At 43.6% G+C, this 144,179-nt stretch overlaps 1 protein-coding gene and 1 long non-coding RNA gene across 2 annotated transcripts; one reads left to right on the top strand and one right to left on the bottom strand.

The window, feature by feature from the left end:
• Positions 1-42,491: 42,491 nt before the first annotated feature.
• PLPPR5 (phospholipid phosphatase related 5) lies at positions 42,492-133,936 on the top strand. The gene is made up of 6 exons (XM_082227986.1): positions 42,492-43,749; positions 84,830-84,962; positions 87,908-88,158; positions 113,701-113,877; positions 115,195-115,314; positions 129,927-133,936. The coding sequence occupies exons 1-6, from the start codon at positions 43,486-43,488 to the stop codon at positions 129,957-129,959; spliced, it is 978 nt and encodes a 325-aa protein (XP_082084112.1). The 5' UTR covers positions 42,492-43,485; the 3' UTR covers positions 129,960-133,936.
• Positions 83,254-108,950, bottom strand: LOC309535217. Its single transcript, XR_014221127.1, has 3 exons — positions 108,500-108,950; positions 97,919-97,969; positions 83,254-83,832 (listed from the first exon to the last, which is right to left on the bottom strand). It is a non-coding gene; the product is annotated as an uncharacterized lncRNA (long non-coding RNA).
• Positions 133,937-144,179: the final 10,243 nt, after the last annotated feature.

Below are 144,179 nucleotides of genomic sequence, written 5' to 3'. Positions count from 1 at the left end.
CAAGTCTAAAGATCAAGACGTACTTCAGATGTGTAAATTTCTGCAGCTGATCAGCTTTTATGTACTGTTTGCTATTCATGACATAAATGACTTATCTGGAGGGGAAGGCTTTGAAAGAAAGGATTTTGTATGCTACAACATTTCCTTGATCTCTTAGATAATAGAAAAGGTGTAAAAGCCAGCATGATACTGTGATTCAAAATAAATTCAGATTCTGCAGTTCCTACATGTATAGAGACAGGGAGGGAGGGAGAATGAGAGAAATTATGTCAACCGTATGTGCATCGCTGCCAGGGATGGGGGGGGGGAACTGGGTAACCCTAATTAGCACTTCCCAAAGCAGTAAACAAACTGAAAAGCAGCTATCTTTCAAAATCACCTCTTCTCTGAATTCTGTGATTCCATTCTCCCACTTTTCTGTAGAATAGTGTGCATTAAAATGAACATTTTAGTGAAAATGGCATACAAAAATGCATTGTGTTTGCAAAGATGTGAATATTGCAGGAAATGACATACTAAAATGCTGGTGGGTTTTTGAGGGGACTTTTTTAAAAAATCACAGGTGTACAAAAGTGAATATAAGACTGGGAAAATGAGAAACAGAGGAAAACATCTTGTTGAAGGACATCTTGAACAACTTCTCCTCCTCCTCCTCCTCCTCCTCCTCCTCCTCCTCCTCCTTCTTCTCTCTCTCTCTCTCTCTCTCTCTCTCTCTCTCTCTCTCTCTCTCTCCAGGCTACCTGCCTACTCCCATTACCCCAGCGATCACAAACAAAATGTGGCTCTATTTTTGGAAGAACTAGCTGCAGTTGATGCAAGCATCTCCCGTTAAGTTTTCAAACTGCAGCTGGCGAGAGAAGAAGTCTTCCTGTTTTATGGGGTGTCAAAAGGCAATGAGATTTCTGCACATAAAACATTTATAGTGTGTATAGAAATGGGGTGGGTGTGGATTGGCCAAAGGAAAGGAGATATGATGGGTTTATAATGGTGAGGGAAATTTATGGAGCTGACAAACAGATAAAACGTGGCATTTACAAACCAAACAAAAACCAAACACAATCACCAGACGGTTTGAAGCATTTTTCACTTCAGTGTGTGCCTCTCCGAGTGTAATCTGCAGATATTTTTGTTGATTTTTAAAGGCAATTACAGGGATTTCTCCCTCTTAAATTAAGCACTTGAAAAAGCAACAACCCAAGGCACCCTGGGAGAAACTGGAGGGAGCAAACTTTCCCAAGTTCTGGGAAAAAGGGAGAAACCTGCTCCATCAGCAATTCAGTAAGTAGTTGGAAGCATAGATGAGAACTAGAAGTTATTATAGCAGAGAGGTTGCAAGTATCAATCTCATCCTGGAACATACACACTCCAAACCTCGTGGAACAGAGACAGGAGGACTTTCTTTCCTCTCTGTCATCCTCCACTACAAGGCTCAGTTCCCTGAAGGCCTTGTCATGAGCCCATGTCCCTCTCTAGGACTGGGGGCGAAATTTCATTCAGTTCTCATTTAAAGGCGATCTTACCTCATTAACACTTTCTGGAACCGGATGTGAACCGAAATGCATCCGTTCTTTGAAATTCGCACTCCTCCAAATTTTACAATGCGGTGCTCCAGCCAAGTTATGTGTGCTAAAATATATATATGCTTGGGTACAGTGTACATATGGGTGCATATACTGGTGAAAATAACATACAACAATGCATTATTTTAGGGGAAATCGTTTTGCGAAAATGTGTATACCCAGCAAAATTACACACAAAAACTGTACATTAAGAGACATTAAGAGAAAGGGATTTTCACAAGCACTTTAAATAAAATAATATGGCAAATCACTGGAAAAGTGGAGAACTGAACTTGAGAATGTAAAAATGAGAAACTGAGAGAAACGAAAATGGACACATTCCCACATTCTTAGTCTAATGCAGGGGTTGGAAAACTATGGTTCATGGGTCAGTTCAAGCCCAATTGCCTTCAGGATCCGGTCTGCGGAGTGTCTGTGGATCAGTGTGGGGATTCTGTTCATTTGGACTGCACCATCCCCCCCCGCGCGCCATTCCATTCCCCCTCCCTCACACACACTGTGGCGGTGCCTCCTCCCTCCCTCCTCCTGACTTCTTCCTGCCCTGCCTAGAGGAGGAAGGGGGCTGGGCTGAGCTGGCTGAGCACCATTTTAAGCAGCCCCTCTCCGGAGCCAGCCCTTTTGTGCCACTCATCTTCCCTCCTCCTCCGCTGCTGCCCTAGTGCTCATGTGGGCAGAGAGCAGAGCGGATGAGCTCACTCTGCCTACCCACGAGAAGCAGCAGCAGCGGTGGTGGCAGCCCCAGGGAAGGTAAGTGCAGCGGCTGGGGCTGGGGGTTCAGGGTGGGGAGGAGGACTACTTGCCCCCCTCACCTCTTCTTCCAGCTCCCCCCCCCCCAGTGCTGCTTTCTGGCCCACCACAAGGTCTGAGGGACAGTGGACCGGCCCACGGCTAAATTTTTTTGCCTACTCCTGGTCTACAGGGGCAGGAAAATTAATGTGTTTCAGGCAGAAACTACTCCATGTACAGATCACTGAGTTGTATCTCTTCTGCTGCTATGATTAATGGCTACTTTAGGTGCATAGGGTGCCCCCATCTGAAAGGCTCAGGGAGAGGCAACAGAATATATGAATGAATGGTATGGGAAGAAAGAACGCAGAGCATAAGCACAACCCAATAAAATGCCATTGTGTTAAAAGAACCTCACCTTCTAGTGATTGAACCTAGACGTTTAAACCCAACTCAAACAGGGAAGACACAAGACCTACCCACTCTGGAAGAATGGCAGATGAAGGTGATTGACTACATGGAAATGGCTGAGATGACTGGCAGAATCCGGGACCAGGGAGAAGAGTTGGTGGAAGAAGATTGGAAAAAGTTTAAAGAATATCTACAGAAATACTGTAAAATTTATGAATGTTAAATGGACGTTGGATGGAAAATTAGCGGTATTGGTAAAAAGATTAATAAGAATATGTAAATATAGATTGATAATCTAGGAAAATGTATTTTTAATATAGGTTAAGATCTTGAGTAAAGTTAAGGATAGAGGGTAAGGATTTGCTGAACTAAATATCTGAAATGGAATACAAAAAGGGAGGTGTGAGGAGGTCAAGAAACTAGTGATGAAGTATAGGTTATGAAAACTCTAATCTTTTTTCTGTTTTGTTTGTTGATTTTTTTGTTCTTTTTTATTCTGTTAAATGTTTTTTTTTACTCTGTGTTTTTATTAATTGTTCAATAAATATTATTTAAAAAATAAAAATAAATAAACCCAACTCAAACAGGCTATTCTACTGCGAGAGGATAAATCTATACTACAAGTTTACATTGGTTTTCATGCCAGTTTAAGTGTCGTGGCTTCCTCCAAAGAACTTAAGTTTCACGAAGACCTTAGCAATTCTTTGGTAGAGACCCCTTATAACGATTAAACCAATTTAACAGGGTAAGGTCGATGCATATAGAGAGCTCATGCATATCAAATTTTGGACATTGTTGAAAATAGGACTTCCTTAATTAATTTGCAGTACCACCTCACATCCCATTTCAAGGGACAGGTGTATGTATGTTCTGATTTCATCTCTTATAGTAACCAAGGTAACTACAAATGTGTGCATGACATACCGGCTTTCTGTTTCCTGTGGCGGCTCCTCAACAATTAGCATATTTATTTCATTTCATAAAATTTATACATTGCTTGATGGTGAATAACCTCAAAGTGGTTTACAAAGAGATAAAACAATAGAACTGAAGAAAAAATTGCAACCCTACTTTAAAACATACAAACGTTAAAAGACAAAAACAGACTAAAATTAACATCATAGTTATGTCAGTGACTGAATAAGGCGCCAATGTGGAGACAGTGCAATTGTATTTGCTTTAGTTTGGTACAATTCTGGGCTTAAACTGGTTTAAATTCTGGGTTTCTGGTGGGCACCAGCTTACTGCTGATATAAAACTGACTACATTGTTCTATGCCATTTTAACATTTTGTACTACTTGAGGACAAACAGGTGCAACAAAAGTAATATAGTCAATAATTTCCTGTAACGGGGCAGGGAAATAACTGAGGATAGTGGCTATGCCTTGCTTTGTTGGGGTCATGACATCGGACGATTATGCAGACTGACAGAAAAATAAGGGAGAAGCTTCTTGTACAGTTCTAAAGCCAACCTAAAGCCTCAAGGGAATATTCACAGGAATATAAATTGGAATGGATTTGTCCATTTATAATCTGGTCTGTCAGATATGATCTGTGGCTTGTGAGCTGCTTTGAGTTCAGCATTTGTGCTCTCTCTTGGGTCCTTTTGGAGTTTGTTTTCATTTAAATAATTATCTTCCTCCGCAAAGAGACTCTTCAGCTTGCAGCGTTGGTCTAAAGAAAGGCAAAGGGAAGGAATTCCATTCTGAGGTAAAATTCACTTCAGAGTCTTCCTCAGCTAATTAAGTTACATATTCAGCTCAGTAATGGGACAAACAGAGGGCTGTGTGGCCTACCTTGATTTACTTAGTACATTCATATCTTGCATGGTTTTGACCTATGAAGTCTTGCATGCCTTGGGATTCCCATCAACTCCTGCTAACATGGCCAATGGCCAGGGTTGATGGGAGGCAGAGTTCAACAACATCAGGAGCTCATTGGCTGGCCCTGCCATATGCATTTTCTGTTTTTTTATATTGTAATTTTATGTTCTGTACGACCCCGAGATCTACGAGTATAGGGCAGTATATATTTAATTAATAATAATAATGCTGTATCATACTCCATCAGTGCCATCCCATTTTTTATCGCGAGACCATTTTGGTTGCTGTGATCTCACACAATTTCACAATGCAACCCCCCCCCCAAGAAAACCCCCCCTTTTTGGGAGGGAAGTTGTAGCACAAAATCGTATGAGATCATAGCAACAAAAATGGCCACTGCACTCTCACAATAAAAAACGGAAAGATAGCGTCTCGGAAGGTGGCGTCCCAGATTTTGGCTTCAAAGTGTTGGAAGTCTCATCGACCAACATTTATATAGTGTAAACAATTGCAAAATTGCCCCCTCCCTGACTGTTAAGTCTTGCAGGAGTATAATCTCCAGTGAGGATTGTTTGTCCCTGTAAGTGGTGAGGAAGATGAAAAGGGACACACGGCTGCATATCTGGTTTGTCTCAAACCCCTCATCCCATCAATTCTCCAACCCCACAGGCCAACTTGAATAAAATATTGTGGAGGGCCCGGGTAAGCCCTCCCCCACATAATCAATCACATGACACACACCATTTGAATGGCAATATCCATCAACTTTTGGGGGAGGTGTCCAAACCCCTCAAATATTTTATTGTGGGGTTCAAAGTCCCTGTGGCCCCAAACATTCATCAATGGAACTTTCGCTTTACTCTTGTATTCAGATCCAGCAGCTTCATCCATTCAATAAACTCTGGTTCTTATTTTCATTAACAGTGTATCTTTCTGCTTCTCCTTGGTTTAATGTTGTTTCCAGAAAATTCTATAACTTTTTTTGAGATTGCATTTTAAAAATATATTTTAACTGTGTATCTCCCCGAGGTGCTGCATGGTTTAAATAAATACATAACGCCCAGGGATAAAAATGACCACTCTTCTAATTACCAGCAAAGAGAAAGATGAAAAAAAACACCACACACAACATTTTCATGCAGTTTGAATGCAAAGCTTTTGGATAGTTAATTTAAAACTGGTGGCCCTTACTGATCTGCAAGTATTTAGAAAATATTTTCCCTTTATCTGACAGGCAAATATTTTCTTCCCTGGTTTCAGAGCACATGTGTTGACTCCTTTAATCTTACTCTCTAGCTAAACTCAGTGCTTCCCAGCCACATTTATTCACCTACCTTTGGGCAAAATATTACATTTACACCTCCCTGGGGAGCTGAGAAAGCTACAGAGAACCATAATGAGTTTGTGTAATGTTTAAATGCGTTTGATTAGATGACAGTATTTATCTTTAGATGCAATGAATTATTGACATCTGTTTTGCCCACAGCCTAGGTGAACCTCAGCCAAAAATTGTAACAAGGTGAATGACTGGAATCTAATACGTCAATCCTGTCTCAGTTAAATGCTGAATTATTATTATTATAAGATATGGCCTTGCTGAGAGAGTTATGGCTGAATGTAACTATTTAAACTCTCAAACCTAGAACTTTGATACCCATCTAATGTCTTTTATTGCTTTTGCTTTTAGGTAGCTAGAACTCCACCACCCATCCATGCACAAGGGGGGGCATTGATAGACTTGACGGAAGCCCACATTTTGCGGATGTACACACACACGCACACACACACGGATGGAGGGGAACCCTCAAACAGCCCAACTGAGCATGCTCAGTTCCTACAGAATGCTGGTTGGCTGTTGAGAGCAGGAGCCCGTGGAGGACAGCATAAAGGAGCTAGCTTTCAGGCATCAGGATCACTACAGCTTCATACCCTCCAGCAAGTCCAGGATAAAACTGGGCCATGTGTCTTCCAGGCTGTGCTTCCTGGTGAGTCACATGACCCACATGAGATCACACCCTGTAAAAGTGCTTTGTTTCAGGGTAAGATTGTGGTGTGAGATCATGGTGCCTCAAATGGCTGCCATGCTCTTGAGCAAAAAATGGGATGTCCCGGTTTTCTCGGGACAGTTGAGGGGTATGCAGCTTACCTGGACGGTAGGGGCAGGGAAGTGGCAAGGACATGAAAGCACCCCAACAGAGCCAGTCTAGTGCTCTTGTTGGTATACCCACACTGTCCCAACCTTATTGCCACCTTGCCCTGTCCTTCACCATCCTGGTAGGTGTCAGCAAGACTGATGCCAGAAGGTCAGTTTTGTAGTAACACCTCATCTAACTAATCACTCCTGGTTGAGAGAGGGGGAAAAACGTGGCCTGAAAATAGTGTTGTTGTTTAGTCGTGTCCCATGGACTAGAGCACACCAGGCACTCCTGTCTTCCACTGCCTCCTGCAGTTTGGTCAAACTCATGCTGGTAGCTTCGGGAACACTGTCCAACCATCTTGTCCTCTGTCGTCCCCTTCTCCTTGTGCCCTCCATCTTTCCCAACATCAGGGTCTTTTCCAGGGAGTCTTCTCTTCTCATGAGGTGGCCAAAGTATTGGAGCCTCAGCTTCAGGATCTGTCCTTCCAGTGAGCACTCAGGGCTGATTTCCTTAAGAATGGAAAGGTTTGATCTTCTTGCAGTCCATGGGACTCTCAAGAGTCTCCTCCAGCACCATAATTCAAAAGCATCAATTCTTCAGCGATCAGCCTTCTTTATGGTCCAGCTCTCACTTCCATACATCACTACTGGGAAAACCATAGCTTTAACTATACAGACCTTTGTTGGCAAAGTGATGTATCTGCTTTTTAAGATGCTGTCTAGGTTTGTCATTGCTTTTCTCCCAAGAAGCAAGAAATAGTGTAGGAGAGGGAAACTGACTGGAGCCAGCAGGAGGGTTGCCATACGTCTGGAATTTTCCGGATATAGCACCTCCAAATCACTGAAATGTCCAGGAAAATCTGAACATATGGCAACCTATGTTGGAACTGTAGATTTTGGCGAATCCCCCCCCCCAAGATTTTGCCAAAAAAGCTCAACAACTTTGGCCAAAAGAATGTGCCCAACCTTGGCCTCTCTGCCACCTGGCTTCAACCCAGCACAGTTCCAGGCAAGCTGAGGCAACCCCAGGACTAAGGTGATTATTTTGGCTGTGACTGCATTCAATTAGTCACTCCTCTGTCCCATTCACGCCCTACATTTAAAGCTTACGGCTTCCTCCAAAGAATCCTGGGAACAGTAATTTACCCCTCACACAGCTATGGTTCCCAGCACCCATAACAAACTACAAGTCCCAGGATTCTTTGAGGGGAAGCTATGTGTTTTAAATGTACGGAAGTGGCCCATGAGTGACAGAGTGCAGCCGTGACAAAAATAATCACCTCAGTCCAGAACACATTGGATGGCTTTGGGAAAGTCACTATTCTGATTAGCCACAGCTCACAGGACCTCACTTCTCCCATAAATCTTCACTTCTTTCTAGCGTTTTGCCATCCCCCAATGAATAATAAATTATAACAATGGCACATTTCTTCCTTCAGCGAGCTGCACCTTTCACTTTAGTATGACTGGGCACTCAACTAGCCATATGCAATATTAATAGATTGTATTGCATAAACAGCGCATCTCTTTTGTAGGGTTATGCGAAAAAGGGGGTCAATGGGAAATTTGTGTGAGCAAGGAGAAAGAAACGCTGACTAAGGGTTTTGGTGATATGGACTCGAGTGTAAATTATTACTCCATAAAAGAGCTGTCATATTCAACCGGCACTTTATGCTTGTTCCGATCCTTAGTAATCAGATGACAATTTCAGGAGCCCATCCTGCCTCTAGTTTTATGAGGCATTTTCTTGTTCACTGCTCTTGCTATGAACATGAGCAGCATGTCAATAGACCTCACTATGTTGAAAGTCTCAACAGCAAATGACTGGAATATGGAGGAGCGGAATGACCAGGGCTGGGGAAGAACAAGGAGCAGTGCCAGATTTATGTATAGGCTAAGCAGGCTGAAGTCTATGGCCTCTAAATCTAGGGGGGCTCAACAGCCCGCCTGCTCCCCAATGGGCAGTCTCCCCTCTCCCAAAATTGCAAACCTAAGACTTCATGAGAGGGCAAGGCAACTCAGGCCCAGCAACTATGAGTCTCAGGGCTAGCCAGTGGGGCCCATTTTGAAGCAGTGGGGTGCAACTTGAATTATTTTTTGGTAGGGCCCCAATTCACAGCCAAAGTCTGCAAAGTCTTATAGATATAAATAAAATCCATCTAGATTGCCCTGGTGCAGGGGCCCCCTTAGGAGCGGCATTCGAGGCCCAATTGCTCCAATTACCTTAAGGTCAGCCCTGATGAAACTGTGCAGGGGATGGACTGACAAGCCCTGCACCTTCTAGGTCCCTGGTGTCACTATTCAGAGTACAGACTCAAGGACTTGTTATGGAAATAAAGGGGGGGCACTTATTGGAAATCAGTTTTGTCACCTCTTCCCCCTAAACCCTGAGACAATGAGCCCATTTCCTGCCAACCTAGCAGTTCAAAAGCATGCCAGTGCAAGTAGTTAAACAGGTACTGCTGTGGCAGGAAGGTAAACAACATTTCTATGTGCTGTTTTGTTGCACCAGAAGCAGTTTAGTCATGCAGGCCACAAGACCCGGAAAGCTGTCTGTTCTGTGGACAAACGCTGGCTTCCTCAGCCTGAAAGTTAGATGAACGCTACAACCCCATAGTCATCTTTGACTGAACTTAACCTTATATGATGGACCCACTCTTTAATTCTGCCAGATATCTGCAGAGGTTCTTCATTCTAGATGTTTTTGCGTGGCTTGTGGGAAAGAGGGATTTTTTGGGGGGAGGGGGACAACAACTAGAAAGTGGTATGACTGTTTACAAGTCAGGACATGAATGCTCTCCAGTTCATGCTTGTGTTTATTCCTTGGCAACTGCCTTCTTCAGTTACTGCTGCTGCCTCCATTCCTATTCCTTCAGTACATCCCTAGATAGAAGAATCAAGAGGAATGGAAGATGCAGTGGCTTTTCCAAGCTTTGGTTGTGGGACTGGATGTTTGGGGAACTTCTCTCCATTGCGTTTTCTCTTGACTGCTATTCTGTGTCCCAAACTGTCAGTGCAACGAGCTTCGCAAATCAAGAATCCCCATTCCCTAATTATGCATGGTTCCTGGACAGATTTGTAGCTCTGTGCAGATGGATAGCCCATTTGTGCTGACATCATGGAGCAAAGAGGATGAACCAGTCTTAGGAGAGAGGCTGACAGTATGTCAGAGCCTCCAGTCACCTGTCAGGAGTGGTGCTGCAGTTACTTCACATTTTACACTGCAATCATGTTTGATTGCTTAGAACTGCTTCACACTTCGAGGGTTTGGAATAGCTACAGGAAACCCTGCTGTTTCCTACCGTAAATGCCAGGATGTGCAGGACAGTCACACCCCTATATTCCCCATTAAAAAAGAGAGTGGAATCTCCCTTCACATCCTCATCTTTGCATGTTGTGATAGAACAAGGCCAGCCCCACCTTTTGACTGAATGTGGTGGTTGCCTCAGGTACCAGGTGATGGGGCACAGGGCAAATGAAGAAGAGAACTTTGTGTGCCACTTGGCCTGCACTGCAACCTTAAGCTAGCCTGCTGCTCTCGGGTGGGATGTATTGTCACTTTGTTAGTGTTGAAGTAAGAATCTCAGCTGCCAATCTGGTCAATTTCAGTATGTGGAACTATAGTGGGGGAGCCATCTTCTCTCCTGTTCTAGGCATGAAGATGTCATGTCCTAGCCCTGTGGTAGAGGGATCCTACACAAGATAATTAGCTAGAAAGAGAATGCTAGAAATGCTCAAATATGGGTATATATTAGGGTTTGCCATATTTCAAAAAGTGAAAATCCGGACACAAAAGCAGTTGATATTATTATTATTATTATTATTATTATTATTATTATTATTATTATGCAACATCTCAAAAAACAAAAAGAAGTTTTGGGCCAAAGTTGTTGAGCTTATCTTTTTTCTTTTGGCCAAAATTGTTGACCGAATCCTGCTATGTCTGGGAAATTCTGGACGCATGGCAACCCTACTATATATGCACAGGTTATCTATAGCTACCTCTACCCATATGCATATATTTATGTACATTTTATCTCTGTCTCTGTCTCTGTCTCTATCACTATCACTATCTATTTATCCATCTATCTATCTATCTATCTATCTATCTATCTATCTATCTATCTATCATCTATCTATCTATCTATCTATCTATCTATCTATCTATCTATCTATCTGCATGGATTAGAATTTATTTTCCCACTGAGGCTTGCTCTGTGCAGGGTAGTGATCAAAGCTGAACAAGAACAAATACTTTGCATGCTTGTTCTACACCAGGTGTTTTTCCCTTTTCTCCCCCCACAGGTCAACATGCTTTCCTACACTAGGCCGCATCCTCGTAAGATCAAGACACTTTTGCCATGCTTTATTTTAGTTGAGGTAAGAAAACACTCAGAGTGCTATTGTGGAATTACCCGTTTATGTTTCTGAAAGTGCTTTCAGTGAGCTCAAGGAGCCATTATTGTGTTGTTACAGCATGCTATCTATTTACTAGCAATCACTTTCCACGGCCATAAACAGTCCCGTTCCTGCGTTATTATTGTTTCGTTCCTTGAAGGCAGGAGAAATAGGAGTCCTGTTCACTGACTTTGCCCCTTGGCAATTTACATGGGGCTGGATGGGATGCAGTGGGGTGGAGTGGGAGTTGACTTTGGCTTCAATGCTTTTGAAGTGATAGATTAAGCAAAATCACCACAAATAAAAAATGGTGCCATAAATAGAGGTGCAGAGCATTATACATTGTGCGTTATATTGCATGGCTCAATCCTGAGAGCTACTATAGGAGCAAATAAGGGAATTTATTTCGTTGAATGCAGTGCTATTTTTCTAGAAAAAGAGGTGCCAGAACTCACCATGAATGCCTCCCTTATAATGGCAATGGCGTCCACCTGAGAGGTGCCAGAACTGAGTTCTGGTGAGTTCCAGCTGAAAAAAAAAGCCCTAGTTAAATGTAATCTGCAAACTTAGTTGACCACCCATTGGGGTTACTCTGAGTACTACTAATGTTGGATATCACCTAATATTTCTTTTACTATGCATTCTAAAGGGAAACTTTTTAATTGTTTTGGAGGTGTTATTTTTATGTGTGCTAACATAATGTAGCTATGGCATGGCAAAATGTTGGGTACTGACAACACAAGAATCCTGTTCAGGGCTTCTCCACAGCAAGGGGCTGGATCTAGACACATTAAAAAAGCGTTTCAGGAAAACACGTTGTAAACTTCATAATGGGAAATCATGTTGGCAAAAGACGGGACTCCACTGCACCATCTGGTGTCAAAGTGTTATAACGCATATAAAACACTTTTTCTTTACTAATGAGTCCAGGGTAAGTGTGTGGAATTGGAAGCAGCAGAACCACACTACTGGCCCTCCTGCTTGCCATACTTACACATTCACACAATGTTCACAGAGGGGTATCTGCAAAACACATAGCGCTACATTTGTTGACAGTCCATGCAACTGCGACTCTCAGTTGCACAGGTTCCCAGCACCTGCATGCTTAGATCTGCACACACATTGAAGATCCTTTGCCGTTTTTGCACACATACATCACACTGAAAGACCAGTGGCACACACAAAATTGAGGTAGGGCCAGTCCTGTGGTCCTACTCTTCCTTTTCCAGACATTTGCCCTAAATGTGGAGAAGGTCTGAAGTAGGGCTATAGGGATAGTCCATTTAGTCATTTAGTGCTTTTCACCAATTGCTCGTTTTATAAAGCACCATTCTTATTAGCAGAGTTATAAAAAGGTTTCAAGGAATGCATCTGGAGCCAGAATTAAATGCGGCCGGAGCTGGATGGCTTCTATCAAAAGCAAAAGACCTGCACCTTCTCCTTCCTTTCTCCCCCCCCCCCAGTAATGTCTACAGCAGTTTCATCACATTATGTGCTTTGTAGTACTGCAATACTGCAAAGCACATGATGGGATGAAACTGAGTATCAGGCTTCTCTGGTTCTGGAACTGGCAGTCAATGCAGTGGTTACATAGTACTAAATGTTACTTACTGGGGGAAGGAGGAATAGATGATATGGCACTGTCTCCTACCACTGGCAGTGACTCACCTCACATCTAGTTGTGGCTTAAGGGAAACGGGGAGAAACAAAGAGATAAAGCCAGAAGAAAAGTATATTTAGGCCAACCTTTTCAAGTACTATTCACTGGCAGGAAAACCCAGAAAACCTCACAAATAAAAGCAAGGACAACATTACCTTCATATTGTTGAATCAGCTGTAAGTTGTCCAACTTAATTTGGTTCTTGGCAAGGAAAATATCTTAAGATTCAGTGGGAAATGGTTGCATAAAAAACTTTGCAGAGTGCATAAGTGAATCACAGATCGATGACCTGTCAGTTTTCCTGAAGAGGCTTAAAAAAAAATACACCTCAATCTAGCAAACACATTCCACATTTAATAGAGCTATTGTGTGTGTGGAATGTTTGTCCTTCAAGCTCCTACATGAACCTGCTACAACACTGAAAATAAGGATGGAAGAGTCTCTCAATTTTGGTTTATCTCAGAGTCTCCTATTATCCAGTCTTAAATTCCATTTGCTCCATTTCAGCAGAAGTTTGTAATTTTTCTTAGAGGTCCTCGCCTAAAATCTTCACAGTGAGGACTCTCCATGCTTTGCCATTCTTTGCAAGGATTGGATGAAGGAAAGAATGTCAAGCTTGCATGGGGGAATTGACTATTGTGAAATGAGTTCAGCGATTTAAGATATAGCAAGTGAAAGTCAAATATCTCCATGGAAAAGGCTCACCTGCTCCAATATATCTGGGAGTGAAAGGGAAGAGCTTTTAGCTCATAAAGTGTGGCTTCCAGGTAGCCTTAAGCCCTGACATCTCATTTTTAACGACTTAAGTATAGATGCTACCCTATCTATTCGCCTGTAAAATCCAGCTAAATGCATTTTACTGGATTCTACAGCCATACACCCAGAAGTGAAACTGTGGTTTGAATGTTGGCAAGGCACTGCTGGCAACTGCTATAGTCAATGTGTCCTTGTACATATTGATTTTTCTAAGTGACATGTTAGATCTGGCTTCTTGGACTTCCTATGTGCTTTAATTATCTGGGTTTTATGATGTACCTGGGTTTTTTGGAAAAGCACCTTCTGAGCTGTTGATGCTGACAGGTTCATTCATAAGGTTTTCTGCCCCTGCAATTAAAGGCTTGATCTAGAGTACAAAGGGTGTTTCGCATGAGTACTAAGGTATGCATTTGTGTCTAGCCAAAGCTACGGATATGTTGTTTCCCATTGCATTAAGATACAGTAATATGTCTGAGAGCATGGGTAGGCAAACTAAGGCCCGGGGGTCGGATCTGGCCCAATCGCCTTCTAAATCTGGCCTGTGGACGGTCCGGGAATCAGTGTGTTTTTACATGAGTCGAATGTGTCCTTTTATTTAAAATGCATCTCTGGGTTATTTGTGGGGCATAGGAATTCATTCATCCCCCCCCCCAATATATATATGTATAGTCCAGCCCACCACAAGGTCTGAGGGACAGTGGACCGGCCCCCTGCTGAAAAACTTTGTTGACTCCTGTCTGAGAGTGTAGCCCAGCTATCAACACAGAATCATTTTCTGCATGTGCAACACTCTGTATATATGAAATTTGTTCTCCCAATCTGCACAGAATTTGTTCTGTGACAATCCCTTACAAGTATTCATGTCTAGAAAGCAGAACAGTAGCATCTACGGTACTCTTGTTTTTGGAGAGGGATGAGGGAGAAATTTAGTTTACCTCACATTATGATGCAAACCTTCTCAATTTGCACTTCCTGAAACTCAATTTTCACTTCCAAAACATCTGGAAGGTCCCATGTTGGGGAATTCTGCTTTCCATGAACCAAGCAATTCCACAGCCATTTATTTGATTGCGGAGGCATTTTCTACAAGTTGCTGTGAGCCTGACAATGGAAAGCAGACTCCCCCATTGTGGGACCTTCCAAATGTTTTGGACTACAACTCCCATTAGTCCCAGCCAACATGTCCAATAATAGCCAGGGATGATGGGTACTGAAGTTCAGCAACAAAGAATCTACCACAAGAGTAGAGAACATTCCCCCCCCTCCTATCAAGAATTGCTTTTTCTTGGGAGTTAATCTCCTGGGGGCCATTTGCCATCAGTCAGTGTGGCCATAAAACAGTACTGGACAGAGCCTGTACCCCAAGTTGGTGGGGCCAGAGTCAAAAGTGGGAGGGGCACCATTTTCCCCTCTCTGTTTTTCTGCCACCTCTTTTATATCTCACCATCACTGCCTCTCCCTGCCCTGCCTTTTTCCTCCTTGCCAGCCTTGAGTAAAATTAAGCTGCCAAAAACGGATAGCTCTGGACGGCTGTAACATAGCCTCCGGCATCATCAATCAAGACGACCCTTCTGAAGACTTGTTTCCAGGTTCTACAGAAGATATTGAATTTTTTAACCTTGCATCTTTTCCTTTTTTCCAGTCTAACAGTCCGCCCCTTTGGCAACTCTTAGGAGGGATTGGATCAGCTCCAACCTCTTCCCAGGCTGATAGGCTACTTCCTTCTCTGTTCCCACCTGATTGGAGTTCCAGCCCCCTCGCAGTCATTCCCTTATCAACCGGCATTCCAAGGGAGTCAGCTCTCTTTGCTGTTCATCCTGCATGAAAGTAACCCTCTCTGTTCCTGTCTGCTTTCTTCAGTTGGCTGCAAACCTTCACCGGGAACTGGCTGTAGACCTTCACTGGGAGCTGGCTGCAAACCTTCACTGGGAGCTAGCTTATTCCTGACACTATGTATCAGCAGAATGACCAGGATCACACTCATACAATTAGCACTTGGTGCTCAGTTGTCAAGTGGTGTGTGTGTGTGTGTGTGTGTGTGTGTGTGTATACCAGCGCTCACAGATGTGTCAGGTTTCTGATGCCCTTCCTGGAACATTAAAAAACAACCTTCTCCCCCAATAATCCCATTCATGTCTTTAACACATTGCTCCCAGTACTGAATAAGTACCAGTAATCTAGTAAGCTATGCTACCCCTCAGAACTTGGGAGGCCTTGGTAGGTCAGGATGTGCAGATGTCAGAATGATTCAGCATGTTTTGTCCTGAGCCACAAGGACTTTACTGCAAACATATAAATTGGTCCAGAACTGTGCCCATCGATAGGTTGCCATTTAATATATTTTTTCAACATTGTGCTGATAAATGCCAGAAATTGAAGGTGTTGGAGATATCTTTCAAGAGGCTGAAACATGGAACGGATGAGTAAATTCCAACCGAAGTTTATAAATAACTAAAAGGCCACTGTGCAGCACAGCACACCCAGAACCCACTTTGAGGTAATTACATGGAAGACAAATTGCAGGATACATTATCAGAGGCAGTTTGTGCTCTTCAAAGTGAACACGGCTAGATCATTTTTCTTCTGGAGTTGGATAGCACTGGAAACAAGAAGCGGTTTTTACTTGTCTTTGATTGAGATGGGAGACGATATGGTGCTGGACTTTCATGATATCTGATGGAGGGGAGAAATGGAGTTCTCTTCCCAATTTGACCATTGGTAAGGCAAAATATAGGCAAAGTCTGGATGTAAAATCACATTTTTTTGTGATATAAGAGTAGATACTCTCCAACTGCTTGCCTTTACTCTGAAGGTGCACTCCTCCATTGTCTCCCGAGACAGACGGATGCCAACAACTCACACACCTATTAGATATACACACATTGGGTGATATCTAACTAAGTCAACCTTAGAGTAGACCTATTAAATTCAAGTGATTGTTGATCATTACTCATACTCATTATTCTACTCTGGGTATGACTAACATTGACTATTACCATATGTGTGTGGTACACACACACACACACACACACACACACTTACTCAAAGTTTCCAAAATTACGCTTTCCAAAGAATGAAAATTAGGTGTATTCATGGAAGACTGAAAATATCAGGAGGAAGGATTTATCTGTGCAGTTGTATCTGGGGGTTATATCAGCTGGGTAAGGTTAGGATTATTACCAAATTCTGTATGTTTCTGCAATTTGAAATTATGATGCCAGCATAACTTTAGATTTGTGTGAAGGGAAATTGGGTAGAGTTGAGGGTGGGATGCAAGAAGATCAGCTTAGTCCAGTAAGGACCTCAACCTAGGCTGGTGCGAGATTGCAAAATAGCTGACATACAACGAAATGCACATTCATAGGAGTCCATTCATCCAGAGTTCTTTTTTCTATTGTGTCTTTAACTTTGATACTGAGGGAGCATCGGGGGAGCTATGCTGCTACAAAATGTAGTGTACTGATCGCCATCATATAGCTAAAAGGGTCTACAGTTCATGTCCTCATGGCCTGATCCTGTGAGTGCTTACTCAGAAGGAAATGAACTGTCCAATAAGTGTCCATGGGATTCACCCAAAGTCCCATGGGAAACATGATATTTAAATTAGCTATGGTCAACATCTTTCATTGGTTTTGAACTGCATGCACATTTTACTTTTAAAGTACATTCAAAGTACCACATTTCACCTCTCAAAGAATTCTGGGCATTGTAGTTTGTTAAGAGTTGCTGGCAATTGTAACTCCACAAGGGGTAAACTCCAGTGCCCAGAATTCTTTGAGGGGGGGAGTGTGTTTTGAATGGGCGTTAAAAGTAAAATGTGTGTACACAGTCTTAGTGGGACTCTTGTCACAAGAGACTGAGCTATTTTCTAATGAAATTGGATTTACCCAAGAAATATTTAAGAGTTTTCTTCAAGGCAAACATGTCTCTGTTTCTATGGCAATGGTCATTTGCAAAGTGGTGAGAACAGAACATACTGTGCCCGGAACTTGACCACTGGGCCTGCAGAAGAGAGAAATACACTACCACAGATTAAATTATGTCTTTTAGTAATAATAATAATAATACAGTGGTGCCTCGCAAGACGAAAAGAATCCGTTCTGTGATTCTCTTCGTCTAGCGGTTTTTTCGTCTTGCGAAGCAAGCCCATTGACGGATTAGCGGATTAGCGCTATTAGCACTATTAGCGCTATTAGCGCTATTAGCGGCTTTTAGCGGCTTATCTGCTGATCGGATCAGCTGATAAACGGCTTAGAGGCTTAGAAAAAGGGGGGGAGGGAAAAAACCGCAGGAACTCGCAAGACATTTTCGTCTTGCGAAGCAAGCCCATAGGAAATTCGTTTTGCAAAGCACCTCCAAAATGGAAAACTCTTTCGTCTAGCGAGTTTTCCGTCTTGCGAGGCATTCGTCTTGCGGGCCACCACTGTAATAATAAACACAAGCAGACATTCACAAAATTACTTCGTTCTCAAAACTGTTAATCTTAAACATTAAATAGGCATCCAGGATATTTGGAAATACATATATATGTGTTTGTGTGTCACATGGTGATTCTAGTATAACTGCTGTCCTATCTGCAGAGATGCATTGCATTTTCTTCACAGCAAAATATAATGCATGGGTTGCCCAGAAAATACATTTTTCCTGAAATAAGAGTGACTTTGAAGGAAGATGTTTAGACCATGAGTAAACAGCAGCTAATTAATGTGCACTTAATCTGCATCCAAACTGATTCTGAAGAAAGGCCTTGACATTGTCATAATAAATTCAATAAATTCAGAATCAATAATTTCCAGATAAACTTGGAGAGCTCACTCATCGCCTGTACTGAGATCCTACCAAATCGAGGCCTATAAACTGGAGGCTCCATCCACTGTCCTGGACAAAGGCTCTGAATGTAAACTAATATTTTGCACCTCTCATTCTTGCGGACAAGTATGTCAGCACTAATCTCTGCCAGCAATTAATGTATTTGGCAGACTGAGTCACTTGATAATGAGGGAGATCTTAAAAGCAGATTCAAAAGAGAGATAGAACTCACCCATAGTAATTCTATGTATATTTAATAAAGGAGATCTCAGAGAAGGCTCTGTTTTGATAAATCATACCCCCTTCTGCCCTCTCTGTGGTTGTCTCTCTCTCGCTTTTGTCAAGACCCCAGGCCTTTTTGTACAGTACAGCCATGTGCTGATGTTGCACTAATTATCTAGACTGCCTAGTGGGCTGTGTTATTTGAACTTACGGCTGGATGAACTTAAGGAAGGGGGAGGGGAGAGGAATCTTCCGGTTGAGTCATTTCTGATTTCACATTCATTTTAATGCAGTTTACATTGTAAATTTTATATACGGCAGCAGCTATTCTTGTTTGCCATTGTTGGACAGAGCAAGACATTATCAGAAAACGTGAAGCTATATCTGACTCTGCCTGATATTTTTACTTTTAAGAATGGCGGCAAATTGTTATTGGAAATGAACTGAGAAATTAAGCTTTGAGGTCACATAATGTGGCAATGAATATTTCAGAGGAAGGTATCCGTACTGAGTGTTTACTGAGAGCAGAGCTATGAAGGCTGTGGGGGAAATGAGTGAGGATTACAAAAGATGTATTTCTCTTGTAAGTTTTTATTTAAGTTCCAGCCAGTAAGACCAGAGGTAGATGAGCCTTATTTTCAAAACTGAGAACCATAATACATTGCCATCTGAATTCCTCCTGATGTTGCTGGAATCCAACTCCGTATAACCTCAGGCAGTGTTGCCAGTGCTCAGACATTATAGAATGTCCAGCAAGATTGGAGATGGCCCCAGGTTCCCAGCCCTACCTGTGAACTGTGTTGAGCAAGGTGGAGCCTGACATTTGAGGGGAATTAGAGCAAGTAAGAAAAGCAATGACAAACCTAGACAGCATCTTAAAAAGCAGAGACATCACCTTGCCAACAAATGTCCGTATAGTTAAAGCTATGGTTTTCCCAGGAGTGATGTATGGAAGTGAGAGCTGGACCATAAAGAAGGCTGATTGCCGAAGAATTGATGCTTTTGAATTATGGTGCTGGAGGAGACTCTTGAGAGTCCCATGGACTGCAAGAAGATCTCCATTCGAAAGGAAATCAGCCCTGAGTGCTCACTGGAAGGACAGATCCTGAAGCTGAGACTCCAATACTTTGGCCACCTCATGAGAAGAGAAGACTCCCTGGGAAAGACCCTGATGTTGGAAAAGATGGTGGGCACAAGGAGAAGGGGCGACAGAGGACAAGATGGTTGGATAGTGTTCTCGAAGCTACCAGCATGAGTTTGACCAAACTACAGGAGGGAGTGGAAGACAGGAGTGCCTGGCATGCTCTGGTCCATGGGGTCACGAAGAGTCGGACACGACTAAACGACTAAACAACAACAACAAAGCTCAAGTAAATGGCTGCAATAGGATCATCTCAGCCTGCTTGGATGACCAGCTGCTTCAAATATGCTTGGACAACAACAATATGATGGTGAGGAGCTGATCCAGACAAGATGGCACTCCACTGCCAGAAACCATCCGGACCAGCTTCAACACTGGTGATCCTCCACATCCAAGACAGCAGAGCCCAGGAGAAGGGGATGCGGCAACAGAAGGGGATGGTGGAGGGCTCAGGAGGAACAATGAAGGGCTATTGCTGCCCCTGGGCATCTGTCCCCTAAGGCGATTTGTCGAGAGCCTGCTCGACATCCGAAATAATCAGTCTCACACCAAGATGACTTGAAGAAAAAGCTTTGGCTTTTGCCGTGCAATGTTTATTGTGTCCGGTGAAAATAATTCATCCTCTCTCCTCCAGCACAGCGCTTGTTCTGCGCCTCGTACTCAAAAGTAACAATCAAAAGAATGTAACCTTGCTTTTGCCCACAGACAAAGAGAGTGTTATGCTACGTGAGCCAATCATTAGTCTAGCATGAGGTGTTCACGTGCTCATCATGCTCTTAGCGATATCTCGTGCTGTAAAATCACTCTGCAATAATAAGAACTCTGCTCATGCTTTCATGTACAAGCAATCATTTTCCCACAGCGATTCCCTCACTCTCCCTAACAGTAGTGTTGGCCCTGGGTCTAATTTAGCAGCTAATGAGAAAAATTTGGAAGAAACATTTTAGATCTTTCTCCATTGAGGCTAGGCTAAGGAAGAGCTGATGTTGCTTCGGAACCAGCTGATGGCCCAGGTTCCCGGAGCAATCCTGTAGTAGAGCCAGTGTGGTGTAGTGGTTAAGAGCGGTAGTCTCGTAATCTGGTGAACCGGGTTCGTGTCCCCGCTCCTCCACATGCAGCTGCTGGGTGACCTTGGGCTAGGCACACTTCTTTGAAGTCTCTCAGCCTCACTCACCTCACAGAGTGTTTGTTGTGGAGGAGGAAGGGGAAGGAGAATGTTAGCTGCTTTGAGACTCCTTAGGGTAGTGATAAGGTAAAGGTAAAGGTAAAGGTACCCCTGCCCGAACGGGCCAGTCTTGACAGACTCTGGGGTTTGTGCGCCCATCTCACATCTATTGGCCGGGGGCCAGCGCTGTCCGAAGACACTTCCGGGTCACGTGGCCAGCGTGACAACGCTGCTCTGGCGAGCCAGAGCCGCACACGGAACGCCGTTTACCTTCCCGCTGGTAAGCGGTACCTATTTATCTACTTGCCCCTGGGGGTGCTTTCGAACTGCTAGGTTGGCAGGCGCTGGGACCGAGCAGCGGGAGCGCACCCCGCCGCGGGGATTCGAACCGCCGACCTTTCGATCGGCAAGCCCTAGGCGCTGAGGCTTTAACCCACAGCGCCACCCGCGCCCCTTAGGGTAGGGTAGGGTAATGATAAAGCAGGATATCAAATCCAAACTACTACTACTACTACTACTACTCTTCTTCTTCTTCTTCTTCTTCTTCTTCTTCTTCTTCTTCTTCTTCTTCTTCTTCTTCTTCTTCTCCTCCTCCTCCTCCTCCTCCTCCTCCTCCTCCTCCTTCTTCTTCTTATCTGCTAAGCCTGTACATTTCTAAATAAAGCATTACAAAGGCATCAAGGGTCCCTGCTTCCTCTTGCAAGGAGAGTTACAGCACCTGCTGTGGCTGCAAAGGCCGATACAGGAGAGACATGTTTTATTGCAGGTGGGTTAGATGGAAGTGCCCGGTTGTGCTAATGTCGGTGTACTATGGTGTTTCTTCTTTCTATGGACCTCCCAGTGGTCATTCTGCCCCTGATCACTGCTGTGGATATTGTATGCGACCTAGTACTGCGGCCGTCTACAAAGGATTACTACATGGTGTGGTTAATGTCCCCAGCCTTCATGCCATTTTTGCAGACATCTTTGTAATGCAGACTTGGTCTGGCGACAGACCTGTTGCCTGAAGTCAGTTCCCTGACATCCCTGACAGTTTGGGATCCTGACATCTTCCATTCCGTGGACATGGCTGAGTCAGCATAGATGTCGCTGAGCCAGGACTTTGAACATGCTGGGAATGTGGACTTGGGGAAACTTTCTTTGAAACATTGCCCTGCCATGTGATGCCCAGAATCTTCAAAGTAAAACCAATACCCTCATTACAAAAAATACATTTGTTGCGCTAGGGTGATGGGAGGCTTAAATCCGCTTTAACTGAACAAACCTAAATTTGCAGTATGCGCTTTGAATTCCTCCTGCAAAATAGCGACTGTCTGTAGGCGGCCTAAAAATCAGGGTAGACTTACGTTGGTAGGAGCTTTGCTGCTCAGTCGCCCTAGAATATACCGACTCATTGGAAGAGTGAGATGGAAAGTTCAGACCTCCTTCCTGAAGCTTTGATTGATTTGGGCAATATATATAAACTGCAAAATCAATGGGAAACAGTCTGAAATGCGTCTTTCTGCTGACAAAGGGGCCCCTTGCACTAATGACAATCTAAGCAGTAAAAGTGCTGGCAGGTTCTGTGTGGATGTGATGTTAAGTCATTTGCCAGGGAGGCGTGCAGGCTTGATTCGAGGGCTTAAAATCACTCTCAGAGCAGAAAAGAGGAATCCAGTGGCATTTTCATTGTAACGCTGATAGTTGTGGCTCTGAGTTTACATCGTATGGGAAAAATAAAAAGGATACTCTTTCAGAATTGTAGGGTTTGGGGTTTTTTTGCAGGTGTATCCTGCAACATGTCATTGATGCAGTAAATAGTGTGCTTATAAACTGCTTTGAGGTTTTTCCTACAATCAAGCAGTGACTAAATTTTATGAACTAAATAAATGAATGATGTCTCAATGCAGTGCTGCTGCAAAGCAGCTGAAGAATTCAGATGAAGGGTTGTGGAAAGGTCTTTTTCTTTCCTGAGTTGGAGTCATGTTGATGTTGTTTAGTCGTTTAGTCATGTCCGACTCTTCGTGACCCCATGGAGCCAGGCACTCCTGTCTTCCACTACCTCCTGCATTTTGGTCAAACTCATGCTGGTAGCTTCGAGAACACTATCCAACCATCTCGTCCTCTGTCGTCCCCTTCTCCTTGTGCCCTCCATCTTTCCCAACATAAGGGTCTTTTCCAGGGAGTCTTCTCTTCTCATGAGGCGGCCAAAATATTGGAGCCTCAGCTTCAGGATCTGTCCTTCCAGTGAGCACTCAGGGCTAATTTCCTTAAGAATGGGTAGGTTTGATCTTCTTGCAGTCCATGGGACTCTCAAGAGTCTCCTCCAGCACCATAGAATCATAGAATTGCAGAGTTGGAAGGGAAGCCAAGGATCATCAAGTCCAGGGTTTCTAAAACGTGAGTCTCCAGCTGTTTCTATTCTAAAAAATTCCACTCATCCCTAACCACTGGTCCTGCTAGCTAGGGATGATGGGAGTTGTAGTTCAAAAACAACTGGAGACCCAAGTTTGGGAAACCCTGATCTAGTCCAGCCTCCTGCAATGCAGGAATCGTTTGCCCAGTGTGGGGTGTACTGTTTGTCAATGTCGATGTGGCTCATTGTGAGACTCTGCCCCATCAGCCTTGCTGTGTACCTGAACAACAAAGTTTCCAGGCAAAACTACAGCATTCCTGCATCTAACCATTGCTGTTGTAAGTCTCCAGTTGGGGGTTGGACTCGATGGCCCTTGTGGTCTCTTCCAACTCTATGATTCTATGATTCCAGAAGGCATGAGATTCATTCTGAGAAGGTGCTTTTCATTGATTCTTCTGTTCAGCTTTTGCAAATGGGCATTCCTCCTAGCAGGGATGCGGGTGGTGCTGTGGGTTAAACCACAGAGCCTAGGACTTGCCGATCAGAAGGTTGGCGGTTCAAATCCCCTTGATGGGGTGAGCTCCCGTGGTTTGGTCCCACCTCCTGCCAACCTAGCAGTTCGAAAGCACAAAGTGCAAGTAGATAAATAGGTACCACTCCAGCGGGAAGGTAAACAGCGTTTCCGTGTGCTGCTCTGGTTCACCAGAAGCGGCTTAGTCATGCTGGCCACATGACCCAGAAGCTGTACGCTGGCTCCCTCGGCCAATAAAGCCAGATGAGCGTCGCAACCCCAGAGTCGGTCACGACTGGACCTAATGGTCAGGGGTCCCTTTACCTTTTTATTCCTCCTAGTACAGAGGAATTGTGTCTTCAAGAGCCTACAGGTTGCTTCACGTGGTCCTTGAGACCACTGTAGTAGGTAGGGGCTGATATTTCATTTGAAGTAAGATGACAGTTTGATACGGTAACTGTTTCTATGGTGGTAGCCTGAGTGTTTGAAAAAAGTTATTTGAGGTAATAGAGGTAGGCAGAAAATGCAGTACTGGGACTGTTGGTATTCATTTTGTGGTGGCCTTGTAGGCATCTTTCTGGTGAACCAACAGAGAGCCTCATTTTGCAATTTGCAATTTGCAGAGAAAATTATAATATTGTCAACCAGCCCACATAAAAAACTCTGAGTAGTTTGTTGAATGAAGATAAAATTAATCACTTCGCATGTTTCTTAAGGGCATCAGTAAATCAGATTGCAAATGTGTACTGTACTGTCACCAAAGATTAAGCATAAAGCTGTTGTCAGATGTATATTTTATAGCCAGTGAAATATTGCTAAGAAATAGAGTTATGTTCCTTATAATTGTGGTATACAATATTGCCGACTTTTTGCCTCAGGGTCCCCTTTTACCTCAGTTATGTACAAAATGGACCCAGCTTGATTGTCTGTTACACAGTATTCATTTATTGACATAATTAATTCCATTTAAGAATCATTTCCCAAAGAATATCTCAAAGCAATTTCACAATAAAAACACCAGCGATAAAAACCCCCAAACAGTTTGATATATGAAAACAATTATAACATATGTCAAAACAATTTAAATCCAACACAGATGCAAACTGGGATAGCACTTTTATTTATTTGCATTCATTGATTGATTACGTTGTATGTACAGTATTTATAGGCCAACCTATATCAATCTTTTTTTAAAAGGAATGCTACGTGAAACAAAAATGCACTGGACCTAATCTGTCTTAATGTCTCCTGTCTTCGCTTAAAACAGTTAGTAATGAATAGTGGAATGTAAGGGTCGGGTTTCAAGGTCCAATGCAGAGGGAGGGAAACTTGTACAAGTTTCATACAAGTTTAAACTTCTTCAGCAGAAACTAAACTTGGAAAAGTGCTAGGTTCTGGCCAAAACAGATGAGCTGTGTCAGCCCTGTTATATCCTAACCACAAAAGTGTGTAGAATCTCTTGGTACCTCTGGTGCATATCATTTTCTGATCCTTAGAAAGTACCTGAAGCAGCAGAAACTGTCAGGATTAGCCCCCTCCCCTATTTAAAGTTTCTGTACAATGAGAAAATCAGGGCTGCCCCTACCATTAGGCAAAGTTAGGCAGTCTCCTTTGACAAACAGTGGCAGCAAGATGGTGGAAGACTAAGATGGTGGAGGACTGAACTGGGTGTGCAACTGTTCCCCATAAGGTGCCCCTGCTGCCTTCAGGTGTGGTGATGTTAGAGACTGGACTGAGGAGGAATGGTGGAGGCCGCTCCCCCTTCCTGAACCTTCCTGAGAAGAGGAAGACAGTATAGATTTACAGCAGTGGTTTGATTGATTGATTGATTTGATTTATTACGGCCATTGGCCCATATATAAAACAATACATCAAGATTTATCCCTAAACAAACAATTTAAACAGTTCCAAGTTAAAACACCCATATAAAACCAATTTTACTTCAATTAAGTAAACACTATATACAATAAGCTCCCTCTATGTCAACCGTAATTCAAATCCCTCGGGGATATGCGTCTTAGTTCTGGCACTTATTGATGGTTCTTAAGTTTGGCTAAGCTGTCAGAGTCATACAGTGATCCATTTCTCCTCTTATGAAATAAGACATTAATCAGGTATCTAGCGACTGCAAGGGATCTACTTGAGTCTTCGTCGTTTAATAAGTATATTATTTGGGCTTCCTGAGGTCTGTCAGCAATACTCGATAAATATGGGGCCAGAAACTTAGACCGTGAAGCCAAATGTAATGGACAACAGAAGATTATATGCTATAACGATTCTATAGATCCACTTTTACAGTCACAGAGGAGTGAGATCTGTCCGTTGGAGAGTCTGTTACCCAACACATTTGATGGGAAAACATTGAATCTAGCCTTTATAAAGGCATACCTGTGCATCACCACAGATAAGGTAGTTAAATAAGATGGGAGTTTTGTTGGTGGTGTTAAGCCAAGGTTTATCGGCGAACAGGTGCCACCACCTGTCGCAATATTAAATTGTAAATCGATCTCCTCTAATCTGTGAGTTATAATTCTCTTGGCAGAAATTAAATCCGATTTTAGTAGTTCAGATGGGGATAGTCCTAAGGACACAAGTTTCCCATGTATTATTTTTGCCCAAGGGCTGGGGAAGTCATCTCTCCAGAGACACTGTATTAGGTGGAGATTTGGGAGTTTATGCCATAATGCCAACCAGTAACAGAGGATGCATTTCCATAGTGTGGTTTCTAGAGATGTCACATTTAGTTCGAGTCGTATAGCTGTATTGCCTACACACCTGGGTAGTTTTAGCAACCTTCTTAGCAGTTGGTTTTGGATTACCTCCAATTGGGTTAGATTAACAAAGGACCCCCATATTGGGATTGCATATGCTATTGTTGCAATCACCTTTGCCTTGAAAACTTTTAACACTGATGGAATATGGAAAGCCCCATCTGAAAAGAAAAAACGCAGCAGCCCAAATGAAAGGGCTTTAGCTCTATTTAATACATATGCAAGATGGACCTTCCAGCCCATGTTGTGTTGGAGAAGGACTCCCAAGTATTGAAATTTAAAAACTTGGTCTATGGCTTTCCCGTCTATTCTCCAATTATAGGTTTTTCGACTCTTGGTGAAAATTAGGACTTTGCATGATTGATTGTAAGAAAATTTGATTTGCAGTAACCATCAAAATTTTTTAAGGCCCTCCTAAGGCCAACTCTTGAAAAAGATAGGATCACTGCGTCGTCTGCGTAGAGTAGAAGGGGGCAACGATATTGGGCAAGACGGGGGGCGTGGATCGTCTCTTGAGAATCTATAAGAGGCGCCCTCATATCGCTTATAAATAGATTAAAAAGGGTCGGAGCAAGGATACATCCTTGACGAACACCTCTATTGATGGTTACTGGATTTGAGAGGTCGCCTGCTGGAGTGATTCTTACCCTAGCGGCCGATCCGTCATGCAGTTTAGTTATTAGCCACAGAAGTCTTTTGTCTATTCCCCATCGTGCTAATTTCCCCCAAAGTAGTCCTCTGGGGATGCTGTCAAAAGCGGCCTTTAAATCAATAAAGGCCGCACAAAGTTGGCCTCTATTTGGGGCGGAATATTTCCGGGCCAGGTGGTATAAAACTAAGACATGATCGACCGCTGACTGATTTGATCTAAAACCAGCCTGTTCAGGCCCAATCAGGTTGTTCTCTTCGGCCCACTTAGTAAGCTTAGTTAGCAAGAACCGTGCATATATTTTCCCAATTATGGACAATAAGCTGATATTCCTGTAATTTCCCGGATCATCTGTCTACAGCAGTGGTTTGCAGAAGGTCATGACTGTGAGATAGAAGGATGGAGCTGGGAGATAATGGAAGGGGAGGAGAAGGAAGCAGCAGAGCCAAAACAGCTGGCGGACACGTTATCATTAGAAAGCATTCCTGATGCCCCTACTCATAGAACCAGGAGGGCTGTTAAAGTGGAAGTGCAGAAAGCAAACAGACAAAGGGTCTTACACAGCCACTGTATAAAGGGTGACGCCACAGGCGATGGAGAGTAAAAGGGGGAAGAAGATTACTTGGAGAAATGCCATGAATGAATGAATCTTTATTTGTGTCTGTCATCGGCCATAGCAATAAAACAACAATATGATATACAAAGAACAGAAATAAAAAGGTCATTAAATAAAATACATTTTAGGGTTTTGAATCAATAGTCAAATAGTGGGTCTTATTCTGATTGCCCCAGCTAAAAACCTTGCAACCTTTGCTGTCACCTGTTCATCTTGATCTGCCAAGAGAAAGGACACTGTGGCAGTGGTTGGGCAACCCAGAATGGACAATAAAAGAGGGGTGATAATCTCATTCCTCAAGCCTTTATAAAGAGTGCAAGCCAGAAGGGCAGGCACCATCAATTTGGTACTGCCATCTCCACAGGGACATAAGCGTTTTTTGTGTGGAATCTGTTGGAATCGTCCCTCAAGTACAGCTGAGGGCAATATATTCCATCTTGCAAGAGTAAAAGCATGTCTATATTTTAGAATTGCTAGGTTATGCAATTGATTAATAGGGACTACATTCCTTTCTCTCAGTGTGTAAATCCAGAATAAATTACGTGGTAAGGACTCTTCTTGTTACATGCTTTGTTTTGCTGCCACCGGGGGAGGGAAAGGATTCCTTGAACCTTGACAGGTGGATGCAGCCGCTGTGTTGAAGTTAGAACCATGTGATGGAACTGCAGGAGAAGGCGCCTTCTTGCCTCTTACTCCAGGCAACAAAATGCCTCGGTTCAGTCCTGAAAATACTGGAGACTTGTGCTGGTTTTTGAAACACATTTTTCTTTACCAATATTTTGATTGAGTGGAAAACAAGTACAGTGGTACCTCAGGTTACATATACTTCAGGTTACAGACTCCGCTAACCCAGAAATAGTGTGTCAGGTTAAGAACTTTGCTTCAGGATGAGAACAGAAATCATGCTCCGGTGGCGCGGCAGCAGCAGGAGGCCCCATTAGTTGGTGCTTCAGGTTAAGAACAGTTTCAGGTTAAGAACGGATCTCCGGAACGACTTAAGTATTTAACCCAAGGTATTACTGTACGCAGGTAGACAATCCAAAGGCAGCATCAAGGGCGCTGCCTACTGTGACTTTGGAGATGAATAAGGCCTAGTCCTTTTTTCTTGGGTCTTGTACACTGGCTCTATGATATGATCTATGATCCCCACAGATATGTCCCCATTAGTGCATAAGAGGAATGGAAAGCTAATGGTCCTTCAGATGTTGTTGGCTTCCAACTCCCATAAGCCCCAGCCAGCATGACCAATATTTTGGAATGATGGAAGTTGTAGCTCAACAACACCTGGAGAGTCACAAGTTCCCCATCCCTGGTATCTAGAAATGACTTGATGTGGGTATACATTCTGGAGTAAGTGAAAAACAAAACAAAAATAACAACACCAGAACAGAAGGGCTGAATTAGACCAAAGGTCTATCTAATCCAGCAAACTGTGTCCCAGTGGCAAACCAGATGCATGAGGGCATTTCCTATTGGTATTCAGAAGCATGCTATTCCTGATCCTAGAGGTGGCATATTACCATCATGACTAGCAGCCATTGATAAGCTCATCCTCCATAAATTCAGGGTGTTTTTAATCTGGAAATATCCGGAACTCAGTTCTGGCACCTCTCAGGTGGGCACTATTGCCATTCTAAGAGAATAAGGGAGGTGCTCATCGTGAGTTCTGGAACCCCTTTTTCTAGAAAAATAGCACAGCATAAATTTGTCTAATTCCCAAAGCCATCAAGGATGGTGGCTGTAAGCTAGGGGCCTTAACCCAAACCCTGAACATCGCATGATAAGCCTAGAAGTCACAGGAGATTAATTTTTTTTAAAAGCCGTAGAAGAGAAGAAGAAGAAGGGTTTCGATTTGATATCCTCTTTTATCACTACCCGAAGGAGTCTCAAAGCGGCTAACATTCTCCTTTCCCTTCCTCCCCCACAACAAACACTCTGTGAGGTGAGTGGGGCTGAGAGACTTCAAAGAAGTATGACTGGCCCAAGGTCACCCAGCAGCTGCATGTGGAGGAGCGGAGACGCGAACCTGGCTCGCCAGATTACGAGTCTACTGATCTTAACCATTACACCACACTGGCCATATAGCTAAAATGCTGTTTATGAAGTGATTTCTGAATTTCTATGATGTAATCCCATGAGTTTTTCAGTAGGTTTTTTCAGTGATAATGGATAAAATGGGAATTTTAAAATACAGCTGATCGTTCTTTTTTTAAAAAAATAAAAAATGAATATGAGGCAACCAGGAGCCTAATAAGAGTGGTGGCAAGAGTTCTAGGCCTTGTGTTTCCTGCCTGCCTGCCTTTGTAAGTGTGTGTGAAAGAAAGAGTTCAAACACTACCATTGAGAGTAGATGAAGTCAGTATGGGGAGAAGGACTCACAGTCCTATAGGAAATAGGAACTAGAAAGGTTTTTGTGAAGTCATGGAAAAATGGCCTTCACACATCTTCCCAGAAATAATGAAGCCAGTCTCCTCAGTTACAGTTAGCTTGGACTCAGACATTTGTCTTCATTTTTCTCATAATTGGCTGGGCATAGGTATCAATTTTCAAGCAAAGGGCTTAAGGCCTCTAGTGTCAGGAATTGAAAGTTAATGTGTGCCCATGGACAGCTAAATATTGAGAGAGAACATAAATCTCCACACATAAAGGTGACTGGGGGAGGGACACAGTCTTCCTTGGTTTGAAGCTTCAGGAATTTTGGAAGCTGATAAAGCAATTTTTTTGTAACCATGATAGAATGGCAGGGGCAGCCCCTTTATGTTCATCATTATTATACCTATACAAGTTGATTAAACAATTGGTTGCGTTAAGTTCTGCCTGTGTGTGGGCACAGCACTTGTTTCCTTCACAAAATGTCCAAAGGTCAAACTGAGTGATGTACACCAAATCCGCCATGTTAATCTTGAGAGGTGGTGATGATGGTGGTTGTTGTTGTTGTTACATTCTAATACTGTGTTTTTAGTGTGAATTGTAACGTTCTATATGAATTGATGTGCACTGCCTATATTCTATAAGAATTCTATATGAATCCGGTCTGTATTGTGAAATTCTACATTTTACTTGAAAGCGTGGTTTATAAATCGTTAAATAAATAAAAATTTAAAACAGAGCCAGGTCCACGGTGGTCTTTGGAAATGCTGGTGTGCTGAAAACAAGCATGTCTATACTTTGCAAAGTTCTGAAAATTACCAGTCTTCAGTAGCTGTGCAGCTGGTCTGGGGATACTACCAGACAAGGGTGTGTGCTGAAATGGAACTTCCAACCTGCTAAACCAGAGGTTCTCAACCTTTTTGAGCCCATGGCTTCCTTGACCAACTACATTCTTTCTGTAGCTGCCCTGGCCAGCCCCAGAGACACCATTCGCCTGGGGAGCTTGTAGCCAGGGCTGCTGCAACAAACAGTTGCGCAAGCCTTTGGGAGGCAGATACGCAAGAGGGCATCAGAGGAGGGAGGGGAAGAAAGAAAGAAAGAAAGAAAGAAAGAAAGAAAGAAAGAAAGAAAGAAAGAAAGAGGGCCAGAGGCCAGTGTTGCCTGTGGCACCCCTGGCTATCCTTCAAGGAACCCCAGGGTGCCATGGCACACTGGTTGAAAACCACTGTGCTAAACGATTGGACAATGGGTCCTGCCCAGTGAAATAGGTGCAGCACATGGGCGTAGCCAGGATTTATGTTGAAGTGGGGAGAGGACACCTACCTGCCACCATCCTCTGTCTCTTTTCGTTAAGTATTATTATTCATTGACTTGATTTTGGGGGGCAGCTCCCCCTCCCCCCCCGGCTACGCCCCTGGTGCCGCAGTATTAAAGAAGGCAGGCAAGAGCAACAAACACTTAGAAGATATGGAGGCAGTTGTACATAGTGGTTACATGCACATGATAGCAAGTGACCTTTTGATGAATGAATGGTCATCTGTTCTTACCCTCTTTGAATTAAGTTGGAACTGTTGTCTCCTGTCTCTGTTGAACCGGTCATGCTAAGAAGCTTTTAAATGGCAGAGGCACTGCTAGCAGCTGATAAAAACCGATACATATGAAATGGCCCTGTAGTGTAGGAAGAAGATAGGTCCAAATGCTTTTACAGCTGCCCATTTTGCTATTGAATAAGGCAAGAAGAGTTCTGCATATGTCAGCTTATTCACCAGTGTGCTGTCTCATCAGCCCTGGATAATACTATAGTCCCCAGGCTATTTCTTGTATCCCCGGGGGGGAATTATTCCAATGAAATTACTTACACGTTTATCGAAAGCTGATGAGACTAGGTCATCTGTTCTTAATTATACCAACTGAAAATTCAATTTCTACCCACCCAGTGGTGCCAAAAAGTGCACCAGACTTTGACAAATGTGATGCAATTTACAGTTTTCAGTCCGGTGCCAATTTGTGAGCATGATTCAATATTTTATTCACCCACCTTGGCAATAAATGGGTGACGGTTGTAATAATTTTCTAATTCATTTCCTAATTTATATTTCTTACACCAGGCAAAATTCTGACTGCTTAAAATCAGGGTCAGCAGAAGAGAGACAGCGGTAGAGTCATGGCCTGCTTGTGATGGATTGTTCACTGCGGGCTAGATGCTATGATTTGCATATCGCAGGCGTGGGAAACCTGTGGCCCTCTAGATGATGCTGGATTCCCAACCTCCATGAGCCCTAGCCAGAATGCGCAATGGTCAAGGATGATGGGACTTGCAATCCAGCAACATCTAAGCATAGGCTCTTTCCTTCTCACAGCCTCTGTTGGGATGAGTTCTTAGGAACATGTGAAGTCACCTTTATACCAAGCCAGACCACAGGCAGGGATAGGCTAATCTGTCAATTTTGGTTTATGTCAGCTTCTCATTTTCCCACTTAAATTCAGTTCTCCGCATCTCCACATCAGTTTGTGAATCTTTTCTTTTAAGTTCTCTTGAAATTCTCATCAGTGCTTTGGTGCAAATTTCTCCTAATATATACAATTTGGTAAATCCATTATTCCTAATATAACAAGTTTCTGCATGCTATTTTAATGCACACTTTACCTCAGTATATGCATTTATATGCACATTAGCTGGCTGGAGAACTGTGTTGCAAAATTCAGAGAACTGTGACTCTCAAAGGACGGCTGTTTCGGTTTGAAAATTAGGTAGGTTTGCCTTTAAATGTGAGCTGATTCCTTCCCAATCCCAATTGGTTCATCCAGACTTGTGTTTCTCAACCTTGGGTCTCCAGCTGTTGTTGGACTACAACTCCCATCCTCTCTAGCTAGCATGGCCAGTGGCCAGGGATGATGGGAATTGTAGTCTGAAACCAGCTGGAGACCCAAGTTTGAGAAACACTCATCTAGATCAGTACTATCTGCACATGGAGCACTGAGTGCTTCAGATAGTCCTACCTAGTCCTTCCTAGGTCCCACCTGAGAAATGCCAAAGATTGAACCTGCAGCATACGTGGTGCCAGCGTGGTGTAGTGGTTAAGAGGGGTGGGCTTGTAATCTGGTGAACCGGGTTCGCATCCCCGCTCCTCCACATGCAGCTGCTGGGTGATCTTGGGCTAGTCACACTTCTTTGAAGTCTCTCAGCCCCACTCACCTCACAGAGTGTTTGTTGTGGAGGAGGAAGGGAAAGGAGATTGTTAGCCGCTTTGAGATTCCTTAGGGTAGTGATAAAGTGGGATATCAAATCCAAACTCCTCCTCCTCCATACGGCCTTCAAAACATGTGCTCTGCCACTGAGCTTTGGTCCTTCCCTAACGGGAAAAGGTTTTCCTCTGTGTGTAGACAGTAGGGGTGCCTGCAGATGGGGATGGTAAACTCCATTGTGTTACCACTCATCCTTGGAGTAGCCTTTCTATTCAGTTGAATGCAACCCATAAGAAGCTGCCTTAAGCCAAGTCAAATGCTGGTCCATCTAACGCCAGCATTTCAGACAGGAGTCTTTCCTCAGCCTTACCTGGAGATACCAGGATCGAAGCTAGGACATTTTGCATTAAAAGCATGTGCTCAACCACTTAGCTCCAGTCCTTTCTTGCCAAAACAGGTGATTGTTTTACCAAATAACTGATTCCTTGAGCAGCATGGTAAGTTAACATGTGGCAAAGGGTCATTTGTATTCGCTCTTACACATTTGCAGCAGTGTGCAGGATTCCTTTGTTCCCCCTAGGAAACATTTCAATCCCTGCTTTCTTTCTTTTTTAAGGAACAAAAGAGTGACAATTTCAACTCCTTTGCGCCATCACTAATTTTGCACAATCTATGTGTGTCTTTTCCCCCTTTGAGCATTCATACACAGCACCACTCTTTGCTTCTTGTTCATCAGAGTCGCTCCGAGAGCTTTGAAAGCATTAATTACTTTAGTCATTTAATCAAGTGCTAAACAGCCGATGGGCTGAGATTGTGACTCAATATACCAATCACAATTGAGTTCACTGCCACCTCGTGTCCTCCCGCCCCCGTCTTTTCCGATTTCTCTGCTGTTCCTCATCCTCTGCTCAGGCTCTGTACAAGCTTCCTAAGCTCTTGGGAGACGAGGGAGGCAGGATTTGCAGTGGAAAAAATATTGGAGGTAGAAGCTGCAAAAAAGGATTTCCTCTGATGGGTGCACTGGAAGTTCAGTCCCATTTCATCCCCACCAACAGCAGGTATTGCAATCAGAGTCCTGCTTCAGTTCATAGAACCGTAGCATTGTAGAGTTGGAAAGGACACCAAGGGTCATCTAGTCCAACCCCCTGCAATGCGGGAATCTCAGCTAAAGCATCCGTGACAGACAGCCATTCAACCTCAGAGGGAGACCATTCCACTGTCAAACAGCTCTTACTGTCAGAAAGTTATTCCTGATGTTTAGTCAGAATCCCCTTTCTTGTACAGTGGTACCTCGGGTTACAGACACTTCAGGTTACAGACGCTTCAGGTTACAGACTCCGCTAACCCAGAAATAGTACCTCGGGTTAAGAACTTTGCTTCAGGATGAGAACAGAAATCACATGGCGGCGGCATGGCAGCAGCAGGAGGCCCCATTAGCTAAAGTAGTGCTTCAGGTTAAGAATAGTTTCAGGTTAAGAATGGACCTCTAGAACAAATTAAGTTCTTAACCCGAGGTACCACTGTAAATTGAAGCCATTGGTTCAAGTCCTGCCCTCAAGAGTAGGAGAAAACAAGTTTGTTCCCTCTTCCAAATGACGGCTCTTGAGGTATTTGAAGATGGCTGTCATGTCTCCTCTCAGTCTCCTTTTCTCCAGGCTAAACATAACCAGCTCCTTCAACTGCTGCTCATAAGGCTTGGTTTCCAGACCTTCCCAGGTTGATGAGCCCCACCTGCCCCTTCAGCACACGCAGAAACCACCTTCTTGACTGTTGGACTAGCTCTTGGTCTCGTCCACTTAATCCACTGGACCCTGTCTTCACATGCAGGGGAAGTCCCTAACTCACTGAGGGCAATGGGGTGAGTGTGTGAGTAGAAACAAGCTTACTGTACAAAGGTAAAATTTACATTCATTGACCCTCCCACTTTTGCCTCTGGCCCCACCCACCACTGGCATGTGGTCTCCAGAGATTTGTCCTGAAGGAGATATGGCCCTAAGTCTGAGAAGGTTTTCCTGTCTTGGTCTACTGCCCCATTCTTGTCTTATCTTTCTCTCTCCCCCCCCCCATTTTTACATTAGTTTTCCAAATTTATAACAAACGAATATAAAAGGACACCAAAAAACAAACAAGCAACAAACAAACATTTACCCCAGCTGTAATAGTTCCACTTTTGTTAACATTGTTGGGGGTGACTTCCTTGAATCCCCCTGAATGAGTTTCCATATAAATCATTGTAGCAGTTTTCCAAAACTATTTTCACTAAGATTTACTTAATCAATTAACATATTTCTTTCCATTTTAACTTTTAACATAGTATTCTACAGCATCACATATTTAAATCCTAGGCCTATCTGATACTAACAAGTAATTCTATTTAAGATATCTTAACATATTTAGCTAAGTAATCTTTGAATTTCTTCCATTCCTCTTGGTACTCCTCCTCCTTCTGGTCGCAGACTCTTCCGGTCAGGTTGGCTAGGTCCCAAAAGTCCATCATCTTCATCTGCCATTCCTCCACTGTTGGTACTTCTTGTAATTTCCAATTTTTGGCCAACAAAATTCTAGCTGCAGTTGTGGCATACAAAAACAATCTGACATCTTTCTTGGGCAATTCCAAACCTGTTATTCCAAGTTGAAAGGCTTCTGGTTTCTTAATAAATGTATATTTCAACATTTTTTTCAATTCATTACAGTGGTGCCTCGCAAGACGAAATTAATTCGTTCTGCGAGTTTTGTCGTCTTGCGATTTTTTTCGTCTTGCGAAGCACGGTGTCGGGAAAGTTTTGGAAAAGCTTCAAAAATCACCAAAGTCTTTAAAAACCTCAAAAAAGGCTACCACACCGCGTTCTATGAGTTGCTTCTCGAAGTCAAGTCACAACTGTATTAACGGTGTTAAGAAAAAGGAAACAAACTTGCAAGACGTTTCTGTCTTGTGAAGCAAGCCCATAGGGAAAATCGTCTTGCGAAGCAACTCAAAAACCCAAAAACCCTTTCGTCTAGCGAGTTTTTTGTCTTGCAAGGCATTCGTCTTGCGAGGTACCACTGTATAAATCTTTTCCCAGAAGTCTTTCACCTTGGGACACGTCTACCACATATGGTAAAAGGTACCTTCTTTTTCTTCACATTTGCAACATAAGTTGTCACTCTTGTGGTAGATCTTTGCTCGTTTTATATGGGTCAAGTCATTCTTGTCTTATCTTTCAGCTTCCATACTATGAGTAGATTTTGTTCTCCTCTTCCAGTTGTAAGATTTGGTTTCCAGGCAGACAAAGACGACTGGGTTGATATCAACATGGCTGAGACTCTGTGGCTGCTCTGTTGTGGATCTTGACATGTTCAGTTTGTTTTAAAATTCTGTTTCTAACCTTTATGATTGGGGGGGGGCGGGGATCCCTTAGGGAACAACATGATTTGAATTAAAACATAGCAACTGGTACAACAGACAATTAAGCTTTTCCCCCCCTTTTCTTTGCTGGTATGTATGCTTGTAAGCCAATGTTTTCACTACTAGACCTTAGTAAATGTCACTTCAGATCTCAATTAACTGATGATCAGTTCCAAACATCCTAAGACCTGCCACTTCTCATCACACTTTAGAAATTGCACAAATGGCATTGAAGAAGCAGCCCAACATGCCTGCAAGCTAAATGCCATTAAAGAGGGAAGTAAATAAGTTCATACCCTGGATTCTGGGTGAATGGCTGCTCTGCAACTGAAAACAGTGTTTCTTTTTTTAATTTGACGTTTGTTGGTGCTATCGGAAGGTTCTGAAATTCAAGCTCTTTGAAAGGAAACATCCAGGCCAGAGTATAAGAAAGCTCAAAGTTGGAGACAACAATAATACACAGAACTATATTCCATCAGATTCATAATTCCATATCTACAGTAGTGCATCAGAATTTCTGCATACAAGCACAGTGGGGACTCCATTTACAAAGAAATTTCTTACTAATGCCTTATTTACCCTCAAGTTGAAATTAGTTACAGCAGTTACCGAATAAGATAGATGCATGCAGGACTCAAAATTAAACAACAATAATGGAAAACATCATCACAAAATAGTCAACTCAGACAATGTTAATATCACCCTGTATTTATTAATGGAGACCACACATGAGAACCAGGTGACCCATACAACATCACTTTGCTATATGCTATTGCATTTGGGGAGGTCACATTTTCCCCACCTCTGGGCTAGAGGAATGATGAATGACTTGAAACACCTTTATTGTTCTAAGATCAACCTATAGGTCTTTTTGAAATACCTGGGGTTATGTGAACTTAGGGCAAGTCCTCAACTTACCAACTTCTTAGTACTAAGACAATGGTTTTCCACCAGTGTGCCGTGGCACCCTGGGGTGCCTTGAATGATGGTCAGGGGTGCCGCAGGCAACACTGGCCTCTGTCCCTCTTTCCTTCCCTCCCTCCTCTGATGCCCTCTCAGGTCTCTGCCTCCCAGAGGCTTGCACAGCTTTTTGTTGCAGCAGCCCTGGCTACAAGCTCCCCAGACAAATAGTGCCTCTGGGGCTGGCCAGGGGCTGCTTCCTAGGCCCTTGTGGGGAAGTGGGGGGAGACACCTCTCTTTGGGGCAGGGAGGGCACCTCAGAGACCAGGGGTGGCAGCAGTAATTGCCCGGAGGACTCCCAAGGAGATGGGAGAGGAGAGGAGGCTGAGGGAACACTCCACAAGGGAGGGTGTTTGAAAAAGGCTGAGAGGCTACCGGCTCTTCAGGCAAAGGGTGGCATAACTGGGCTCCTGAGCCCCACAGGGGTGCCGCAGAAAGAATGGAGTTCGTCAAGGAAGCCGTGGACACAAAAAAGGTTGAAAACCTCTGTACTAAGGGAATAGCTGTTAATTATAAGCTTTACCATTACAGATCTCCACAGTCCAGCCTTAGCTGCACCACTGCATACAGAACAGACCAAATAGTTTCCTACCCGAGGATTCTAGTCCATTTATGCTAGGAGGCAAGCATGAAAAAGTCATGCAGAAAGCCAGACTCTTTCATTGCTTCAGACATGTTGGGCACACCTCTTCAACTGTGCCATCCTGTGTTGCTGAATGCATGGGAGTCTGTCCCTGAGCCACTGGTCATCTATACACTGGGCTTTTTCAAACTAGTGCCCTCTAGATGTCATTGACTCCAATTTCCATCAGCCAATGGTGGGGGAGGATGGGAGCTGTAGTGCAACAAAAATCAAGAGGGCACCAGGTTGGGGAATGGCGATCTGTGTGCTCATAGGTAAAGTGGCTGGAATGTTTTTTGACTACGAGTTCTGGTGAAGTTTATTTAAGCAGTCTCCCCCCCTCCCTTAAAGAATGCAGATTTCCTATTCTGGAAGAACAACTTTCTCTGTAAGAACATACAGGTGAGCCGAGGACAGTTATATGTTCGGAAATGTTTGCTGCACCTGTCTACTTGCATTTTTTCATCAATGAAAACTTTATTGCTTTTTCAGCACACTGTCTTCCTCAAGTAAGATGCACAACAGCTGCTTGTCAGCATCTGCTTCTTCTGAGCTACGGTTAAGTGCAACTGAATGTTGGAATAGGTGACCTGCATAAATTTAGGTTTGCCCTTTCATATTCAGAAACTGTGCTTGGAGACGGGAAGGGGAGCTTCGCTCAACTTGTCTTGCCCTGTCAAAGCTTGAGCAGCGCAATTGTAACCAGGTCTACTTGGAAGGAAGTCCCACTGAATTCGGTAGGTCTCACACCCAGGTTAGTGCAGTTAGGATTGCAGCCTTAGTGACTCGGGAAACTTGGCAAGATCCTGCGGTTCTTGTTGTGGCTGCTGTGAATATTCTACTTCAACTTGCGAGACACATCCCAATGATTAATTCAGCTCATTAGGAAGCAAGCTTACCTAGCTTATGCATGGCACAGCACAACGCTGCTTATGTGAATGGCCTGGGGGGATATAATGCCTCTCCCTTTAAATAGAGTGCTTTTTTGCATTACGTTATTCAACTAACCGGGCTAGATGGAGACATAAAGAAATACCATGGAAAACGAGGTATTTCAGAAATCCAAGAGGCAAGCAGTTTTGAATTTTTATTGCAATTCTGCAAACTCCACTTCCATATTTTGTGTTTTACTACCATTTAAGCAATTGTTTAATAAAACATCTGATTTTTAGTAGCCAGCATTTGACTTTTTAAAAAATGCACTAAAGTTTTTCCTCTTGATAATATCAAGAAGGCAGCCCTGTATAGGGAAGTTTTTAATGTTTGATGTTTGAGTATGCTTTTATATTTGTTGGAAGCCACCCAGAGTAGCAGGGGCTACCCAGTCAGATGGGCAGGGTATAAATAAAATAATGATAATGATAACGATGATAGATTTATTTGAATTGGGAGAATGTTTCACTTCATTCTTCCATAGCAATCATTCAATCCTTGGCTGTTCCCCCACCTCTCTGAGGCTGTGCATGCACGCACACACACAAACACACACACACACACAAACACACACATACACACACAACCCCTGGATGGTTAAGTCCAGTCAAAGGTGACTATGGGGTTGCAGCGCTCATCTCACTTTCAGGCTGAGGGAGCTGGTGTTTGCCCACAGACAGCTTTCTGTGTCATGTGGCCAGCATGACTAAACCGCTTCTGGCGCAACTGAACACTGTGACGGAAACCAGAGTGCATGGAAATGCCGTTTACATTCTTGCCACAGTGGTACCTATTTATCTACTTGCACTGGCATGCTTTCAAACTGCTAGGTTGGCAGGAGCTGGGATTCAAATCACCATCCTTCTGATTGGCAAACCCAAGAGGCTCAGTGGTTTAGACCACAGTACCACCCATGTCCCAATCCTGTGCATATAGGAAGTGACTAGGAAGAGCAAACTGTCTCTCAAGCATTGTAGATTTTGGAGGGGAAGTTCCACAGCTGTCACAGGAAGTACTGGTGGGCATAGTTGCTCCTGTGGCCTCACATTGGCAACTGATATAGGGTAGCAATTGTGGCAGTGGGGGAGGGATAGCTGGAGAGCTGCAAATTCAAAGAGTCCATGTAGTGAGGGGAAAAGTAAATGTAGTGAGGGAAATTGTCCCTCTTTGTATGAAATCAGTACAACCTACATTAGAAAGCTCAGGTCATGCTCTCTTTAATGTTCTCTTTAATTCAATAGCTAAATATTTGGGAAGTACTTTTCACAGGGTTGATAAAGGACCTGCCTTTTCTCCAGTCCGATAAAAAGAATTTCGAAAAGAAATTTCACACAGCTACTGACATTGTAAGTCGCCTAAGAAACATACACCAAAGATGCCATTGACAGCGTTTGTTTGCACGCTAACTGTTGACCTCCAGGAAAGTTTGCCACATTAGCCACAAACCCAAGCATAGCAAAAACATAATTGCTCCAGGACAAAACCAGTATTAGTGTTCCATCAAGGCCAGATTTTCACAGTAGTTAATATTCCATAGATGTGCCTATGAGAATATTTTATTCCAAACCTGCAGTCCCATAGAATACATTGTATGATTCCCCCCCCCCCCTGTAAGTCACTTGTGCATAGAAAACTGCATGACTCTCACTGCACTGCACTGGCTCCTGGTGGAATACAGGGTCAGGTTTAAGGTGCTGGTTTTAACCTTTAAAATCCTATGCGGCCTAGGAGCCACGTACCTACGGGACCGTCTCTCCCGGTATGCCCCACGAAGGACCTTAAGGTCCACAAATGACAACATTTTGGAGGTCCCAGGTCACAAGGTGGTTAGATTGGTCTCAACTAGGGCCAGAGCCTTTTCAGTACTGGCCCCGACTTGGTGGAATGCTCTGTCACAAGGGACTAGGGACCTGCGGGACTTGACATCTTTCCGCAGGGCCTGCAAGACAGAGCTGTTCCGCCTGGCCTTTGGTTCGGACTCAGTCTGACCCTTATGCTTCCTTCCCCATATGGTTTTGATCTATGAGCTACTTTTAAAATGAGGCTGCATTTTAAATTGCATTTTAACCAGTATTTTAAATTGGGTTTTTACTGTAATTTTACTAGTGTTAGCTGCCCTGAGCCTGGCTCTGGCCAGGGAGGGCGGGGTATAAATAAAATTTATTATTATTATTATTATTATTATTATTATTATTATTATTATTATTATTTGTGATAGATAGACATTTAGATCCATTTCACCAGTGACACTATGTGACAACCTTATCCTGGAGATATGCAGCCCCGCCTCACAGAATTGATGTCAGCGCAGGAAATTTATCTTGTATGAAAACAGCTGCACTGATAAAGAAAGCATTGAGCAGCATCAGTGGCTCAGCTACATTGTCTCATATGCAACTGTTGCATCCACTAGCGTGGATGGAACAGAGAGGAAAACCTTACACACATACAAACACACAAAAATACACACACTGCAATACTCAAGCAATTGCAATCCCAAATGTAGCATGCAGTTTTCCAATGGAAGAGGATTGACTCTGTAGCAGTGGCTGCATCCACATTATACCTTCAAAGCGCATACCTCAAAGCACGATGGGAATTGTAGTCTACCTCACACAGAGCTGCACCCTTAAACTACAGTTCCCAATGATTCCTTGAGGGGAGAAATGTGCTTTAACAGCATACTGTGTATGCAAGAGAACTCTTGGGGTGCCTTTTGTTTATTCAGTATCCCAAAGTCAAGGAGGCACACAACGAGATTCTGGGTGGCTTCTCATCCAGGTACTGGCCAAACCTAGGAGATTTCTGGATTGTCACTATTTTCAGGTAGGATTGAATCATGTTTTGGCACGCCCACGTTGCACAATGACTGCTGACTGGGACGTTTTGTGCAGCAAATCCCCTTCTCCAAAAGACCGGGCTTTTTGCGTTAAGGAAAGTGAGGAGGGGATTGCGCTAGAAAGTGTGGGTGCTTTGATGGAACATCATCTAACCGCAGATCAATAGTGCTGCTGAAGCCAGAGCGATACTATAAATCAAGTTGTGGCTTTTCCCGTTGGGCAGCCCTTCTGTCGTTTGCACCAGTTTGCATAAGAAGCCTCTCAAGATGGTTGGATTCTGAGAAGCGTCTCTTGTGTTTCTAAGCAGCTAGTACGAGCTGAGAGCCAGCTGCAATGCCAGAGCTTGCAAGCAGCTAGTTCTCAAAGCAGGAGGAGGAGGAAGAGAAGGAGCTATATATATTATGTATATATAATATATTACACACATGGGAAGCTGATGCTTCGATTGACGAGCACGGGGGAGTTACTGCTTCCGCTTTTTTCTTTAAGGGGGAAAAAAGCCACACACAACCAAAAATCCTTAATAGGGGAGGAAAGACGCGAGCGAGAAGGAAGCGCCTTTTCAAAATCCACCCACCTCTCTCCCCACCCCCTCCAGCTCTCCGGCAGCCTTGGAAACGGCATTTGCGCTGCCTCCGCTGCTGCGTTCGGGCAGGGACCGGTTCAAAGCAAGGCAAGGGATTAAGCGCAGGGCGAGCTTTTCGCAGGCGCGGGGGCAGCCAGCGGAGAGGCGCCCGGGGGGCCGCATCCCCGCGGCGAAGGATGGAACTTTGAGCGCGCCGGGGGGCAAGGAATCCGTTCCCGGAGTGGAAAGGATCCCTCCGATCGTCTCCAAGGCTTGTTGGATCCAAGTCTCCAGTCTGAGGGATTTATTTAACTGGGTGTTTTTTTTGGAACGACTTACTGATATATTTTTTGCCCGCAGGCAAATCTGCAAAGAGGAGACTTCCGTGCGCCTGCGGGGGGCTGGGTCCACTACCCACTCTGATCTATACGGGACGCTGCGGGATTAAAGGACCGGCGACACCCCCCCACCAAATCCCCCCCAGTGGTCGCAGCGGAGGGCTGTGTGCGCGCGCGCCGCGACCCGCTTCCCCGGCGCGCAGTTGCTGCGCTCTCCTGCCTCGCTCGGAACGCCTTGGAGAGCCGCCGCGGACGGAGCGCGCTTAGGACCCCTCCCCAGCCCCTCCAGCGGCGCCTGGGGCTCCGCCTGCCGCGGGGGAAGCCCGTGCCGGTTGCCTCCATCACTCCCCCGGAGGGGCCTTGCCCCACGTGCGCGACCCTGCGCCCAGGACCGCGCCGCCTCCGCCCCTTGCCATCCATGCGCTCGGCCGTGCGCCCGGACGCCTTTGGTCCTGTTCCTCTTCCTGCTCCTGCCTGGGACTAAGGCGCCTCCTCCTTCTCCCGGTGGATGCCTCCGGGAAGCGGGCGGAGCGCGCAGCCGGGGAGGGGGGCTGCCGCTGCCGCCGCCGGAGTACATGCCAGTGCCCTCTCCTGCTCCTCCTCCACCTCCTGCTGCTGCTGCTCTTCTCACCAGAATGCTTTACTTCCAGATGGTGATCATGGCAGGGACTGTGATGCTGGCTTATTACTTCGAGTACACCGACACCTTCTCGGTCAACGTGCAGGGCTTCTTCTGCTACGAGAGCGCCTATCGCAAGCCTTACCCGGGCCCGGAGGAGAGCAGCGCGGTGCCCCCCGTGCTCCTCTACTCGCTGGCGGCGGGGGTGCCCGTGCTGGTGGTAAGCGTCGCTGTCGGCAAGCGAGGTCCCTCCCCTCTCCCTCTCCCACCCTCTGGGTCTGTCCCCCTTTTTCTGGCACACCCCACCCCCGGGAAATATATACAGTATAGGCTTTTCGCCTTTTAAGTTGCTCAACTTGTTGACAAGGTGTCAGGAGGGCACAGGGGTGCCAACTTGAGTAAAATTTGGGGTGGGGGAGGCAGGTAAGCCCCATTCCACATAATTGATCACATGATGGGGCACACCCACACCATTGGAATGCCAATGCCTATCAACTTTGGGGAGGCCCTCAAATATTTTATTGGGGGGCGGGAAGGCAAAGGGACCTCAGCCCCTAGGAGTTGGCACCTATGGGAAGGCACAAGGAGGAGGCAATAAATTGAGGGGGGGTGGAATCCACTGTCAGTGGGTCAGTTGTTTGGGGGTAAGAAATCCTCCTTCATGCTATGCCTTGTTAGTATTTTGAGTGCTGGAATATTATCCAACATTCTTGCACTTCTGTTCCTTTATTGGGATCAGATAGCGCAACCCCTTTTTTATGCTTGAGTCCAAATTTGTTCCCTGGTGCCTTTGAGCAATTGGGCCACCAGTTGGACTCTCTCATTTGGGGAGGGGGCTCTCCACTCTTCTCAGCCATTTTCTAAGGACAGCTAGTTGAGAGAGGGCCTTTGGGTTTTCAGAAAAGCTAGATTCAGTGCTAGTCTGTTTCGGAGAAGGAATAGTGCCTCCCCTGCCCCCATCCTTCTTTAAAAACCCAACCCTGACATGATTTTTGTTTGGCTCCATTCAAAGCATGTGTTAGTCACAGATCCGGTGGGTAGCATTCTGGAGGAGACCAGTTGCTGATAATAGCCACATGTTAATATTTCAGCCAACGGGGAAGAAAAAAAAAGACAAGCTTGGTTATTTCTGACAGTAGATCGCTATTTAAAATGGAGCAGGTGCTTCTTCTGATTTCTGCCTAGTACATTTAAGAGATATACGGTGTGGCACGTGGCATGATGTGCAAGTGAAATCCTAAAAACCTGCTACTTATATGTGGTTTTCTGTACATATCTTTTTTTAAAAATAGAAGTAATTACACACACACACACACACACACACACACACAGAGAGAGAGAGAGATATGTGGCTGTGTTGTAATGCAGTTCAGCTGGGTTCTCAGCTGGGGGCTGGGGAAGAATATCAGCAGCAAAGCAACAAAACATCTGCCTTTAAACGGCTCAGTGTACAAGTTGTAATGTCAGCTGACAAAAGCATTAGCATCATTTAATAATCCTTGACCATATTGAACAGATGAACAGAAAGGGGAGTGTGTGGCTGTTAGGGCTGGATTATATATAGACATGAACGCACACATGCGTGCGTACACACACACACACACACACACACAGAGAGAGAGAGAGAGAGAGAGAGAGATACTGCATAGAATTAGTCTTGTTCTTGAATCTGCTGATTTCCCCCTTGGTAGCAGTAAATATTAAGGCCATAAAGATTAATGGTAATATTTTGGAATTTGCAGTTTAATAAAGCAATGCTCTCCTAGGAAATTCTGAATGGAAAACTAAAACTCAGAGAGAATTTCCTTTCCATCACAGCAGGGCTTTGCTTAGGAGTCTCTTTAATTATAAATCAATCACACTTGCAACCCTGCGAGTCTTCAGAGTGATTTTAAACCTGAGAGCCAACTTATGCCCTAATCAAGAAATAATTGGAGCCAGGGCTGGCACAGGTTGCCTCCCACCTTGCAAATGTTAAGGCAGAGTGTTGGATAGAATGATATTGTGCTTTTCTCAGGCCAGGAAGAACTGGAAATGGGAAAACTTTTTGAGTACCCTTCCAAGAAAACACACACAAAAACTTAATGTTTTAAACTATGCAACTGCCTGTCCTCTTTTTAAAAGCTTCTTTGCTATTCAGTTTCAAAATATATATATACATATAACAAACAACCCCCATATACCTCCACACCCAAAAAACATTCCACGCATCTACACAGTAAATGATAACAACTGAACATTAAGCAGGGTTGTACTATAATTTTGTGTTGATTTTAGCAGCTAAGGGTCTTCGCTTCTTAATAGAGAGTGACATATTAAAGTTTGCTTGCATTATAGGATGGGTCAAAGAAGGGAAAGCATTTGACTGTAAAAATGTCACCTGCTGACACTGAAGTAAAAGAGACTTAAGGTTGCAATCCTGTGCACATTTACTTGGGAGCAAGCAACACTGAACTCTGTGGGACTTGCTTGAGTAAGCATGTTTTTATTGTGATGCAAGACAGTTCCTTACATGGGGTGCAGGGAGGTGGCAGGGCAGGGGAAAAGAGAGAGAGAATATTAGCCCATAATTCCCATAGGGTGCTGGGGTATTTTTAAAAATGCAATGTAAGCTGAAATCTACTTCCATCAGATACCCGAGATGTAATTAACAGCAGGTATGTGATAGACACCTCTGTTGCCGGTGTCAGCAAAAAACCTCAAAGGCATTGCATACTGAAGGTGTCATTTTCTTAATACATTTGGCCCCTTACAGGAACCCTTTAGCAAGTCCATGAGGGCAAAAGATTCTTGCATTGCAAGGGGTTGGACTAGATGACCCTCGTGGTCCCTTCCTACAATACTCTGATTCTGTGAATGTACAGTGCCTTTGCATTAAATGTATTGGAGCAATTAGGGACCCTATTCTTCTCTCCAAATAATTATTTTGTATCCATGTGAGTGCAGTATGGACCCAGCGGTATGTAGCGCGTATGTTATTTTGTTAGCTTGGCTTCATTAGGTGGGCAGGGGAATCTAGGTGTGTGAAGTTCCAAGAATGGAGAGGATCGTGATAAATCACAGTCAAGACCTCCATACATCTAAAACACTCTGACGTGGATCCTCAGTGATCCACACTGGACTTGTGGCTGTGTCTGTATCATCCCAACGTGATTTCGAAAGAAGGAAGTTCACAGCTGCTTTTGTGTGGCTGTGCGATTCTGGATTATTACCCCAGTCTACAGAATTTCACAAGCAGAGTCAGCGGTACCTACATGACTGCATCTCTGCATATTCACCTGTGGAAGAGGCGATTGCTTGATCGGTTGGAGCGGCACAAGTTTAGAAGGGGATGCTGGGTTCAAAACAGCCGAGAAACACTGCCTGTGCCCTGTCATTGATTGGTCCCATTGATTCTATAGTTGAGTTTGGCACCTTTAGAGCTTTCTGCACAGATCAGCCATTCCCGATACAGGAATGTCATATCGAAAGAGATGGCATGAAAGAAAGAGGACACATGGGGGAATAAACCTCCTTTTTAATTAGCTGCATCACATGACTCTGTCACTGCATCCAATACACATTGGCTGCCAGACTTGTTTCCCAAGATACAAGATATTAATTTTTAAGGAGATTTGCGGTCCAGTTAAATATTCATTACACACTTCTATCTGGCAAGACTGTTTAAAAAGTGGCCGTTAGATACATTTTCTCCTCCTTATTTATCTTTCCAAATGCCTTGTTGCAAGCAGGAAACAGCATTGTGTGGCCAGGCGGAGACCCCCCCCCCGACCCCAGGTGACACCCAGGTAGAATAATGACTTGCGACGCATGTTATGGGATTAAAACTGCCCACAACTTTATTAAACTTTCAGATGCAGGAAGACCTTGGCTTAGGCATTGGGTGTTTATCCCTCCCAGTTCCTAGTTAGGGATCTGGGGCACATCAGGGTTAATCTATCTATCTATCTATCTATCTATCTATCTATCTATCTATCTATCTATCTGGGGATTGGGCTGGCTCTGGAAGATGTATGTTTAAGCAGAGAGGCGCCCCCCCCATCTCGCTGCCACACAGGGGAGAGCACTGACAACTTTTCAGCGTATGACCAGTGACTCCCCTCAGCACAACCCCTTTAATGGGTAACCCTGGGATCGCCGCCACAGGGGGCCCGTGTATCACAGCTTCACACCCCCAGTGAAGATAGGCCAAAGGATTCCTCCCAAGGCCTGAAACCGCCAAAGTTGTGGCGTTTTGCTATGGGGATGGCGAAACCTGCAAATGCAGGGAAATTCATTCCCGGCCCTTTAACAGCAACCATTGTTAAGACCATAGCAGCACCCGCATGCCTGTAAATAAGATGTTAACCTGCAATAAAAGGCCTAAACTAAGGGAGGGTAGGGCAGGAGAAGCTCTGGAGCCGACTGAGGACTCCCAGGTAGGTGACACCCTCTATTGTTCTGAAAGGGTGGTTCCAACCCTTACCTGATCCATTCCCCTGGCTACGCCTCCCCAGCTGTGATTGGTTCATTGAGCTGAGGTTAGGCAGAAACCTCTAGGTTTGCAACTAGGGGAGGCAGTCCAGGATTGCTTTGCCGGAAGTCATGTTGGATCGGGGATGCCACACAAATAGCGCCCTCCATTTGATGGAGAATCGTCATTATGTATTCCTCAGCTATGTAAAACATATAGCAGAGAAATGGCTCTATCTGATTACTCTACCTATCCCCAGGTGTGCCGGGTTGGGACTCATCGAGGGGAGGCTTTTATGCATGCATGACATCACACATGCCACACCCTGCCCTCCATCAGGCCATGCCTTCTGGGACATGTAGACACCTGCTGGGATGCTCTGGCAGTCATGGGACGAGGGAGGGCGAAAATTGCCCTCCAAGCCTCCTGCCCAGTGCGTTGTCATTTGCCTAGGGCCAGCGGGGGATTAAAACTGGCACACACAATAGTTATCTCTCGCTTGGATTACTGCAATGTGCTTTACTTGGGGCTACCTTTGAAGGTGACCCAGAAACTACAACTAATCCAGAACGCGGCAGCCAGACTGGTGACTGGGAGCGGCCGCCGAGACCATATAACACCAGTCGGGAAAGATCTACATTGGTTCCCAGTACACTTCTGAGCACAATTCAAGGTGTTGGTGCTGACCTTTAAAGCCCTAAATGGCCTCAGTCCAGTATACCCAAAGGAGCGTCTCCACCCCCATCATTGTGCCTGGACACTGAGGTCCAGCTCCAAGGGCCTTCTGGCAGTTCCCTCATTGCAAGAAGTGAGGTTACAGGGAACCAGGCAGAGGGTCTTCTCGGTAGTGGCACCCGCCCTGTGGAACGCCCTCCCACCAGATGTCAAAGAGAAGAACAACTACCAGATGTTTAGAAGACATCTGAAGGCAGCCCTGTTTAGGGAAGCTTCTAATGTTTAACAGACCACTGTATTTTAATACTTTGTTGGAAGCTGCCCAGAGTGGCTGGGGAAACCCAGCCATATGGGCGGGGTATAAATATATATATATATTTAAATTATTATTATTATTACACAGAGAAACTCCCCTTCCCTCCACCAGCGCCTTCCCTTATACCCAAGTCATTTAGTACAGGCAGGAGTCCCTTCGTATTGCTTCTGCCCCCTCTGCCTTTAGAACCTCGGAAAACAGCTAATTCAAATAGTGTGATGATGGACTAGTGCAGCTGTTGTTGTAGTTTTACCCCACCCATCTGGCTGGGTTTCCCCAGCCACTCTGGGCAGCTTACAGCATATCTGATAACATAATTAAAACATCAAGCATTAAAAACCTCCCGAAACAGGGCTGCCTTCAAATATCTTCTAAAAGTTGTGTAATTCTTTTATCTCCTTGACATCTGAAGGGAGGGCATTCCACAGGGAGGGCGCCACTACCGAGAAGGCCCTCTGCCTGGTTCCCTGTAACTTCGCTTCTTGCAGTGAGGGAACCAGCAGACGACCCTTGGAGGAGGACCTTAGTGTCCGGGTTGAACGATGAGGGTGGAAATGTATAGAGAGATGTGCATTAGTAATCTTTACGAACTGCCCATGTGTCCTGAGTCATCATAGTGGCATACAACAATTGAAACTCAACCAAGTTTCACACTGAATGAAACGCTTGAAAAACAGCTTTTCCACCTGGGGTGAAAGGCACTTTTATCTGAGAAACTAAAGAGTTGTGCTTCAGTACACCACTACAGTGGGATGACTGCAGAGACCCTAGTAATTGAGAAACAACCATCTCCATATATTCATATGCTTAGTCTTTTTTGTGGTAATGCTAAATGTGACATAAATACATAGGCAAGCATGAGAAACAATTTGTATAGATATTAATCCCCCCCTCAATCTTGCTTAGTGTCATTGTTATGCTTGCATGTGAAGAAAAGTCAGTTTCCTCAGGTAATAATAATAATAATAATAATAATAATAATAATAATAATAATAATATATTATTTATATCCCGCCCGTCTGGCTGGGCTTCCCCAGCCACTCTGGGTGGCTTCCAACCAAATATTAAAATATAGTAATACATCAAACGTTAAAAGCTTCCCTAAACAGGGCTGCCTTCAGGTGTCTTCAGATTTGAGTACGAAGCCAGTTTTCTGCTACATACAAACTTGGGGAAGTGTTTGTTCGAACTTTAGTTCATTAAAACAAACCAGGATCAAACTATGGTTTGATATCCTGGTTTGTCAGCTAACTAAAACAACCAAAGTTCCTTGAGATCGTCATATGTAACGAAATACTACAGTTTAGTCAAAACGGAAAGTGGTAGCTTTCATTCTGTCATGTGAAAAGGAACTGGAGGGGCAGAATGGAAGTCTGAAGCTTGCTATGGCTCCTTCCTAATAATCTAACTATAGTTTCTCTAGGTAACCGTAGAGTAGTACTCAGCTAGATGTGCTAGCAGAATGGAATTTTCCCCTCCCTGCCACTTCCAAATCTGCTCCACAGGGCTGGGGAACCTTCATAATAGATTTTGGGGGTGCACAGGGTAGGGGGAAGAATGTGCTGCTTAAAGCTACAAACGATAGCTTAGATAAGGCACCCATGTGGTGCCTTCTGGGCGCCTCTGAACTCCCATCAGCCTCAGCCAGCATAGCCAGTGGCCAAGAATGTTGGGAGTTGTAATCCATCAACATCTGGAGGGCCCCACATGGGCTACCCCTGGTTTAGACAATCTTCCAAATCTTGTGTGTGTGAGACACATGAGCAGAGATAAATGAAAACCAAAAGAAAGAGTTGTATATTTGTTGAGTAACTGCTGAGAACGGCTGTTAGATTCCTCCTTGCTTGTACTTTTGTACGTGGGTAGCATCATCAAGACAGAGCTCTCAACCAATTTTAGGCATGGTGACAGGATGGAAGAGAGAGGCAGAGTATGTGAGCTTCAAACAATTCTACCATTTTTTGTGTGGATCAAAATCTGTACCCCAAATTGTGCCTCGAAGGCCACCAGAAGCCAATTTGGACTGCGGAATAAGTAGCTGAATATTCTCTTTCCTTTACTGATTGAAGTATTTAATATCTAGAGGTCATAGTCATGTTGAGATATTTTTAGTTTCTCTGTTATGTCCTGAAATCTATTTAAGAAAGAAAAGGAGAACTGTCTCGCTTGATTCTCCACTGTGTGTGCTTTTCTTTGTCAAAAACATGTGAATTGTTGTACAGAATTTTTTTATTCAGTTCTACTTACAACCTTTCCTACTATGCTTCCTGTTCCTTTAGTAGGACTGCTTGCCTTTTTTGAACTCTTGCCTTTGAAAGCTGGGAAATACACGTTAGCCTAATCTTTCACCTACAGTTGAAATGATGTGTATATGACTTTTCCAGGAGGACTGCAGTTAACCTACCAGATGTGCTATGAAAAGATGTGCCAATGGCCAACAACTTAGATGTCTTTGAAAGGCGGTTAGATAAATTCATGGAGGTCAAGGCATGATGGCTGTATGCTATCTCCAGGATCAGAAGCCTTTGAATCCCAATTTCTGGGGAGCAATAGCAGGAGAGGGCTATAGTCCTCCTGTCCTGCTTGTGTACTTCCCATAGGCTTCCCATCTGAGCAAGGGGATGCTGGACTAGAAAAGCCTTTCATTTGATGACTCCTTTTTTCTATTGTGCTTTATCCCTTCTGCTTTCAGTGTCAAACAAAGTTTTCTTCTATCACTTTATCACTATTTTATTAAAATGCAAAAAGAATATCTTGATAGCTTCTGTGGCACCCATTTGGGCATATGATTTTTGCGAAGTGTTGTGATGGTTTTGTTGCTTTTAATTTACCCTTGTAATTTGCTATTTGCCTGGATGTTCTGGCAAATGCAAACTGTGTGTCTTTCTGCTTCCCCTCACCTTTAAGAGGTACTGAGCCAGGGGTGGGGAACCGAATCTGGCTAGCAGACCAGATCCTGATCTCCTTATAGGGCAAGTTTGATATGTGGGTAGCCCTGCCAACAGTCAATCACTATTACATCACCATGACAACAGTTCAGCATCCTTCTTGCTCTGAACTCTGTTCCAGATAAGAGCGGCCAACTTAGGGGTGCTCTCAGAGTCCCCCAAACTCATCTTTCCTTCCCTGGCTCCTAGCATAGGAGAGTTGAGACTCTTCTCATCAACAAGCTCTCCTTGAGGTTAGCAGACAAATCCCCTTCTCACCTCCCTCAGTGCCTCTTCCAGTAAGGAATTTACTTCCTGGGTTTCTACATCAGGTTGCAACCCAGAAGGATTTCCCTGTCATCTCTGAGACTGAGACAGTGTTTCTCTGTTTATCTCTTCCTTCCAAATCTATGCTGCTCCTCTGGCTGCCTCCTTCCCACCTTCTCTCACTCTTCATAGTATGCAGAGGAGCAAAAGCACCCCTCACACAGCTGTGAGGTTCCATAGAGGCAAGGCTCAGTTATGTCAAGCCCCTGACAAGTCCCAGCTTTCAGCCAGCCTCTGACAGTTTTGGGGTTTTTTTTGCCCACATGGGTTTTGCAAAGTGCTTTGCAAGGTGTTGTGTTAAGCAGTTGTTCTGAATTCCCCAAGCTGCATGCACTTTCCCTTGCCATGGGAAGGAGGTGCTTGGAAAATGAATCTCTTCCCCCTCTCCAAATAAACACATTCAACAAGAGAAGGTTTTCTATTTGGATTGTGGCTGGCTGGCGCTGGTGCCGCAACACCACTCACAACAGTTGCAAGAAACAGTTGAGAGAGCTGACTCAGATACTCAGCAAACAAAAGGGGCTTCAACATTCTCAGGGCTCAACAAGAGTTTCATTGAGAAGGAGGGATCAATATTTTTAAAAAACCTTTTGTTAGAAACTCAGATTTATAAGCTAGGACCAAATGGATCCTTAAACCAAGGTTACAGTCACCAAAACGACATGTCTAGTTGTCATTTTGGGGCAAGACAGCTCTAAAGTCTTGTTTTTGAAATGATGGACTGACTGTGAGTGATTATCAGTTAAACATCTGGCTAGTTCAGATGCAACTTTGAGTTAAGGCTAAGAGCTTTGAAAACTTAAAGAAGAAAAGTCACTTGATCCAGGGACAGTCCACATATATACAGTGGTGCCCCGCAAGACGAATGCCTTGCAAGATGAAAAACTCGCTAGACGAAAGGGTTTTGCGGTTTTTGAGCTGCTTCGCAAGACGAATTTCCCTATGGGCTTGCTTCGCAAGATGAAAACGTCTTGCATATTTTGCAAGTTTGTTTCCTTTTTCTTAACACCGTTAATACAGTTGCAACTTGACTTCGAGGAGCAACTCATAGAACGCGGTGTGGTAGCCTTTTTTGAGGTTTTTGGCGATTTTTGAAGCTTTTCCAAAACTTTTCCGACACTGTGCTTCGCAAGACGAAAAATTCGCTAGACGAAAAAACTCGCAGAACGAATTAATTTCGTCTTGCGAGGCACCACTGTATTGGCTTCGTCCGACCTCTTTTCCTTAATGGTGACATGGACCATTCATAACACAGGGATATTCTTCACAACTGTGAGCAGGGCAGTCGGGGTGGGGTGTAAGTGAGGATAGGCTAAAACAATTAACTGTAATGTTGTTCGCTGCTCCTGCTCAGGCTGCATGGGAAAATGATTTTGGTTTCTGAAATTCATTCTGGCTGTGTGGATAAAATAGAACTGATAGAATTCTACAGGGTGTGGTATTAGTGTGTGAAAACAGCCAAGATCCAATGATGCCCAGGCATGCAGTTCCAGATGGTGCAGATGTCTGGCACCCAGGCATCTTTGCTTGGTCGCAAGTGGCCAAGAGCCAGATGTGAAATGTGGCTGGCTAATTTCGAACACTGTTCATTACATAAAGGTTATATGGCATATCAACTAATAAGCAGAAACACTATCCAATCAAATGTGATTTACTTATAAATGTGATATTATTATTATTTGTCAATAGTAAAAAATCCACATAATTCATTCGATAGGGTGTTTTGTTGTGGTTCCTAAATGTCTTGTTGCAGCTAAAATGTGGCTTTTCAAGGACAACTTTGAGTGGGGCTGCTGCTTTAGTCGATGGCAGCAAAAACAACATGTCTTGTGGCACTTTAAAGACTTAACAAATTTATTACGGCATAAGGTTCTGTAGAGACCAGAAAAAGTTTGTGCCATAATAAATTTGTTAGTCTTACAAATGTGCCATGGGGCACTTGGTTGTTTCAAGGACAGTAGCACAAACCTGAAAACTTGAGAAATATGTCAACTTCTCACATCTCGAGACTTTCTCCCCAAGGCACAGCAGTCAGAAATCACCTTTCTTGGCACTGTTATCATTTGTCCTGTCCTTGGTGGCACATGATTTTCTGGCTACCGCTGTGAACACGTTTTGTATCATTTGAACAGAAAGGAAGGAAATAAATTTTCTGCCCAAACAATTCAGTGCTCTTTAAGCGATCACCACCTATCTGTTAAAAATTGAGCTCAGAATCGTGAGCATTATGATTTGGATTTGGGGCTCACATTTTGGATTTAGCCTTTTGATGCCTTCTTTGAAGTTTATTGAGCTGTCATTTTTAGTACTTGGTAGCATTTCAGGACTGATGGGGGCACATCCTGGGGATGTGTAGATACAATGCCTGCTCCCTGTGAAGTAGGGATGGGGAACCTGTAGCCCTCCAGATGGTGGACTGCAACTCCCATCATTCCTCATCATTGGCTATGTTGGTTGGGGCTGATGGGAGTTGGTGTCCAACAGCAACTAGAGCTTTCTTGTCTCTGCTGGAAAAGATGCACAGTGTCTTACAAAGCACAATATATTGTGGGTTTCTTTCCCTTCCCACTTTCTGTCCTTCTTTCTGGAGTGAATTCTTGCTTCCTTTTCCTTTCAGCGATAACTATGATGTACATAGATAACTATGATGTACATACATGCACCACCAGTGTAGGTGGTGATTTGGTTTTCTTGTAATCCCAGACTGCAAAAACTCTTTAAACTATGTTTTTAATCTCTACATTGCAGTAGTGATATCAGCCATGGTTAGTGTTGAGAACATGAACCCTAAACCATGGATCATAGCAACCAGGGAAGGGAGGAATCTGTGAAGTGTGCAAACCATGGCTTTCAGCTTTGTACATGCACTGGTTCTTGGCTAATCACTTTCAACCATACATGAGTAACAATGAATGCTGCCTTTTGATGCAGATATACATTTCACATTGCTTGAAGTTGAGAGGATTCTGCACATCTACCCTTTTAGTCAACTTTCTCAATCCTGAACACGTTGCATGGAATGCTTTTTAAAAATTATATTTCAATAAGATGGAATGCCACATTTTGTGCTAGAAAAGCTTTATTTACAAGGATAGCGACTGAGAATCTTCATACCTCTAGAGTAGGTCTCATTGTTTCAATAGCACACAATAGTGTGTTGCCTGTTTCATGTAATGTAAAGGAAATGCACCGTGTATGAACAATGATTAGTTGTATGGGTGAAACAGTAATCACAGAGCATCCAGACTGAGCTTTCATGCTTTCCCTTATCACCCAATCCTGTGCGATGCAGGCAGTTTATGCCTTCAGCTGTGATTTGATGGGTGCGTTATTGAATGATGTACAGTAGAGGTGTGTGTCAATCATCCATTATTTTCATGCGTTGCAATCCTGCTGTTTTTGAGACATGTCAGATTCCATTTGGACTTAATATCATCACTAATGTGTTTAAGATCAGGATGCCAGTCATCATTATCTATGTCAAATGAGGGCACCATAGATGATAAGGAGATCGAGCGTGATCCTTTTTGTAGTCCATTTCTAAGGCAACTTAGATGGTGACATACTGATGTTGTGGGTGCATATGTCATTGCAAATGCTTAGGATAAAGCTATTAGTACGGGCTATGTAGAAATACGAGGGACACAGGTGGCCCTGTGGGTTAAACCACAGAGCCTAGGACTTGCCGATCAGAAGGTCGGTGGTTCGAATCCCCGCGATGGGGTGAGCTCCCATTGCTCGGTCCCAGCTCCTGCCAACCTAGCAGTTCGAAAGCACGTCAAAGTGCAAGTAGATAAATAGGTACCGCTCTGGCGGAAGGTAAACGGCGTTTGCCAGAAGCGGCTTAGTTATGCTGGCCACATGACCCGGAAGCTGTACACCGGCTCCCTCAGCCAATAAAGCGTGATGAGCGCCGCAACCCCAGAGTCGGTCATGACTAGACCTAATGGTCAGGGGTCCCTTTACCTTTACCTTATGTAGAAATACACAATCTATGCCCGTGGCAGGTGTCCCACACTGCCTTTCAACAGACCAGTAGCCAAATACAATACTTCCTTAGACCAGGGTTAAGGAGTCTCTGACCCACTGGTGCAATTCCAACCATCAAGGTCAGGGTAAAGAGGTGTATCTTCAACATGTCGTAAAAACTGTCTAGTGAAGGTGCCAGGCACACCTCTGTGGGGAGGGAATTCCTCACGTTAGGGGCCAACACAGAGAATGCCATCACCTCCGTCACCTTCTTAAGGCAGTGGAACTAACAAGAGGGCTTCCTCTGCTGATTTTCACACATGAAACTGTCTGTAGTGAAGAAGGTGGACTTTCAGATATTTGGGGCCTATGTCACTTAGGACTTTAAAAGCGCTCATGAGCCCCTTAATTGATCAGTCTCCAAGGAGACACATTCTAGCCTGGTAAAAACAAAATGAGGTGGGTGAGGGATGTAGCCTGGGGAGAAGTGTGTGGGCTGGGGAGAGTCAAGAGGGTGAGACAGAGAGCCTGGAGGGGGGCAGCACCTGCCTTTGGCCATCCCTGCTCTAGAAAGAGGAAGTATTGATGTCCTCAATATGCATTGTACGTAATACTGCCTATAACCTCACTGTATTCAATGATCGACCCAATCACAATGCAGATCAGATACTACTCAGGGGGTGTGAGTTCTTTCTTCTGCTAGACTAAAACTGTTTTGCTGTCCATTAAGCAGAGGCGGATCAAGAGATGAGGACTTACAAAAAGTCCTTGCATTGGAGAAATGTGTGCTATTAAGGTCCCTTACTTGGGAGGGATGTGCCATAAACATAACTTGTTGGTCTTTTGAGCATAGAGCTATGTCATATCCAGCCCCTTGTGGGAAGGTTAGCCCACCCACATTGTTTCTCTCTTCCCCCTTACTCCTCTCAGTCATCTACTTTTTTTAAGGAAATGGAGTTCAGAAGGTGTACTTGCTTGAAATTTACATGTTAATTGGGTTTTGGGCTCTCAGGTTAATTAGGTTTAACATCTGTTTCACACTGGGATTATTCCTGTGATTGACTGAGGAAGCGATGAGGGTTTTGAGGTCACCAGACAGGCCGTTGCATGTCTTGTCTCTTAACCCCCCCAACCACACACTTTGCTCATATAATTCCCTGGGCTTGGGAACAGGCTAACCTTTGACTCTGCATGTTTCAGCTGATGCTGTTTGTCACACAACTTTAGTGACCAACATCCAGCTGAAGTAGGATTTAGTCAACGTGTGTATCTTTCGTTTAATGTCTCCAAATGTAGTGTAGTAAATAACAATGAACAGCTGTGAAATACACTCAGAACTAAAACCCCAGTGAGTTCAATGGGACACTGTTTCAAGGAGAGGGGGTGGGGCGCAGATGCTTCAAATAGCACTTTTGTAAGGAGCTAAGTGGGGATGCTCACCAAACCCTTGACTATCCTCCCCTCTTCTCCTTTGTACCCCTAATGCTGAAGGTGTAAAGGAGCAGTGCTGGGTAAGAGACTGCTAAACAAACAAACAAACAAACAAACAAACAAACAAACAAACGGAAGTGTGTTTGCATCTGGATATGCAAGAGCTGATCTTGCTTTCCAAAGTCCTGCTAAACTTGTGCCATAGAAGGATGATGAAAGAAGGGACACTTCTCTGAAATATGCTTCTGAATACCAGTTGCTGGAAATCACCGGAGAGAAAAGTGCTATTCTGCCTGTGTCCTGCTTGCAGGCTTACCATAGGCATTTGGGTGGTTATGGTGAGAAGAGGATGCTGCAATAGATGAGCCCTTGGCCTGATTCAGCAGGCCCTTCTCTTCAAACCTTGAACTAATAGAAAATAATGTAGGAAAACAATTCATAACTGATGGTGCCAAAACAAATAATTAAAGCTTGTCTCAGTTTCAGAGTACATAGAACTCCTTCAGCCAGTATGCAGCGATTACCGTAGCTACTATTCTAAGGCCTCTGCCAAAAACCCCAGATTGGCTGTGGTTCCCTAGCACGTGTCAGGTAGGTGTTGGGAGGAGGGAAAGGACATGCATAGCCAAAGGGAGACATGTCTCCAAACTTGATTTTCTGATCTGCTGTTGACCTTGTTTGCCTTTGCAGAAAATGTATTCAAGCAGTGATAGTTTTCTCTCTCTCTCATGATGACTGTTTTATGCAGTAACACTGTAGACAGCAGCGGTTTCAAACTGTGTCCCAGGGAATCCTGTATTCCTTAGAGGTTTCTCAGAGTTTCCTCAATAGGCAGATAAATAATAGGGAGTGAGTTTCTCTTAAAATTTGCTTCCCCACCACGACTGATGCTCTCTCCTGTGCTGCCATAGGAGACTGTTAGCTGAGTCTAGGGGTCATTTTTGGTTCATGGAAAAGTGACAGAGAGGCCCAACAGGACTGGTGAACCATACTTCATCTCCCCAGCCTTCCAAGTTTCGCCCTGTAGGGAGATGAAAATGCCCTCTGGGGAACATTCATTCTCTGCCCCCACATCCTGTCTCTTCAGCTAGAAGAAACAGGAGAGGAAGCACCAATCACTAAGGATTCCTCCCCCCCCCACTACTTCAGAACATGTCAAGCAGCTCTGTGGCTGGAAGGCTGAGATCCACTTTTGAGGTGCAAGAACAAGCTACTGCTGAACTGGCTGGCTATGTTTCTTATGCCAGAACACTTTGTGGTGGAGATCAAGTTGCATCTTGAGGATTTCCTTCTGATGCCAGAGCCCCTCACACAGTCAGTTGTGCATATGACTTTGTGTACAGGCTTGTGAGGCCGCGTGGATGGTATGTTTTCTTCCACTCATGGCCCTTTGGCTCCGAGCTTAAATGATTTATCGTAGCATGAATTTTTTCAGGCAACAGCATATGAAAGTTTATGCCACAATAAACCAGCTACTCTCTGAGGTGCCATAGCACTTTAAGGCTTACTGTAAATAGAAGTGCTGCCTGATTCTGAATATTACAGACAAATCCTTTTGCCTTTTGCTAGGCTTTTAGTAATATTCTTATTTTTGAAAAAAAACAACACCATGTATGAGCATCATTTTGTGTGTGCATGTGTCCGTGTGTGCTTTCTGATTTGGCTCCTGTTAAAAACAGTCTTAAATACTCTGCAGTTTCGAGGCTGAAGAAGCAGACTGGATACGTGCTCACACCCGCGCAAGAGGCCAATGTGCTATTCTTTTTGCGGTACCTCATATAAAAGATACAAGCTCAGTAACTCAAGCAATTTGTCTACCTGTTTGTCTCTGAAGGGCCTCCTGACCCACTCATTTATCTCTGCAATTCCCAGTTGACATGAAAGGTTTTGCGCATGGTGTGAAAAGACCAATGTTCTGTTGCGCATACAGCCTTCATACTGTGGCTGTGGGTGACACGGCCCTAAAACTGTGCCTGTAATGAGGGTTTCTCATAGATGAGAGTCATATCCAGTCAGAGAGAATCTGCAGATCTGCAGTGATTATTGGGGGTCTGCGATTCAGCATTCCTTCCATTCTAAACCATTGAGTAATAGGGTTTTTGTCTGGAGTCCAAAGGAACAATCTGTCCTCTCCCCCCTGCTGGTTTCAGGAGGCACTGCCAGCCTTGGCGTTTTGAAAAAATGAGATTACCAACAGTTCTTTTAACTTTTCTCCCCCTCCACATAGTACATCTCTGAGGCTCGCTGGAGTCATGATGGCACTAAATAGGATGTGATTCACTCTAATCTATTGTCCCTGGGAAACTCGGAAATAAAATTCTGTACATTTCTTTAAGAAAAGCAATCGCTCATCTTCTCTAAATGAAACACTGAATGCAGGAATGCAGAAATAGCACTCCTATCCTGTATAGTCTTGTGCAACAGAGATTTGTAGCACTTAGCTCTGAAGAGGATAGGTTTCTCAGCTTGTCAGGGTTGGGGCAGTTTCCAGTTGGTACCCTTTGTACAGTTTGTACAATTTGTCATGGATGCTTTAGTTGAGATTCCTGCGCTGTAGGAGGTTTTTGGTCTAGGGTCTCTTCCAACTTTACAGTTCTATGACCATTGTATTAAGGAGAATATAGGATAATCTGCAACAAAGTCTAAGACAGAAACCTTTCACTGGAAATCCAGAACTTGTCTTCATTTTAATCTCTGTCTGTTCAGCAGTTGAGTTTTTCATTGGGCCATTTGCTCTTCCCAGTCAAATATCTTTTTAAGAGGGGAGACATAAAGGGATATGTTCCTTGGAAATGGAGTAGCACATGTGTATTATTTTTATGAAGTAGAATGATGGGTAAGCAAATGCCAAGGGAAAAAGAATGTAACGAGCTTCCATCTGTTCCACTTGGCATATAGCTTTGCGGATTTTAATGGTAATTTTGCCTGTTTAAGGGGAGCTGATAGATGTTCCATTCCGTTCACAGAGACATGCACTTTATAGGGATCTTTTCTTCCTAGGTTTTGCCTACGCTAGGAAGACAGGCTGAAATCTTCAGCCTTCCTCCTGTGCATTTAATTCCACCAAACAATGTCAATACTAATGCTGAATAAGGCAACGATAACTCTCTTAATGCCATCTTCAGAATGCTGGCTTGGGTCCTAAGTTCCTCTGAGTCAAACTCTGCTCAGGAGATGTTCCTACTAGTGGAATAGGGATACGGCAATTGCGTGGCGAGTTCCCACCCCCCTCCCCCATGGAAATAATGACACATGACACAATTATTAAGGTTAATGGGCAAAATAAGGCCACAACTTTATTGGTTACAGGTGATGAGCGGTATTGGCTTAGGCATTGGTCCTAACCGACGATATATGACTTTAGCCCGTCCGCTTGAAGTCCAGGAAGGGTTAACCACCAGTAGGGGGAGTCCTGCTGATGCACATCAACTAGGAACTCCCCTGGGGTCACCTATTAGGGGTTTGCCTTAGGCCCTCACCTCCCCAGGCTTCAGACAGAGCCACGCCCCCCTGGAATCCTTTATCGGACTACCCTTCAATATGCGGGGCAGGTGATGCCCCACATATACCTACCCTCTTCCATCTACAGAACAATGTTGTTGTTGTTGTTTAGTCGTTTAGTCGTGTCCGACTCTTCGTGACCCCATGGACCAGAGCACGCCAGGCACTTCTGTCCTCCACTGCCTCCCGCAGTTTGATCAAACTCATGCTAGTAGCTTCAAGAACACCATCCAACCATCTCATTCTCTGTCGCCGCTTCTCCTTGTGCCCTCCATCTTTCCCAACATCAGGGTCTTTTCCAGTGAGTCTTCTCTTCTCATGAGGTGGCCAAAGTATTGGAGCCTCAGTTTCACGATCTGTCCTTCCAGTGAGCACTCAGGGCTGATTTCCTTCAGAATGGAGAGGTTTGATCTTCTTGCAGTCCATGGGACTCTCAAGAGTCTCCTCCAGCACCATAATTCAAAAGCATCAATTCTTCGGCGATCAGCCTTCTTTATGGTCCAGCTCTCACTTCCATACATCACTACTGGGAAAACCATGGTTTTTACTATACGGACCTTTGTTGGCAAGGTGATGTCTCTGCTTTTTAAGATGTTGTCTAGGTTTGCCATCGCCTTTCTCCCAAGGAGCAGGCGTCTTTTAATTTCGTGACTGCTGTCACCATCTGCACTGATCATGGAGCCCAAGAAAGTAAAATCTCTCACTGCCTCCATTTCTTCCCCTTCTATTTGCCAGGAGGTGATGGGCCCAGTGGCCCATCTTGGGTGCCCTGCTCGGCATAGTTCATAGCTTCTCTGAGTTCTTCAAGCCCCTTCGCCACGGCAAGGCAGTGATCCATGAAGGGGTACAGAACAATACCAATGCCTAATCGCCAATACCAAGAAAGTTGTGACAATTTGCTATGAGGTAGGCGAAAACCAAGTGGCTGCTGCCAATTTGCCAAGTGGAAAAAGTTCCTACCAGGCCCCTCAACGGTGACCAACCAAGGTCCATGGCAAGATCAAGGAACAAAAACCTTATAGGGCGGGAGGGTAGGGAAAACCAGAACAGCTGGCAGGTGGCAAACAGGGAGATCCCCAGCTGTGTTCTGCCTTAAATAGGGCAGGTCACGCCCTCAGAGCCAGCCGATTGGCTGGCCAGGGGGTGACATGGCAGGGAATCCCCCCAATTGTGTGGGGGCTGGGCTCCAGCCGCCGCATGCATGATGGGGCCGTGAAGCCCACAACCCCACCTCCTCTGTAGGGCAGAAGTGGCTTTATGGACAGTTGCTCCTACAGCACCCCTGTGCCACCCCAAAATGGTTTAACTGTTTGTTTGCTTTTTTAAAAAACAAACAGATTGGTAACATGAGGCCTGGGATGTTAATACTAAGTTAGGGTTGCCATACGTCTGGAATTTCTTGGACCTAACCGGTAATCAGCCGTCGGAAATAGTGTCCGGGTGGAAATTGCTTTAATGTCTTGGAAAATCTGTATGTATGCCATGTCGGCAGTGTCGTTTGCAGAAGAAGCTTAACAACTTTGGTCAAAACTAAAATATGGCAACCCTATACTAAGTGCACTGAAATTTCAAAAGCAGCAAATAAGTAATCTGCAAAATCTGTATGGATGCCAAAGCTGTATTAAAAATCAACTAACAATTGACCAAGGAGAACCTGATTGTATCTTCAAAAAGGGAGAAGGTGCCTTGAAGGAAATGTCACACAATGCATTTCCAGGAAGCCAGGAATTTTATGCCACCCTAATAGTTCCATCGGACACGGGTGGCGCTGTGGGCTAAAGCCTCAGCGCCTAGGGCTTGCCGATCGAAAGGTTGGCGGTTCGAATCCCCGCGGCGGGGTGCGCTCCCGCTGCTCGGTCCCAGCGCCTGCCAACCTAGCAGTTCGAAAGCACCCCCGGGGGCAAGTAGATAAATAGGTACCGCTTACCAGCGGGAAGGTAAACGGCGTTCCGTGTGCGGCTCTGGCTCGCCAGAGCAGCGTTGTCACGCTGGCCACGTGACCCGGAAGTGTCTCCGGACAGCGCTGGCCCCCGGCCAATAGATGTGAGATGGGCGCACAAACCCCAGAGTCTGGCAAGACTGGCCCGTTCGGGCAGGGGTACCTTTACCTTTACCTTTAATAGTTCCATCAGCTTCCTTCATGGAGAAAGAAAGAAAGAAAAAATCAAAAATTGAACTACTACGGCAATGGAAGCATAGTGCTGTTTTGTGTGTAGCATGACACCTCCAAGAACTTATTTTAAAATATAGCCCTTTGTTGTCATTGTCGAACATTGTCTATAAAGCACTTTTGCCTGTCAGCATTATTATACTAAGCATTAACTCTACACATTGTTATGTGTTGGTTCAAAAGAAAAACACTAAAAATAACATGGTTGTTAAATCACATGGAAGGAAGAAACACCCTCTTCCCCGTTTTCAAAAAATGAGTTGCAAAAGGCAGGTTTACAAGCATATTATGCAAAAACTTTGCAGAGACATTTTTGGAAATAATTCACATTGACGTTTAGGTGGCCATCTAGAGGCAAGTCTGTTGACAGTTCGATGAAATAGAAGCACGGGAAGAGATAAATGATCAAAGGCAGCAGTCAGAAGTGTCAGAGTAGATGTCACCTAAGATGGTTATTATATAATATACGAGGAACCTACAACAAAATGTTGCTGGCAATGGTGCTCTCACCTCCTAATTGCTCAGGGTGCCTGCCAGCCATGCTCTCCTCCAGCCTTCCATTCCACACCCAAACTTCTCTGTTTTGCTTTTCTGATAGCCAACCTCCCATGCAGCAGTGGTTGGCAAGGTAGGGTGCCCCTCTGCTTACCTGAGCTCCCATCACGGTTGTTGCTGTGACATACCAGAAGGGTGAGAAGGAGGCAAAGTTGGTGTGGTGCAATTGCATTGGCAGGAGAGCTGGATTGACTCCATCACATTTGCATCTTGCTGCTGCCTCACCCCTCCTACTTGCCCTCCCAGTATGCCGTAGGGCAAACATTGATAGGTGGTCAGGTGAGCAGTTTTGCCATGTCAACCACTAAGTATTTCCACGACTATTTCCTCAATGGGCTATTTTTTTGGGAGTTTTTGCTCCCTTGGATATTCTGTCAAAAGTTTTTTTTTGTTTTGTATTCCTGAACACTTAGTGGTTCCCCCAAGCATGCAGATACTCCAGTCTTGTTTCTCAGTGGCTCTGTTTTGGCTATATAGTGGTATCTCGTGTTACATATGCTTCAGGTTACAGAGTCCACTAACCCAGAAATAGTATCTCGGGTTAAGAACTTTGCTTCAGGATGAGAACAGAAATTGTGCTCCGGCGGTGCGGCAGCAGCAGGAGGCCCCATTAGCTAAAGTGGTGCTTCAGGTTAAAAACAGTTTCAGGTTAAGAACGGACCTCTGGAATGAATTAAGTACTTAACCTGAGGTACCACTGTAATCCTGTTGGCACTAGTTACCCGCACTCATTATTCAAAAAAAGTGACCAAACATTTGTATAGCGCTTTTAGGTGTTCAAATCGCTCCACATTCATTATCTATTTGTAAAGATTACAACAACATTGTAAGTCAACCCTGCATTATCATCTTCCACACTGAGGGGGGAAACAAACAGCTTGCCAAAGGCTACTGTCGGGAGGAGGTCAGCAATAAAACACCCAGTGTCAGGGATGTTAACTCTTTATTCAAAGATGCCCAAACAGTGCAGGCCTAGCGATCACATCATCTCTTCCCTGTAGGTATTGCCCCAATGAGGCAGTTGTGAAGACTGAAGGTCGGTGCCTTCCACTGCTCTCTTGAGGCTCCTCCCCCAGTTCCTTCCCCAGCTTCTTTGTTTTGTCTCTCTTTGTCCCCCCCCCCATTCCTCTCCATGTTCTGGGAGACCAGGGGGAAGGGGAGCTGGTCGCAACAGGAAGGGGAGACTCCCTGGCTTCTTCAGCAACCTGCTTCATCTCTGCCTCTTGGTCCCACTCCTCTCCAGCCTCTGCTTCTGCCACTGATTCTGAACTGCTCTCTGCCACTGCCTCCTTCTGCTCGCTAAACCCTGTTGCCTCTTCAGCTTCCTCTACCTCCTCCTCCCAGTCTGCTCCCTCTTCTCCCTCTGAACACTCAGCGTCCGTCCTCCACCAATCTCTGGGCTCTGAGCCTTCCTCCCTTGGGGGTTCCCCAGTTGATGCTTCCTCTGAATCCAGCCAGTCCATGACAGCTACTTACTGACTGTATGGCCCATGTGAGATGTTCAAGAGGCTTTACTGAAATATCAACAATAAACCAAACATCTGATCCTTTCATTATATATATATATATGCAGATATCATGTTTTAATAGTTGATGTTTCACTAAGATGCATCCACACTCCCTATTTTTTTTTTTTAAATTTCCAATAGTGGAGCATTTGTGGCTTCCAGTTATAGCTGTTGGTATAATGGTTGCAGTGAAGCAACCATTTTAAAATTGCTGTTAGATTTGAATTTCAAAGGAAGTTAGCATTGAATATCCATCTGGCATATATTTGTTCTATTCTGCATTGTGCAAACACCTGACCATAGGCTGTTGAGTCTCCAAAATTTCACATCTGATTGCTGCAATATCATGCTTGGATTCATTTCTTACTCACCTATTAGGGGTTTTCATGCCCACTGCTACAGGATGGCTTTAAATTCATAGGGCTGAGTAGGGAAGGGAGCATGGAACAAGAGTGTCCTGGGAGAATATTGGAGATGCTGTACCTTAAGCGATGTAATCACGCATGGATGGCCTGAAGATCTTAATGTGCTTTATTGCTGCTTGTTTGCACAAGAGGCAGAGGTTTAGGAAAGGACAGATTGTTGTTGTTCTAGGTTCACATCTTTTTTGCCATTTGATGAGTGAAGGCATTCTTGTGTATGTATCAATGGAAAGGTGAGATATTTATTCATAAACGGCCTCCACAGAAGTACATAATTTTGTTTTGCCTTTATAATAATAATAAATTTTATTTATACCCCGCCCTCCCCAGCCGAAGCCGGGCTCAGGGCGGCTAACAACAATAAAACAGTGCAAAAGTACAACACAACAACACTCTAAAACCATTCATTATAAAATTAATTTACCTGGGCAAACGACACAGAGCCAGGTATGAGCATTCGGTGCTGTTCATCTGAGAATGTGCTTATATAAAGCTAAAAAAATCCACCCCTTTGTTCTTTTAAAAAGTACCCAAGTGCAAAGGCTGAGCATCCTCTTCAACAATGGTCACCCGAAAGAAGAGGCTTGCTATGTATCACAGCAATTCCTACAACCTCCGGTCCTAGTTTGCATTTCGGCTGCCAGTTGATTACCAATAGCTGTTTAATCCACTTCAACAAGGTAGACACCTAGAATTGCTGTGGATTCAATTCAAGTTTCGTACAACAGTAATTGCATTAACAAGCAAACACTTCTTCTAATAGCACATAAATATAGTCTAAGGTAAGCAATAGTGGTGCTTAACCATTTCTTACAAAATCTAGATCCTAAGGTTTCAGTAGTTCTAAATAGGAGAGCATTTTTCTAAGTTTCCAGCTCTTGTAAGATATCACCACTCAAGTGATGAAAACAGGCCGGTATGTTCAAACTTCTGAGTGTATACATTTCTGAGAATCTTATCATGTGAAGATAGTAAGTCACTACTCCATAAATTAGGGTCACAATTGAAACTACCTTACTGTTTCTTATCATTCCCACAACTTGAACATATACAAAGGGAGTTTATTAATTAAATTACTGACCCTAAAAATTCCTCAACAGCACATATAATTCTTCTGAATAAGACAAATTCTAAATTTATTTTTGACAAGTTTGACAATAGTGCATTTTTTGGCTGTTCTTATGACATCACTATATTCCGCTTATCATGTCCAAACATTCCTTCACCCCAAATTTATTGTTCATTGATTGATAAAGCATAACTTTAAGTACCATTGTGAACTTGAATGATAGATTGAGCATCCCTTAAGCTTCATATAAACCTTTACACTCCAGCAGTAGGGAGGAAGTCAATGTAGGGTTAAGCAGATTGCTCCATCAGCACAACCATATCTCTTTTCCTGGTGGAACAATTTGTCCCTCCTCTCCCCACATGCTGTTCTGGGATTCTCTTGACCTACATGGGGGAAATGGGAGGAGGAGAGAGGGAAAGCCCCATTGCTCTAGTGGAAGTACTTGCGTGGGCTTCTGCTGCTGGAACCAAAAAACTAAATCTTAGTTTTATTCTCTAGCATTCTTCCTCCATATATTAAACCATTCTGGCTTGTGAACGAAGTTGATAGAATTCATTATGAGCTTGCTTTGAGTCTATGTCCTTCCTTAGTATAATTATTGCTTTCACTTAATTACCTCTTAACATTTTTAATTATTTCTCAGGACCCGTTCCCATTTTGCAATGGCTTGCTTTTTTTCAATATCTTCTGCTCCTTATTTGGAGAAGTCATTCTTAGCAATTCCAGCAGAGCTAAAGGAGATGCACTGCTGTCAGAGGCCTGGTATATAGGTGGTGTGGTTGACTTAACAGTGCTGTGTGACTGGATATGTAACAGCACAGTATGTGTGTTGCACATGCAAGCTTCTGAACATGCACTCTATTCTTTGTCAGGAGCTCGTCCTGCACTCGAGTAGCAGAGACACATGCCCGACTGGCATGTTCTCTCCCTCCTGGTTGATCATTCGGGAGCTTCAAAAGCTGTCTTCAGCCTGAACATCACAGCGACCGATGCCAACCGACATCGGCACACAGAGTTTGTGCAGTTTGCATAACAGACCTCAGCAACTCAGCATTTTGGCTAATCTACTTTATTTACATAAAAACACACACAGAGCACTGCAACATGGCTCCCTCTCTCTCTCTCTCTCGCATCAGACAGCAAAGAGAAAAAAAGAACAAAGGACAATAGTCCCACTTCATGGAACACAGTAACACAAACATCCTGTCTCCATCACTTCCCACTCTGTGGAGTCAAAACATACACTGTCATGTGATAGTCAAAAATCCCATGACCGCAAACATGGAGCAGGAATTCTAACATCCTTCCCCCTTTTTAATGTGAAGTGGGACATGTGAGTGTAGGGATGTGCTGAAGTATGCTCTTTAGCATGCAGCATGTTCACCAGAAATGGACTTGGATTCTGAGTTGCCCTTCTGTGAATGGAAAGAACTCTGATCCAGTAGAATCTAATAGTGGTAGAAAGGTAGGCAAAGAGATTTCCACCAATTGTCCCTGAAGCCCCCAGTGCCATCTCACACACTTTTCTGGAGTATCCTCCAACCCCCAGAGCATCATTTTGTTGGTTGGTACAGAGGACTATAGGAGGAAGTGATGAAAACCGGCTCCTTTTGCTAGCAGGGATATCTCATGAGATTGCTCTCTTTTGGCCCAAATTTACATTTCATATCTTCTGTAGAGTGTGTTACATGTGTTGGTTTGGCTTGAAGATGGAAATTCCTCCTGAATGAATGCATGAAATCATGATGAATAATTTCCAAGGCTTTTAATTTAGCTTTCTAATAATGAATCAGTAATTATTTTTTTTAAAATAAAAATAAAATTATGAATCATCTTAAAAGGTAGCCTCTTTTGTTTTGGTGTGCTTGCAGTTATTTCTGAAGTTCATGCAAATCTGCATACCAGGTCTTTTTTCAGGGGGAACTCATAGGAACTCAGTTCTGGCACCTCTCTGCTGGGTTTCAGCCCCTCTCAGATGGGTGTCATTGCCATTCTAGGAGAATGAGGGAGGTGTTCACATTGAGTTCCGGCACCTGTTTTTTCTAGGGAAATATCACTGCTGCGTACCATTAGGCTAATAGTTCACATCTGAAACCAGAGGAGGGGTGGCTAACCTGCAAGTTGGATACATTCCACCAAGAGGCTTGGAGTGGACCACAGAATGAGAGTGAATGGGATGGGGAAGGGAAGAAAGATAGAGAGCAGGCAGAAGAGGAGAAAGAGGGAGCTGTCAACCCATCTGCTGTATTCCACTTGGTGTGTCAGTCCTCCCTCTCTCGTGCATGTGTCTTTGTGTATGTTTGTCTGCACATGCTTGAAAGAGCGGCCAACCCACAATGTAAAACCCACAAAGCAGAGACTTGACAACCATATGTCAGGAGTGCTCTGATGGTGTTTCCTGCTTGGCAGGGGGTTGGACTCGATGGCCCTTGTGGTCTCTTCCAACTCTATGATTCTGTGATTCTGTGATTAAATTTGGGCCAAAAGAGAGCCATCTGATTTAGCACATTGCATTTTACTTGTACTCATAGGATCGAGGCCATGGTGTGTGGTGATGCGTCAAATTTTTCTTCCAATTTCTTAACGCTCATGCATTCCCAGGATTGGCAATCTAGGCTTGAAGAGAAAACCTCTTTCATGGGGAATGAAAGGGCATACTCAGACGATGTATAAAATATTAGAACAAAAAAGCTTTTAGCTCCGCTGTGTCACAAAACATGCCACTCTATACCGCAGATTGTTTTTCAAAAGGCTGGGGGACTGAATAATAGATCTTGTCACTTGGTGTTGTGTGAAATGCTCTCATATAGATCTCCACCTGAAACTCCCAGTTCAAAATATCTGATTAATATGTTCTTTCCAGCCAGCCAGTCAATCTTTATTTATGGCTTTTGCCAAATAATCCTTTCAGCTACAAACTGCAATTTACTCTTCCCTACTTACCTGTGGTAAGTAGCAATTTCCCCCTGGGGACTGGAATAGAGACAGGTTCCACCGTTACTCCCTTTTGTCAACTCATAAGACTGCATCTATCTCAGCTGTGCCTGCTGTCCTCATTGTTTATATCCAGGGCTGGCATTGTGAATTGCTGCACACTTTTAATTTCTGTGATCTGTGTTGGCTGCCTCCTTCTGCCCTGATGTCATGGACTAGTTGGGCACAAAGGAATGGTGGGAGGAATCCACTGGGGAACCCCCAAGGGAAGAAGGCTCAGAGACGAGGTATTGGTGGTGGGACAATGAAGAGGGAGAAGACTGGGAAGAGGAGTTACTGGAAGCTGAAGAGGTAACAGGTCTGTGGCAGAGTCCAGAATCAGAGACAGAAGCTGAAGCAGGAAGAGGAGGAGGAGTTTGGACTTGATATCCTGCCTTTCACTCCTGTTAAGGAGTCTCAAAGCAGCTAACAATCTCCTTTCCCTTCCTCCCCGACAACAAGCACTCTGTGAGGTGAGTGGGACTGAGAGACTTCAGAGAAGTGTGACTAGCTCAAGGTCACCCAGCAGCTGCATGTGGAGGAGCGGGGAAGCGAACCCGGTTCACCAGATTACAAGTCCACTGTTCTTAACCACTACACCACACCGGCTCTCTCAGGAGAGTAGGGAGGCCAACAGGCAGAGATTAGTCAGGCTGGTGAAGAGTCACGGGTGTCTCCCCCTCCTGCTGTGACAAGCTCCCATCCCCGCTGGTCTCCCAGAATCAGGAGAGGCATGAAGAGGGTGAGGAGAGGTTGGCTGCACTCAGATGCAATCTCCAGTTGCTTGGAGAAAACCCTGGAGATGAGGGGACTTAGGCAGCTGTGGTGGGGCAGGGACCTCCAGTCTCAGCAACTGCTTCATGGGCGCAAGACCTACTGGAGATGAGTTGTCACAAGAACTCCCAATATCAAGGGTTCTATATTATGCACTCCCAAATATAGAGAATCCCTGAATTCTCCGTTGTTTTGCACAGGGAATGATCAAGGTTAAATCACCCCACACTTGGTCATGTTGCCCCACTCCCATCTGTTAAACAGCTGATGCAGGTTCCCGGGATTGTGCAGAAAATATGGATTTCTTGCAAGCTGTGAGAGAAGAACGGAGAAGCTGTGTAGAGGAGAGATGAGATGATCACCCCCTCCAGTTGCTACTTAAAAGTCTGAATTTGTGTAAAATGAATCATGTTTACCATTACATGAAGCACAAAAGTCAAGGAAAACAAACCATTATAAACAAAGCAGAAGAAGAAAGTTGAGCCTTGTCGTGGATGTAAAAAGGAAAAACAAGGATATAATAATAAGAATAATAAAAGCCCATGCACTAAAACAAAACTTGTACAATACAGAAACTTCAGTTGGCTAAATCCGTGAACTGTAAGAATATAATAATGAAGGGCAGGATTTACCAAACCAGCCCCATAAAGACATTCCCCCCTCTCCTCCCCCATGTACCCCCAGGCCCCAAAATTGGCTGGAGAGGGGAATGGGAGAATCCTAGAGCAGTGTGTGAGGAGGAGGGGGATAGTTCCACCAGATGAGCTGCAATGCTTCCAAGGTGGAACAATTGTATGACATTGTATCCTCAACGTGTATATAAGTATAGGTAAAGGTAAAGGACCCCTGAATGGTTAAGTCCAGTCAAAGGCAATGATGGGGTTGCAGCACTCATCTTGCTTTTCAGGCCGAGGGAACCAGCGTTTGTCCACAGACAGCTTTCCGGGTCATGTGGCCAGCATGACTGAACCACTTCTGGCGCAATGGGACACTGTGATGAGTGCCAGAGTTGTTTACCTTCCTGCTGCTGCAGTACTTATTTATCTATTTGCACTGGTGTGCTTTCAAACTGCTTGGTTGGCAGGAGCTGGGGCAGAGCAACAGGAGCTCACCACCACTGAGCAGATTTGAACCGCTGACCTTCCCGCACTGTAATGTGAGTAAGAAGGAATACAGGAGAGTACATTAAATGCCCTCAATATTCTTCAGCGGAGTTGAGTGAATACCTGGAATGCCAGATACATTCAGCTTCGTCAGCCTTCCTCAGTAGTCTGCATTCTTACTCCAGTTCCTATGTTGTACGTGTCCAAAATTAAAACGTTTCCTTAAAAAATAAATTTTAAAAATGAACAGATTGACCACATATCTTCCATTCCTATGACTTAAAATGATCTTATGCTCACCAAATACTTAAAAATCACCCTTGCTTATTGCCAGGTGAATGGTCAGTGTCTTCAAATTGCAATAATTAGCAGAATCGCCTGTTAAGAATAACATATTAAAACCACATTTAAAAAACCCTCAACCTTCCTCATTGCAGCATGTCCAGGGGCGTCCCTGGCAGTTCCTCCCTCCCTGTGACACCAGCCCTGATTTTTACCATTTACCTCACAATGTCCATAAAGGGAAAGATGGGCCGTTTTATGCACCAGTGGTAATGTTACAATAGCAAATTAAGCTGACATGTGACCCACATTTTGCCCTAATATAGCTAGATCCATTATACCTTTTAATGTGTATCACAGGTCAATTGGTAAATAATATGCCGTGCACAAGCCCCATATCCAAATATCAATAACAAGCTGGAGGTGGTGTGTAATATTTTATGCACAGAAATCAGTCATTGAATTGCTAATTTTATTTATTTGTTTCAGTCTTTTCCTGCCACCGTTCAGAGAAAGGCCTCACCATCAGAATCACCGAAACAATTTAGGTATAGAAACCAGCACGTGAAACTTTAAACCAAGCAGCAGCATAAAAAGGTCCAGATAAAATAAATTAAACAATTTAACATGATTTGAAGCAGAGAAGCGGCGACAATTTAAGATCACAATCGCAAAGGCAACATTAAATTTACGTGTGGCATCAAATTTGTTTCTTAATGTTCAGTTCCAGTGTCAATCTCATTATTTATTCTAATCAGCAAGATATCCAGCTGAATTAACAAGGAAATTGTTTTCCTTTCCCTTCAAAATGGCTGGTTATTTTTCCCAATAGTGGGGAGAAAAAACAGCATCCTGCTTATAAGGGAATTAAGCAGGGCATTCTGTGTCTATTAAACAAACAAGGAGCAATGGCAACAAGGATATACAACAAAAATGGCCCCAGGGGAAGGCTGAGCATAATGAACTAGAAATTGCTACTGATAGTTCTTTTGCTACTGCTCTTCCTGTCAGCGGTCTCACCTCACAAGCCAATATCAGTTTACAGAAAAGTGCAGTTCTCATTTACAAAACCTCAAAGGACCACAGTTTACATTGTTGGATTTTTCTTTAGAGCAATTGCCAGCATGCAAAGTAGATTTCCCCGAGGCGGCAACAGTTGCTAAGGGTGCACAAATGTCACTTTTGGTGAGTCCAAGGGCAGATCTTTAAGATACACCTACCTGCTATGAATCTGCACAACAGCAACAAGCTTGCATTGACTTTTCCTTTGTGGTGTTTAACAGGGATAGGGATTAAGGCACCAGCTATGTATGGGGACGCGGGTGGCACTGTGGGTTAAACCACAGAGCCTAGGACTTGCCAATCAGAAGGTTGGCGGTTCGAATCCCCACGACGGGGTGAGCTCCCGTTGCTCGGTCCCAGCTCCTGCCAACCTAGCAGTTTGAAAGCACGTCAAAGTGCAAGTTGATATATAGGTACCGCTCCGGCGGGAAGGTAAACAGTGTTTCCATGCGCTGCTCTGGTTCGCCAGAAGTGGCTTAGTCATGCTGGCCACATGACCCAGAAGCTGTACGCTGGCTCCCTCGGCCAATAAAGCCAGGTGAGTGCTGCAACCCCAGAGTTGGCCAGGACTGGACCTAATGGTCAGGGGTCCCTTTACCTTTTTATGTGTGTTGTAGGGGTTAGAGTGCTGGATCAGGAATCTGGGAGACCAGGGTTCAAATCCCCACTTGTCCATGAGGTTCTATGGCACATGTTACTGCAGCACTGGTGGGCAGTAAGGAAATTTTACCATCAAAAAAGATGCATTAGTGGGTGGTAGGTATAAAAAGGTTGACTACCCCTGCCATAGAGCATAAGGTCAAAGAAATCTAAGATGTTACCTGTATGGTTAACAAGGGGTATGGGTGGCACTGTGGTCTAAACCACTGAGTCTCTTGGGCTTGCCAATCAGAAGGTTGGCAGTTTGAGTCTGCACAACAGGGTGAGCTCCAGCTCCTGCCAACCTACAGTTCGAAAGCACACCAGCACGAGTAGATAAATAGGTACCGCTGTGGCGGGAAGGTAAATGGCATTTCCGTGTGCTCTGACACTCATCACAGTGATGCATTGTGTCAAAAGCGGTTTACTCATGCTGGCCACATGACCTGGAAAGCTGTCTGTGGACAAATGTCAGCTCCCTCGGCCTGAAAAGCGAGATGAGTGCCGCACCCCTTTGACTGGACTTAACCGTCCAGGGGTCCTTTACCTTTTACTTTTAACAAGCAGAGTCAAAGAAGCTAGAAAAGTCAGGGAAGCTACTTTGAAATCTTGTTCAAAGTAAAACTTGAAGACAACATAAATTCTTGTAGACCTTTCAGTAATGCAAGCTAATAAACATTGAGAAGCATATTGATAAAATCATTTCATAAAACAATAATAATTTATTTAAATACACGAGATAGAAGAGACAGTCACAGGGGCAGGAAGATTGCAAGATGACAGAGTTGTAAAAGTATTACTGAAGAAGGGTAGCAAAATTGCAGAGAAAAATGAATTCTTTACATCCACCAGCAGAAGATGTTAGACAGGTACTCACACCTGAAACACGTTTTTTTCAGGAAAGGCATTTGAAGAACGAAGTCAAATGGAGGTGATAAGAGATTAAGTGCCAAGACTAACTGACAAATTAAAAATTAACAAGTCACTAGGCTTGGATGGAATATATCTGAGAGCTTCTGAAGAACTCGAGTGTGAAATTGTTGCTCTAGCAAAAATAGGGAACCTGTCGCTAAATTGGTCTCCTTACCAGAGGATTGGACGGTAGCAAGGGTAATATAAATTTTTAAAAAGGTATTCAGATGAAACGTAGAAATTACAGGCCCATAAGCCTGACTTCTGACACTGCTAAGTTGTTGGAGAGCATTATTGAAGCTAAATTGTTCAACGTGCAGAAAAAACAAGTATTGATGTGGAAGAGTCAGCATGATTTCTGCAAATGAAAGTCCGGCCTCACCGGTTCTTTAAGAATGTCAAAAATAATGGTAGACATTATAAGCTTAGAAGCAAAACCTTCTGACAAAAAGTTTAGCAGTCGTTGGATAAAAAGGCAAGCTTTCTTGTGGATTGATCATTGGTTAAATAATATTAAGAAGAGGGTAGAAATAAAGATATTTTTTTACAATGGAGTGAAATAAGCAGTGGGCTCCCCTAATAATTTATACTGTATATACAGTCAGAATTTAAGTCTTGACAGATCTTTGATTGACACTTGGGGATTTATTTTTGCTGTAACATGTGGCTTGACAATCACTCATAAAAACTATTTGCAAGAACCCTGAATGTGAACCCTAGAGAGAAATAACATTCAATGCTTTGTTACTCAAATTATTGTGCAAGATCAAAGAATTGTTTACTCCATATTCTTGAGCCTCAGAATATGATATTTCTAAACTAAAGCACACAAGCCTTTAGCAGAGAAGAAAGTCAAACTCATATTTGCAGATTTGAATATTGAGAAGCATACTTAGCAGGAAAAAAAGTATTTAAAAACCACAAATTGTCCTTCACTGCCTGTTCTTGGATTTACATTTAATAAATCCACAAAGAGCTTAGAGATTTCTGCCTTATACACTACTGTTTTGTGGTGTGTCATTTAGCTCTCAGATTAGGTTTTACTTAGCCTGTTTAAAACATGGGTTAAAAAATTAATAATTTTGAAAATAAAGAATAGTGGTAAATATTCAAAACAGGAACTGTTCTTCAATATTATGCATAGTTCAGTGGAAACTTCAAAGGCAGTCTCAAGTGTAAAAAAGAAGCAGGTGAAGATTTTCCTGATGTGAAACATAATTGACTTGGGAGAGAGGTTCCCCTATTTAATTTTGGTGTGTTAAGACCTTATGTGGCATTCTTCAGGGCACAGGGTAGCCATTGACATGAGTCCTCCACCAAGTCTTTCTTCCCCAGTTAACTTCCAGTAAAAGAAACAAATAACATCATGCAATGAGGGTAAATGTTTATCTGGTCTGATCTCCAGTTTATTGGCTCTTGCCTGAATACGATACACTGGACACAATAATGCTACACAGGGCACAGGTTGGTTGGTTTTTAAACCCAAGATGTGGGAAGGTTGATTGGTGGCAGCAATGCACCTCAGATCATGTCTACTTAGGCTGCTGTTATAAAAGACATATAGGAAGTTTCCTTAAAGGTAAAGGTAAAGGGACCCCTGACCATTAGGTCCAGTCGTGGCCGACTCTGGGGGGGTTGCGGTGCTCATCTCGCTTTATTGGCGGAGGGAGCCGGCGTACAGCTTCCGGGTCATGTGACCAGCATGACTAAGCCACTTCTGGCGAACCAGAGCAGTGCACAGAAACGCCGTTTACCTTCCCGCTGGAGCAGTACCTATTTATCTACTTGCACTTTGACGTGCTTTCAAACTGCTAGGTTGGCTGTTAGGCTGCTGTTGTAAAAGGCATATAGGAAGTTTCCTTAGACTGAGTCAAACCACTGGCTTAGTGTTGTCTGCACTGACTGGAAGTGGCTCTACAAAGTTTCAGGCAGGAGTATTTCCCAGACTTAGCTGGAGATCCTGGGGACTGAACCTGGGATCGAACCTTCGGCATGCACAGCAGATCCTGTACTACTGAGCTGCAGCTCAGGAACAGTAATGAAGCTGGCAAATCCTATCCATAGATTATGTGGATCTAATGATTTGGCCACTGGAATCTATGCTCAAAGTAGAATTGTTTTGTTTTTAATGGGTGTCTTGACTATAGGGTGTCTTGACTTTAAGAACTGCCACAGGGTTAATACAGTAGGTGCAAAATCCCTTCAAAAGAATACACACACGCACGCGTGCGCGCACACACACACACAAACACACGAGTAGGATTCCACCCCCTTGGTAAGTGGTAAGAGAATAGTGGTTGGAGCAGACTGCTGAGCAGAGGTGTAAACTTCCCAATACCCTCCATTTTCAAAGAATGATAAATTGCCTTTCTAAATATGAACTACTTGCTAAATGTGAAATAAAGCAGTCCAGCTATATTGAGCCATATATGTTCAATATGTATCATCTGTTCAGCAGCACATGGCAATTATTGGAGGAAATCCTGTCTCGTAAAGATGTCAGATGTGGCGTCCTTTTAGACATCAGAATTTATTGCCCTGAGTACAAGAATATTAGGTCTATTCTTGGATATTTAATGAGAACATCAGTCATACCTTGAGGCCATATGATATTTCACCTTCATCCTGCAATTTCCAAGTTTTAAAATTCAGTGCATTTGGTCTCTTCCAGTAGCTTGAGCGCAAGGATAAGACAATGTGATTTATTCTCAGTGATGTTGGACCCAACTTCCAAAGGCACCAGACAGCTTGGTGAGGGACGGCAAGAGTCTTAAGGAGTGGTGGAAGGTGACTAGCCTTGTTTTAACGCCATAAACTTCTTCATTTAACTTAGCAGTCTGCTTGTAACATGGCAAAATAAGGGTTTTTCGCATTGGTACACAAGGCAGCTACAAAGAAGTTGCAGGATAAACCCATTGTCAAGACTGGGTTAGAAGACTGAATGCAGTGACAGACACGGGACTCATGGTTACAAGGGCAAAAGCCAAAAATGGAGTAGTGATAGAATCAGGAATAAAAAATATGCAGGCCAGGATACTTTTTGTCTTTGGCTATTGGAAGTGGAAAGCTTGTCAAGACTAACATTGCATGATCCAGCAAAACAAACAGGAGTGGAGGAATGGGGGGCGATGGGGGCGGTTCGTCCTGGGTGTCAGCACTGAGGGGGGTGACAGAATGCCGGGCGGCACTCACCGTGGGGCCTGCAGCACGTTCCTGGGTACAGGACACGCATGCGGCCCCAGGCACCCAATCGGCTTGCTCCGCCACTGAATACAAATAATATATTTTTTTCTGTGTGTTGGTTTGGCTTGAGGATGGAAACTCCTCTTGAATGAATGCATGAAATCATGATGAATAATTTCCCAGGCTTGTAATTTAGATTTGTTATCATGAATCAGTAATTATTTTTTTAAACAATATTATGAATCATCTTAAAAGGTAGCCTTTTTTGTTTTGGTGTGCTTGCAGTTATTTCTGAAGTTCATGCAAATCTGCATACCAGGCCTTTTTTCAGGGGGAACTCACAGGAACTCAGTTCTGGCACCTCTCTGCTGGGTTTCAGCCCCTCTCAGGTGGGTGTCATTGCCATTCTAAGAGAATGAGGGAGGTGTTCATGGTGAGTTCCGGCACCTGTTTTTTCTAGGGAAATAGCACTGCTGCGTACCATTAGGCTAATAGTTCACATCTGAAACCAGAGGAGGTGTGGCTAACCTGCAAGTTGGATACATTCCACCAAGAGGCTTGGAGTGGACCACAGAATGAGAGTGAATGGGATGGGGAAGGGAAGAAAGATAGAGAGCAGGCAGAAGGGGAGAAAGAGGGAACTGTCAACCCATCTGCTGTATTCCACTTGGTGTGTCAGTCCTTCCTCTCTCTCGTGCATGTGTCTTTGTGTATGTGTGTCTTGCACATGCTTGAAAGAGCAGCCAACCCACAATGTAAATTTGGGCCAAAAGAGAGCCATCTAATTTAGCACAGTGCATTTTACTTGTACTTAGTAAACACATTAGGTGGAATTCAATGTAGTGCTGTTCAATAATTGTAGCTTGCCAGATGGAATGATGCCCCCACCCCCCTGCATGCTGCTCTGGGAGCTTTTCTGACACCCCCCCCCAAGCCAATTGTGTGTGTGTGTGTGAGAGAGAGAGAGAGAGAGAGAGGAAAAGGGTGGGGAGGGGGACACAAGCAGTTGTCTTTGTACAAAGCTTCCACTGATGGGACTGGTTAGATGAAGCCTGCCCATTGAAACTTCCATACTTTCTGAATCTACTTTACTTGGGCAACTTGAATTTTCTGGTGTGTACTTGATGCCTTCAGAATAGTAACAGTTTGGAAAGATCCTTTGATTTTAGTCTGTTTCCTGCCATTCTGTAATTTTGAAACAAACCCTATTGTTTTCAGTGGGGCTTACCTCCTGATTAATGCGCTGCAACCTGAATACTTTATGCTTTTATATTTGTTAGGAAAAAAACCCTTTAAAACATCCACTTTGAGAGTCTTGGTTGTTTTTTTAAATAATATTTATTGAGTTTCCAAGAATTTAAACACTACAAACAAAAAAGAAAAAAGAAAAAACAAACGAAAAGCAACACAATACAATACAAAAACACTACAAAACACTAACACATAAGACAAACAAAACAAAGCAAAAACCATTTAAGACACATTAAACAATTTCAATATCATATCTTTCGTTCGCTTATTTCCACGACTTCCTCACACCTCCCTTTTTGTATTCCATATCTATTAATTCTTTCAGCAATTCCTTTCCATCTTCCGCTGTTTTCTATCCTGTAATTATCTTAACACATTCTAACCTTATTTTGTTCCCTTTAATGCTCTATTAATCTATTTATACTTAATTCCTTATAACATTTCTGCTAAAGCCATATAACTTCATTCCAACTTTGTTCTAACATTCATTAATTTTACAATATTTCTATAAATAGTCTTTAAACTTCCAGTCTTCTTCCACCAGCTCTTCTCCCTGGTCTCGGATTCTGCCAATTCTCTCAGCCAGCAAAAAGCAGATGATTCACAACAAAGTTTAAGGGTCTGGCACGGCAAGTCCACCTCCTTCTTTAGCATCCGTCAATATCTAAAATTTTACTCGAGGCTTCCTGCCCTGCCAAACAAATCTAGAGACATCCCTCTGCCACCTCCTGAAACAATCCATCCCATCCAAAGCTTGCAATATTTGAAACAAAAGCAGCATCCCCGACATCACAGCAACCCTCATCCCCACCACAGCAACTCGGCCCAACAATAACAACTTCCAATTTAACCCTATTTCCAAATCCCCCTTCTCTTCAAACCAGCATCCTTCACAGTTGTCCTTGAATAAATTCACATTTTTGGCGGTCATACTAACGCCCAAATACCTCTCTTTCTCAACCAATATTAGTCCTATCTCCTCCTGGAACTCTGTCAAGCTTTCCTTTTCCTGAGGTAGGGCTCTGATCCTTAATTTCTTCTGTTTTTCTTTAAGTTCAGTCATGACAAGTGTCAGCTTGTGTTCATCAAGTTGTTCTTGTATGGATGGGACTCTCTCTCTCTCTCCAGATGAATTACTTTAATTTCAGCAGCAAGGGTTTTCTCCTTAACTTCATCCGCAGTTTGCCGTATCAGGGTAGGTTCCTGTATCAGTTTCTGGGTGGTTTCTGTATTGGTATCCACCTTTTGTCCCAGGTTATTTAAACTTTCTACCATTAAGTCAATTTTACTATTTGCAGCATCCACTTTCATATTTATCGCATCCGTCTTCTTATGAAGCTGTTCGAGCAAGTCGTTTATTTTCACTAGTACAGCCACTAAAGCCTCTTCTGGCGACATTCCGTCTTTCCCATCTGCCATAACACTCAATAGATTCAAGGTCAATCTCACAGTCTCACGGTTTTTATCTTACAGCTGGAAATTTCCCAGCCCAAATCTTATATAGCCACCAGTTTCAAGAACTTCCACTAGAGGGAAACAGTTTCTATTTGTATTGATAAATAATATCCTCTTATAGACACAGTTCAATCGACCCAAAACTAATTTCAATTTTCAGTTACTTTCACTGCTGGAGACAGTGGAAACAATGTATCTTCTCTTATACTAGCTGTCAATGAACGATCCAAACGCTGTCAATAAGCGTCCCACCAAACGTCAGTCCTACTAGCAGCCCGTTCCCAGGGTCAGAGTGGCGGTATTTTACCTCTCTTTGGACTCTTCCGCAGGCAAACTCAGTCCACAACTCCCCCCCTCTTCTCCTGCCTCCAAGGGGGGGGGATTATATTCTTTACTTATGGAAATTTAGACTTTTACAAAAGACTTTCCAAGACTTCAGCTTGCAGCCTCAATTGCTTCAGTCTATTTACAAAAGGAGAAGGCGGACTTCCTGTATTGAACCTTCCCCATTTCGATGCCAAATTAGACGTTTTAAAAATTCAATTCTCCCGGTTAAGCTCTACTCACGGGTAGTTACTTTAGAGTCAAATTGTCCACAAATTGTCAGCACTCTCTGACAACAGCTATGCGGCTTCGCTCAGTGGAAGAAGCAGACGATTCGAAGCACCGCGCCGCTCACCCCACGTCGCTCCGGATCCCCGAAACCGGGTTTCCCCGTGAGTGGGGGAGGTGCAAAAGGTGCCCGCCGAATCCACGTTCACAGGCTTCTCCCGCCTGTGATTTCTAACGGGTCTCCGCCTTTGCCGTGGCGGCCAGACCCAGATTTCCACTGAGCTGATTCCTCCCGATCAGAGGAATTCAGCCATTGCCGGAGGCGCCTCCCCGGAAGTCCCCCACTTTGAGAGTCTTTGACTGAGAAGCAGGATAAAAGTGTTTTATTAAATTTATAAAATGAAAACTGCATCAGATTGACATTTTCTTTCATCAGCTTAAACAAGCATCAGAGACTTGACACAATCCTATGAGTTTCTTCATTCGGATATCAATGAACAAACGATTGTCATGAGAGCACTGAAACTAAATGCTCATTTTATGGGGAAAGAGAAGGCTAATGAGAAATAATGCAGCCAAGATTTGGATCATTAGGTGCAGGTGTCAGCAGGTGCCTCAAAATTAGAAATAATCTGGGAGGGGAGAAGGAGGGGAGAATCTAAACATTGGTCTAACAGCGATTGAGAAGAATGTAGGCAGAAATCTACCGAGTTACTTTTACGAGGTTCATAAATAAAATTTTCAAGACAGCTTGTAATTGGCAGTAAAGGAGATTCTAGAATAGAACACGGAACGTTGCTTGACCTTCCCAGTGGGAGAAGTGATAACAGAATCATAAATAGCAGCTAATGCTGGAATACAGTTCAAAGTGTGGGCCATGTACTTGTATTGAATGAACTGGATGTAAATCCAAAAGCATGACAGTTTCAAAAGAGTAGAAAAGCCTACATCTCTATCCAAGCATGGACCTAAATCAACCGTTGCATCCAAGGTGTAAAAAACGCCCCCAGCATTTTGAGAAGGCATCTGTTGTGCTAGGATTTGTGTAGGGGACCTTTGGTTGCTAAAATACAGCTCCCATCATCCTTGGCCATGCTTGCTGGGACTGATGGGAGTTTTAGTTCATCATTGTCTGGAGGGCCAAAGGTTCCTCATCCCTGCACTAGTAGGGTGACAAGGCACTTTAATCCACTTTGATTGCGGAAACCTAAATTTGTACTCTGCCCTCTAATCTGGTGTGCAAAGCAGCATGGCAGGAATCCAGAAAACTGATAATAAAGTTTAGTTGTGCCTCACAACTAAATTTTGTTGGTGGGATTCAAGTCCAGAACTGCAGATCAAGGCCAGATATAATCTCCTGAGACCGAACCCATGAGATGATCAACAGTCTAAAGATTTGGCAGCCAAGCCAGAACCAGGACAATCATCAGATGAGGCCCATTCCAGCTTTCCAGGATGGTCCGTTATGCAGGAAAGCAAATTCTATCAGTAAGGCAAACAACTCTGGTGAGGCAAGCGGGGCTCTAGGAATCAGGGAAGAATGGAGAGTCAGACAAGAACAACCAAGAGGCCTTAACTGACCTTAAAAGCCCTGTATGGCTCAGGATCCCAATAACTTTCAGAGTTCCTCTCCTGATATGAGCCTACCTGGACCCTTCATCTGAGGCTCTCCTCTGGGTGTCCCCTCAGAAGGAGGTTCAGAAGGTGGCTTCTCCACTTGTGGAATTCTCTCCCCAATGAGGTCCACTCCATCACTGACATCTTTTGTGCACCAGCTGAGATCCTATCTCTTCTCCCAGGTGTTTGACAGATCATGATCAATGTTCTCCTCTTTGCTTGATAACTGCTTGCTGATGCTGAAGTTCTGCTGTTTAAGCAGCTCCAGGAGATGTTCCTTGTCCTCCTCTGGCTCCAGCTTTCCGGCAGTAAATCCAGCACCTTCATGGCTAGTCCAGCTCTGTTGACCTCACCACACAAGCTCCCTAAGCCTCACAGTACAGGCTCCCAGAAATCTTTGGCATCACCTTGCCACTGCCAGCCCTTGACTCAGGAACCATACTCTAAAAAATGCTCAAAAACTCCAAAAAATAGTTGGGTCCATAACCTGATGGATAGCGTCTTGCAACCAATCAACAAACAAACAAACAAACAAACAAACACCATGCAGAGTCAAAGGTCCAAAAGGGGGGAAAAACTTTTACTAAAAGGCAAAGGCTTGTTACAAAAAACTTCAGAAAAAACGTCAGACACATGAAGTACAAACGAAAGTAAGAGAGAGCGAGAGAGCAGCTTGCTGAGTGCAGGAACTTATCTCTCCTGACTCAGTGTGACCTTGAGATAGTCAAAACAATATTTGCATCAGAAATGAACCTTCTAGAATCTTCCAGAATCTTCTAGTGCTTTCCAGTTTTTGCCCTCAAAGACTTTAGTCATGACAAGTTTATGGGTCACTGTAAATGGTTTTACTGCAATGGCTTCTCTTTGTTTCTATGTAAATTCTTTTGGCTGTAAGTTTCTGTAAGTTGCTTTGTAGTGAGCAAATAATTAAGTCAAAAAATAATAATGAGCCCCATTCCCCAAGAGTTTGAGAGTTCTGAGGTAAAGCTGGCTGGAGTTTTCCCAGAGAATACTTCTGTCAGATTTCCTCAGGCATGAACAGCAAATTGGAGCAGATTCTTCTGAACTTGCACCCGCTGCCTTGGCCATTTATCTGCTTCTGGACTCAGTTAAAGTTGCACTGGAAATGAAGTGTCTACATACGGTGCCAAATCCATTGTGTTCTTTACAGTTGCTGTGGGGAGATGGAAGGAGAAGAAGATTACCTCTGAAATACACATGCTGTCAAGGCTTTCACTCAACACTTGAGTAAACAACACTTAAAATGCTGTTTTAGGATTGGATATAAAGAGCTCTCTTTGTTGTTGTCATTGTTCTGATTAATTCACATTCAAGGTGAAATTCATATTTACTCAAGGATTGAAGGCAGAGGATATCATAGATATGTGAGAGACGAAGCCCTGTTTATAAGGATTGTAGGACTGGTGTGTGTTTGTGTGTTCCATAAGAATCCAGAATTAATTTACTTCCAAGACTTCTAAAGTTGTATGCTAAAACTGCCTGGCTTCTTTAACAAGAATATAAAAAACCTGCAGTGAAAAAATTCCAAGCTATCACCCATCATTTCTTCTGATCCCCGTTTCTACCTCACAGGTTGCACCTGAAAATATTTGTCTTAAATGCTCAATAAAAATCTAGAAAGAGGAATTTTTAAAAAAATACATGATAGCATAATAATTATAATACATAATCATAGAAAGCTTTAAATAAACGAGTAGCCTAAAGTTTATTCCATAGTGGAATACAAGGTTCATATTTATACAAATCATAACAAATAATCATGAGTGTTGCCAAATAAACTCATATTTAGTAGCAGTGTGTCCACCATGAGTTTGTTTGGTCATATAAAGTCTGCCTGTAGAGAAGGGCAGGTCATTGGTTTTAATACCTGGCCAGTCACTGAAGACAAAACTGAGCTGGGAACAATATCTTCACTTAGTATAATGCAGTTTCCTATGTTCCATGGTGGTTAGGGCTGGTGGGTGCCAGGTTGACTATCCCTGCTCTGGCGTAATAAGGGAACAGATGACAATCTACAGCCTCCCTCCTCCCCCAACATCAGTATACTCAGCACCTCACTCGGTTAGACACTGGCTTCTTTAGGGACTGTTTGCACACACTTTTAAGCATATTTACTGAAGTCCTTTTCTTCTTTGTTCTCCCCCTTCAAGATCATCGTTGGAGAAACTGCAGTGTTTTGCTTACAGATGGCCACGCGGGATTTTGAAAACCAAGAAAAAACAATATTAACTGGAGACTGTTGCTATATAAACCCACTGGTGCGCAGGACTGTCAGATTTCTTGGTAAGACTATCATGCATTCTTTCCAGATCTTCATGTGTCACACAGGCTGTCTAACTGTCAATCATCCATTTTTGTTTAAAGGCATGCGCCCTGACGCAGCACTTTCAAAGCCCTGATGATCAGTGGATTCTCAATGCTTGCAAAGTACTGTGTATAGGGTTTTGCAGCTGATGCCAGTCAGCGGTGCCTGCAAACCCCATTTAGTCCAGTTGGTTTTTCACCTGCCTCACATGTATATGATGCCCAGTGCAGGGCAGGTGACTGTGGCTTCACCAAAACAATATTGTGGGCCAAATAAGGAGGCCTGGTGGGATGAATTAGGCTTGCAGGTCAGAGGTTCTCTGCTGCTTCCTTTGAGGTTTTCGTGCCCTTTCAGGATGAAATTCTGTTGCTAAATCGTCTACACCAGACTAGTCTTCAAAAACTTCTTACTTTGTTACATCAGACAACCTAGAATTTCATGACTCTTACATTATTATTGATGGGACGTGGGTGGTGCTGTGGGTTAAACCACTGAGCCTAGGACTTGCTGATCAGAAGGTCGGCGGTTCGAATCCCTGTGACGGGGTGAGCTCCCGTTGCTCGGTCCCTGCTCCTGTCAACCTAGCAGTTCGAAAGCACATCAAGTGCAAGTAGATAAATAGGTGCCACTCCAGCGGGAAGGTAAACAGCGTTTCCGTGCACTGCTCTGGTTTGCCAGAAGCGGCTTAGTCATGCTGGCCACATGACCCAGAAGCTGTATGCTGGCTCCCTTGGCCAGTAAAGTGAGATGAGTGCTGCAACCCCAGAGTTGGTCATGACTGGACCTAATGGTCAGGGGTCTCTTTACCTTTTTACATTATTATTAGTGAGCACCATGTACAAAGACATGGTCAGCCTTACTTGCAGATTTGTCCTGTTCTCTTGAGATGCCCACTAGAGTGATGTAAAGCAAAGACAATGCCAGTCTTCACCCTAGATCAGGGTTTTCCAAACTTGGGTCTCCAGTTTTTGGACTACAACTCCCATCATCCCTAGCTAGCAGGACCAGTGGTCAGGGATGATGGGAACTGTAGTTCAAAAAACAGCTGGGTACCCTGGTTTGGGAAAACTTTCCCTAAATGGTGGTTTTTGCCAACCTGTTACTCACCAGATGTTTTGGACTACAACTCCCACCAGTCACCCAAAATCTCTGGAGAGCAACAACCTGGTGAAGAATGACCTATGGTAATACTTCCCCCTCACGTTAATATTCATCTTGAGAACTACAAGGAAGCAAATAAATAAATAAAAATAGGATGCTGCACACCATAGTCCTATAAATCCCAAAACATAAAAATATGCAACAGTGAAAAGGAATCCCTACAAAAAGTGTAATTTTGAGGCATCTGTGAGAATGTTTTTTTTGTTGTTCCTGAAAACCTTTTCAGAATATTTTAAAAGAGAGGCAGTGATTTTCAACTTGGTATTCCCAGACCGGTTTCTAAGGAACTTGATGAAACCCCCCTGAAAGAATTCGTCACATGATAACACACCTGCTTTTTCTTTTCAGTAATGAGATGAATACATCTGTACTTGATGAACAATAAAGACCCAGGGCCTAATACATGCAGCTTTGATAATAAAAGATTCAAAATAAACATTCCTCAGTTTTGCTAACGTTTGGTGGGAGGAAGGACAAAAATGCACCTAATGATGGACCTGCTTCCTCTAAGGGAAATGATTACCAACATTTCCCCCATTTCATCTATTTCCCCAAGCTTTCTTTGCCTTGCTAAAAAAACCCACAAAAAACAAAGTTCTCTCTTGGATTGCTGTGCCTCTAACTAGCTAGGACAATGCAAATATACAATACTTCCAACAATACCCAAACTATATCTTCTTTCTTCTTTGGCGATCACTCGTAACCGAGCAAGATTGTCCTCCATAAACACGGTTTTAACAATGATTCCATAAGTGACTGTGGAGGCCAATTCTGGATCCACACATCCTTCCACGGTGGGGACATTGGTTTCTGGGCAGGAGTTGATCACAGTGTGGATTTGCCAAGCGTCCCTTCCTCTTAGCACGTTTCTCCCTTGCGTCCTGAGTTTGAGCATCTTCAAAGCCCATGACACCTTCGGTAAAGGCTGTTCTCCAACTGGAGTGCTCGCAGGCCAGTTTTTCCCAGTTGTCAGTGATTATTGACCCGACTAAGGCTTTCAACATTGTAAATCGTAATGCCCTGTGGACTGTCCTTCTGAAAATTGGCTGCCCAGATAAATTTGTAAACATCATTCGGCTCCTCCATGATAATATGACAGCAACCATCACAGATAACAATGTCTCTCAAAGTGAACCATTCACAGTGGGCTCAGGTGTTAAACAGGGTTGTGTTATTGCCCCAACTCTATTCATTATTTTCATTGCCATGATCCTACACTTTGTCGAAGGGAAACTCCCCACTGGAGTAGAAATCATATATCAAACATATGGAAAGCTCTTCAATCTGAGCAGGCTGAGTAAGGTTACCAGTTACAGGTAGGTAGCCGTGCTGGTCTGCTGTAGTTGAAACAAAATAAAAAAATTCCTTCCAGTAGCACCTTAGAGACCAACTAAGTTTGTTATTGGTATGAGCTTTCGTGTGCATGCAAGAAGATGAAGTGTGCATGCACACGAAAGCTCATACCAATAACAAACTTAGTTGGTCTCTAAGGTGCTACTGGAAGGAATTTTTTTATTTTGTTTCGGGTAAGGTTACTGTAACTTCCATCATAGAGCTTCAGTATGCTGATGACAATGTAGTGTTCACACGCTCAGAGGATGACCTCCAAACCATCCTAAATACCCAAACTATATATTAGCATCGCTATTGCTCATGCATTCTGGATGGTATTTTAATGGAGAAATTGCCATTGCTGTTTGAAGTAACGTTTGGTCAGCATTCCAGATTATGAACTCTTCCTTTTCCTCTTCCTTTTCTCCAGGCATTTATGCATTTGGACTTTTTGCAACGGACATCTTTGTAAATGCCGGACAAGTGGTGACTGGGAATCTTGCGCCACATTTTATTGCACTTTGCAAACCCAACTACACTGCTCTTGGATGCCAGCAATTTACACAGTTCATCAGTGGTGCAGAGGCTTGCTCTGGAAACCCAGATCTTATCATGAAAGCCAGAAAAACATTTCCTTCCAAAGAGGCAGCTCTGAGTATATATGCAGCGACATATTTGGCCGTAAGTAAAGTAGACAGCCTCGTTCTGTGATGCCTCGGCTGCTTCTTGAGCAACTACTGTATCTTGTTCTTTCTAGTTTATTTAAATTTGCTCTGCCTTAACACACATGCCTCATGGGTCAGTGTCAGGGATGTACTATGGGAGGTGCCAGGGGAGCCGTGGCCTCGGGTGCACAATGGGGGGGCGTGAACACAGCGCCCCCCAGCACAGCCTGGACCAATGCTCCTCTCTCAGTTGGCTGGCTGGGCTGCCCATTGCTCGGGTGGGCAGCTGGCTCAGTGCAGCCCTATTTTGCTCTTATGGGGGCAAGCAGTGAGGGTTGGGCTGCTACCCTCCTGGCACATGCACCCACTCGCCCCAGGACACAGCAACCAACACTACGCCACTGGTCAGTTTTGCATTTCTTAAAAGTATGAAGACGCGGGTGGCGCTGTGGGTTAAACCACAGAGCCTAGGTCCTGCCAATCAGAAGGTTGGCGGTTTGAATCCCCGCGACGGGGTGAGCTCCCGTTGCTTGGTCCCAGCTCCTGCCTACCTAGCAGTTTGCAAGCACATCAAATTGCAAGTAGATAAATAGGTACCACTCTGGCGGGAAGGTAAACGCCATTTCCGTTCGCCAGAAGCGGCTTAGTCATGCTGGCCACACTGGCTCCCTTGGCCAATAAAGCGTGATGAGCACCGCAACCCCAGAGTCGGCCATGACTGGACCTAATGGTCAGGGTTCCCTTTAGCTTTACCTTTAAAAGTATGAAATGCCTCTGTTTTCTTTACCATGTGCAGGTGTTTGAAACAAGGGATTTTGGAGGGGGCGGAGAACAGATCATGGGGACCTGCCTCACCCCTCCTGTATCGGCACATTAGAGTGTTTTGTTTGGCATTGCAGCCCGTGAGAAGGGTAGAGTTCAACCTGTTTAGGCCAGGGATGGGCACAAGAAGCTGGGATAGCTCAGTTGGTAGAGCACGAGACTCTTAATCTCAGCGTCATGGGTTTGAGCCCTGTGTTGAGCAAAATGATTGCAGAGGGTTGGAGTAAATGAACCTTGTGGTCCCAGATTGTGTACAGGTCTGCTCTAGATGAGGGATGCCTTCTATATATGTTTTGGAATACAATTCCCATAATTCCTGACCATTGGCCAAGCTGGCTGGGCCGATGGGAGTTGTAGTCCATGATACCTGGTGGACACAACAGTGACTACCCCTCATGTCTGCAGATAAACTGGGACCCACCAGCCATGGCAACAGCTCTAAGAAGTGTTTCAGAGTTAAAATGTTAAAATGACTGTAAAGCGATTGAAATGTATATAACTGAAAATCATAAATATATTATTATTATTATTATTATTATTATTATTATTATTATTATTATGAAGTGTTTCAGAGTGTGGGGCGGGTCTGGGATAGTTCCAGGCAAATGCAACACTCTTACCGTTTTGGACGTACTTAGCATTCCACCTAGGTTCATTTGTTCTTCAGATGGACTAAAATAATTAACCAAAATACCCAAGGACCGATCTGAGAAATGCATCCACTGTCAGATTGCGTTTGTCCCCAGATTAAGCAAGGGCATGTTTTAACCTATCAAATGGAATTTTCCTCCAGCTTCCCCATTAATGTTGGCACTGGAGTAGCAGAGAATAAGGGTGGGGGGGAAAGCTAATTTCATGCTGCTTTCCCTAGTTTCTGCTGGCCTGGTTTTATGTGGAGTCCCAGCCACAATCTAAGTCTTCCACATGAGTGAAAAATAGGCCTTGGGAGGGCAATTTGACAACACTGATGTTGACATCTTTGGGTCTTTTTCAGCAGCCAGAAGAGCACGATCACATGTCAGGGACTCTCATATGTACTTTATTTAGGTTTGTAGGTTGCGAGTTGTACATTTGAATCAATTAGGAAATAACTGATGGAAAGCAGGCAAGGAGAAAAATTCCAGGCATGCTGACACAGTTCTGGGTAGGGAGCGAAACGGAAGCAATATTGAGCGCCTCATTAAAATGAGTTAAAATCAAGTGTAACGAGTAACAACATAGCAAAAACTAAATAGTCTAGCTCTCAAAATGCCCTTTATACAAGACTACCTGTGCCGCTGCAACCGTGTTTATCTTGTCAAACTGTTTCCCTTACACTCAACAGCTTTCTCTGCTGATTATTTCAGGAATAATTCTACAGTGGAAACATTTTCCTTTTCCTGAGATCAAGTACAAATAAGAAATGAGTCAGATCTCACACAAAGCAGGCTGTGTCACACATTCTTTTGTGGCCCAAAGTCTTTTCACAAATTCTTGGGTGTATGCCAACTAGAAATATTAAGAATTAAGATGGGAGGGAGAGAAATACCAAAAGCATAAGGAAGAGAAATACTCTTTGGTTATTTCCCATAGTGTATTCTCTGATTGGTTTGTTTTTTTTAAAAAAAGAAAGACTGAAAACTTATATAAAAGCTACTTAAAAATAGTTTCTGCTTTCAAACAGTTACTGGCATGCATTTCAGCACTTTTGCTGCAATTTCAGTGCCGGTAAAGTTTCAGATTTTTGTCTTTACTAGAAATACACCTGCCTCATATCTACCAGGAGTCATGTGTGGTGAGTCCAATTCTGTGAATTCCCCTCCCAGCTGAGATCAATCATCTCTCCCTTGCTCCCCCAATTGAAGTTTATTATTAATTATATTTGCATAATGCCCTTCATCTGAAGTTAACAGGGTAATTCACAATATAAAGATTTTTTTATGTAAAATAATTTTAAGTAAAATTAAGTCTGCTTTTCTGTTGGATCCCATTGGTATGTCTTCTGTAATCCCTGTTGCAAACTCAGGTCCACCTGTTGCACCACTGCAACCATGGCAGTATTCCACTCCCTGTTCCAAACCTCCAAAGACAGGACATAAATCGTTACCCAAATATGTAAATATGTAAGGCCAGTCAAATTAATTTGAAACCCATTATCATTATTATTACTGTATTTTTCCATGTATAAGACTAGTCCCCCCCCCTAAAAATCATGTCAAAAATTAGGGGGCATCTTATACATGAATACATCTCCCCCATTTTCTTAAATCTGAGTCCCCCAAAATAGGGGGTGTCTTATACATGGGGGCATGTTATAGACCACAGGTGTCAAACACAAGGCCCGCGGGCCGAATCCGGCCCGCCAGACCTCGTCATGTGGCCCGTGTAGCTGCCGCCGTCCTTCACCTTTTATTCTCGCTTTTTTTTTTTTTACACAAGAAAGCCGCCTCTTCAGCGCATGCGCGGCAGCCTACAAGCCAGAGAACGTCTGCCCTCTAGCGGCAGGAAACCTCCACTTTACATGCATTCAGGAAACCTCCACTTGTTTTTATATTGAGCGCATGCCACCCTGTGATGTGACAGATCCAACGGACCTACAGATACAACCGGCCCTTTGAGGGGGACCAAACTGCTGATGCGGCCCCCGATGAATTTGAGTTTGACACCCTTGTTATAGACGGAAAAATACGGTAATTATTACATTTGAATGCCACCCTTCATTTGAAGATCACAGCGTAGTTCACAACATAAAAATCGAAAACAAAATACATAATACATAAATACATTATAAAAACAAAAACAAGCCAATAACCCGCCTCCCACGATCCAATGCATGGCTACTCACTGAGTTCAATGGGACTGACCCCTAGCTATGTGAGTGTCTCTAGGTTTTAAGATACAGATAATCATTAAGGCATCTGTTGTAACCTTTCCTCATGCGGGGAGGTTGCTTCACCCCCTTGATCATCTAAACCAGAAAAAACCATTTAGACTAGTGACCAGCACTACATCTTACATTGGCTAATTCCATAAGTTCAATAACTGTTGAGTCAAGAAACATTGCACGCTGTGTTAGGATCCAATAGTGACCTTACGAGGTGACCTTGCATGGGTACTGTGGGTTGGGAATATGGTGCTTCTGATCTCCTAAACAACAGCAGTGTAAGCATGGCCTTTAGGCTGTTGGAGGCTGGGATTGAACAATGGAGAACAATGGACAATGGTAGCCACTGTAATGAGTAGCGTTTTGGACAAGGACTTGGGAGTTCAGGGTCAGACATCTGAAACTTGTAGGACACAGATGGAGAATGCATAGTCCTCCAGATGTTCCTCACCTGCATAGCAAACAACATTTGGAGGGATGCAGGTTTTGGGCCACCACCTGCTACCCTAGCATTTCTCATGGTGTTTGTGAGGAGATGAAATGGTGAAAACTCAGGAAAGCAGCCCTGACCTCCTTGGTGGATGGGTGGGAGAGAAAAGTACACAAATATCCAATTTTACTCACGTTCAGTTCTGTGCATTCGGCTCTCTTAACTGAGAGGAGTAGCCAATGTTATGTCTCACACCATTATGCCCATGTTAATTATCTCCAGGGTATCTTCTAGCTTTTAAATATGTTCGCATATTGTTTTATTAACAATAGGCTCCCTTTTTTCGCCACTGTTTAGTGTGGGTTGATGCTGCTATGACAACTTGGGACTTTCTCTCCTGCTGGATATGCAGCCTTCTACCAACAGCTTTTATATTGCCTGTTTGGAAAACTTCGTGGTTATTTATTTTGTACTGTTGTTTTTTAACCAAGAATCTCCCAGGAAAGATGGGAATGTTGTGGAAGTTTAGGAAATTGCCTCCTTACCTTCTCTCATGTGTAAAACACTCTAAATCAATTTATTTTGCACAGTTGGACACACTAGCAAAATAAATACACTATGGGGGGGGGAATCAAATTGGATATCATCATTTATGAAGAGCTTTATCCCCTCTACTTTTGCTACTTTCCAATGTGATACAATTTGTTCTGTTAGGGATGTTGGAATTGGCATGAGCTTGTAAATCTGTTTCAGTAAACACTACTTGTCTTATCCTTCATTTTCAACAGAAACCCAAAAGCCAAGTACAGTCATAACCCTTCACTATGGCTAGTGATAATCTTGGTATGTTGGTTAAGACCCCCAACACCCAGTGGCTAAGTGATGAGATTTGGCTTTCCTTGGAGAACAATGAGCCCAGCAATTGCCACCTCTGGGCATTTCCTGGAGTGTATACATGTCTTCAAGCTTGGGGAGGTGGCAGGGGAAAGAGTTCCTTTTCCAAGGGCAAAATGGTGTTGGAATGGAGGAACTTGGCAAAGGTTTTGATTTTATATGAATCATAAAGCTAGGTATATTCCCTGAGCTGTCAAATCGAAAGGATACATTCAGGCATAATATTTGTAACAGTTAACAACTTTAAAGATGTGCCCCCCCTGCAATTTTCGTAACAGTTTGGTTCTGTTATTGTTTGTATGTTCATGTGTTATCTTGTAGATATATGGTAAAATAAAATAAATAAAGGAACAACCAGGCTAGCATGGAAAGGTCGGCGAGAGGGCCATTTTGGGTTTGGTGGGCCACAGGTTGTAGCAAGCTTGCCCTTGACACATTCCTTGCAAATAGGGCTGCTGGCTTTCACTTTGGTGATCGTGCTGGTCCTTTTGGTAGCTCTCAGGTAGGATGAAAGGATCCACCCACTGCATCATTTGCAATGACTTAGGCCACCTTCTCCCCTGGGCCCCCACTTCTCATTCACACAGGTTGAGAGATGGGAGAGAAGGGGAAGGAACTGTTAAGGCTGCGATGGGGACTCAGAAATTTCTCCAAGCTAGTTTCTTGTCTTCAGGCCATGCCCTTCCTCAGCCCCGCTTCCTTAGATGTTTTTGCCTTGGCTGGAAGGTGTGCTTGAACTCTTGACAATGCTTCTTGTTTCCCCGGATGGGTGATGGGGTGTGTGACTGTGTGCAGAAACTACTGTGCAAAGCTAAAATTTACATTTCTTTACCCGCCTACTTTTCTTTCTGGTCCCACCCACTACAGTGGTACCTTGGGTTAAGAATTTAATTCGTTCTGGAGGCCCGTTCTTAACCTGAAATTGTTCTTAACCTGAGGTACCACTTTAGCTAATGGGTCCTTGCGCTGCCGCCATGCAATTTCTGTTCTCTTCCTGAAGCAAAGTTCTTAACCTGAGGTACTATTTCTGGGTTAGCAGAGTCTGTAACCTGAAGCGTCTGTAACCTGAAGCGTCTGTAACCTGAGGTACCACTGTACTGGCATTTGGCCCTCAGAAGGTTGGCCAGAAGGGAATGTGGCCCTTGGTACCCCATCCCTAAATTTAGAGCGGCAGAAGGAAGGAGCCACAACTGCAGACCCTCTTCCTGTTAGAGCACTGTAAGGAGCAGAAAGAAGGTTCAGGTTGACACCTGAGATTCCTACTTCTAATTTGCCTCTGTTTTAATAAAACAATGAAAGGGAACAGGACACAAGGACACACACATTGTTTCCCCCTTCCCTACCAGTTCTGCTTGTTGCTCGCATTCTTTCATAAAGGAGCAAGACTCCTTGACCTAGTAACTGCTTCTCTGACTATGAAAAATGGCCGAGGCTGCAATTCTGGACAAGAGCAGAAGGCGCGACACTAATTGGCTAACACCGCTGAGCGATTGATCTCCTGCCCTCCAATTCCAGTTGTGCATGAAGTCCTTCTGCATACTTCCCCTCATCTCACATATGTGTGGGGGCACTGCAGGAGGCTGCAGTTTCAGCGGTATGATGGTGACGCTGCTTTCTCCCTCGCTTCCAGATGGCACAGTCTTTCAGCTCACCCCCCCCACCTCTCTGCTTCCCAACGGCTTGCTCTGAGGCTGGGTGATGAATAGCTGCTGGCTGAATATCAATGCAAACAAGGAGGAGGTGGTCCCGTAGAAAACATTTGGAGGAAATGCCATCGTGGGGACTGCTTGGAAGTCGGGCTATACATTAAAGATAGATAGATACGATAGATGATAGATAGATATAGATAGATAGATGGTAGATGATATAGATAGATGATGATAGATAGATGATAGATAGATAGATAGATAGATGATATAGATAGATGATAGATAGATGATAGATAGATAGATAGATGATAGATAGATAGATGATAGATAGATAGACAGATGATTAGATGATAGATATAGGCATTTTACTTGCTTTACAGTGGTACCTCGGGTTATATACCCTTCAGGTTACAGACGCTTCAGGTTACACTCTGCTAACTCAGAAATAGTACCTCGGGTTAAGAACTTTGCTTCAGGATGAGAACAGAAATCGTGCTTTGGTGGCACGGCAGCAGCAGGAGGCCCCATTAAAGTGGTACTTCAGGTTAAGAACAGTTTCAGGTTAAGAACGGACCTCTGGAACAAATTAAGTACTTAACCCAAGGTACCACTGTAATTGTTTTCCCTCTGCCTAAATTCACACCTGTTTCCAGTTAAGCCAAGCTGGAGTTGAAAAGCTCTTGTATTTTTTTCAGATAACCCCCCCCCCCCCAACTCTATGGAAGGGCTATAGCTCAGTGACACAGCATCTGGTTTGCATGTAGAAGAACCAGGTCTAATCTCCAGGTCTGGTTGGAAAACAACCCTGTCTGAAACCCCAGAGAGTCACTGCCAGTCAGTGTGGACTATACAGAGCAAGATAGCGCAGTCATCTGACTTGGTATAAGTCAAAGTCCTATGTTCCTGTGTTGTGGTTACAGGTTGTCTCCATGTCTAGCAAGTTCAGATAGAGCCTCAATACTTCATCCCACGACATACTTCCCAAAGCCAATCAGTTGTATACGCAGGAGCCATGTTTGCTGCATACCAGCAAACTGTATCTGCACAAATAAAGTGTTCTTCTAAGAATACCAGTTGCTGGGGATCACAAGTGCGAAGAGTGCTATTGCACTCAGGTCTTGCTTGCGAGCTTCCCATCGGCATCTGCTTGGTCATTGTGACAACACTTTGCTTGACTAGATGGGCCTTTGACCCAATCCAGCAGGGGCGGCTCTTCCTGTATTCTTCAGAAAATACCCAAGTAGTACTGCTGCACAAAATGTGAATCTCAGACCTCAGTGCAACCCTGCCCTACAACCATGTTGGCTTTATTCAATGAAGATCTTTGTACCCACATAAAGCTTTGGATGGGGGAAAGGAATGGAAGAAATTTGAGGTTATCCTTTGAGGGTTCGATTCCTTATGGCTATAGCCTGGTTGACACGTAATGCTAAACCACAGTTTAGCCTTTTTAAGCATAAGCTCATGTGTTCACCCTTCCCCTTGTCCTGCATGCCTCCAAGGAGCCTGAAAGCTTTGTCTTCAGTTTTCAACTAACCGTAGTTACTGGTTATTTGACAACTGTGGTTAGGGTTAACTATGGTTTAGGAAAACTAGCCAGAATCATTAACCGCAATTTGAGGTCTGTTGGTTTCCCTAAACTAGGCAAATCCTTGGATTTAGAGGTCACCCCCAGCTGTTACCATGATTTCTCCCCTGATGCTACACTGCCTGCTTTGTTTGGCAGCCATGCGCTCCTCCAGGGCTGGGAGAGCTGGCCAGGCCTGTTGATGATTTAAAAATGGAGCCTGAAGGGAGTGGGAAAGCAATTGTGCTCTGTAGCCGCATACTATAGTTCCCTTTCCACTTATTGTCAGGAGTTCAGCCTACACTCCAGTAGGACCCTGGCAGAGACACATGCCCTACTGGCATGTTCCCTCCCTCCTGGTCGATCGCTCGGGAGCTTCATAAGCTTTCTATAGCCCAAACATCACAGTGACCGATGCCAACCGACACCGGCACACTTAGGGATCTGCTGAGTTTGCATATCATGCGAGTGGCAGACCTCAGCAACTCAGCATTTTGGCTAATCTACTTTATTTACACATGGAGCACTGCAACATGGCTCCCTCTCTCTTTAGCATCAGACAGCAAAGAGAAAAAGAACAAAGGACAATAGTCCCACTTCACGGAACACAGTAACACAAACATCCTGTCTCCGTCACTTCCCACTCTGTGGAGTCAAAACATATACCGTCATGTGATAGACAAAAATCCCATGGCTGCAATCATAGATCAGGAATTCTAACATCCTCCCCCAATTCATGTTCTGTGTTGCAGTCATCAGTGTAACTGCAACAACCATACAGATGTCATGCACACAGTATACCCCGTATCACCTGTTCCACCCTTGGAACTGCCTGCAACTGGATTAGCCTTGGGGGCCTGCCTGATGCCTCCGTCTCCCTGGCAGTATCCCAACACTTATTTGTAGCTCTATTATCAAAATAGCAGCTGACCGTCCAAGTTATCTGTTGTCAAGTTATCAATAAAAGTGTCACTTGGATTTTAAAGTGCATTTCCCTTCTGGTGTTTTAAAAACAGCAATGGTTTCACTTGGGAGGTTGTCAGCAAAGTTGGACACCCCACCTTGGCTCAATCCAGAAGAAGAAATGAGAGCTAGGAAATTTTGGACACCTCTCTCTGAGTGTGGAAGCTCCAGAGGTCGCAGAATTTGGTCCCCAAATCCATTCCTAGCAGCGCCACTGTGCTAAATCATAACTAACATTAACCACAGTTTTGTGTAAGGTTTTTGTGTGGTGAGCAACCATGGTTAATGGACTATAGAAGCGAAAGGGGGAAGAGGGAAGTACATCCACATTGGCGGAATCCACATTGCCGCTTGTCCTTTTTGAGCATTACATGCAAACACAGTCATTGTCGTTTACTGTTTTTCTTACGGTAATACTGCTTGCGTGGTCAGAAATCTAAAATCTGAGTTGTGCGCATTTCATAAATACTTCATTAAATGAAAAACTAAATTGATAATGAAGCATCCAAGCCTCTGGCATACAGGTACTTTTTTGAGATACAAAGCGAAGCGATGTTCATTATTCATTAGTAGTGTTTGTTTTCTTACCTTGATGTGGGCTCTGCGTTGCATGAGAAAAGTTCAGCTCATTGTTGTCTTCTAGTAATCAGTGTAATAAACAAATATAATTAGGCCGGGTCAGTTTCAGGGAGATTTATCACTTGCCTTGCAGTGAAGTTTTATCCTTTAAGGTACTAGGAAGATATAAATCTTGATGCCGCATTTGGGACTTCAGTCTTCCTCAAGGTTAAGGCAAATCTGACAGCTTTGGTTTCTCTCATTTTTGCATTTCCCCAGTCTTTAATTTGGTTCTCCACATTTCGGCATCAGATTGCCTTAAAATGAAAAGTCCTCGTGAAAATTCTGCAGCATTTTAGTGCGAATTATTTTGCATGCAGTTTTGTCTACTATACGCATTTTTGCAAGCAAGCTCTCTAACCATAATTCATTTTTGTATGCTTATTTTCACTAGGATATGCAGTTCAGTGCACATTTCCCCCTAATATATGTCTTTTTATACAATTATCTGGCTGGAGAATTGCATTGCAAGATTTGGAAGGGGGCACATTCTGAAGAGTAACTGCATCTTGGTTTGTGTATTGTTTCAGGAAGTGCAAATTATGTAGGATTGCATTAAAATAGGTACCAAACCAAAACTCTCCCCCATTCCTAGTCTCTGCTAGTAGTCCTAGTCCAACCAGTAGAGGTTGGGCACAATTTAAAGGGGGGAAGGGGAAGGTGAGAGGAATATAGGAAGCTGCCTTATACTGAGTCAGACCATCTATCTCAGTTTTATTTACATTGACTGGGAGCAGCTCTCAGGGTACAAGGCACGAGTCTTTACAAACCCTACCTGGCGTCATATCTGGGATTGAATTTGGGGCCTTCAGCAGGTACACCACTGAGCTATGATGCTTCTCCCCTTTATACCCCAACAATTTCTCTCTCAACCACAGCAAGCATGAACCTCATATTCTTAGTAGAGTCAAGCAGTACACACCTTTCCTCTGCTGATTTTTTAAATTAATTATTTTTTATTAAATTTGTGTATCACAACATTAAAAAATTTATATTAAATGACAAAATTCATGATAAAAGCAAGAACAAAAAACACAAAAAACCAGTAAACCTACCCCTCCGCAAAAAATAAAAAGTGCATTTAAAAGGGGTAGAAGATGTTAATCAGCCCAGACAATGAGGTCCAGCTCTAAGGGCCTTCTGGCAGTTCCCTCACTGTGAGAAGTAAGGTAACAGAGAAGCAGACAGAGGGCCTTCTCGGTAGTGGCGCCCGCCCTGTGGAACACCCTCCCATCGGATGTCAAGGAAATAAGTAACTATACAACCTTTAGAAGACATCTGAAGGCAGCACTGTAGAGGCTGGCTTTTAATGTTTTATTATGCCTTTGTTTATGCTGGAAGCTGCCCAGAGTGGCTGGGGCAACCGAGTCAGATGGAGAGGGTACAAATAATAAAATTATTATTATTATTAAAGGCTTGGTTGAAGAGCAACGCTTCCATCTGGCACCGAAAGTTGTATAATGAAGGTGCCAGCTTGCCCCTTCACCCTTCTAAATCATGCCTGCCTTTGCCACTTTTCAAGGTATTAGGTGGATATCCAGTTCGTATTCTCTCATCTCCCTCCAGATGCCTAGCCCAACCTTTAGGCTGCTTAAATCCTGTGGAAGTCGGTCGGATTTAAACAGCTTGGCTGTGCAGAAGCTTACAGCTTTTGTTTAGAGTAAAAGGAAGGAGAGGAGAAAACAAGCTTAGCTGTCCTACTTGCAACCCTGAAGTTGTATCTGTAGAGTCACAATAATACACTGATTACAATATTGATCAAGAGCCCAAGATTTTTATTTTTATTTAATGAAAAACTAAGCCTGCAGTCACAAGAATTGGCTGTTCAGTTTGAAACCTGTGAAATTCAGCTCTTCCTCCTTCTACGTTTATTTACACCCACTTTCTTGACCTGCCCTTTCTCTTGTACTTATTATCTTTTTCGTTGACAGGAACTGGATATAAGGGCTTTCAGGAAAGGAAGTTGTTCTGGTGTTGTTCATCCTTACATTGTGCTCAGCCTGCCCCAAAGGTCTTTGTGAATTTTGATGAAACTGATGAGGACTCAGCTATACAGCTGCAAATAAAACGTTTTGAATGTGTTATAAAGTGCAGTACACAATTGTGCCATTAGATGGCAAAAGTGAGCTATGCCAAATTCAATATATCTTTCAATTTTTTTATTTTTTATTTTAAAAAAAGCATTTTCAGGGCTTTTTTATATGTGTGTAGATTTAACCTCAGAGCAGCTAAAACAGAGATTTTAAGTGTGTGGCTGCATGTGTCTGTATAAAACACGAAGGCTGTAGATTAAGGCTAGATATTACAGTTACATGGCTCTTGATTGAAACCAGCAGCCCCATATCTCCTCCCCTCATAAAGGCAAGATGCTCAGAATGTGATGGGATGCCCTCATACTGCAAAGTTACCTTGCTGCTGATCTGCTTCACTGGTGACCATTTGTGGATAAGGAAGTATAACAGTAAGGTAAAGGTAAAGGTACCCCTGCCCATACGGGCCAGTCTTGACAGACTCTAGGGTTGTGCGCTCATCTCACTCTAGAGGCCGGGAGCCAGCGCTGTCTGCAGACACTTCTGGGTCACGTGGCCAGCGTGACGAAGCTGCTCTGGCGAACCGGCAACAGAGCAGCACACGGAAACGCCGTTTACCTTCCCGCTAGTAAGCGGTCCCTATTTATCTACTTGCACCCGGGGGTGCTTTCGAACTGCTAGGTTGGCAGGCGCTGGGACCGAGCGACGGGAGCGTACTCCGCTGCGGGGATTCGAACCGCCGACCTTTCGATTGGCAAGTCCTAGGCGCTGAGGCTTTTACCCACAGCACCACCCGCGTCCCTAAGTGTAACAGTATGAGGGTGTTAAACCTTGAGTATCACTAGGTGTTACGGAAAAGGAAGGGAGTGGGTTTCTGTTTTCAGCAGCAGCCCCCAGCCCACATCTGCCATAACTTCTAACTCCAGTCTAATGCCTGCTTCAGAATTCTTGCTAGTTTTGAAATCAGTGTGGAATTCCCTTTGCATGTTTGGTACACCCTTTTTCTGAAGTGGCTGCTATTGCAGGGCGATATAACAGTGCATTGTTTGAAATAGGTTTGAAGTTCAGATTGCAACAATGGTTTCAGAATTTCTGAGCTGGCAATATATTAGCTCCCCAGCCGCTTCCAGCACAGTGTATTTTACTCTTAGACAGGGCTTCCCCCCCCCAAAAAAAAATGTTTAGGGGTACTCTCATTTTCCTACACATATTGAAATACTGTCCCTCAAAGATGCTAAACTTAGATTCACAAAATGTTTGAAGGTATGCGTACTCCTGTGTCTTCCCAGAAAAAAGCATTTATTTAACAATATAAAAGTATATATTTAACAATATAAAAGCATATATTTAACTATATATATATATGTTCCAGTATAACTATATGTTCCAGTAACAAGAAGCCGAAAGCACCAGCCTGAAGATGACGAGTGAGACCTCGTCGAAACGTCGCACAGACACCCCGACTCTTACACGGGAAGACACCCGAAGACACCAAAACCTGCAACTATATATATATATATATATATATATATATGCTTTCGTAGATTTTCACGGGTACAGGAATGCAGGTTTTGGTATCTTCGGGTGTCTTCCCGTGTAAGAGTAGGGGTGTCTGGGCGACGTTTCGACGAGGTCTCACTCGTCATCTTCAGGCTGGTGCTTTCGGCTTCTTGTTCTTCCAGTAACAAGAAGCCGAAAGCACCAGCCTGAAGATGACGAGTGAGACCTCGTCGAAACGTCGCCCAGACACCCCTACTCTTACACGGGAAGACACCCGAAGATACCAAAACCTGCATATATATATATATATATATATATATCACTTTTTAAAGAAAAAAGCCCTCTAAGCATTTTACATAAGAGGGAAAAAAATCATAAGAAATTGCTGATACAATCATCAGATTTTAAGAAGCTAAAAGATGTAAGAAAAGCATCACAATATAAAACCAAGTTTTTTAAAAAACAAACAAACCACAAATATATTTTTTTTAACATGTGTCTGGGGAGGCTTGCCTAAACATAGAAGCTTTTAACAGGTGTCGAACACAGTACAGTAAAGTCAGTTCCAGAAAATAGGTGCTGCCACACCAAAAGATTGATTTGTCGCAACTGCAGAAATGAACATTATATGGAACTTGTTATAGTGCCAGTTCTGCAGATGGAAGCATATATCGAACATGGAAGATAAAACTTTGTGGTTTTTCAGAAATAAAATAATACGAGAGATTTTTTAATAATACTACTACTAATAATAATAATTGAACTAAATACAGTGGTACCTCGGGTTACAGATGCTTCAGGTTATAGACGCTTCAGGTTACAGACTCTGCTAACCCAGAAAAAGTACCTCGGGTTAAGAACTTTGCTTCAGGATGAGAACAGAAATTGTCCTCCGGCGGTGCGGCAGCAGCGGGAGGCCCCATTAGCTAAAGTGGTGCTTCAGGTTAAGAACAGTTTCAGGTTAAGAATGGACCTCCAGAACGAATTAAGTTCTTAAGCAGAGGTACCACTGTGGAGTATTTAAAGTAAAAGTTCCTTTTTTCAAAAAACAAACAAACACAGTTTGGTTAAAATTAAACCTGAATTATAGAAGCACTTTATTTCCTTGAACTAAACCCATCTCCCTTAGACAAAACCAACTATTCTGGCCTTTTTTTCTTTTCTTTGTTGCTGCTTTAAATAGCCTTGATTTGTATTGACCTGCTGCACTATGAACCTGTAATATCAAAGTTTCAAATGCATTTTTCTAGTTATGATTTCCACAAGCCGTTTTCTCAGCAAGATTCGTTTACCCTTCATCTTCCAGTATGTGTAACGGTGAAGATGATTATTCCTGACCTCTAGTGGAGTTTACCACAAATTACCATGTTATTACATAATTATGACAACCAATTGTTTTGTCTAACTTTACAAAAAAGATTTAATATGTCTAGGGGGAAAGAATGAATTTATTTATTTATTACCATGCCATGGGCTGGAGGGAGATGATCATTTATTGTGAATTTATCATCATAAGAGGCTGCTATAATAAAATATTTCCTCCTCTCTGATATTTGCTAAATTGGACCATTTGACCCAATTATATAAAATTTGTTTTTTGTGCTTTGTTTTTTCTTATTTAAGAATTTTGAATTTTATTTAGTGTTTTTTTTAAATAAAACCCCTCATGAATGTATGTTTGTATGTTTGTGCATATAATTTTCCAAGCAATTTCAGCAACATGTTTAGCATGTTCCTCCCTTTGTTTCCTCCCTTTGCCTCTGGCCAACAGGACTGGCCCATAACATTTTGTTGCCTGAGGTGGAAGAGTGTGAACAGTTAGAAAAAGATAATGGCTGCATAGCAACTCCAAAACAGCATATTGTAGACTTCTCTGAGCAGATGACTTCTGTAGGTCCACTGAAGGATTTCCCCTTGGTTCTTGGTACAATAATGTACTCTAGGCTGTACCTGTCATGCTAGGCATATCAAGGTAAAGGTAAGGTAAGGTAGGACATGGGTGGTGCTGTGGTCTAAACCACTGAAGGTTGGTGGTTCAAATCCCTGCAATGGGGTGAGCTCCCGCTGCTTGGTCCCAGCTCCTGCCAACCTACCAATTCGAAAGTATGCTAGTGCAAGTAGATAAATAGGTACCAATGCAGCAAAAAGCTAAACGGTGTTTCTGTGTGCTCTGGTCACCATCATGGTGTTCCGTTGCATGAGAAGCGGTTTAGTGATGCTGGCCACATGACCTGGAAAGCTGTCTGTGGACAAGTGCCGGCTCCCTGAAGGTGAGATGAGCACCGCAACCCCATAGTCGCCTTTGACTGGACTTAACCGTCTAACGGTCCTTTACCCTAGGCATATTGAATGGAGCTTGTTCCCAGTAAGGATGTTTACTTTATACCCTCTGAATTTAGTGAGGTTTACTTCCAAGTAGACTTGTATAGAAGTGTGCTTGTGGAGAAGTAAAATTAAGGAAACACCGCTGGAACTTCTGCATTATAGTCATGGTGTTGTTAGTATGCTTGTTTGGTATATGTGCCACAGGTATATGTACATACCTGCAGACTAAGGCTGGGTAAGCCCTAAGGGACATTCAAAGCACAGTGTTTCCCTCAAAGAATTCTGGGCACTGTAGTTTGTTAAGAGGTACAGTGGTACCTCAGTTTAAGAACAGTCCGGTTTAAGAACCATTTGGTTTACAAACTCCGCAAAACCGGAAATAGTGTCTTGGTTTGAGAACTTTACCTTGGTCTAAGAATGGAGTTTGAACGTTGGAAGGGCACCGGCGGCGGGAGGCCTCATTGGGGAAAGCGCGCCTCATTTTAAGAACGGTTTTGGTTTAAGAATGGACTTCCGGAACAGATTACGTTTGTAAACCGAGGTACCACTGTACTTGGAATTACATACCCTCCAACATTTCTCTGCTGAAAATAGGACGTCCCATTCTGTAATGATAATTTCACTATTTATACCCCACACATCTTACTAGGTTGCCCCGGCCACTCTGGGCAGCTTCCAACATATATAAAAACATAATGAAACGTTAAACGTTAAAAATAACTTCCCTATACAGGATTGCCTTCAGATGGCTCGGGAGTCAAATAACTCCATAACCTCCAACATTTCTCCAATGAAAGCAGGGACATTCCAGGATCAAATCAGAAACAAGGACAGCTTCTCTAAATCAGACACATCCCTGGAAAACAGGGACACTTGGAGGGTCTGGAATTGTATCTATATGAAGGGTATACTACAGTGTCCAGAATACTTTGAGGGAAATAATGTGCTTTGAATGTGCTTTACAGGTATATTGCATGCACAGTTTGCTTCTGTGTGTTCAGAGACTAGCCTCTTCTGGAATAGAAATGACTGGGGGGAATTAGACCAAATGTGCTAGGGGAAATGTCCCGGGTTCTATTCTGCAATCCTGGCTCTGTTGCCAGAGGAGGTGTTCATGTCTATCCATAGAATAGGCCCATAAACTTAAGCACATTTAATTAAATACACAGGATCACAGGCTGCATTAACTTTGGGTCGAAATCTGAGAAGCAGAGTGCCCTTGTACAGTGGTGGGGAGCAACAGAGACAAGATCAGAGCTTTCCCAAGAAGTGAGATTTATTGGGAGAGAAGAACAAAGTGGTCGTATAATAATTGACTGTGAAGGCTGTTCCAGAGAAGGGAAGGAGGGGTGCGGATGAGAAGTGATATGGCTGTCAGCCACGGAGGCTGTAATGTACAGTGGATTGCTTCAGGGAGGGGAAAGGAGGAGGTGTAGTGGGAGGTGGGAGTAGGAAAGCTGGAAAGAGAGAGAGAGAGAGAGAGAGAGAGAGAGAGAGAGAGAGAGAGACTTCCTTATGCTTTGTCTGTGCAAGGATCAGTAGCATTAGGGTAAAGTGAAAAATAAAGTAAACAGGAGAGACTTCCTTCAATCTCAGCTAGTCTTCATGGCACACACTCTACTTTTAGCAACAGTGAGGGAAAAGAAAATGCAGAGCTAGGCATCCAGAGTCAGTCAGGTTGATTTTTTTGGAGCAAGACTTCTCCTGGGATCACCTAGAGTTCAAGGATCCAGAGGATCAAAAGCAGGAACTCATCCAGGAATTCTAGAGGCCGTACAAATAGAGTGTTTGCAAGCATGGCGCTAACAATGGCATACTAAGTTGGGAAACGATTGTAAGACTGTGGAAAAGAGAATTCCTGCAAAGCAAAAACAGTCAGTTTCACATAATTATTTCATCTCTAAAGAACGTTGTATCATTTCCGTGCACTGTAATTTAAGATGGATGTGGACAAACAAGAGTGTGTCTAGAAGAGAGGGCCTAAACGGGGGGAAGGGCCTGGAGACCAAGGGTTTGTTCACACCGGAGTATGTTGTGGATTCAAAGTTTGCTTGTGTTCCCATTAAATGAGCATCATCGGCATGACCCCCACTGCGGAGAGCTGCAATTTCACACATTTTCTCCACTGAATTTGGATTTTCCCAATTGGGGGATAATTCAATAAGGGGAGAAATAAATGACCCCAAACTGCTGCACTGTGGTCAGTGGATGATTTGCATCATGTTCCCCCCTCCCATGAATGGATCAATCCTTCCCTTGTCCTTTCCATGTCCCACACTCATTTACTTACAGTGTCATCCCAAGTTGTGAGTGTTGCTTTGATTTTTTTTTAATAAAAAAGTGTTCACTCAGATTGACAAACAAAGAGGGGTGGGGGGAAGGAGAAAAACATTAAGAATAAAAAAAAAATGCCCTTGCAGGTACAATAATTGGGAAAGAGAAAGGGGAGGGAAATAAGTGACAATCTTTCATATTGAGCGACTTCAAATTCCACCCAGGGAAAAGACATGGAGCAGTGCTGGTGAAGAGTTAAGACTGGGGAGAATCCCAAGGGGCTGAATAAGAGGCTTAGGCTTTGGTCCTCAGACTGAAAGTTCCCTGCCCCTGAAATAGCTCAAAAAATCAAAAGTAGATTCCCCCCCCCCATGTGTCTTGCTTTTTATGTGAATATCTCAAAATGACAGCAGTGATTTCCCCCACATTTCAAAAAACCAACAACATAGCTTTAAACAAAGTTTAGGCAATCCTTGCTGAGTTTATGAAGCCTCTATTTACCAGGGAGCTTGAATTTGAATTCCATTACTAAAAGCGTTGTGTAGTTTTTCCTGAACATTCTGTAAATGTTTTCTCTTGACAGATACACAAGCTCTCGTTTCTATTTCTCTCCCTGCCAGCACACAAAACCTCTGTAGCACTGCGCAATCAGAATCAAGTTCAAGAAAGACCAAGATTAAAAATGGCAACAATACTGGAGGGCAGGATTTAACAAGAATATGGTACTGCAGGAGTTAGTACAGTCTGTGAAATGAATACAGTATCAGTTTTGACTGAATGCGGTCACAGATTTATTTGCTTGTAGGTTGCCTTTTACATTTAAACCCCTCCCAAGGTGACTTCCTATATATAAATTCATGGTGTAAAACTAATAACCAATTTAAAGCAATAAGAGGAACCCACAATACCTTTCAGGGGAATCCATTGCATAATCCTGCAAAGTTTTGGTTCCCCTGCCATACCACTTCCCCAGTTTTCCATATTTTTAATTGCTGCCAATCAATGAATCAATCAATCAATCATAGACATGTTCAGTCTATGGCTGGCTATTGATTTGTTTATATACTGCTTCTAACAGACATATCTTAAGCAATGTACAATCAACACACGAGACAAAAGAGATTGAAGAACAACTACTGTGTGATTGCGTCTTACACACATTTCACTTGTGTGATTTCAACTATACACAGTTGCATAACTATTGTTCTTCAGTATCTTTGCAATTCTCCTTTGTATCCTTTCTAGTTTGTCAATGTCTGTCTCGGATTGCAGTAACTAAAAGGAGTAGTGTTTAAAGATGCCAATCTGTTTTGTTAAATTCCTGCAGAGTTTTTGTTTTTTTTTAAAATAAGATGAGTCTATTCTATAAAGACAATTAAGAATAATGGAACATTTTGATACTGTTCACTGCCATCACCAATAGGTATGAGATTGATATTATTATTATTATTATTATTATTATTATTAGTCTTTAGATACGGTTGGAGGTCTTGATCTTACAGGATTTATAAGTTTGTAAAATGCACCTTTTAGGTTGTTTTCAGTATGATGTGTAAAGGTTGAGGGTATTTTGTATGAAAGTGAAAAGCCAGTTTAATTTAGAATAATTTTTTGTTGTGGTGGTGGTGATTATCCCGTTGTGTGTGCTATTGAGGCTCACAAGGAAAGTAGGTAGCGTGTGGTGAAGTCAAGTAAAAAAAGATAATGCCCAGTTGAGATAAGCAAGGTTGAGTCACAGTAGGCCATGTCAGGTTCATTAGGTAAGGTGTAGTTTAGCCTTTCTCAAACTTGGGTTCCTGTGTTATTGGACTACAACTCCCATTATTCCTCACCAGCATAGGCAGTTGTCAGGGATTATGGGAGTTGTGGTTTAATAACATATGGGGACTCAAGGTTGAGGGAGGCTGGTGTAGAAAGTGAAAGCCGGACAGGCTGGGAAAGTATGGTCAAAATTTCGCTTAACAAAAAACAGGACCTTGGATAGCTCCAAGTGAGCCCTGCTAGCTGAAGTTGCCTTCTACTAAAATAGCTATGGGAAGATGTTGGCTCATCCAGGAATGAAACAGAACCAAAACTTTCTGTCAACCAGAGCCTTCTGACAAGACCTGTAACATGGTTGGCTTGGCTGCCCCTAGAACAGCAGGCTGGTTAGTTAAAAGGCCCTTGCCTGGGCTAATGCTTAACTAAGATGCTAATTAAATGTATGGTTGGAAGAAATGCGCCTCCCTCACCCCCGACCAAGAGAAGGAGGGTTCAATTCTGTGCAGGGTGCTTCTTCGCAGATGCCTTCCCCACAGGAAAGGTGCTTGTTAAGAAAGTATGCCCTGCAGGATGGAATTCCAACGCTCCATCCCCAAATGTCTCCCTGCCAGGCCTAAGAGTCCATTCCCAAGGCCCCATTGCCTTGGGAATGCAGCCCTACAGGCCTACCTCCATATGTGATACAGCCACCACAGCAGGGCCAGGCTGTACTTGATCTCTACCAGCCATAGCTCTCCGCTTACTTCTTCCTGATTGGGATGCATTTTCACCAAGTTTTCCTGCAGCCCAATCTTAGGCCTGGATGGTTGCCATGGGAACAGGGCCTTGGAAGAGGCCACAAGGAGGCCTGGAGTGGGGATTATATAGGGCACTCCTTCAAAAATGCCTTCCCTGTGCTGAGAGTCAAGTCCACACTTTATGTGGCAAGTGTTTTGTCCCCCCTGCTGGTTCAGCATAATGTGTGAACAGCGGCACATAAATACAGTAACTCAGAGCAGGGCTTTAGGTGTGGCTGCCTCTGTTCTGTGGGACGGCATCCCTGCTGACATACAAAAGGCACTCACTACTTGTACTTCCCAGAAATCATTGAAGACATCTTTATTTTGACAAGTTTTTTCAGCTACGTGTAAAAATCTCTGCTTATTCATTTTGTATTGTTCTTAACGCTATCTTTACTATTGCCTCTAAAACCCATTTTTAGCTTTTCATGGTATGTTTGTAAATCACCTTGACACATAGGTAATCACTGGATAATAAATTATATAATAATAATAGTACATTTGAAAACATTTGGCAGGAAGCCGTGGGCTTCCAGGGATATGCACCAGGTTTTTTAAAGGACAAACATCTGTGCTTTTGAGTTTGCTGCAGGAGAAACCATTGAATCTTGGCCAGTAGGATGGCCACATAAGGTTTGAGTCTGTGTTAAATGCAGACCTTGAGGAATACACCCACCCCAAAGCAGCTGAGTGTTTATTGGTATTTGAAGACAGATGCTGTGAGAAAGACAAGAGAAACTGAATTCTTTCTCGGTTCATCAGTATTATATGCTAATATAGCAACTTGTCTTACTACAGAAGAGAGAATTCACTGCAATTTGGGGTACAGAAATAAAAGGAGAGCTGCAAAAACAACACTGATTCCCGACTGCAGGGAGAAAGAAGGATAAGTGCTATTAGAGATGCAGCCTTTTAAAGTCATTGTTTATTCTCTATGTTAGGCAGAATTGTTTTTGTTAGCTTGCCATTCATAAAGGAGCACATTCACAAGCAGATGATGAGCTTCAGCATTTTCCTCTCAAGAAAAAAAATGTAATGTTTGCTACTATTTTTTTCTTTTTTGCTTATGGAAATGTACGTTAAGCAAAATGACTAAAGTGTCATATTCTGCAAAGGAATGGAAGTTTAGCCTTCACAAAGGATCCCAGTGTGTATTATGGAAAGACACATGTGTGCACATATACAGACTGAGAGCCTTGCAAAAACTAGCCGGGCAATGAAAGTAAATAGTCTACATGCAGGGACTGGAGCTACTCCTTGTAGCAAGCAGTTGCCATAAGGAATGGTTCCAACCATTCTATCTCTTTCTTCTTAAACTGCCACCAAGAATATCTGTCAACAGCATGGGGGAAACCTGGTGTGTGGTGTGGGTTTCAACTTGATGAGATGCTTACAAATTTAGTCAGCATATAAATTCAATTTCAGGTAGTGCATCATGGACCTGGATTTCCAGTTCTAGTTTAGCCTTGACTATGACCCTTTGAGGAGGAAGAAAAACCTTAGTTTTTTAAAAAAGAGAATTGGAAGTACAGTGAGGGGGGAAAGTATTTGATCCCTTGCTAAATTTGCCCATTTGCCCTCTGACGTAGAAATGACCAGTCCATAATTTTATTGGTAGGTTGACAGTTATTTTGTGTTTCTTCCGTTTGTGAATCATTGCACCAACTGTTGTCACCTTCTCACCAAGCTGCTTGGCAATAGTCTTGTAGCCTAGTTCAGCCTTGTGCAGGTCTGCAGTCTTGTCCCTACAGTCTTGTCCAAGACACCCTTGGACAGCTCTTTGGTCTTGGTCATGGTGGCTACTTTGGAATATGCTGGTTTGATTGCTTCTGTTGACAGGTGTTTTTTGTACAGGTACTGTAACGAGCTGGGATTACAGGTAAGACCTCTCTCCCTTACAGCAGGTGCTTCTAATCTCAGCTCGTTACATACGGCGAAGATACCAGGTAGCCTGGACATCTGGCTGGTTGATAGGGGATCAAATACTTATTTCACTCATTATAATGCAAGTCAATTTCTGACTTTTGTCTTCTGGGTTTCTGGGGGGTTTTCCTGTTGTTATTCTGTCTCTTACAGCTACAATAAACCTACCATTAAAATTATGGACTGGTCATTTCTTCATCAGAAGGCAAACGGGCAAATTTAGCAGGGGATCAAATACTCCCCCCCCCACTGTAGTATGATAAAGTCATTGATTCCCTTGGTGTATATCAGCCTATCCTAATCTGGTGCCGCCCAGATGTTTTAGACAGCAACTCCCACCATCCCTTTTTATTGGCAGTGCTTGGTGGGAGTTGTAGTCCAAAAACATATGGCGATTACAGTGATGGGAAAGGATGATGCACACCAGGAGAAACAAGCATGGCGCCCTTTAGATGTTTTGGGCTACAACTTCCATCAGCTTCAACCAGCATTACCAAGGATGATAGGTGTTGTAGTCCATAAGATCAGGAGCACAGCATGTTTGCTACCCCTGGTGCACACCCACCTTTCCTTTGTCCCACTGCCATCTCTGGTCAAATAGGTTTTGCAGGCATTTCAGAAACCCCCGAAAACTGCAGAACCCTGTTTTCCAGTAGTGGCTATCATACTGCCTTCAAGATGCCAAAGAAAGCATCTCTAGCCTTGTTCAGTAAAGCTACCAATCAGTGTAGATTATTTGCTTCATAGGATTAATCTTCAGGGTGAATTGGGTGATTGCCTCTTAGATGTAAACTACACTGATAACCCCGCGGGTGGCGCTGTGGGTAAAACCTCAGTGCCTAGGACTTGCCGATTGTATAGTCGGCGGTTCGAATCCCCACAGTGGGGTGAGCTCCCATCTTTCGGTCCCCGCTCCTGCCCACCTAGCAGTTCGAAAGCACCCTTAAGTGCAAGTAGATAAATAGGTATTGCTTTATAGGGGGAAGGTAAACGGCGTTTCCGTGTGCTGCGCTGGTGCTGGCTCGCCAGAGCAGCTTCGTCACGCTGGCCACATGACCCGGAAGTGTCTCCGGACAGCGCCGGCTCCCGGCCTCTTAAGTGAGATGAGCGCACAACCCTAGAGTCGGACACGACTGGCCCGCACGGGCAGGGGTACCTTTACCTTTACCTTTTACACTGATAACAGGTTTCAGACATGGTTGCTGAATGGTTCTTGCATCCGGTGACTACTAGAAGCAGTGGAGAGCCATCAGGAATTCAAAGTGTAGCGTTTTGTTGTTTGTGTTTCATTCCTGAGTCTGTTGAACACATTTTACTGGGCAGTGAAGAAAGATGTTAAGTCACAGTTTAATGCAGAGTTATGTGTAATCAGTCCATTGATTTTACTTAAAAGTGCGCCAGTGTTGGATGGCAGCCATAGACTGCAGCAAGATTACTTGCTAGTCTGAAGCTTGCTGGAAACGTTAAGAGCAAAGATGTTTCTTGATTAACCATAGAGACATTTCAGCTTATGTCCTCTCCACACAATGAGGTTGATTAGCATTAATTGCCCTTAGTGAACATGAAGAGGCAAGAAGCAGAAGTGCATTAGCTCTCCAATAACACTGAAAGTGGTGGGCACAATTTTTCTTGCTGCTGTCAGGGCCCATTGTTAGCTTATTCAGCCCAGAACACTGGATGAGTGCATGGCGCTGCTACGACTGTGTGCACAAAGGAGAGGGGTGGGAGCAGGCAAAACAACACTAAGCACTTGTTTCTGCTGGGCTTTCCACTCTTCCTCCCCCATGACCATCTACCACCAACTGCCCTGTGGGAAGGTACAGGGAAGTGAGGGAAGCAGAGATGGATTCCCTACTCCTGTTCATGCTGTACTCCCCTTTCTGACAACAGTATTTTACCAACAATTGCTCTTCAAGAGCAGGTAAATACATCAATCGCCTCCTGCTGGATGGTTCCTTCTCCTACCATCTATCTATCATCTGCCATCTATCTATCGTCTCTCTCTCTCTGTAATCAACTATCTATCTATCTATCTATCTATCTATCTATCTATCACTAATCTCTATCTATCATCTATCTATCTATCATCTATCTATCTATCTATCTATCTATCTATCTATCTATCTATCATCTATCTATCTATCTATCTATCTCTATCTATCTATCATCTATCTATCTATCTATCTATCTATCTATCTATCTATCTATCTATCTATCTATCATCTATCTATCTATCTCTATCATCTATCTATCTATCTATCTATCTATCTATCTATCTATCTATCTATCTATCTATCTATCTATCTATCTATCATCTATCTATCATCTATCATCTATCATCTATCTATCTATCTCTATCTATCTATCTATATCTATCTATCTATCTATCATCTATCTATCATCTATCTCTATATATCTGTCTCTCATCTATCTATCTATATCTATCATCTATCTATCTATCTCTCATCTATATCTATCTCTCATCTATCTATCTCTCATCTATCTAGTATCTATCTATCTATCATCTATCTATCTATATCTATCTATCTATCTATCTATCTATCTATCTATCTATCTATCTATCATCTATCTATCTATCTATCTATCTATCTATCTATATCTATCTCTCTCTCTATCTATCTATCATCTATCATCTATCATCCCTCTCTCTCTCTCTCTCTCTTATCACCAATGGCCTGGTGGAAGTTGGTAGATAACGAAGGAAGCGGGTGAAGACAACACCCACCTGGTCCTAATGCAGCTAGACTGTCGTTGTCCCCACCATACATAGGGTCATTTACCACTAACTGCCTGGTGGGAAGGAGCCAGAAAGAAAGGGAGGAAGGTGAGGACAACATCAGACATATATTCCTGCTGGTTTTGTTTTGTTTCAGGTGTATTACTTTTAGTGTATCCATTTGATAAATGGTTTCAGCTGCTTTGAGCACTTCTGTCTAAATTGCAGGGGTATATAAACAATTAAATGAATCAAGGCTTAAATTTGTATGTACTACATTGCATTGTTTAAAATCATTATGTTCTATTCCCCACCAACCAACAAAGTAAGTTTTGCCTATTTAAAAATCTGAGCAACGCTTTCCCCACTTAAGAATGAAAACTCACGCTGCTTTCATCCCCTCCCCCATCTTTTCACCCTCAGATGTATATCACCAACACGATAAAGGCCAGAGGAACAAGACTGGCAAAACCAGTCCTTTGCTTGAGTTTAATGTGCATGGCATTTCTTACTGGTATCAACAGAGTAGCAGAATATCGAAATCATTGGTCAGACGTGATAGCAGGATTTCTAGTTGGCATTTCTATAGCAGCGTTTCTGGTAAGTACGGCTGCACGTGACTCTTTCTATGACTATGAGTTTGACTATGAATGGGTTCCTCACATGATTTATTCATCAGAATGCAGGCGACATGCTTGAATAACAATCATTCATAAATATAAACAAATGCACAGTTAATGCTAATCCTGAGCTCAATATGTGCTCCAGCATGCACATGGAACACATTCATATGAGAGATCACTGATCTCACTAGCTTAAATTGCTACATGTGTTCATCCCTTTGCCTGCCGTGAAAGTGTCTCCTCCACTGAGCCGTGTGCATCTGTAACTACTGGATCCCATGTTTAAAATAATATGTTAGTTTTTTAAAAAAGGTTATTATCCAAACCTCACCATTCAATTCCAAGTGAGTCCACTGTATTGGAAGACTTCAGCACAAATTGGGGCTGAGGCCAATGTGAGTTCATGTTTGTCAGCAATGTCACTAAATTATTGTCAGTGCAATGTGCTAACTGGCTTTCCTTTTTTTAAAAAAAGTTCAAAGTATTATACAGTCATTTAGAAAATGGCATTTTTGTTGCAGCCTTCTGACAATGTGGATCCACATTGTACAAGTTGAGTACAGAAGGTCACCATGTGCTGGAAGATATGCCACATTATTTACAGTAGTGGGCAATGCAGGCAGAGCTGCATTGCTAACCTGGTTTCCCAAAACAGTATGTCACTGCTGGCTGTTAAGAGGGAGGCGGGAGGTAGTGGGAAGCTTGATGTGGTACAGTTGCAATAGTGGGGGTGTTGGATTGGCTTCGCTGCTGTACCTCTGAAGAACTATCCACCGCCTTGTCTCTCCCTCTTGATAACTGGCAGTGATGTGCAGTGTTGGGAAACCAGGTCAGCAATACCACACCAGCCACTACTGTTTATTTTATCTATGAGCTCTTGATGGTTAGACTATTCTGTTCAAAGAGTGCATGTTGATGGATAAGCGCATATTGATAAGTGCATTAAGTTGACGTATAAGTGCATGTTGATGTCTGTTGAAAAAACACTCCAGAGGCATCTAAAAATATCTATTTACAAGCAATTGTTGGTAGGCATCTAAAATGTCTATTTACAAGCAATTGTTGGTAAATTCAAAGAACGACAATGTACACTGGCATCTTCTTAATAATTAGCCTAAGCATATTCTAGCTGTGTTTTTACAATGTTGTGCTTGTGCTGTAATCTCATTCATTATGGAAGAGTGATTTAATAATGAGCATTTCTATCAGAGGACATTGTACAGTTGATGTGGGTGTTCAGGATCCAATCTATTAAACTCTCTCATAATATCTGATTTCTTCCTTCTCTTTCTAGGTTGTGTGTGTGGTAAATAATTTTAGAGGTAGACAACCAGAACATGAGCATTCTCACATGGACAATCTGGCTCAAATGCCTATGATCAGCCTCCCTCGAGTAGAGAGTCCTTTAGAAAAGGTAATGGATGCTCTTCTTGAATTTGAAATGCCACTTCCTTTCTAAATTCTGGTGACACAAAAGGAGACCTTTCTGATTCATAGCCACAAGCTACCATTCACCGAATGCTAGGACAACTGCAGACTTGGGATAGCAAGGCAAATTTTGTATATAATGCCAAGCCGGTATTTAGTGCAGGGGTGGAAAACCTAGGGAACATGGGCTGAATGTGGCCCTCCAGCCCTTTCTGTCTAGCCCTTGGGAGTCTTCCCTGGCCACACCCCCTTCCCAGGCCACACCCACTCTCTTCAGGCCACACCCTCACTTTGATAATGCCTGTTGCTCGTCTTAATGGGAGATGGAGAAGTGTGTGTGTAGAAACCTCAGACTTCTGCATGGTTGGAAAATAACCCAGTGTACAAAGTAAGAGTCACATCCATTGGCTTTCCCACTTTTGTCTCCAGTTCCTGCCCACTAGCTGGTTGCCCTTGAGGAAACGTGGAACTTGGATTGAAAAATGTTACCCATCTCCCCAGGTTTCGTACTTGTGCATGAGTCGCATCAAGTCTTGGGTTTCCACACTTTTCTCTCCTCCTTTGGCAAACCCTGAGGGGGGGGGACCAGAAGCACCATGTTGTGATTTAAAATTGCCTAGAAGTCTTTGGAACTCAGGGGAGCTGCAAGTATTTTAAACAAAGGTTTGTTCACACAAGACAACTTCACACCACTGTGTATGATCCAGCTTCCCTCCAACCTGGTCTCTTCCAGATGTTTTGGACTCCAATTTCCACCATCCCAGATGATTGGCCATGGTGGCTGGGGCTGATGGGGTTCTGGAGGATACCAGGTCATGGAAGGCTTGCTAAAACAATCTAGAATTCCCCTGAGTTCAGATGCAACCATGAATTATAGGTGCTTTAAAACCCATATAAAAACGTAAAGGGACCCCTGACCATTAGGTCCAGTCGTGGCCGACTCTGGGGTTGCGGCGCTCATCTCGCTTTACTGGCTGAGGGAACCGGCGTACAGCTTCTGGGTCATGTGGCAGCATGACTAAGCCACTTCTGGCGAACCAGAGCAGCACACGGAAATGCCGTTTACCTTCCCGCCGGAGTGGTACCTATTTATCTACTTGTACTTTGATGTGCTTTCGAACTGCTAGGTTGGCAGGAGCAGGGACTGAGCAACGGGAACTCACCCCATCATGGGGATTCGAACTGCCACCTTCTGATCGGCAAGTCCTAGGCTCTGTGGTTTAACCCACAGCGCCACCCGCGTCCCTTAAAACCCATATAGATGCTTTCAAAATCCTCTCAACATGCCAAGGTGGAACTTGTGGTTTCCCATTATGTGCAGCACAGGCATGGTAGCTTCAAACCAAAATCCAGTAGAGGGTACCAAAGAACATCTTCATTGCTCCTCTCCCCCCAACATATTCTTTATATGTTGATTGAGAAGAAACATCTAGTGGAAGAAACTCAGGAAGTCAGTCAGCCAAGAGACATCTGCATGTAAGAGTAGAAGGTTCAGGTTGATAGACAAGTCTTCCAGCAGTCTCCCCCGCCCCCACTTCCTAGGCACAGAACTGCTAATGAAGTGAGCAGAATTTTGGTCTCTGGTAGGATTAGGCAATCAGGCATCACACTGCACTTCCTTTGATCAGGACAGCAGAACTGCGAATGGTTAGGAGTTATTATTACTTTGCCAAAGCAAGGGCTGGAAAGCCTGCAGCAATCACAGGTGATTCTAGGAGATGTCAGTCAGAATAAATAATACATGGGTATATTAGGCAGTAAGGAACATTTTTAGTTCCGAAAAGATGCCACATGGTTACATAATAGAAAGTCAGATTATGTCAGAACGGCTTTTTGTGACAAAAGCAACCACTGAAATGGATAATGAGGCAGGACAAAATGTTTTAGAAATATTAATATTATTAAAAGTTAGATTACCCCTTATTTGCACAAATCTGTCATTATCCATTAACCTAGCACGTAATATCCAGCCCATTAATGGTGGTCAGTGCTCCTATCATTTATTTACTTTTTAACCTTATACACAGTCTAGAGAACTAGAGAACATTTAGAGCATCTTACATGTCAACACAAGGGACGTGGGTGGCGCTGTGGGTTAAACCACAGAGCCTAGGACTTGCTGATCAAAAGGTCGGCTGTTTGAATCCCCGCGACGGGGTGAGCTCCCGTTGCTCAGTCCCTGCTCCTACCAACCTAGCAGTTCAAAAGCACGTCAAAGTGCAAGTAGATAAATAGGTACCACTCCGGTGGGAAGGTAAACGGCATTTCTGTGTGCTGCTCTGGTTTGCCAGAAGCGGCTTAGTCATGCTGGCCACATGACCTGGAAGCTGTATGCCGGCTCCCTTGGCCAATAAAGCGAGATGAGTGCCGCAACCCCAGAGTCGGTCACGACTGGACCTAATGGTCAGGGGTCCCTTTACCTTTACATGTCAACACGAGAGGTCGTTTTATTACTGTTCATTATACTGCAAAATTCTACATTTAAATGTGCACCTGGAGTTTCTGCCAGGCACACTCACCAGGGAGTTGTGGGCAGTGAGTGGCATTCAGCTAAGTTTGACTCAGAGTGTCTCTATTGGAATGAACGAAGATGGCTAAATTAGGTCCATTAATTTCAGCAGCTCTGCTCTGAGTACAGATTCGTTGAATACTAATCACTTTTCATAGACCCACAGGCAACTAGTCAAACAAAACAACTTTTTTGCCCCAAATGCGGATACACACTCCCGGTTTCCATCAAAAGAGGCACCCAGCCAGCACGAGACAGTTCAGAAGATCAATACAGTGTAGGTGAGGTGTATATCTGCATTGCCAGTGTGCCTGAGAAGCAGCTTACCACCATGGAAGCTGCTGGGTTGCAGTGGCAATACATGAAGTGGCTTAAAGAAAGAGATAAGAGTTGTTGCTCCTTGCTATTGTTTCGCTTGTTTATTTTGCCACGGCACTCAGCATCCTTGTCTTTGGGGTATAACCCTGTAATTTCCCTGAAATTTGTGGGAGTTACAGATGATCAGGCACAAGTGTAAGAGCCTTTATGTGTTTCAATGCCATTGGAGAATAAACAGATTTCTTCTTGGAATTCTTTGACACACCACTCAACGCAAAGATGCCTGAGATGCTTTGTCATAAGGAGGTCACCATCTCCTTTGCTCGAGCCAGCATTTGCTTGATGAATGTGCATCTTCTACACAAGCCATTCTGTTAGGCCTTTGCTAGATGTCAGAATGAAGCAAGATACTTGGGAAAGGCTATGGCCCTCCCCAAAGGAACTGTGGAAGGGGCAGCCAAAGTTCCCATCGGAAGAGTTGTGTGGGTTGAAGAGAAGTCCTTCAGTGGGTCATCTTGTGCCCCATCACTTTAGGCAATTTTCTGAGAGCCCAGCTCACTTCCACTCTCAGAGCTGGACTGAGAGAAAAGTATCAAGGAGGAGGGGAGGAGCTCCATGGGAAGATGAGGTGGGGGAGAGTTCAGATTCTCTCACCCATGGACTTTTTCTGATGTTAAAAAAGTCAGTCCCCACCTGTTGCTTTGTTAATGAATGGGTAAATTAAATGACCCACTCCCACCACCACTCAGTGAATATTGTATTTCATGTACAGACTGTTCCTTCTCAGATATAGAGGAGAATATTCATGGCTGGGAATCTGGGCACATCATAAATCACACCACCTTGAGGAATCATATGGATTATTCCAAATCTAGCATGTGAAAGGACTCTACCTGTGTGTTTCAATGGAGAGCGCCATCTTGTCAGGGGGAATCCTGATTGGCCTGGGATTCCCTCTTATGTGGAAGAACTCCAGAAGAGTGTCTGAAGCAAAAATAAAACCTCTGTGAGCCTATCGGAGGTGGAGCTGATGGGGGGAGCATGTGAGGGTTGTGTGTGTGTGTGTGTTCCCCCCTATCAGCTTGTTAAATAACCAAAGAATAGGGGAATATGTTGGGAAGGAAAATCTTTCCTTTCAGGGCAAGTGTATGAAAGCTCAGACCTGGAGCACAAAGGCGGCCTCCCAGGCCTCTTCATCCAGTCCTCAAGAGTCTCCCCAGGCAGGCCACACTTCTTCCCCCAGACTCCACCCATTATTTCCCCTGCTGCATGCCTTCCTTGGGTGCATTTGCCTGATCAGAAAGTGTCCCTGAACTGTGATGATTCCTCTTGCTTGTCTGGCTGGCTGGCTGGATGACTGGCTGTCTGGCTGGAGCTTATCCTTCCTAGCTGTGACAATTGCAGAGCAGAGGGAACTCAGGCCACTTTCCTGGCTTTGGCTAGAAGACTAGTGTTGTGCTCTTGGACACTGCACAAGGTGTCAGCTTGCTCCTCCTCCTTCTCCAGGTGATGGCCAGGACAGTGGGGGCCCACAGTGAACCTGATAGAACACAAACAGGGAGAGATGTTTTGAGACAGTAGGAAAACACGGAACTGGATAAGGAATGGCACTGTGAATCATTAGTGAAAGAAATGGCAGCTTGGCGTTTCCCATCTGTCTGGCTGAAATGCAATGTGTTTCTTTACAGTGGGGAATCAAAGCCTGGTATGAATATTAGGAAGCCTCCTCTTGCCTTTGCTTGCCAAGAGAGCAACAACCTCTGCTTACTGCATTTCAGGCTTCAGCTTTTCTCTCTCCCAGCCCAGCCACTGACCTCAGGAAACCAGAGCTAGAAGGTCTAGATTTGGCATAGCTGCCCACAGGCCTGCCTTATCCCTTATGTTCAACTTGAAAATTCAATGTGACATTTGCATTGTCTCTGCTTAAATATATCCTTGGATCTATTCAAAGCGTTGGAAGGTCAGGAAATTCTTGTTGTGCCCAGCTTTCTTCTCTGATTCACCAAGCATCTGTACACCTGTGGTCCTCGGATGAAGGGTGGTATAGGAATTTAATGAATAATAACGACAATAGTGATGATGCTACAAACAATGGAAACAATTGTCGAGATGGTTTTGCTGCTCTTCTAAAATATTCTGACAGCTGAAATGAATATTCATGGTGTTTGGAGTGTGGTGTGATGCAAACCAAGAGCTCTGTTTGCTGTACCTTTCTCTGTCTATCCTATATAACCAGCCATCCATGCAATCTAAACTATATTTCTTTCATTTGCCATAATGATCCATACCTTTTACTATCACATGTACTGTCACTGTGGCTTAGGATATCTTCCTAAGTTGCATTCCATGATGCACTGGGACTGCTTGTGGAAGAGAAAATTGACAAACCTCCCACACTTAGCATGTAGAACAACTTTGTATGGATCTTTAGATCCCAGGCTAGTAGAAGTTAGCACTAAGGGAAAACTGATCCATTCCTCTATCTTGAGAGGCACACATTTACCTGCTTTGCATTTTCTAAAGCAAACACACACACAAACATAAGATAACTATTACCATCAGCTAGGGCAGTGTTTTTCAACCACTGTTCCGCGGCACACTAGTGTGCCGCGAGATGTTGCCTGGTGTGCCGCGAGATGTTGACTGGAGGGAGGTGGGCGAGTCGGGCGGCGAGAGGCGGGGCGGCGACGGCGAGGAGAGGCTGCCCAGCGCGGGGCTCTCGCCGTCTGCCTGCCTGGCTGCCTGCGAGCTCGGCGGGCAACGCCTCCGTCCACAGCGCCCGCCTCACGGCTCTCATTCCCTGCCCCTGCCAAAGCTCACCCAGCCAAGCCACACTCTCCTTCCTGCCTCGCTTTGCTGCCTCCTCCCCCCCCCACCCCCAAAGCTTGGAGGTTCCCGGCAAGGGGGAGGAAAAAAAAAAGAAACTTACACTTTCGTGTGTCCCTCCCGGCGTGACGCTGCGCGCTGACGTCACGGGGCTGTAATGGTGGTGTGCCTCGAGATTTTTTTCATCAAACAAGTGTGCCTTTTCCCAAAAAAGGTTGGGAAACACTGAGCTAGGGACTGGGCAGAAATGGGAAAAGGTCTCATTTAAAGGTGAACTTACCCATTTCAGACTACCTGAAACAATATGCAACCTGAAACAGCTATCAATTCAAATCAGCCCTTTACTGAATTTTGCAGTGTATTTCTTAAGCCATATGTGTACACAAATGCACATGTTTAAGTGAATCATGCATAAAAATGCATATATTAGCAAAAATAACAAGCGAAATTTGTCATATCTGGGGAAAGAAAAATGTGTATATTAGGGGAAATTGCATACAAGCCTTCTGTATTAGAAGAAAATCTCGCTAAAATGCTGATGAATTTGCATGGGAATTATTATTATTATTTTAAGTTGCAATCTGATGTCGAGAACTGAATTTAAGACTGGAAGAATGAGAAACTGAGAGAAACCAAAATTGAGAGATTCACCCATTCCCACTGGCAACCCAAGAAACTGAAAGAATAGAAATTCCTTGCCCCCCTCTCTCTTTATCCCCTGTACCCTGCCATCTGTGCCACCTTGTGCCCTCCCGCCTTAAGATGTGCTTGGATGCAATCTCAAACTAAATCAGGAGTTTTTTTTAAAAAAGCAAGCAAGCAGAAGCTACTGCTCTGTTGCCCAGACAAAGGCAAAAGGTCAAGCTTCTGAAATTTATACTAGGCCAGGCTCATCTCTGATTTCCCATTGTTCAAGAGAGAACTTGCATTCCAAACAGACAGAAAACACCAAGAATGATTTAAAGCAATGCGCTGCTTGACTAATGATCCACAAGGTCATTCTTACTCATTGAGCAGAGAGGATGTAAACATGCCTAGGGTTGTGCCATTTTTAAGAAATGCAACACTTTCAACTGTTGCCCATAGGCTGTGATTGTACTTTGTGCACAAAAGATAATCATTTTCCCACTGTAACTTTAAAAAATGAACTTAATTCAGAGTGTTACCTAGCACAGAGAATGCAGACTAATGGTAATGACCAGCAATTAATTATATGCGCATTCTATGTAATTGACAGTCAAGTGATCAAGTTTAACGGAGCTAGAGACAAGCTTTATGTGTTTAGCATAAAAGCTGGGGGAACTATGCCTCACCTCCAAGGATTGCTAATTAACATGCTTTTAACCCTAGCTATGAGTATATTTATCCTTAGGATTGTAAGATGAGGGATGGGAGGCAGTAAATATTTCCCGTGTTCAATTCTCCCTGTGCAAAACTCTTTCTTGCCACTTCCAAGTTTCTCTTCAGCTCAAATATGTTCTCTTTCTCTAATTGCTGCCCAAACCAGGCTCTGCATTTTGCAAAGAAAGAAAGAAAATACTTCCAAAACGAAAAACACTAGCTTCTCTACCTCCTTATGATCACTGCACCCGGGTCTTGTTTGCAGGCCAAAGATTGAGAATCCACTACATCCTACGGAAAAAGAACCAGAGTAGATGGAAAAGGCAATGAGAAATATCTTCCAAGTAGGACCTTGCACAGATTCAGTTGTGGGTCTCAGGGTTGTGGGTTTGAGCCCCCATTGGACAAAAAGATTCCTGAATTGCAGGGAGTTGAACTAGGTGATCCTCATGGTCTCTTTCAACTTTACAATTCTATGATAGAATGGAACAGATATGCCTCTGTGCCTGAAGCTACATGGAAGTAGAAAGCGCCACTGGTATTATATCCAGTGTAAGTTGGTTGGGCATCCTGACCTCAACAAAGAAATTGGGCTGGGGACATAGGCAACAGCCCTCTAACAGGAGCAACGCAGGAGCAGGGCCAATGAGTTCTCTCTCTCTCTCCCTCTCCCTCTCTCTCTCTCTCTCTCTCTCTCTCTCTCTCACACACACACACACACACACACTTTTAGGAGTCCAGGTTCCCAACTTGATAACACAGTAAGCATAGGTAATTAAAAAGGAGTATTTATTGCAAAAACAGATAGCTCTGGATGGCTCTAACAAAGCCTCCGGCATCATCACTCAAGATGACCCTTCTGAAGACTACTTCCGATGTCGACAGAAGATATTGAACTTATGGCTCTTGTGTCTCTTGTTTTCCTTCCTGTCTAGTAGCCCTCCCATTCACCGACTTCTTGGATTAGCTCCAACCCCTTCCTGTTCTGACATGCTATCTCTGTGTTTATTCGTGCCTATTTGAGTTTCCTGCGAGCTTTGACTGTGTTCTAGCCTGCTCTCCGCTACTGCTTTATCAGCCTACACTTCAAGGTCAGGAATAACCAAAGTCTGCAGCTGCCGGCTCTCCCCTGCCTGACTAACATCTAAGCCTCTCTGTTCTTGGCTGCTTTCTGCAGTTGGCTGTAAACCTTCACTAGGAGCTGGCTCATTCCTGACACCCACACACTCAAAATATTTTAAAGCAGACATTCCCCCCCCTTTTGGTGTCTTCTCCTTCTCACTGTACTCAAACGTCTCCCTTTTCCATTCCCTTCTTTACCTAAACTTCTGCCATTATTTTAAACCATCATGTGTCGTTGTCCCCCCCCCCAGTATCCCTCCCTTCTCACTCCCATGCCATAGCCACTGGCGTTGTGCAACCTGCCTTCACATTTGCTCCCCTATCTCATCTTGATTTCACATAAATCCAGGATTCTGATGAGGCACTACAAATCCTCTGATAGGGGCTACACGATGACATTCATACATTTTGTGAGTGTGTGTGTGTGTGTGAGAGAGAGAGAGAGAGAGAAAGAGAGAGAGAGAGAGAGAGAGAGAGAGAGAGAGAGATTTAAAGCATATTTTCCCTGTTCTTCAGCCAAGAAAATCTTCCAGAGCAGCATACAAAGATCAGTTATGAGACAATCCTTGTCCTCCGGTTTGTAATCTTAAAGACATGACATGAAAAGGGATTTGAATGAAAGAGATGACACACAAACTTGGGTGTTAGACTTACTTCCTTTATCGCCTTTTGTTTTGTTTTGTTTATTTATAGTCTGCTTGTCTGTCATATATGTATATACTTCCCACAAGAATATGAATAAATATATTTTCACGTGGGAAGTGCTGACTGTTCTTCTTCAGATGTCACTAAATGTTAATGCACATTAACATTTGCACATAATGCACATAAACCAAGGCCACAATCCCATGCCCACTTACCTGTTGGTAAGTCCCATTGAATACAGTGGGATGTACTTCTGAGTAAACATGTCTAGAGTTGCAACTGTTATTCTCAAAAGAACTGGAAAAGATGTTATTTGAAGTCTCAAGCTGCAGATGGGGTGCAAAAGACCTTACTTCAAAATAGCTGTTGCATCATGATAAGATCACTTGGAATTGTTCTCATATTGCCTTATTTATTTATTACATTTATATTTATATACTGCCCTTCCAAAGGAGTTGAGGGTGGCAAGCAATAAGTGGCAAAACAACAAAAGCATCTTTAAAACATTTTTTTAAAATCTATACAATCTCAAGGTGGCACTGGTTGTCTTTACATGCAATGCATCTTTCTTTTCCTCCTAAATATATATACGTTCACTTGCCTTAAGGCTGAAATAAAATCAGACAATAGACATATGATGTGTGTGTGTGTGTGTGTGTGTGTGTGTGTGTGTAGGGGTAGGTGTGTTATAAATATACCATATACATTTCCACAGTTCATAATCCTTCCCACTCCACTTAAACTTGATTCTGAAAGCAGATCATAGCAAGCAAGAGCCAGTGTGGTGTAGTAGTTCAGAGCGGTGGTCTCGTAATCTGGGGAACCGGGTTCGTGTCCCCGCTCCTCCACATGCAGCTGCTGGGTGACCTTGGGCTAGTCACACTTCTCTGAAGTCTCTCAGCCTCACTCACCTCACAGAGTGTTTGTTATGAGGGAGGAAGGGAAAAGGAGATTGTTAGCTGCTTTGAGGCTCCTTAGGGTAATGATAAAGCAGGATATCAAATCCAAAATCCAATACCATACAGTCAAACCTCGGTTCCTGAATGGCTCCATTTTCAAACGTTTTGGCTCCCGAACGCTGAAAACCTGGAAGTAAATGCTCTGGTTTTCGAACGTTTTTTGGAACCTGAATGTCTGACATGGCTTGGCTATAATGAGCTCTTGCAACCAACTGGAAGCCACACCTCGGTTGTTGAACATTTCAGAAGTTGAATGGTCATCCGGAACTGATTATGTTCGACAACCGAGGTTTGACTGTACCTGTTAAATCAGTTCAGAATTCTGATTGGGATGGTGTGAGGGTTCGTTCTCAACTGGGCTTGGATCCAGGCACAACTGAAAGGTTAAAAAAAATGCTCCACAGGCCCAGAATTAGGCAGGAGGTTATTTTTGTCTGCTTGGTTGCAGCTATATCAGTATATCTAGAACAACTGGAATGTATTACAATGAACTCCACAATATACGATATTATTTGCAAAGAACACCCACATTTCTTTTCCCATCGCATATTTTTCCCCATTCCTCAGCATTTTCCTTCAAGGAGCTGCCTATAAACTGCTGTTATTTCTGTTCATGCTTTGTGCTTCGCCTTTCATATTTTATTTCATTTTTTTGCTTCACTTGAAGTGCTGGTTAGATGACAGTACATAATGTGGAAAATATGTCTAACTCGATTCTGTCTGTGTAATTATTGTACATTTTGCAGAGTCGAGGCATTGGTAATGGTCAAGAGGAGCCATTCCAGCAGAGCTCTTTTAAAGCACGCCTCTTTAGGGTTTTCTCCTGGATAGTAGGAATGGACCAGTTTGAGCATCTTAATATAAGGCAATAAACGTATGTGCGCATAGAAGCGCACTGGTGTGCTTTACGTGTGTTCTCACGAAGGTGGGCATGTTAGCCTTCAGTGCAGGTGAAGGGCATTTTGAGAAACAGAACTTTTGTGAAGTATTCTTTTGTATTCTATACTTGGTTTGCCTTTGCTGTAACGGGGAGGCAAAAAGAATTCATTTGCTGAGGAGATGTGCATTTGCAAAATTTGTGCTTCAGCACCGACATCTCTCATAAGATCATTTTAATGCTCTGAAATCAGATCTAGAATACAAAGTATAAAAAAGGAGCCTGTAGTCAAAATTTATATACAGATCTCCCCTTTTATATACAGCCCCTTTCTTATTTTTCACAAAACATATTTTATATGACTATGATACTCTTTCATATATTATTTTTTTTTTTAAAAAAATTAATAGAATAAACATTTAGCATAGTGCTAAATATGCTGAAATGTTTGATCGAAAACCTGCACTTGAGGTTCAGCCTTTGCATCCTGCTTTCCTAGTGGGAGAGTGATTTTACTGGGTTTGATCCCTTTGGGTTTTTGTGTTATGCCATTTTCTCTGGTTTTCCTCCTGTGATACATTGGTGGGAAATAATCATTACAATGCATGCCGCGCTTCTAATTTTTTCTGTTGCTGCTGCCAGTTACTGCCTCTGACGATTAGAACAAAACAAACTCGTGTAGTGCTCTGGTAGGAAGCCAAAGAGGAGGCTGATGCGAACTAATTGTGAGCACTGACGGGTAGAAACAAACATTCGTTTGGGAGCCTGTGTGTGTGTGCTGCTTGCTCGCACGGCATTTCAATTTGTCTGCTGTGTGTGTGTGCTGTGGGAGTTGCACCTCAAGGACTTGCTAAAGATTGCATGGTTAGAAAACTCCAGAGTTCACCAATTAGGGGTCGGACATATTACAAGACCCCTTACATGATCAAATATCTGCATTAGAATATACATCTCTTCAAGCTTAGATTTCACAAAGTCGCATTTTAAAGAGCAAGGCTCGTAGCTCATTACTGCAGGTGACTAAAGGCGTTCCTGAAGAATAATCGTATGAATGATTATTTGAACAACCGGCAACAGTGTGTGAAGGGTTGTGGCAGGATGGCAGCAGTAGCCTTCTGGTGACAAAGTGTGCCAAGACAAGAAGGGAGTGCACACAATTGCAAGACACCGTCGCCCAGCCCAAAGCTCCCTCAATGTCATGGACTTGTTGGACGCAGAGTGATGAGGGGATGAGTGGTGGGACAACAAAGAGGGAGAAGACTGGAGGGAGGAGGTGTTGGAAGCTGAAGAGTTAACAGGGTTTAGTGAGCAGGGAGAGTCTGTGGCAGAGAGAAGTCCAGAATCAGAATCAGAAGCTGAAGCAGGAGAGGAGAGGAGGCAGGCCAAGAGGCAGAGATGAGTCTGGCTGGTGAAGAGGCATGGGTGTCTCCTCTTTCTTTTGCAAGAAGCTCCTTTCCCCTCTGGTCTCCCAGAACTTGGAGAGGCATGAAGTAGGAGGAGCATAGAATGGCCTACAGGCACAATCTCTGATTGCTTGGGAAACACCCTGGAGAGGAGGAAACATAGCCTGCTGTCAGGAGGCATGGACCTTTAGTCTTGGCAACTGCTTCATGGGGGCAAGACTTGAGTTGCTGTGCTCATTAGGCCTGACACTTCTGTCCAGATCCTGTTTTACTAATAGAGAGTTAACTCCAGCTTGCTGGGTGTGATTAACTGTTGAGCTGCTCCTGTCACTCAACCTCACTGCCATCCCATCCAAATGTTGTAATCTGCCCTGGGACGTTCAGGTGATGAGCAGGAAATAAATAAATAAGTAGGTCTTAACACTTAATTCAAGTGCTGGAGACCCAGCCAAAATCAGAGAAAGTCATACAAAAGTCCTGTTGAAATTAATGGGACATCAATTGGTCACAATTAACTTACCATATTGACTTCAAGGGGACTTAAGCACCTTGACAAATGTATGCCCTGTATCTTCCATCTAGAACATCCTTTTTTTTGCCATCAACCTTTTCTGGTTAAAAACTAAGTGACAGGCTTATTTTGAATGCCACAATTTGCTACTGAGTACTTGGTTGTAAAAGCAAAATGCCATGCAAATCTGTGACTGTGGGCCTCAGATAATTTGTCAGTATAGTTGGACTTAAGTTTCTGTTTACAGAAGACCACAGTTTGTGTTTTATATAAAAACGTGTATTTTTAAATGTTTGCTAATGTGCACAAACAATGGAGAAATAGAATCATCCTGTTGAAAGAAGCAGAGTGTAGAGCAGATCAAATAAAGGGGGCATCTCACTGATTGAAAAAGAAGAAGTGTTGTTAATGTGTGCTGTCAATGAGCAAATGTCATTTTCATTCTAACATTTTGCTGCTTTGTTCTGTGCCATATGTCTCTCTGGGAGTAATTAATACTTTTTTATGAAGGAAGGAAGAAATGCAGCATTAAAATTGTATTAACAATGAAACACAATATGATCCGCAATCAGACGCTGTCTAATTTGTTGCCTGGAATTTAAATCCTAATTATTATAAGATCCTTATAGAATTACACCTAAGTTACCCAATACTCACATTGCTAAGCAATGGCAAATAAAGTAAATGTAGAAACAAGGTGAAACTAAATGTTATAATAAAAGAGAAACATTAGGTCCTCAGTCCCATATTTTCCTTGTAATGAAAATACAGGTGGAGGACTTCTGTCCTACTCTGTGGTCCAGCAAGACAAAACCTAATCGCGGTGCAAGGTGGATACAATACACTGGAAAACAAAGATCTCTGATGTTGTTCCAACAAGGAACAAGCTGAAACTGAGTCTTATATAATTGTAGTAACAGCCGGTGCAGCCTGGAAGGAGCACCTGTTCTACAAGATGCTATTTGATCCAAAGGGGCCTCAGCCTTCTCCTGTAATCTCCTACTTTTCTGGAGAAGAGGACCCTCTGGGAGCCTTCCAGTGGAGTCCTCTGAGTCAGAAGATGGCAGTGCCCAGAGCCAGCCCACCCCTGAGGCAAGGTGAGGTGATGGCCTTGGGTGGCAGGATCCACAGGGCAGCAGATCCTGATGTAGTTATTTATCCCTCCCTACTTGTTCCTGGTGTAGAATTTAACTCTCCACTTCTTCCCAGACAGAAAGTGGGGGAGCCATTTTGTTGTTCGCCAAAATGTCTTCGGCCGGCCCTGGCAGTGCCACATCCTTGGGCCAGGGGGGGGGGCTCTGCTGCCCCTCAGGTTCATCTGATAGCAGTACTTCTGGGGCTGGCCCTATGTGCCCCTCGGGTTCTGAGTCCTTGCCTCCATCACCTAATGAAGAGAAAGAAACCTGACTCTGGGCCCCTGACAATTTCCAAGCAAGAACTGTCGGGTAGGAAGGTAGTATTTAACCCAGGCATAGATAAACTCGCCCCCCGCCCGATGTTTTGGGACTACAACTCCCATCATCCCTGACCACTGGTCCAGTTAGCTAGGGATGATGGGAGTTGTAGTCCCAAAACATGTGGAGGGCCGAGTTTGCCTATGCCTGGCTTAACCCTTCTCCTACCTGCTGATTCACCCTGCAAAGGCTGTTTTTCATGTTTTTTACCTCAAGTGTCCTGCAAAACTGGCAGTCAGTCAGAACAGAGGAAAATCAACTGGGGAGGGTTGTGAGTTTCAAGAGAGAAATGGCAAGTGTGTTATATATGTTGTGGCGGCAGCGGGTTAAGTACCGCACACTCCTTTGGAATATTCATTCTTCCTTCAAATGTCCCCTTCACCTCCCCACATTCACATTGCGTTGACAATGCCCTAAAATGGGTGGAGTCTTGTGAAACATTTTGGACTTCTTGCAGGAATGCGTATTTGCACCACCACAGCGCAACAAAACTCCAAAAGCACTCGACCATCCCCAAAGTTGGTAGGGTAGGAAATGCACATTGTTGCTTTGTCAGTTACTGTATAGACTTTTAATTGTTTTCTTCTCTCCCTCTATCTCCCCCAACCCCACTCCTTTTTTACATTTCTGTAGAACCACATCACGGCCTTTGCAGAAGTCACATGATGTTGAGACGGATGTCTATTCGCTGCACTGGACGTCATCCCTTTTCACAGTTCACTCATAATAACTGACATGTTTTCCAGCAGAGGAGAAAAATAAAACTTTTTCTGGTTTTATGACCTGATTAGCAGCATTAAGATTTACATCAGCCTATGAAGAACATGCCAGAAATGTCAAAAGTTAGGAATATTTTCCAACAAAAAGCATTGCACCATTTAGGGGATGAGGGTTTTGGGGAGGGAAGGTATTGGGAAAGCATGAATCTGTTCACATCACATAAATATATCATTTCTCATCTCTGGCTGCCCACCCCCACCTAGCTATGTAAGTATCCGACGGAACATTATTATGTCTGATTTTTCATTGTTACTTATTTTTACATTTTAGCATGACACTTGTTCCCATCCAAACAGATTTCAGTGCATACACTTCTTTTTCTTTTCTTTTTTCTTTTCTAAAAATCCCATACTCAAATGCTGTTTGCACTTCGTATTATGCCGTGTTTCACATACACATTTATATGTTAAGACTGGTGCTTCTGCTTTTGAAGAAACAACAACAACAACCCGCCAATTTTTACTGTAATAAGTATATTGTATCATAATTTTAAAACAAATTATTTATTTGGATATTTTCCTGACTTCATGTGGTTGAATAGTTGATTTTGTAGTTCTTGAATGTCTACAATGTACCCTGTAGTTAGGATTAGAAGTGAGAACACTTAGGCATTGGGATATCCTATTATTTTAGCGATTAACAATCTCATACTGAAGGTTAATGGCTCTGTTCTGAGGTCCAGCACATTCTCCCCACCCCCATTTGTAACATAAAAGTAAAATGATTGCTTTCGTTGATAGTACTTGAAGGTTAATGTGACATAGCTAGCAACCTGTTTCCAAAAGTGATCTCAAAACCTTTGATTCTGGCATGAAGATGGAGCAATATATAAGATGTGCTTGGCTCCCAGCCTGAGGGGTCCTCACATCTTTCTCCCTTGTTCTGATGATGACGATGATCTTTGTTGTTATTATTTTAATTTATCACCTACCCTTCACCACAAGGTTCCAAGGTGGGTTGCAACAATTTAAAATATTATATTACAAAATACTTTAAAAACAAATTACAGTCACAATAATAGTATGGGTCCTAAAATATATGTTGTAGCTGTGAAAAGCTAGGGTTAAGAGTTGCTTCTTCATTGTTTGGTGGAAACTACACAATGAAGGTGTTGGACACACCTCTGTGGGAGGGAATCCACTGCCATAGAGAATACCCTATCCTGGGCTGACATGCCCCCAAACCTTAGAGGGTGGTGGAACCATCAAGAGGTTGCCTTCTGCTGATCTGAGATCTGTCCCCATCCTTTGTGTGAAGCAGTGGTGAATGATGGATCCTCCAATGCTAGAGAGTGAAGCTTTATAGGGCAAGGAGAAGGTTGGCCAACATGGAGTAGCTGATAGAGTGGGCCAGAGTTCCTCCCACTGGCACATTATTGCTGTAGCAATGGGTTTCCCTATTCCTTTTACAAGTACGTGGACTTAAGATGCCCAGCTCTGCTTCACTGATATCAGTTTCAGCACATGCCTCTGTTCTGCAGCAGCTATGGCTAGGTGTATGATCAAGAATAAATCACTGACAGCTTAATGATATAGCCCTGTTCACCCTAACAGTACCAGATCAATGTGAATGGTTTGTAAGGATTCTGTAGTCATTTCAATACCTAATGTAACCATGTTCTATCACAGTGCTCTGCTATTTCTCCTGGACCTGGATTCACCATCTCTTATGACTTTCTCCCGACTCCTCTCTTCCCCAAAAAGTGGAAGCACTGCTGCTATGGTTCACCTTAAGTCATTTTGTAGGTGTTCTGGAGCACTAACTCCCATTTTTACTGAAGGATAAAATCTGGATTTGGTCACTTCGGGTCCCATCTCTAAGTCACCAATGCCAACCCCCCTTGTTGATTTGTTGACTACAACCCACAGTGTGAAGTTCACCGCTCCCTACTGCTTAAGGCACTCTTGAAAATGGGATTCAGGCTTCCAAATAAAGGGTCTTTTCACATTGCCTTTCAAACACCATAACAACCAAAGTAAAATGGGGCTATATCACAGCCTTGCTATGCCAGGAGGCTTCATGTTTCAATTTCTTTAGTCTGGGAGGCAGTAGGGGGTGGGTGCTTTTTTTTCCTTTGAAAGGACTCGTGAAAAAATGGTCTTGAAAATGGTAAGAAGTTTAACCAAAGTACTATCATCCTTCCAATTATTTATTGTATATCTCAGGAATTTTTTCAGTTACACCAGGAAAGTATGTGAGAATACACAAGAGAAGGCCTAGTGAACAATTTTGCACATGTTCCTATTTTTCAAAATCACAAAGGAACATAAAATCCAAAACATCTGTATTTTGAGATCTAGTTTACCCTGGCAACCTACACACACATTTTCACATTTCCTCCCCGGTGTGTCAAAGTGAGCTAGGCCTTTCTACAACAGACTTTGCACACAATGCACCTTTATATTCCCTTGATTTCACTGAGAAAGTTAGGCATGCACTTAATTTCCTCCATTTGAAATCAGAGGGAGGGAAAAAATGCTGCCCCTTGCCCTGATTAGTTCCCTTCCCTTTCCATTAATTGCTTTGAGCAAACATGCTGTGACTTCCCTAGTAAAAAGGTAACCCAGCTCTTTGTTCCTGCTAAAGTGAAATTTGTACAGGGCAAATGTCCAGGGAAAATTGTCCCTTGAGCCATGCTTTACCCATATACTTAATGTTTTGCTCTGTCTGGCAGCAGGAGATGAAACTGCAATATAAATTCTATGTGGCTCGTGTACACTTGCCAAATTTTTAATCAAATGATGTGGTGCTCCGTGCCATCCACAATTATTCTCATGGGCATTTTATTATCTTCATTCAGCATGGCAAATTAAACTCTGTTCTCATCAACAGAAGATCCAAATTCTACGATCATCAGAATTACATGCCTTTGGCCTTTTCTAGAGTTTTCTACTTCAGACTGAGGGTTATGGGGAGGGGGTCACGTTGTTCAATACACCCTCTTGTTAAAACCCTCTGAAGTTTTCTCAGACTGGCATGCCGTGAAGGTTGCAACATAATCTTCAACATGTTACCTTCCTGTGTGCAGGAAAGCTAATTGTTGTCAGTGTTTCCTTATGTGATCTCCCCCTTGCAGTCTGAAGTGATGCAGTCTGAAAGAGCTTGTACCATGTGATTCTGCTAATTGTGTAGCTTGACTCAAAGTGCACAATATTTCTTTCAGAGATAGATCAAATGCACTCTTGTATCCAGCCTGCACGATGGATGGTGATGACCATGTAACTTCAATAGCCAATTTCCAGCTCTTGGTCTAGAAGCATTCTTAAGGAGGGGACATGTCTTCTCTAGGGATGGATACAGTTGTGTGATTTTGGATCAGAGCCAGCTGGCATACAAGTGTCTCCCAAAGATTATGTGATACTGTGTGGATCTTTTAAAAAAGAAGGGGGTAAAGTGGTCACTAGAAGCAAAGAATCGAGCCCTTAACTATAAGTCTAATGTGTGTTATGAGCATCATTTCTTAAAGGATCAATTACGTTTGATAAATCATAGCATATCCCATATGCTCCCCTTGCTTGTTTCATTTATTGGTCTAGCTGTTTAGGACCCTCCTTATGTACAATTGTTCACAACGAGGATTTCAGGGAAATCCTCGGCTGGTCAGTGCAGTACAGCAATTCTGCAGATTTTATATCTGATTCTTAAGTTCAGGAAGAGACTCTTTTATGTTAAAAGAAAGACTATTCTTTTTCAGCATATTGTCTTATGTAAATCAGCATGTAACTGAGTCTGTCTCTCAGGATTTATAAGAGCCTAGTATTTGGGTTAAATTGATCATGTTATCTTTGTGAATCAGCAGTAACAGGGTGGGGAAGAGACACACTGCTGTGTACTGTATTTTTAAATAAAGTAATTTTTTTCAAGCATACGTTGCAAGTTTCTTTCTTAGAGAAAGTCCCCTTGAGGGACTTGAAAAGTTGTCAGGCTGAGTGTTTGTAAGATGTGGTGAATAAGTGAGGTGCAGTGGTACCTCAGGTTACATATGCTTTGGATTACAGACTCTGCTAACCCAGAAATAGTACCTCGGGTTAAGAACTTTGCTTCAGGATGAGAACAGAAGTTGTGCTCTGGCGGCACGGCGGCAGCGGGAGACCCCATTAGCTAAGTGGCGCTTCAGGTTAAGAACAGTTTTAGGTTAAGAATGGACCTCTGGAACAAATTAAGTACTTAACCTGAGGTACCACTGTACTGGCATTTAAAATGGGAAAAAACAATGGGGGGGGGAACGAGCTTCAGTGGTAAGAAAGAAGTCGCCATATTTTTCTGGTGGACTCTGTATACACCTGGTGGGCTGTATTGAGTTTGAGTCAAGTAGGAAGGCCTATTCATGGCAGTTCTCTGCCTCTACTCTGCCCCGAAGCTCACAGGTTTGTGGGCTGGTGAATATCTCTGAGCCTCACCTACCTCTCAGGGTGGTTGTGAGGATAAAACGAGAAGGGGAGGAACCATGGAGAAACTGTGGTATGAATAAGTAAATGTATAAGTCTCTCAGAAGTCACCTCTGATGAGTTCTTCCATTATTCTAGATTCAGGTAGGTAGCCGTCTTGGTCTGATGCAAAATAAATAAATAAATAAATAAATAAATAAATAAATAGATTAATTTTAAAATTGCCCAGTAGCACCTTGGAGACCAACTAAGTTTGTTCAGGAGCCAAACATTCTGGATGTAAGCTTTCGTGTGCATGCACACTTCTTCAGATACATCAGTTGATCTCTAAGGTACTACTGGGCAATTTTTTGAGTTCTTCCATGCACAGCATTTGAAATGTGAATTTGTGACAAGGCATATGGGGATACCAGCTGGGTGCACATCCATACTGATGTCCGTAGATGTATTTTCTGGCATTTCTGCAATTATGAAATGCAGAAGGCATATGGAGGCAGCAGCTGGGCTTGCAACTCTCTCCAGCTTTTACAAAAGTTCCTTCTAGAAATATATATTAAAAAAGGTGGGGATAATGTCACTCCCCACCCCCACCCCTGACTGCAAATTTCATGGCTATTTGCAGTTTCATTCTCACTCTAATGTGCTTTACAGAGAACCAGTTCATGGCCATTTTCAAATCATTTCCTGCATTTGTAACGACAGGGAGCTTTGCAAATTACTTAACAGTATTATGCATATGTGTCTGTATATTCCCTCCTCCTTCACCATCAAATCCTCCTATATACTGTGCTGAATGCAGGTGTGACTATAAGTGCTCTCCTGCGTTAGCGTAATATATTCAGGGGGAAAGGGGGCGAAAGATGATTGAGCAGCGAAAGATGATTGAGCATCTGGCGTGGAGGAAAAGGCAAAGCGAGAAAGAAAAGGGAGATAAAAATCCAAAGCTGCAGAGTAGAGATGCGAAAATTTACATTAATTTCTCCAAGTGGCACAAAGTCACAACAGTGTTGCTTTGCAGATTGGTGTATCTACGGTTGCCATATATACTGGAAAATTCTGGTAGTGTCCAGGGGCCAGAGGCTAACATGGCTGCCTGAAGGGGATTTTAAATTTAAGATGAAATGTCTGGGATTTTGTCTGTTCCCCGGTGGAAGCACAAGCGCTGTGGAGAGGTTGTTTCCTTGTTGCCTCCCAGATGGCGATTTCGGAAGGCTGCTCACCACCCTGCTGCCAGCAGCTGCTGATCTCCGAAAAAAGGCTCAGCAACTGTGTCTGGATTCTTACCTCTTGAAATATGGGAACCCTAGCAAATATGGCTGCCTTCTCTTTCTTGTAATACTGTGCAGAGCAGTTTGCAGCAAGTTCAGAAGACAAATTAGAGAAGATATCAAGTGTTTAAGATACTCTCAGGAGGCCCACAGCCAGGAATCTAGTCCTGTTCGACTGCAAAATGGCAGCATGTGTTAGCTCTTGACACTGGTCTGTGGATGGTGGTGCCAACTGGGAGTTGTTACCTTCTTTGAATGACTAGTTCTTTTCCCTCAAAAAACTGAGGCGTGTGAGCTTGCTGAGACCTTGCCATGCATTAATATTTGAGGAGATTTCCAGGCTCCTAGCCAGAGCCACACTGGCAGCCATAACAGATATTGGTGCACTGTTGTCATAATGTACTTGGTGTTCTAATCCTTTCAGGGACCAGTGACAACAATTCTGGAAACTACGTAGGCACACACACAGGTTATAGGCACACACTTTGAAAGTAACTGTTGTCTTGAGAATTGGTTTCTTCTCATTTTGTCCTGCAGGCCTTGGAGATACACTAATCTCATTCTAGAAGCCAGGCTTTTAGTGTTGCAGCTGCAGCCCTTTGAAATCAATTTACAGCTGAAATTAGAAAGTTGCTTAGCATCATTATGTTGCGAGGCAGGACTGTTGAAGACGTTTTTTGTTTAAGAAGCTTCTCCCTGAAGTGTGACCTCCATCATATAAAGAATACAGTGGTACCTCGGGTTACATACGCTTCAGGTTACATACGCTTCAGGTTACAGACTCCGCTAACCCAGAAATAGTGCTTCAGATTAAGAACTTTGCTTCAGGATGAGAACAAAAATCGTGCTCCGGCGGCGCAGCAGCAGCGGGAGGCCCCATTAGCTAAAGTGGTGCTTCAGGTTAAGAACAGTTTCAGGTTAAGTACGGACCTCCGGAACAAATTAAGTACTTAACCCGAGGTACCACTGTATTGATGGTCTAATTTTAGAAATGGTTTTATTATTTTTAGAATCTGTATTTCATCTTGTTGCACACTACAGATTGCTTGGGCTGCGAAGTACTTTGAAATAACAGTAATATGAATGGGGAGAAACCTGGCATCCAACTTTCTTTACCTCTCTTCCATACCTGGAGGGGCTGCCTTTAGTGTGGTAGGTGTCCACTTCAAACTATACTTAACGTATATAACATATATAAAGGGCTGTCTAGTTTCAAAATAAAGAACTGTAAGAAGGGAGCTGTCCACCAACAATTAGCATCTACATAACAGACTGTGCTGGCACACAGATCTCATGATTTCAGTCTCCCCACCCACAAGATGAAATGTGTTTCTATTTAAATTATAGTAATTATTTCTAAATTTTCATCTGTACATATACATTGGTAGCATTATTTTCAATTTATGATGGGGTGGAAGTTTCGCAGGCTACGAAGGTCTTGCTCACAAATTTATTGACAGCTGCGCGAGTTACTATAGCTAGGAAGTGGAAGGGGAAAGGTGAATATAAAATGGAAGAATGGTATAAAGAGGTGTGGGATATAGCTATTAATGATAAATTAACATGTGCTATTAAGATAAGACGGGGAATATGCAGGAGAAATGATTTTGAGGAGATATGGAAGGTGTTTGTAGAATTTGTACTCTTAAAATGGAAAAGGGTCACACCATTGCAAGAGGTGTTGCAATTTTGAAAGTTGGATAGTTACAATGGAATGGTCTCGCGGGTGGGGTGCACATTTTTATTCTTATTAATTATGATTACTTTGTCAAAACAAAAAACTATAAAAATATACATATAAATTTACTATGATGAAATGTACAGTCGTATCTCAGAAGTCAGACAGAATCTGTTCCAGAAGTCCATTCAACTTCCAGAGCACGGCTTCTGATTGGCTGCAGGAAGCTCCTGCAGCCAATCAGAAGCCCCGGAAGCTCCGTCAGACGTTCAGCTTCGGAAAGAACATTCAAAAACCAAAACACTCACTTCTAGTTTTCGAACGTTCGGGAGCCAAAACGTTCGACTCCCGAGGTGTCCGGGAGCCAAGGTACGACTGTATTGCATTTCCATTTAAATAATAATAACATAATAATTTCTAATTTTGCATTTATACATATTCATTGACATATGCAATTTTTATGAAAACCTGACATTTTGGGAGTGGGGAACGATACATAAATGGCCACCCTACCAATCAGCTGAGGGGAACTGGAGTCCAAATTCAGCCTTTCCTCTTGTTCTCTTAACAGCTGATTGGTTGGATTTCACTTTTTCCTTCAACAGGCTGAGCTCCTGAACAGGCTGAAAAATTGTTTGCACAACCCCCATTGGTTCATGTGATTCCCCGTTCATACAATGAAGCATACACTGAAGCCTGCTTTTCTGACCTTACAGCTCCCAGTTACAGTTAAATGACAAGCAATAACAAATGTAATTGTATGTAATTGTAAATGTAACAAATGTAATTTTTTATAAACTGCTTTGCCATTATTGTTTTCAATAAAATGCAGAAAACAGGGAAGAATAGCCTTTTGAGCCTTGCTGTGAATCTCTCTTTGTGTCCCTCCCTCCTGGAAACTTAAATGGTGCCCTAAAATTGTATTATAAATATCATAATCATAACCATTTGGATCAGAACTCAATATTCAGCTAGCACCGAGACACAGTTGGTGTGCCTGTAAGCAGTAAAGACACCAGTCAGTAAAAAGAGGCAATGCATGATCCGAAAGTCGGATTGTTCCTGTTTTCACGATAATTTCGCTCACAGGGGATAACAGACAAAATACTCTGAGGAGAATGCAGGATTTTAAACAGAAAGGCAAGTCTAAGGCAATATTGACTGTAGCTACAATTTAAAAATCTATAGGTCCCCTCCAAAAAAAATTATATTGACCTCAGCCATCTGAAATAATTTCACACATTTTCCTTTATCTAAAGTTTTTCTTAACTCCCCCCACCTTGTTACATACCACCCCAATCTCCAAGCAGAGGTATCGGGCACACTTACCGGAGTCTGTGCTTCCTTTCGGATAGTGAGGCACAGCAGAGACTGTGGTGTCTTTATGATATATGGTTTATTTGCACATATATACAACCTGAGCCTGGATGGAGAGAGTGCAGAGCATTCACATGCCAAGAGGGTCCTGTTCCTTCCATTGCTGCAGCCTCAGATTCCAAGAGACCCCAGACGTTGTGTCTGGCCCTCTCTGCAGCACAAAACAGACAGCCCCGCCTCAGGCTTGCAAAACTGACACATTTCCCCATGTTCTCTTACACCAGCACTCACTGCAAACCTGGATCTCACCCCTCACTCCATCCTGGCATCACCTTCTGTTAATTGCCCAGAGCATGGGGTGGGTCACATAGTCTTAGACTTGCTGATGGCTTCTTTTTCTGTCTTTTCTTAGGTCAATGACTCGGCCATTCTGATGATTACCTCTTGAGCATTCCTCTTGATGGCACCTTTGCCAGGCAGTTTCCTGGGCAAGCAAAGCTGAATCCAGCTATTTAAAGTCTAACTTTCAGTTTAACCCGCCAAGCAATAGCTTCATTCTAACTTTTATTAGACCCATGAATTTAGGGGAATCTGCCCTGTCCCATACTCATAACAATATACCGTATTTTTTTGCTCTATAAAACTCACTTTTCCCCTCCTAAAAAGTAAGGGGAAATATGTGTGTGTCTTATGGAGCGAATGCAGGCTGTGCAGCTATCACAGAAGCCAGAACAGCAAGAGGGATTGCTGCTTTCACAGCGCAGCGATCCCTCTTGCTGTTCTGGCTTCTGAGATTCAGAATTTTTTTTTTCTTCTTGTTTTCCTCCTCCAAAAATTAGGTGCGTCTTGTGGTCTGGTGCGTCTTATAGAGCAAAAAATACGGTACATCACACATATGTACACACAAAGAGAATGTGTGTGTGTGTGTATATATATATAATGAGGTGTGAGTATCTATATGGGGGGGCTGAAAATAGGGCAAAATGTAATGATGTAACATTTTCTAGTTTATAAAATTATAAAGAAGAATAAATTGGCATGTGTAGCTACCACTCATTTATTAATTCTTTCCTGCTTTTTCATTCCTGGACAGAAAATAAGTGCCTTCTTTTATTATGGACAAGATATAAAAAGCTTTCACCTCTGGGCTAAAAACAACTAGACCAGCAAGAATTTGATTAAACTGAGTACTATAAATGCTGATTACAAGTGAGGTTTTTTTATTAGCTGCGCTGGCAATAAAAGAATATCTACCAGTTCTATTACTGCTATTCTTCTGTGATGAGATTTCATCTTTCAACGTAATACATTTGGGGATCCCTTTCCTCTTATCACTGTTCAGTATCACAACAGTGTACACAACACATTTCTCTTGAAACTGCTACTGCAATGGAATGCAGAAAGCATTTCCGTGCAGAGATGACTTCGGGGGGCTGTTAAAGGGTAGCGAATTGGCAAGTATTTACCGAGATGTGAGTCCCACTGAGTTAAATGGAGCTTTACTTCCATGCATACGTGTCAACTTGTGGGGGAGATTGGGGGTGCCAACATTGCACACAGCTTCCTGACATCATGTCAGGTCGGAGGAGTGTGGTGGTGGCCCAGCTGTGTGGTTGTAATGGTTAGAGTGTTGGACTATGACCTGGGAGACCAGGGTCCAAACCTCCACTCAGCCATTATTATTTACAGTGGTACCCTGGGTTACAGACACTTCAGGTTACATACGCTTCAGGTTACAGACTCCGCTAACCCAGAAATAGTACCTCGGGTTAAGAACTTTGCTTCAGGATGAGAACAGAAATTGTGCTCCAGTGGCGTGGCAGCAATGGGAGGCCCCATTAGCTAAAGTGGTGCTTCCGGTTAAGAACAGTTTCAGGTTAAGAACGGACCTCCAGAATGAATTACGTTCTTAACCCGAAGTACCACTGTATTGAATTTATATACTGCCCTACACCCGGGGGTCTCAGGGTGGTTCACAGAATAAAATCAAGATATAAAACCACAAAGTACCTCATAAAAATAAAAACAACAACCCAATAAAAAAGGTAAAGGTACCCCTGGCCATTAGCTCCAGTCGTGGATGACTCTGGAGTTGCGGCGCTCATCTTGCTCTATAGGCCGAGGGAGCCACCGTTGAAACACATTTTAGAAAGGCATAGGATGTAAATCAAATCAATCAAAGGTTAAAAAAGAATGTTTTTGCCTGGTGCCTAAAGGTGTATAATGAAGGCGTCAGGTGAACTTCCTTGGAGAGAGAATTCCACAGACGGGGGGGGGGCCACTGGAGAGGAGGCCCATTCTGGTGTTGCCATCCTCTGGACCTCTTGAGGGCCTCAGAAGACGATCTCAGGGTCTGGGTAGGTTCATATGGAAAGAAGCGGTCCTTAAGGTGAGCCATAAAGCTCATTGGGTGACTTTGGGCCAGTCACCATTTCTCAGCTCAACTTACCTCACAGCAGTGGCGTAGCGTGGGTTGTCAGCACCCGGGGCAAGGCAAGTAATTTGCACCCCCTAACCCGGGGGTCGGCAACCTGCGGCTCCAGAGCCGCATGCGGCTCTTTAAATCCTTTGCTGCGGCTCCGGGGCGGTGGCGAGAGGAGGAGGCGAGGGGCGGAGGCGAGGGGCGGAGGTGACCAGCCTGCCGCCCGGTGGGCGGGGCGCCCTAAATCAGAGCGCCCCCCTCGCCAGGCAGACATCCGCAGCGTGGGGAGCCTTGCCGGACTTCCCGGCAAGGCTCCCCACGCTGCGGATAGCAGCCTGCCGCCCCGCAGGCATCGGCCAGCCCCACAAGCTCGGGGGACAGCAGGGAGGCGCAGCGCCGCCATCCCACTGTTCCTCGACCTGGTTCGGTTTCCCCGACCTGCTTTTGGGGGCGAAATAAAGGGAAATTTTTTCCCCTTTATTTCCCCCCCAAAAAACTAGGTGCGTCCTATGGGACGGAGCGTCCTATGGGGCGAAAAATACGGTATTTTTATAATGACGAATGCCTCATTATTAATTATTATTTACATCAGGCACTGATTATGATTTATGGTACACTGGGGCCCTGATTAATTTTCTATGGCATTTTGGGGCATTGATTATTGGGCATAGCAAGTCGCGGTCGCGTGGAATTTGTGCTTTGTGACCGTTTGAAGTGGGGGTTTTTTCTTGGGAGGCTGGGCGGCACGAAGAGAGGGATTATTTTTATAATGACGAGGATGACATTGGGCCCTCATTATTAATTATTATTTACATCAGGCACTGATTATGATTTATGGTTCACTGGGGCCCTGGTTAATTTTCTTTGGCATTTTGTGGCATTGATTATGCAGTCGCGGTCGCGTGGAATTCCACGTGGAGTTAGTTGCCTGAAGCCCCTTTTTAGTTGCTTGAAGCCCCTTTTTAAACTTAAGCAGGTGAAAGTTTGGTGAATTGCTGCCAAGGAGTGTGGTGGAGTCTCCTTCTTTGGAGGTCTTTAAGCAGAGGCTTGACAACCGTATGTCAGGAGTGCTCTGATGGTGTTTCCTGCTTGGCAGGGGGTTGGACTCGATGGCCCTTGTGGTCTCTTTCACATATGTATGTGAGCAGGTCTTCTCCAACATGAACTATATTAAAAACAAGCACCGATCACGCCTCACAGATGACAGCTTGCAAGCCTGTGTGAAAATGAAGGTGACGTCTTACAGCTCTGATGTGCAGACACTGAGCACTGAGGTTCAGGAGCAAAAGTCCCATTAACCTGGTTACCTGGTTGTAAATTAAAAATTTTAATTAGCTATTAATTTGTCCTTTTTTCTTGAGATTGACAGCTGACTGCACGATCCTGTATATATAGCATTAAGGCCAGAAACAATATATGTAGTGTTATATTTGTTTTAAATGTTGCAATGTTTTTGCGGCTCCCAGTTGTTGTTGTTTTTTCGGAAACGGGTCCAAGTGGCTCTTTTTGTCTTAAAGGTTGCAGACCCCTGCCCTAACCCATGGATTTGCGCCCCCTAACCCTAACCCCCAGATGTTGCGCCCGGTGCGGCCGCCCCCCCCTGCACCCCCCACGCTACGCCACCTCAGGGTGGTTGTGTGGATGAAACAGGGAGGAGGAGAAACACATATACACCTTGAACTCCTTGGAAGAAAGATGTGGCCCATAAATGTACCGGTAATAAAAATTAAATAAACTCCAGGACATATCCAAGACTCTTCGGCTTACTTGTGAAGTACAGTAGTGGTGGGCAAAAGACCCTTCTGGAAAGTTGGTTCTCCATTATTATTTTCTTTCTTAACTTCACAACCAACTTCCAGTAATCCCCAGAGTTCCCCACAACACCGTTTAAAAATCCCTGCCATAGAGTGCAGCCGTTAACAAAACCAATTAGTTACAAAGGGAATTTATATTAATCCTAATCTTCATTTAACCTCTAAAGTGTCAGGATGTATTTGTGTTCCTTTTGGAGCTACAGGCTAACAGGATTACTGGACTTCATCTATCTCCTACTATTCAATAAAAGAAAAGTATTGCTTTCACTCTAAAGCAAGTAAGCTTCGGGGATATTTATTCCATAGTCTCCTCTCCAATTCTTTGCGGAAATGATTGAAGAAGGCTGCCTTCCCAGGAAACGAGAGGTTTATTAAGATGGTAACCTTGTCTGTGCTCATTCATGACTAAACCTAGTTTACTGTGGGACATAAAGTCAGGGAGCTGACCTTTTGTCATCATTTTAAAAATCCCTTGGCAATCTCTGCACGGTTATTGTAGAGAAGTGGCTAAAATTCTGCTAGATTCTACCCATATGAGTTCAGTCAGACATCCCACATCATCTTTTTTGGGGTCTCAATCCCCCACCCCAAGTCTTGGCCTATTCCTCTTATCCAGTGATGGCTTTTAAATTTTATTTTAAGAACTTAATTTTGTCTTTCATGGTTGTGCCCTGAGGGCTCTTCTGTTGTTGTGGGGTCATAAACAGGAAACATAAATAAATATAACTCATATGAAATAAACCCAAGCAAAGCTTGTGAGCTCCCAGAAGAATATGGCAGGTTTCTGTTGCAAGCAGGAAGCTGGACTAGATGACTGATGGTCTGATCTAGCAAGGAAGTCCTTTCTGAATGGCTGTAGCTCAGTGGTAGAACATCTGTTTTGTGTGCAGCAAGTCCCAGGTTAGATACCCAGCATCTCTCTTCCTGGCTATTGAAATCTGTCAGAGGGAGCTGGGCTTGTGGACCCTGGAAGTGGTGAATGCCGTATTGAGGGGCAGGGTAGTCCCTGCTATCCTAAAGAAAGCAGTGGTCAGATCCCTGTTACACAATCCAGTTAAGTTCACATACCCTCCAATGTTCCTTAGATGAAAAGAGGGACATCCTATTCCATACCCTCCAACATTTCTCCCATGAAAATAGGGACGTCCTACCATACCCTCCAACATTTTCCCCGTGAAAATAGGGACATCCTAAGGACATTCTGGGATCAAATCAGAAA

This window comes from Podarcis vaucheri, assembly GCF_965113315.1.
Source record: "Podarcis vaucheri genome assembly, chromosome: 6".
Lineage (NCBI taxonomy): Eukaryota > Metazoa > Chordata > Lepidosauria > Squamata > Lacertidae > Podarcis > Podarcis vaucheri.
This window is presented reverse-complemented; position numbering and strand designations above follow the sequence as displayed.

What these genes read in the sequence shown, in the direction of transcription:
- PLPPR5 (XM_082227986.1), top strand. Translation starts at nt 43,486, where the DNA reads ATGCCAGTGCCCTCTCCTGCTCCTCCTCCACCTCCTGCTGCTGCTGCT. An exon ending in CGGGGGTGCCCGTGCTGGTG is followed by an intron (nt 43,750 to 84,829) that starts GTAAGCGTCGCT and finishes TCCCCCTTCAAG; the next exon opens with ATCATCGTTGGAGAAACTGC. An exon ending in TTTCTATAGCAGCGTTTCTG is followed by an intron (nt 113,878 to 115,194) that starts GTAAGTACGGCT and finishes TTCTCTTTCTAG; the next exon opens with GTTGTGTGTGTGGTAAATAA.